At 42.8% G+C, this 138,693-nt stretch overlaps 15 protein-coding genes and 3 long non-coding RNA genes across 21 annotated transcripts; 7 read left to right on the top strand and 11 right to left on the bottom strand.

Moving 5' to 3' along the window:
* Positions 1 to 1,860: 1,860 nt before the first annotated feature.
* On the bottom strand, positions 1,861 to 2,439 carry LOC129592524 (uncharacterized). The gene is made up of 2 exons (XM_055488581.1): positions 2,162 to 2,439; positions 1,861 to 1,963 (listed from the first exon to the last, which is right to left on the bottom strand). Exons 1-2 carry the CDS (start codon positions 2,338 to 2,340, stop codon positions 1,861 to 1,863), a joined length of 282 nt encoding a protein of 93 aa, XP_055344556.1. The 5' UTR covers positions 2,341 to 2,439.
* A 2,157-nt stretch (positions 2,440 to 4,596) lies between these two features.
* On the top strand, positions 4,597 to 5,849 carry LOC129592523 (uncharacterized). Its single transcript, XM_055488580.1, has 2 exons — positions 4,597 to 5,074; positions 5,348 to 5,849. Exons 1-2 carry the CDS (start codon positions 4,656 to 4,658, stop codon positions 5,847 to 5,849), a joined length of 921 nt encoding a protein of 306 aa, XP_055344555.1. The 5' UTR covers positions 4,597 to 4,655.
* A 16,110-nt stretch (positions 5,850 to 21,959) lies between these two features.
* Positions 21,960 to 23,238, top strand: LOC129592546 (uncharacterized). Its single transcript, XR_008690990.1, has 3 exons — positions 21,960 to 22,370; positions 22,470 to 22,750; positions 22,811 to 23,238. It is a non-coding gene; the product is annotated as an uncharacterized LOC129592546 (long non-coding RNA).
* Positions 23,239 to 26,627: 3,389 nt separating this feature from the next.
* LOC129592543 (uncharacterized) lies at positions 26,628 to 29,578 on the top strand. The gene is made up of 4 exons (XM_055488606.1): positions 26,628 to 26,732; positions 26,816 to 27,049; positions 28,391 to 28,528; positions 29,069 to 29,578. The coding sequence occupies exons 2-4, from the start codon at positions 27,013 to 27,015 to the stop codon at positions 29,299 to 29,301; spliced, it is 408 nt and encodes a 135-aa protein (XP_055344581.1). The 5' UTR covers positions 26,628 to 26,732; positions 26,816 to 27,012; the 3' UTR covers positions 29,302 to 29,578.
* A 1,189-nt stretch (positions 29,579 to 30,767) lies between these two features.
* LOC129592519 (neuronal calcium sensor 2-like) lies at positions 30,768 to 39,965 on the bottom strand. Its single transcript, XM_055488575.1, has 5 exons — positions 39,487 to 39,965; positions 34,032 to 34,361; positions 32,068 to 32,138; positions 31,778 to 31,835; positions 30,768 to 31,280 (listed from the first exon to the last, which is right to left on the bottom strand). The coding sequence occupies exons 2-5, from the start codon at positions 34,299 to 34,301 to the stop codon at positions 31,059 to 31,061; spliced, it is 621 nt and encodes a 206-aa protein (XP_055344550.1). The 5' UTR covers positions 34,302 to 34,361; positions 39,487 to 39,965; the 3' UTR covers positions 30,768 to 31,058.
* A 2,454-nt stretch (positions 39,966 to 42,419) lies between these two features.
* LOC129592572 (uncharacterized) lies at positions 42,420 to 46,214 on the bottom strand. The gene is made up of 4 exons (XM_055488638.1): positions 45,447 to 46,214; positions 44,456 to 44,974; positions 43,314 to 43,792; positions 42,420 to 42,559 (listed from the first exon to the last, which is right to left on the bottom strand). The coding sequence occupies exons 1-3, from the start codon at positions 45,556 to 45,558 to the stop codon at positions 43,314 to 43,316; spliced, it is 1,110 nt and encodes a 369-aa protein (XP_055344613.1). The 5' UTR covers positions 45,559 to 46,214; the 3' UTR covers positions 42,420 to 42,559.
* Positions 46,215 to 46,603: 389 nt separating this feature from the next.
* Positions 46,604 to 53,055, bottom strand: LOC129592569 (melanotransferrin-like). The gene is made up of 10 exons (XM_055488636.1): positions 52,491 to 53,055; positions 51,794 to 52,078; positions 51,173 to 51,303; positions 50,859 to 51,116; positions 50,257 to 50,440; positions 49,698 to 50,044; positions 49,279 to 49,397; positions 49,079 to 49,209; positions 48,093 to 48,704; positions 46,604 to 47,494 (listed from the first exon to the last, which is right to left on the bottom strand). Exons 1-10 carry the CDS (start codon positions 52,700 to 52,702, stop codon positions 46,873 to 46,875), a joined length of 2,901 nt encoding a protein of 966 aa, XP_055344611.1. The 5' UTR covers positions 52,703 to 53,055; the 3' UTR covers positions 46,604 to 46,872.
* A 5,015-nt stretch (positions 53,056 to 58,070) lies between these two features.
* Positions 58,071 to 61,177, top strand: LOC129592574 (uncharacterized). Its single transcript, XR_008690994.1, has 3 exons — positions 58,071 to 58,166; positions 60,881 to 61,001; positions 61,058 to 61,177. It is a non-coding gene; the product is annotated as an uncharacterized LOC129592574 (long non-coding RNA).
* A 3,923-nt stretch (positions 61,178 to 65,100) lies between these two features.
* On the bottom strand, positions 65,101 to 69,069 carry LOC129592573 (uncharacterized). Of its 3 annotated transcripts, XM_055488640.1 has the most exons (7): positions 68,448 to 68,499; positions 67,761 to 67,863; positions 67,265 to 67,438; positions 66,169 to 66,389; positions 65,889 to 66,084; positions 65,780 to 65,829; positions 65,101 to 65,511 (listed from the first exon to the last, which is right to left on the bottom strand). In XM_055488640.1, exons 2-7 carry the CDS (start codon positions 67,783 to 67,785, stop codon positions 65,377 to 65,379), a joined length of 801 nt encoding a protein of 266 aa, XP_055344615.1. In that variant the 5' UTR covers positions 67,786 to 67,863; positions 68,448 to 68,499; the 3' UTR covers positions 65,101 to 65,376. The 3 variants fall into 3 exon arrangements, with proteins under 3 accessions (XP_055344615.1, XP_055344617.1, XP_055344614.1); XM_055488642.1 differs by lacking the exons at positions 67,761 to 67,863; positions 68,448 to 68,499 and adding an exon at positions 68,844 to 69,069; XM_055488639.1 differs by lacking the exon at positions 67,761 to 67,863 and having other exon boundaries at positions 68,448 to 69,068.
* A 246-nt stretch (positions 69,070 to 69,315) lies between these two features.
* Positions 69,316 to 74,626, top strand: LOC129592571 (SET and MYND domain-containing protein DDB_G0277331-like). Its single transcript, XM_055488637.1, has 7 exons — positions 69,316 to 70,002; positions 70,083 to 70,235; positions 70,822 to 70,922; positions 71,155 to 71,413; positions 73,407 to 73,523; positions 73,619 to 73,977; positions 74,035 to 74,626. Exons 1-7 carry the CDS (start codon positions 69,811 to 69,813, stop codon positions 74,318 to 74,320), a joined length of 1,467 nt encoding a protein of 488 aa, XP_055344612.1. The 5' UTR covers positions 69,316 to 69,810; the 3' UTR covers positions 74,321 to 74,626.
* A 2,429-nt stretch (positions 74,627 to 77,055) lies between these two features.
* On the bottom strand, positions 77,056 to 83,265 carry LOC129592522 (very low-density lipoprotein receptor-like). Its single transcript, XM_055488579.1, is given in 10 exon segments — positions 77,056 to 77,173; positions 77,816 to 77,897; positions 77,968 to 78,120; positions 81,788 to 82,024; positions 82,148 to 82,288; positions 82,516 to 82,605; positions 82,691 to 82,711; positions 82,714 to 82,809; positions 82,926 to 83,045; positions 83,182 to 83,265. Coding segments are annotated over 10 exon segments (1,137 nt in total). The 5' UTR covers positions 83,261 to 83,265.
* Positions 83,266 to 86,346: 3,081 nt separating this feature from the next.
* LOC129592555 (uncharacterized) lies at positions 86,347 to 87,718 on the bottom strand. Of its 2 annotated transcripts, XM_055488621.1 has the most exons (4): positions 87,598 to 87,718; positions 87,267 to 87,533; positions 86,683 to 86,964; positions 86,347 to 86,621 (listed from the first exon to the last, which is right to left on the bottom strand). In XM_055488621.1, exons 2-4 carry the CDS (start codon positions 87,503 to 87,505, stop codon positions 86,480 to 86,482), a joined length of 663 nt encoding a protein of 220 aa, XP_055344596.1. In that variant the 5' UTR covers positions 87,506 to 87,533; positions 87,598 to 87,718; the 3' UTR covers positions 86,347 to 86,479. The 2 variants fall into 2 exon arrangements, with proteins under 2 accessions (XP_055344596.1, XP_055344595.1); XM_055488620.1 differs by having other exon boundaries at positions 87,267 to 87,716.
* Positions 87,719 to 97,765: 10,047 nt separating this feature from the next.
* Positions 97,766 to 99,367, bottom strand: LOC129592537 (uncharacterized). The gene is made up of 3 exons (XM_055488598.1): positions 98,963 to 99,367; positions 98,484 to 98,903; positions 97,766 to 98,400 (listed from the first exon to the last, which is right to left on the bottom strand). The coding sequence occupies exons 1-3, from the start codon at positions 99,225 to 99,227 to the stop codon at positions 98,078 to 98,080; spliced, it is 1,008 nt and encodes a 335-aa protein (XP_055344573.1). The 5' UTR covers positions 99,228 to 99,367; the 3' UTR covers positions 97,766 to 98,077.
* Positions 99,368 to 101,012: 1,645 nt separating this feature from the next.
* On the top strand, positions 101,013 to 102,209 carry LOC129592564 (uncharacterized). The gene is made up of 3 exons (XM_055488632.1): positions 101,013 to 101,682; positions 101,766 to 101,924; positions 102,015 to 102,209. Exons 1-3 carry the CDS (start codon positions 101,017 to 101,019, stop codon positions 102,126 to 102,128), a joined length of 939 nt encoding a protein of 312 aa, XP_055344607.1. The 5' UTR covers positions 101,013 to 101,016; the 3' UTR covers positions 102,129 to 102,209.
* A 3,801-nt stretch (positions 102,210 to 106,010) lies between these two features.
* Positions 106,011 to 108,588, bottom strand: LOC129592558 (uncharacterized). The gene is made up of 3 exons (XM_055488625.1): positions 108,499 to 108,588; positions 106,973 to 107,218; positions 106,011 to 106,899 (listed from the first exon to the last, which is right to left on the bottom strand). The coding sequence occupies exon 3, from the start codon at positions 106,723 to 106,725 to the stop codon at positions 106,159 to 106,161; it is 567 nt and encodes a 188-aa protein (XP_055344600.1). The 5' UTR covers positions 106,726 to 106,899; positions 106,973 to 107,218; positions 108,499 to 108,588; the 3' UTR covers positions 106,011 to 106,158.
* Positions 108,589 to 115,241: 6,653 nt separating this feature from the next.
* Positions 115,242 to 117,988, bottom strand: LOC129592552 (uncharacterized). Its single transcript, XR_008690992.1, has 4 exons — positions 117,748 to 117,988; positions 116,772 to 117,488; positions 115,946 to 116,392; positions 115,242 to 115,661 (listed from the first exon to the last, which is right to left on the bottom strand). It is a non-coding gene; the product is annotated as an uncharacterized LOC129592552 (long non-coding RNA).
* Positions 117,989 to 118,177: 189 nt separating this feature from the next.
* LOC129592521 (uncharacterized) lies at positions 118,178 to 126,749 on the top strand. The gene is made up of 6 exons (XM_055488578.1): positions 118,178 to 118,301; positions 118,432 to 118,591; positions 125,588 to 125,728; positions 125,868 to 126,188; positions 126,244 to 126,303; positions 126,390 to 126,749. Exons 2-6 carry the CDS (start codon positions 118,550 to 118,552, stop codon positions 126,747 to 126,749), a joined length of 924 nt encoding a protein of 307 aa, XP_055344553.1. The 5' UTR covers positions 118,178 to 118,301; positions 118,432 to 118,549.
* A 6,448-nt stretch (positions 126,750 to 133,197) lies between these two features.
* Positions 133,198 to 134,078, bottom strand: LOC129592566 (uncharacterized). The gene is made up of 3 exons (XM_055488633.1): positions 133,528 to 134,078; positions 133,327 to 133,446; positions 133,198 to 133,243 (listed from the first exon to the last, which is right to left on the bottom strand). The coding sequence occupies exons 1-3, from the start codon at positions 133,761 to 133,763 to the stop codon at positions 133,222 to 133,224; spliced, it is 378 nt and encodes a 125-aa protein (XP_055344608.1). The 5' UTR covers positions 133,764 to 134,078; the 3' UTR covers positions 133,198 to 133,221.
* Between the last annotated feature and the right edge of the window lie 4,615 nt (positions 134,079 to 138,693).

The raw sequence follows: 138,693 nt of genomic DNA, 5'->3' as shown, positions 1-138,693 counted from the left end.
CCTTTAAGGACAATGGGCAAAAGCTCAACAGTTTTTCGGGCTATGGTGGCTGCATTTTGGGAATAAGATTGTTGCGACTCGTATATCGAACAAACTACCGTTGACACACTGCAAAATTCAGCACTACAAAAGCCAGAAAATTTGTCAGTTTATCCAGTAGCACTGGTCAAGATGGATGTTGAATAAAATAAAACAGAATGAAATCCAATTAAATAAACCAGAACTGAATAAAATCTCCAACTGTTCTTTAGGGAACCAATAATAAGTCATACAACATGGCAGTGAAGGAGAGCCAACAGATGGAGGGACGGTGTGCTGGCGCGAGCATCGCGTTGCACTCCTCCGCTGTGTACAAGCTTGTCCGGTAATTTCTGCCGGTTCAATACAGCGAAGTATACAAATTTGCGTGTTACGCCAAACTCTATGCTACGGCGCGCCACGCCCCACTGCTTAAATACGTAACACGCATCTGGCTGGCAGGTGGCTTGGTGCACGCCAGGTAATTTAATGAGAATAACAGTAACTGCCTGGCTGAAGGTGGTTAGAAAACGGTCGGTGTAGTAATGGGCAATCTATCTGCGGAGCGCATTTAGGCAACCCGATAAGAGGTAGTGACGTGGCCATCATTTTAAGCGCAAATTTCGCGCTAGCTGTACCTTTACGACAGAAATTGCCGGACAAGCTTTTACATCCACTCCGCATTGCGTCCGTCAGTGTTACATAAGCACCTCACCTCCAAGCCTGTGCCGATGCCGTAGCAGTCCATTTTCGTCTGGGCGGTGGCCTGTATACAGGTGCGGTACGTCTCTACGCCTGCCAAATATCTTAAGTAATATCTTATCTCGTATTTAATTTTGTGCATGCTAAAATATTTTGCCAAAACCATTTCGTGACCTTTCGGTTCTTCTCTTATGTTTATTTCTGCTTTTTCTTAGATATCTTATTGTCTTCTCCTTCTCGAAAACTCTTATGTCATTCAGCCGAATGTCATCAGCAAATCTTCGGTATTTAGCAGATAGGTAGTCATTTAAAAGCTGTTGATTTTCGCTTTTTTGTTGCAATAAACTATCGGGTAAGAGTTTTGTCGGTCAGAAAGTATTCGTTACTGGCCGGCGGTCAGTCACCAAGATAGTGCCACTGGCCAGTAAACTGTCGAGTTGCTTCAGCTGGAAATTACAGTACTTGTTTACTGTAGTAAACTGTATCATATCCGCCAGTTGTTATACCGTACCTTGTCCGTCTGTCGCTTTGTTGGTGTAGGCAAATCTCACCATGCACACCTCACCCAGTGCGCAGGTTTCCACTCCGGACTTGACGTAACCCGTCGGCACGCTCAGGGATACATAGCACTGCAGAGCGCTAACTGTTGGCTGGAAAAGAAGGTTTGTTTTTGTATCCGGAGGATTTCCAGCTTTGGCTTATCCTGTGTAAGGAGGCTTACGTACATGGAGCGTAAGAACTTATTAAGATAAAGAGCCAATTCAGTTCCCCTTGTTTCGCCTGCGATAATGTTTAAAGTACGAGAACGAGTGTCCAGTGGGCGAACCGTAGAAATTAAAATTCTTTCAGGTGCGAGGTTAAGGCCTATTACCACCTCAATTCAATTCAGGTTTCACACGAAGCTGATGAGATAATACGGTAACGGAACCGTTTTAAATCAGGTAATTAAGTTAAATCTTTTTATATTTGTCTATGTGAGAGGTTATTGACGCCATATATAGAACTGGACAGCCTAAAACTAAACTTCTAGAAAGTAAACAACACAAAGAATATAATTACAGTTCACGTCGTACAGAGGGTGATTTCGCAATATGCTTCCACTCTACTCATAAATTTATTATAATCTCCGCTGCATTGACTTTATTTTAATATTTGCTCCATCTGAAAGCCCTTCTTCTCTGCCATCAACTCCACACGATAACGCCAGAAAAGAAGTATTTGACGGCTCAGGGTAATTGAAATACTAGACAAAGATCGGCGCGCGACTGTTAACAAACCGCGAAGCGACGCTGCATACTTGCGATACAAAATTCTTTTAAAAATCCCATTCGTTCCAAAATCCATTGATGTTTAGTCCGGTGGGTTGCTCGGCCACAAGCCCTTCGGAATGTTTCGGATGCCGCGAAGCTAGCCGCTGGCAGGTTTCTTTGGAAGTATGTGCGGGAGAGAGTCCTGATGCAGTACTACCTTCCTTTCTTCACCTGGATAGACACGGGGGAAGTCTGCTTGCACCAATGGCTCTAACACGTTTTGTATGTAGAGATCGGCGGTTATTTTAGGAGTGGGAGGAATGAACCGGATCACTGTTAGGCCACGATAAAAAATTCCGGCGATAAACATAACACCTAGTGGTTTTTTAACTTTGCAAAATTTTATCAAATTTTCGGGATTTTTGGATCCTTTAAACTAGTAGCAGATCTTTCTTCGCTTGCCCGTATAATCAAGATAGACTCATGCTTCGTCGATTAAAATGATGTGCAGTAAATTTCGCTGGTTCAGAAATTTGGCAAATCGGGGACTACGAGAAACACGCTGTTTTGCCTGCTTATTGGATAGGGGATGTACTTTGACTCTTTTACGTACTTTAGCTTCAATATCCTGAAGAACAATCTTCGATATCATGTACTAGGATGTCCTAAATTTCCTTGCCAACTGACTCTGAGGCGGTGGATTCGGTGTTGAGATAACCCTCTTGACTTCGGCGATGAGGGACTTTGTGGGAACTTTGGGTAGGCACTGAGTTTCTCGGCGTTTTACAGGCGAAACATTCCCTTCACTCTCGGGCCCATAAAGTTTCAAGATCTTATTCACTGTAGTATGAGAAATAGCGATCCCTTTGCTCATCAAACACTCGGCGATTTTTTTGTGGCTTTTACAATTTGTTGATAGCGCCGGCACACGGTACCTTGTTTTTAAATCGGTTTTTCGTGCCATGTTTATCGCTCGAACTAAACAAATTATATTGAACAATTAGGCACACTTTATCCCACAAGACTAGTTGCCAAACAGATTAAAAGAATAGAAAGGGAAATTTTCGGGAATATTTTCCCGTGCTGGAAGCATATTGCGAAATCACCCTCTGTACCTACCAAAGCTGCCGAAACTTACGAGTGCCAAAACGGCGACCGATCGCATTTTTCCGTAACTCATTCAGCATGATGCTAAACACATTTGTGAATCTATAAACAAAACAATTGCGAAAAACCGCCTTTGAAAATTTGCTTGCCTTCAATTATTATTTTTTGTGGGTCGTGGTTAAGAAATATGGATGTCAGTATATATTCTTTGCCATCTGCTGTGATTCGGTGTTTAACTCGTTACGGCAATTCAACTTCTCCATGTTTAAGCACTGCGAAGGCCAACAGGCTAATCTTACCTGCCTCTACGCACTTTGCAGGAGGTAACGAGCTTATTCGTCTGATACGGTGAGCGCTTACTGTTTTATGGAATATTTTCTATTCATACGTTAACAGACGGCAGCCTTTCTCGGATGCAACGCTGCGCTATATGAGGAGAATTCATGCTACGCAAGCGTCAAGCGTGCAAACCTGAAGTATCATTCAACGGCTACTGTACCCGGCTTTATTGTAGAGTCTGGACGTTGAGTCGGTTGTCATGAGGCGCAAAGGCATTCTGTCAATGTTTCTTCGAGGCCCTCGGCAAAATTTGAATATTGTGGGAAGAAAATCTTGAGCACATCTTGAGGATATGACATAAATTTAAAAATCTGTGTATCGAGCCATCAGGTGATAAGCTTTCTGTAGATTATTCGAATTGTCATCATCTCAGTAATAATAATGAAGTTAATGTAATAATGATGTAATAATGTTAAGTTAATGTAATCATAGTGAAGTTATTGTATTCCTGCAACGGGGCAGCACCCCGTTACAGCGGTGAACAAAAAGAAGGCACGGTGGAAAACAATGATAACTGAGGTGGTTGACAAAATGATAACAGCGACAACATCCAGACAGAAAGAACACTGTGTCAACCGAACGAAAGCATCTAGTATCGTCAGCTTTTTTTAGCAGTAGACGTTTATCAGTTATTTCTGTCTCGCATAATATCAAGAAAATTACTATCTTCCAGTCTTGGAAAGCTGGTACTCTCAGGCGCTTTTTATTGTTTATGGCAAAGGTATCGGCATGGACGTCATGGAACTGGAAGCGGATGTAGCTGCATACTGCAACATTACACAAAAGGAAGCAGCACTATTCTGGGTGCACGGCAAAACGATCGCAGAATAAATGAATGTTACACAGCGTGCAGTGCTTACGTCACGTAATGGATCCAGTTGAACACAACACATCCCCTTACGACAATGTGGAGCATTCTGTAGTGTTCTCACTCCACCCGCGCTTATTATTGTGTCCTATAATATTATTAGATCGCCTTTCGCCGTATCCACAAACAAAGGAACAAACCAATGTCCGCGTTGAAATGGGACCAGCAAGTACTCACTGTAGCTGGAAGTCACGGTACCAAGAAATTTCTGGAGCATATCAGCATCCTCAAGCTGGTTATATGGTTATTGATGTACGCATTCGACGTTTACTTCCACAACCTGTCAAGTAGTGTAGCTTGCAACAGACATACAACGCTATTCTGTATATTACTTTATTATATCACGACTGTTGTTTCAACTATCAAGGATAATGTCTTCGACAAACATTACGTCCCTTAACGTCTCTACGCGGCCCGCCGCACTGTCGGTGTCGATGGTTGTTTTAGATAGAACGTCGGTGATCGTATGGTTCACGGTCACTTTACTAATCTGTATTGCCGGGACCTTGAGTTCCGGCTGCTTGATCACCGCGTTCTGCGTCCAGAAGCATATGCGCCGTGCATCGACCTTCTTGATCGGCTATCTGCTCTGCTTGGATCTGCTTAACACCGCGATATTCATGCCGATGTCGTTCGTTGTTTTGCTGATGTCGCAGCTGGGTCGGCAGTTTCAGGCGGATGACGTCTGTGAAGTGTCCATCTTTTTTCTAGTGATGCTTAATTGTACTTCCAACTGGGCGGGAGCGTTCGTGGCGGTTAGCCGTTTCGTCGCCATATTTATTCCGCATAAGTATGTCGTATGCCATTCTGAGTCCTGAGTCTATGATTATTTAATTTCGCGCAAAGGAGAACTTCACACTATTTATTGATTTTATTAAATTTTCAAGCCTGAGAGAGATATACTGAATTCCTTCTGTTTTAGCCTTACATTGGTCGGCGTAATTAATTTATGCTTTAAGAAAGCATTGAAAATTAAAACCTTGCACTGCCGTTAACTAAAGTGCTCTTGCAGTGTGGATTTCACGTCCATTAAAGCACGCAAATAATTGTTAATTTCTTTAAGATACGAACAGTGGATGAAGCGGAAGTCCCTCGTGGTAATGGTGGCCATCAGCTGTGCTTTTGGGCTACTCGTGTCCGTCCCTCCGCTACGGAACCAGGGCGGATACTTTGGGCGCTTCTATCCGTTGGGTAATTGCGCTATGGGCACCAAGGAAGGTCCCTTGGCCAGTATGTTCGTCGCTATCGGCAGCACTATACCAACAGTGATCCAGGGGATATTCTACGCCGCTCTGGTGGTGCAGATGGCATTCAGTCAGCGTATACGTAAATCACCGGTCATATCGACCGATGCCGCCCTGACGCGTACCGACAACGTTCAACAGCGGCGTCGCACGGTGGGGCGCATGCTAATTGTGTCGTATCTGTGGTATCTGGTGTGTTTCATCCCAGTGCCAGTTATCCTCACATATTACCCGGCAGTATTCAGGATACCCACGGCGTTCATCTGGCTGAAGACGGTGCAGCTCTGTGGATTTGCCGGAACACCGGTACGAAAGGCATAGCAGTGTGTGATGCAGTAGGGTGCCCTTCCGCATGGCGTACGGAAAATTAGTAACACCCTAAATCAAGAAAAGGCTATAGGCTAAGCAGACAAACCGTCAACTATCAAACAGACCTAGGTCTGGTCACAAGACCAGCATCAGAGTAAAAAAACTGTTCCTTGTTCACGACTACGACAGCCAAGCCTTAACAAGTCTGGCCAGTAATTAGACAAATACCCGGATATACAATATTTTTCTGAAAGCAGTAAACACATGCCGCATACGCAAAAACCCACAAAATACTCAGTACATCTTCAATTTGCAGTTTATATTCCTTCTTCTGAGTGCAGAATACCGGGACGCTGTTCGATGTCTCTTCTACGGCCAACCGGGCCTCGTGCAACCCTCCAGTCAGAACCTGCCGTCCGGACAACAGTTGGCTCTGCGCACACGAACCGCAACACTTACACAATAATGCAAGATACTTATCGTTTTTCTATCTTTTAATTTACTTTTATGCTGGATTACTTTACTTTCATACTTCAAACCTAAATCATTACTTAGGTAAGGTTATACACGTACCATGGAAAACAGTGGTTTTCATACAGTTAACGCCATTTCCCATTGATTTTGAGGAAACGCATCTCACTAATTTCAGACTAATTTTTCAGCGGCTTGCAAACAGCACACTTCTTATTTGGATTTTTGTACAAATTTGTTGCGTATCCTTTTTCTTTCCTTTTGCTTGGAGGGCAATTGCCGAATTTATTGCATTATGAAACTGTAAAATTTCAAAATAGTTGTATAATGTTGTATTTAAGCTTAATACAACATTATCATTTTATGTACAGATATTTAAGCTGGTGATTTTTCCGAAGAAAGAATACCGTAATCAAATGGGAGTTGGTAATGACATACGAGACATCGATCACTCCAGTTCTTAAAAATCACATTTTACAACAGAGGAAAATAATAGAAAACGAAAGATATGTGGATACTACAGTAATCAATGAACGCCCTTTATGCGCTTTTCAAAATTTTGCTTTTTTGGTTGGCTTCTTTTTGCATTATATACTGCCCAGTGAGCGCCAACTAAGGGAAAGAGTGTACGTATACAGACAGATCATACGAGAACCGTAGGTGTGCGATTGCAAGCGTTGCCAATAGTTTACCGGAAGTGCTCGGCTGACTTCTAAAATGTAGCCGCACACTGCGGTTTTTACATTCAATAAACTCGATCCGTTGACTGTCACCGAATCACCGACAACCTGCGTAAAATTCTGAGGGGAGTGTGGTTTTCCACGAATCGGAGAATCGATGTTGCTATAAATGGCGCTGGAAACGCAAGTACCGGCACAACCGATTGTGTTCAAGATAAGTAATAACAACAGAGAAAACTGTCTGCAAGCTCATTTTCTGAACAAAGTTTTCGGAAATTAATTACTTGAAAAGGTAGCGCGTCATTGTATGTACAGCAGTGAAATACAGGAAATTTCAATTTGGGCGCTATGTGTCGGTATTCTTTCTATGCTCTGCTTTCCTATCGTGAGCATAAATTCAGTATAATCCTTTAGAAAATCCCGAAACGCGCACGGTAACGCAGTGGCTGCATGAGATGATCTGGAAGATTAATTTCCGGTTAGCCTGCCATTTCGTGACGAGAATTTCTACGAATTTCAGCGGATCCCCTTTAATACACGACTGCACGCTGGATCAACGTATTAACAATGCGTAGCTCAAGCACAATTACAATCCACTTACAACTCGTTCACAAAGCGTCGATCATAGTGCAAATCGCAAGTGTTCGTATCATTCTTTGTTGTGAAAGCAATTATTTTCTTTAATTATTTGTTGTGTCTGCTGTGTCTGCTTTTTAACCTCCACTGAAAAAGAACTTTTGTACACAAAGAGAAAAAACGCTAGCAAGAGGAAATTTACGTAACATGTGGAACACTACGCTCAAGATCAATACAACGATTAACCACCAGGATTCGCTTCAAATCATCGTCAACTACGTTTCGATTGCCGTGACTCCGCTAGAAATTGCCTACGTGCTGTTAATTCTCATGGTATTCCTCACGCATAAACAGCTTATCACGCCATTTAATATATATTTAATCAACATTCTCTTGGTATACGTGATGACCTTTCTGCTAAAATTGGTCAGTCTATTCAACCTCATAATCAGCGGCCAAACAACAGCAAATGGACGGTTCTGGTGCGGCTGGGATATCTCGAACAAACAGGTCAGCGACCCGATGTGCATCGACATGCAGTATCTGCTGGCACTGACCCGAGTGTGGGCCGTGACCTTTCCGATTCTTACCGTGTTCATCACACAAAGCGTTTGGCGGTAATCTTGTCCGTTATCATCCATTTGTTGTTGTTAGCAACGCGAGGGCCGCATTTTATTCTCGCCATTGTGGAACATGCAGGAGAAAATGGGAAACCGTGTGCGATTCCACGCTACCGCATTCTTAAGGGTTGTAAGTTTCTTTACGTCAGCTGGTCTGGTGTTCGTGTTCGCAGCGGCGCCGTACGTGTTGATTATGCGACGCATCAAACGCTCAGAAGCCGCCAGAGCCAGGCCTGGTAAGAGGGACAGCAATGCATAAAATGTGTAATCTAAAACCTCAGTATCAGAATAAAACGGGTAATACTAATTAATGTTACTGGTACTGGTAGTGTTACTGTTAGTGGTACAATATAATGGTACTGGCACTGGTACTGGTAGTAAAAATGATACTGTTACTGGTAGTGGTACTGGTTGTGGTAGTGGCATCACGTAATGGTACTGGTACTGTTATTGGTACTGTGAAAAATAAATTTTATTAGGATATGTCGTTAAATTTTGGAGAACAACTTCATATAACATCGTTGCCGTATAGCACCCGTTGACCTTTTACAAATTTCGGTTAAACAATTTTGAAAAGTTTTTAATGTTTTAGTGCAGTTCTTATGTTTTAATGTGCCACTTTTGTCACCTGACATGTACACAATCATTTATGAACTGTAAGTCAGCTTCAGCGAAATGTAATTATCGCGCAAAGGGGCAAATACAGTATATCTGCAAAAACATCCGGAAAATAAAAAATTGTTTGCCCGATCACAATATGACATTACAAAATTATAAGCACTAAGAATTCTTCGCAGTTCAGTTAAATCTAAATTGCTGGGATTTTTGGAGCTGCTCGTTCACAACCACCACTGCTGATTAGTTCGCCATTCCATCGTACGAGTATAATTATTTCAAGACATGGACGGGGACAGACTTCTTGATATCTTGTCTGATGATGACGACATCACCGCTTACTTCAAATCTTATAGTGACATTGCTTTGGCGTTATACCAATCATTTCAGCAACCAACCATTTTGGTGTTATTATTGCATTTAATGTTACTGCATTCAAATATCTGTCATCAGGCCTGTAACTCTTGTTGTCTCTTGAAAGTAAAAGCACTTCAGTCGCTTTCTAACTGACCTATGAGCTGCCGCTTCGAATAGAGTTGTTAGTAATTTTTTTAACGCACCTCGCATTTGCTTAGGAAAATGTTATGGTCTTATAATACTTCTCTACGGTCTGGCATTTTGATGAGATGACCACTTAAGAAATATTTCCCGGAGAAAGATTATCTTAATGGTTTAGTCAAACGGTTCTCTTAGAGCACAGTAAACGAATGCACATCACCTAGAAAACCAAAAACAGTTCATCAAGGGAGCGACTGTACTCAACCGTACCAAGAACACAGGCAGCATTGCCCCGCTGAATTTCTAAATTGCAACGCTGCAATAAAAACTGTTTCGCACGGATTTCTCCAGTCTGCTCCCGAATACGTTTGGCCAGGTCCGAAATAAAACCTTGAGTACTCGGGCCACAACCTCCAAAGTTTCGAAAGCCAAAGGCTGGACAATGTACCGATCTATCAACTTCTCATACTTTCCCAGTTTTCGAATCTCAGCGGCTTCCGCGGCTGCGCCAGGGTGATCAGAAGTTTGACCGATATAGGTTGCCGCAAGCGTGTCAGCTACAGTGACATCCCACACTAAAGGTTTTCCATATTGCCAAGGATACAAAGTCATGCCATCCGGCCGCTTTCCAGTTTCCCTATCAAGACCAGGAGGTTCCAAGATGGCGGATATTTTAGCTGATCCGAAAGCCCGCTGAATTATATTGTTAAGCGCGCTATGGCGCCGCAGCCGTCCTGCACTTTTCTTACAGGAAAGACCATGATGACCGTATCTATCCACCATTTACCACAGCGGCATTTGTACTCATTACAAATAAAATCACCCAAACGCAAAGCCACAACCACTCGTAAACTCACGTCATCCAGGAGATTTCCCAAGTTGGACACAGGCAGCGCCGACAACCATGCAAATGACTCTTTCGTAGACAAGGCCAACAAGCGAGCTTTAGCAATAACGTGGGCATTTTCCACTAAGAGACTGTGCAACTTGCCGTACATCAAACCGGTCCAAGCTGACTGCAAACGGCGGCTCTGCAGAGGCGGTGGGTCTTCTCCAATTTTTTCTTGATAAACCTTGACAGCATCCTCTCGAGAGTTTTGATCTGCGTCAGGTATAATCTCATTGACCAGAGAATCTGTAGCGTAACACGAAGACAGATATGCAGGCAAAGCTATATCTTCTGCCGTGCTAAGGCCGATTCCCCCATAGCGATCAGGCAAAATCGCTTGCCGCCACACAGGTTCGGACATTTCCACATTTGTTATTTCCTCTGCTCTTTTTCTGACAGTATCATCGAACTGGCGTAGTTTTTCTGGACACTTCCAACATGGGGCGCACCAAAGAGTAAACAACAATCTCGGCAGCGATAGACTGTTTTTCAAAAGGAACAATGACTGATGCGCTGGCAACACACCAAGCAGATCAGCCAGACGCCGTATCTGACCGATCTTTCCATCTAACACTCGCCCTATTGACAAATCCGTAAGTGGGGCACCAAGCAAGTCCAACTGCTCCGTTGAGACGAGCTGTATCTCCGGTGCAACAGAATGGAAACTCTCCACAACATCCAAACGTTCACTTTCTGTGCCACCAAAAACGTACAGTTCACATTTGGCCAAGTTCAGCTGCAAGCCCAATGCGGATGACTCCTCTAATACAGTTGCGAAATCACCCAGTACGGTATCCGGATCCCCGCCGCATGTACCATCGTTCAGAAACCAGATATTCAAGGCAGATTGTAATTCTTTGGACAAAGTATCAGACACCAAACAAAATAGCAGAGGTCCAAGGGGATCCCCTTGCTGGATACCGTGGGCAGAGGCAATAATCTGGTCTCCACAGGACAAAGATGACGGCGTGCTGTATGCCGCAGAGATAAAGGCAAAATATTCAGGAATTACTTCGGCGACTTTTTTCAGCAACACATCTCTGCAGACAGTATTAAACGCATTAGCAAAATCAAGTATCAACAAAACCTGAACTTTTGTGGAGTCGCTCTGAACAAATTTTCGAGCAACATGCACCCTTTTAGCCGCCGAAGGTATGACACCAGTCAGGGCCAGACTGGCCAACTTGGACAAAGCCGTCAGCAGAGACTCTCCGGTTTCTCCCGGGACACCAAGCATCACCTTCAAATGCTGCGGCCGAAGACCATCTGGACCAGCTGAAGAGCCTGCAGGAAAAGATCTAACAGCGACAAAAATCTCGTTCGGAGAGACATCGTGAGTTACAGAATTGACGTCACAGACCGTTGTATCCAGATCCGCTGGTGGATCTAGATGTTTATCACGTAGCGCTTTAAATAACGTCATCCGTCAGTGAAGCAACTGATTCTTCAGACGTCATCACTTTATCCGCACCACTGATGTCGCCATCCTGCAGTTTGGCGTTGACTAATTTGCGTAACGTTTCATCAGAGGACTTCTTCTTGCTAGCCTTGATCCTAGTAGTATTGGGGGGAGAGGTGTCTGAAGGTGTGCCACACAAGTTTGCCTTCACAGAAGCGGCTAAGAAAGGTCCTCGCCCAGCCTTAGCAGGAGGTGCGTGCAGATTCTCAAGCGGAAACAACAACAATTTGGCCCAAGACTCCTCGTCATTCTTGTTACACACATCATTGACTGCAGCCGTGTAAGATTCAGCGCAAGCTCGCCTTGCTCCCGCTGGAATGTGTCGAAGAACGGGGTGCTTTTTCCTAGCTGCAAATATGCGGGCTTCGATGGTCTCTGAAACTACTGTAGAAGAGGATGGTCCAGGATGTTGTTGAGCTTGGCGGAGGTTCTTCGCTTGAGCAGTGCGACAATTATCTGAGGCTCGATGCCTGCTCAAACCGTGTTTTGTCACACACACTTTTCCACAGAGATCACAAACGAAAGACATTTTTACGATTCATATTCAAAATTTAATTTTATAATATATCATAATAATACGATCCACAACTCTTCACCGCATACCATTCTGATACTGTCTGATACTTCTTAATTGAAATTATAATTATCAATTAAGATTATCTGGAAAAACAACATTCATAACTTCATGCGTACAATAAAAATATTTACCAATAAAGAAACGTACTAGTATAACTAGAGTACTAGCATAGCATTTGAACGATAGAAAACGAGCGAACTCATCATGCTAAAATTTCATTTAACATTTTGATTAGATGACCACTTATGGGTTTATACTTGTGATATCACGACGTTACGTCGGATAAATGCCGGATAAAATTTATAATTATTATGACAGTCTGCACTTTTTTTGCTGTTATTCTTCTAGGTAAACCAAATATTGCCTTGAAGTAATATTTCGTTAATAATAATAGCTCGTTATTAATAACGCGTTATTAAAGTTATTGTGTACCAGTCTTGCGGTTCAGCATCCGGTAAGGTGTCGTGTTGTGCCGAGTGCCGATAACACAATCGGCAATAACTATCGTAAGTGTTACCACTACCAGTACCAGTACCATTACGCGATACCACTACCACAACCAGTACCACTACCAGTAACAGTACCATTTTTACTACCACTACCAGTACCAGACCATTAAATTGGTACGCACTACCAGTACGCAAAAAATAATGGATAATAATTTGCCATTATGAATTATGGTTGCTTACCGCGCAGCTAAACCAGAATGTATTATTTGACACGAAAGGGGCGGAACTGGTTAGCCAGGTGCTCATTTGGGCCTTAAACTTTTAACTTTAAAATGGTACGGCCTTCCCATGCAAAACAGCTAAACTTATGAAAGTAATTATACAGCCATGATTAACAAATTTTCTGAGAAGCTCTGATAATATTGAGTTATTAATATTCAGAGCTAACTACTAATTAGTTAGAAATAATTTATTATGATCAATAATACTTCGAATACTGCCTTATATGGGCTCCCCTTATATTACTCTCCCTTATCTGGGCTCCCGGCTAGTTTGCAATACCCGTCAAATTAAATTTATCGGATTTGTAGCAGAACCTTTGGTACTTCTTTCAATCGGATTTACCAGTGAGCACACCAAAGAATTCCGAAATTTCACATCCAAATTATATTTAAATATATTATTTACATATATTTTTCATTAATTTCAACCGGATTTGCCAATGAACAAACTGAAAAATGCTACAAAAGTACTGGCAAAATAAGTATTTTAAATAAATCAAAACTTTCAGTCAGTCATAACACTGATAAAAACTGCGAAAGTGTGAGTAATAACGTAACCGTCCATGTAGAGGGTTGCTCAAATTGCTCGGGAGCCCAGATAAGGCAGCATTTGAAGTATTATTATTAATGATTAAATAAAAGCTAATTAATTATGAAAATGGCAATGATTCCCGAGAATTAATAATAAATAATTATGAAAGGAAAAATGGCTAATATAAATATTATTTATCAATATTGATTGTTAATCAGTCAATACATAATTACTGATATTCAAGAGTAAATAATGATATCTGCAGATCACAATATGAGTGGCCGACGCCAATGGTGGAAAGGGAGCAACGCCATATTCTTCGGCTCAACTGTCATCAATTTTTTTACGTGGGGCTTCGTAATCCTGCAGCAGTTCCTTTATCCCCAGTGGAGACTGATGGATGAAATCGGCCGGTTGGTTGGCTATCTGAACTGCCTCTTGGAAGCCACCGTATTCATACGCTGCGCTCCTATGGCTTGGGAGATTTTCTTAGGTACCCTGGGAATTCATCAAAGGGTTCAGGCCACTCCCGGGTATACAGCCGCCACCGTACTGCCACTTCCAACCATAAGCGTTTCTCACGAGAAGAGCTTGGATGGTGTCAAGACGTCTGTAACCCACTGAGCGGGCATTGACTTATTTTCATAAATTCGTAGTACGTCTTGTTTGGCATGCGCTTCTCCCCCTGCCAACGGAAACGTTATATAATTGTAATGACATTATGTAAGCGTCCCATTTTCCTACCGACAAAACTTTTGTAGCGTACAACCTAAGGCCTTCGTACAGTATATACAACTAGGTGAACTGACCGATTTCTGACCGGTTGGCAGTTATTCTAGCAGCGGTTAACCTTGTGGTCTACGCCATTATAAAATAAACACGCACTACAGATATTTTGTTTTATTCATAACATAATTTGATCTGCCGTAATGCTATGTCTACGAGCACTACTTCAGTAATTGAAAACTACTGCGGTACGAGTATAACTCTTATTACACTACCGAATACACATATGCACTACTCAGATCGTCCATAATGCTCACTCTAATTACCTTTAAACACTATACAAATTTAACGCAACTACGTGGTCAATTTTTGCATAAGTTGTAGCACTTGCCTGACGTCATCACTCAGTGCATGTGTGCAATAGTTTACTGCACTTATACTGTAGTATATTATGTGCACTGATCGAAGGAACTTACAATAACTTATTGAAAAGCTGCACTTTCTACTGAACCAAAGCATCCTGCAAGGGCTGAAAATGGAAAGTCTCATAAGCACTAATATACAGACTCACGCGCTTTTTAGTTCTAAATACACTGAATAATCCGGTTGTGCCGTTATGCGCAATTTATGATGGAGTACTGTAATCCAGCGTCGGAGTTCTTGACAAAAAGTGTAATGTTGTACTACCAAACGCGGCGCCTTATGCAAATCAAAGCATGTAGGGTGAGTGTTAACTCAGTTAAGTATTTGCCGACTGCAGTCATTCTTATGCATACCATTTTTCTGCATATGTGTGCCCATACAGCAGCTAGAATAAGACCTTTCGGTATCGCTCTGATTTGTGTGTGCAAATTTAAATTTTAAACCAATCCGAGTTCTAACTGATTCTGCACAAACTGTTCTGAATACATGGCAGGTGTCCGGTTACAACTGAATACCGGGTATGTGGCCAGTAAAAAGCTGTAGCTAATTGATTGGGACTCGAAGACGGTTTCTGTGGTACATTGTGACGCTTTCCGATCTTCGTAATACATTTGACCGAATACAGCCATCGAAGCGGAATGTGGGTATACTCTGTATTTAGAATTTAAGCAGATGCCGGTCTGTTGTTGAGTGATCTGCAAGAAAGTTCCGCGCGCTTACACCAAATGTTCCAGTTATAGTTCATTTCCTCTTTCGCGGTTGTAAGTGACATAATTATTATGTAAATACAATCATATTAATAATTGGAGAACTAAATTTTGCTGAACCAGTTTTGCGTACGGCATGACCGTTTTCTTGAACTGCAACGTCACAACTATGGCAGCATGTTCTTGTGGCTCTACTGTTTCGGCAAATTGTTTGTGGTTAAAATACTGTACGGTAATGCAGTACTGACTATAGTAGCGTAAAGCTGATCATCTTGTTAAAGTTCTTGTCTTGCCTGAACAAAGTTTTTATCTTGCTATTCTTGCTTGCTTGCTTAAGTACTTGCTACTTAGGTTGCTAATTTCATGGTTCTGTATTTTGCAATATCTCTGTACAGTATTTACGTCTATATATACTTCGACAATTGCCTTAAGTGGGCTCCGGGAGCCCGGATAAAGCATTTGTCGAAGTACTACTCTGTACAAGCTCATATGATTCTGGGCTCCCCTCTAATTAAAACGGCTACGAAACCGCAGATACTAATGCAACCGCGCACAAGGTTGGTTGCGCACACTTCCGGCAGTAGTAATAGTATGAGCAACCGCGTTTCTGCGCGGTTGCATTAGTATTTACAGTTTTGAAGCTGCATTATTACTCGAGGGGAGCCCAGATATCCGCCTGTACTCTATAGGGAGCTCAGATAAGGCATTTGTCGAAGTACACCACGTGCTAATATCATACATAATGCAGAGCTTATACAATTTATCTGCGATACAGTTAGGGATGGTCTCAGAACCGAAGCGAATCTAGTTCCGATACAACAATTCCATCACGCGAGGGGGATATGCGTATCGAATCAGAAGGTGTAGCCAGTACTAGCCACCACAGGCAGCTTTCTCGTGCGGTCGAGCAACCATACCAAAGCTAATTCGCTTAGAATTCGAGACGCAGCCTACGCTTTACTGTATTACTGCCATTTACTGGGAAGAGAAAGTATCGTGCATTGACATTCTTAAGGTAAATTCTAACTTTGTGTATTTGGCGAATGGCATCTTGACAAAAGTCAAAAAGGGTTTGTAAGCGTTTCACAGACGCTTTCAAGATGTGCGTTTAACGCTAGTACGAAAGGAAAACAGGTTTTATACCTTCCTGCAAAGGCCAGTTCCTGTATGAATTTCTGTTACGCAACCACATGTTGGGAGTAGAGTAAATTCATGGATTTGTAAAACTCGAAACATGCTCATTTTCCATTTTTTTGACAAAGAACGCTTTGTTCAAGTCAGATAGGGGTTGGGCGGTTCAGCTGTTATCGGTCAATGCTTGGGTCGCCTGCCGAAATCAAAGCGAAATCGCACCCGATACAGGTTTTGTTGTAAATCAACAACAATTTGGTCTTCGCATTACAAAGGTGACACTTTTTTGATTGCCAACTGGCGCAGAGTCTCCAGGTTTTATCGTTCGCCATGCCATTGGCAGTGCCAGTGGCAGGGCCACTGCCAGATTTTACTAATTGCCGTAAATTTCAATATGTCGTATCTGGAAGAAGTACAGATGGCAAAGGCTCAGCCGTGACTGCGGCTTAGCCGGCTGATGGTTTTTGCAAGCTTTTGACAGTATGCTTTACACTACACTCTTGCGAACATGCCTCTCTGTGGCATGAGTACATCGTTATTCTTAAAATTTGCAGACTTTCGTTATAGCACGAATATAAATGGCGTAGCCGGCAAACAAATTGGTCAGCCGCTCTTGCCGGCTGAGACTTCCAGCCGCGTTGAGGAAGCCCATTAAGGACTTCTGTTCGCTGTCAGCCGAAAGGTCAACCGTTTAGCCGACCGTTTCCAACTATAAGGAGAAGCGATAGGAAGCAGAAAACAGGTTTAACTGCAACCTGTAGGTAATTTCAGAATCCACTCCTCCGTTTCAAATCTCACAATCAAAATTATCTTTTACTAGAATACGCAGCGAGTGTTACATTACCGGAAGCTTGACAGCTAGGACCGTCTGGTCTCTTGGGATTTTGAGTCAATGGCATCGGGAACGTAAGACTACACTACCGTTAATTACACTGTCTCCAGTCCACGAATCTTTACACAAGAACAACAACTACGGATACAAATCTTTCGACTGTGTAGAAGACTATAATTTCCGGATGAAACCCGAAGATTGTTCACTGGTTGCACACAAAAACCATCAGCCGCGCGGTGACCTTATCGAGCAAGAAATGTTAGATATCCGTCCGGTTTTCCCGTCACGCTCTGCCGTACCGGTTGTAACTATGACCGAGAAACCGCCTTTACAATTCAGAAAAATCTATCGACGTCATGAATTGTTCGACTAATAATCTGGTTTAATTCCGGTTAACGTGTAATTTCCTAAGGAGTTTCGCAGAACCCTTTCCTTAATCAAATAAATAATTCGTGCCTGTGTAGTACGAGTATAAATATCATAAATATTGTGGCGTATAAATATTGTGGCGTAAGGTTACGTGAGCAAAATACAAGATTCTACCAACTCTTGCCGAAGACAGTTAGTAAGCACGGTTTCTCTTTCCTAAAGGTCATACCTCATTGTGGCGCGTGTATGCGATCCTGAAGGGCATTCCTGTACGCCATAAAACCTTTACTGTACAAAGACCTTCACTGTAGAGATCTATTTTGCTGCTTACAATACCTCCCGCCAATTCGATATTATCTTAGTTTTGTTGATATACCGCAATATAAGTGAGTGAATGCCGAAAACGGAATGAACCATGTCGAACCTAACGGTTATTATCAACGCAACACTCAATCAGCAGGATCGCCTCCAGTTAATCGTCAACTATGTCCTGATGGCGTTGACCCCGCTTGGAACTGCCTACGTGCTGTTAATTCTCACCGTATTCCTGAAACACAAACAACTGATCACGCCGTTCAATATTTATTTAATCAACATACTGCTATCACAGGCTTTTGCCTTTTCACTGAAAATCGTGACTTCATTGAACCTGGTAATCACTGGCCAAGGGATCGAAAGCGGACGGTTCTGGTGTGCCGTTAAGCTGCTTAGTCAGCAGATCACTGACCCTATGGGTATTAATGGCCACTATATGATGGCGGCCAGCCGGGTGTGGGCCGTGACCTTTCCCATCTCTTACCGGACGCATCATACGAAGCGCTTTGCAGTGATTGGATCCATTATCATTCATCTCCTGCTGTTGGCTACGCGCGGCCCGGATTTCATTTTCACTATCACGGGACCTCCTGGAGAAAACGGTAAACAATGTTCAATTCGCCGGTCCATTGCTCCTGAATTTTCGGCTGTTGTGCGCTACTTGACGACCTCTAGTCTGGTAGTGTTGTTTGCCTCGGTACCGTTTGTTTTGATCATGCGATCGAGACAGGCACACGTCGTTCGCTCTGCGCCAGGTAATATTACCAAATTTCAACAAAAGCAACGCAGATCTGAGTATGGCACTGTAAACAGAGGGATGTGGATTGTCAGCGAGGTTGTCCGGCGGGACAGTTAAAGCGTATCTATCTGACAGCACGGCAGCATCGGCCGTTCGGTCGAAAAATCCGGCACTGTCGGATTTCGACCAAAAGACCGATGCTGCTGTGCGAACAGCGATCGATTGAAACTTTTCCTGTGCCGTTCGCCACAATTAGATTCTGCCAGGACTATTTTAGATAAAAAAATGTTTAGCTTGCGCAAATTATTAGCAACCCCAAATTTAACTTGGAAGCTATGTAATTCGCGTATAGCGTGATTGTGCATTGCTATCTGTTGTTGTTGTGGTAGACATGAATTCCGACATGCGGCGGCTACTGTAAAAATCTTGATATACACGCTGAACTTCAGTACTGCTACAATGGGTAGCGCAAACAATGCCAGGGTCGACCTTTATGCTGATCTGCGGCAGGAAGATGGATCTGCATCAGTCTTCCTGTCATGCGGTGATGATAATGCAAAGAGGGTCTACAGAAATCCTCTGACTTTTAGATTTAGCAACAACCAGCTGGAGAAATTGTGCGAGAATAATTACGTATATGATATTTGCAGATCCGAACGCTACCGTTACACAGAAGTGGTGGAAAGGCAATAACAGTATCTATATCGGATCAACGATCATCGACTTCTTTGCGTGGGGGTTTGTAGTTTTGATCATGGCTCGTTTTCCTCATTTGAGGCTGCTGGATGAAATCAGTCGAATAATTGGCTTGCTGAACTGTCTCTTGGAAGCCACCGTATTCGTACGCTGCGCTCCCATGGCTTGGGGTATTTTCTTGACCCAACTGGGCGTCAGACGTACTGCTCTGCGTATTCCGCCCGCTAATCTGCCTATGCGCACCAGAAACATACCTCCAGGAAGCGCTGTGAATGGTGCAGGTTGAAGTCTGTCATGGGTTAAACGGTCGTGATCACCTTAAATTCACTCTGTTAATTTTATTGCATTAAAATCCGTAGTGCAGCCACCCTAAGCTCTGACGCTGAATGCGGTAAAAACTGGCAGCTTGCGCGCGGCACGAGTGCAAATACGTATCGTAGAAACGCTGCCCAGCGCTTTTCTTGAAAACTTTCCGCAGAAATGTGCAGTGACTCTAGTGATGAGAAATCTTCATTGCATGTACCGTAAGTCCGTAACAGAAATGAACACAAATCGAAAAACAAACATAATTAACCATAAAAATCAGCATCGATTAGAAATTTTGAGATTATGTGTTTCACAGTCGCACAGGGTGGAGATGTAATAGAATTATAATTCATTCGTCTGACAACGCTTGTTCTGTAGTTCCTAAATACAAAAAGTTATATTGGATCAAAACAAAATCTGTTTCGTCTACCGAGCCAATTTACGTACTTGTAAAGGTACTCTATGTTTTGCAAAAATGCTAAAGTTTTCATGTGCTTAATATGGTGCTGAACAGCGGCGCGCTTATTCGGAAGCTTGCGTATGCGAGCACGCAAATTGAGCTGCTGATCACAGTAGCGGTAAGTTGACGGTAACAGTGTAAACATGCAACGGATGGAAGTGACGATGGACGCCGCTGTTTCATATGGGTCAGTACAAAGAAACCAATTAGCGTAAACGTTTCGATTTTGAAGATAAGCCCTTTATCCGGACAGAATTCTACAGATGCCGGTATGGCGTTGCCGTTAAAGAATTACCGCGAAGGTCTTATACAGTTGCGGTTTGCGCTGCTAAAAGTCTGTTTTCCTGGCCGACCTTGCTCAGGCAATTAAGATAGTGTGTGCTCGAAATGTACTGTATCCGATGGAAACTTTCGGAAATATTAGCACTAATGATTCCTGCGCGTGCGCACCCATTCAGGATCCTGCTAGGACGGTGTTGTTAGCCTTGATTCTTGTCGGATGACGTTACTTCCGACTCGCCCACTGATTTCCGCTCAGATGGATATCTCTGGTTGTCTTTACGAAGGTCGCCGCAAACATACACACACCAGTATCCGGATATCGACACAAGCTTTATTCAGACCTTATTCGCTAATTCACGTACGCGTACCGATCGACCGATTCTGCCCCAGGATCAGGTGCAAACCAACACGGGATTTCTCCTAGTCACTCACTTGACATAGGACAACTGCACAGTCGAACAGACTCGTGTCGAAGCTCATACACATTAATCTAGTAAAACGATAGTCGTACTGTCCGTAACACATCATACAATGTACGACAAAAAGAGGTTGAACCGATCAGTCGGTCCGCGGTTCAAATAACATCGCAACGACACGCCACCACTAAAACTTGGACGCTTACTCACTACTTTCAGACGCATTGATTGCAGACTTAAGCATTGATTGCAAGCCAAACGGTTATGCGCACAGATCCTATGCTGTGCCTACGAGAAAGCAAAATGGCTAGAATTTGTGCTGTTCGCCATAAACAACCACAGGTTTAGCATCAAAAAGTTTAAAATTTTTTTCTACACCTTTTGATATGCAACTAGTATAGCTGCACTTTGATATTCACGGAGCGCGAGCGTCTGAAAGTAGTGAGTAAGCGTCCAAGTTTTAGTGGTGGCGTGTCGTTGCGAGGTTATTTTGAACCGCGGACCGACTGATCGGTTCAACCTCTTTTTGTCGTACATTGTACCATGCTAATACACTGCAGCTTTAAGGTACGCTTTGTACGAGTATAGATATATGTTTTTTTTGCGGGCTGTTCATTCCTTAATGCCCTATATGTACAGTACTGATATGTAGGATATGTAGGATATTGAAATCTTAACTGAATCGAAGTTTTAGTATGACTGAATGTTGTGGCTGTCTGATAAAATATTTGGAAAAGCAATATGATCCTGTAGTGACTAAATATAAATTTTTCAAAAAGTGAACACACTTGGCTGAATAACCCTCTGTACTATGTATGAGCGACATAGTACGAATGTGTAGCCGATTCAAAGAAACTAGTTTTGCTGTAACTCAAATATCAGTTAATACCAGAGTGTACGTCCAATTGGCTTAACTTTACACTGTAGATACAATCGTATTATTTTTTTTTGTGTATGCAGTCCATACAACGCTTTCCACTGCAGCCAGTAGCTGTGTGTATCTTTGAAAATGTGCGCTAGACACTTACAGAGCGTGATTTGAATTAGCAGATCAAAAGTCTTCTTACTACTTGCCTACCACTTTTTGTTTGCATGCTTGTAATCTCGATCGGTGCCTCGTAAGTTCTCAAAGGCATACGAGATTCTTCGGCACGTCGCACGAAGCAAGTAAGAATTGTTATTACATGTGACTCAATTTATTTTGATGCGGCTAAGAATAAGAAATTGAACAACTGCCAGTACGCCATGCCGCGATCCGTGGAATTTAACAGCCTGCTGGGGACCATGCCAATCGGGTTGTCAGCGTGGCTTCTGTTGAGTTTAGCTGGTGCCATGTGCGAATCGACCTGTGACCAGTTGCATGGGCAGTTTGCGGCTAACAATAATGCGGTCGCTGCTGCTCATAACGCGATCACCGACATAGACTGGCCTCTTACTGATGATCTGGAACGTGAAAAGGCGTACCTGGCTGGAAACATTTGTCGGTAATCAAGTTGTTTCTTATATTTTTTTCTAACTTGCCTACATTTGCTGTGTATTCTAGTATCTCTATGTATAATTTGTTTAACCCATGAACATTCCAGCAACTCAAGCACGGCGGCACAACACTTGACAGACTTTGCCCGTCTTTGCACAAATGATGAGAGGAACGAGTTAATGTCCTTGAAGTACGGATGGACGTACGTTGCATCCTTTGGTGCTCTGACACGATTGTCGACCTATCGACACAACCTCTCCGCTTCCTAAAGGCCGTAGATTATTGCGAATGGAAACTACGATCGGTGGGGTTATAGTGGATGGCTGGTGTTGCGCCCTACGCATTCAACATAACCACTGCTGCGGAAGCGAAAGAGCATACGTGCAAGTACGTGCGCAACGAATGGAGTGCAGCCTAGTTGTATTTTCAAATCTGTTTGCACTGTAGTATTCTTCAGCGGATTCTGGAGCGCCTAAGCGACTTCGCTTACAGATCCCAAATGACCGTCGCGTGTGGCGTGAATGCCGTTATTACTATCAAGGAGACCTATAAGTTGCTGCATACCAGCATCTGCCAATTAATGATTTAGCGGCCTCTGGTATAATTGCGTTTTCGTTACAAATAAATATGGCATAACTTGCATAACATAATAACGTACGCGTTCAACGCGTACGGCTGATCCTTGGCTTTTTGTTCAGATGCCGTCTGCAATAAAAAGCTTCGTAGCAGTAGTTATCGGTTCTTCGGTTGCTTCAGAAATCAGTCAGCTTGAGAAAATATACACATAATACAAATCCGATTTTCTTAGTACAGAAACTTATTAAAAATTCACTAAGTTGTTTCCGATATTTATAGTATCGGATTCGACGTGTGTCTCGTTTATCTTGCGGTTCTCGTCATGTCTTGTCAGCTGAATGAATCTATTCATTTCTGCTACTGGGAACCGCGTTTTTTTAACATTTACGGTCAATGCTAAGTTGTTCATGTTTGTTTATTATTAAAGTTTTTGTTTATTGCCAGGTTTATGTTAATTTCAGCTGAGTCACTCTGTACAGTACACGCTACGAGTACATATATAGGATTTCTCACTATTAAGCCAACTGTCTACTTGGTATAACACGAGACTGCGGCGTGCTTATTCGGAGGCATACTGTGCCTATCCCGGCACGCTGCTGCAGCTGCTGGTCTCAGCTTGAACGTCATGTGCAGAAAAGGGAAGTGACGGTGGACGCGATTATTTCACATAATTCTGAAAAAGGAACCGATTAGCGTAGACATTGAAATCTTGGAAATGAATTTATTTCCGGAGAGAAAACGTGCCAAATCGAACCAAAAGGATTGCGACTATTTGTCCTCGGAGAAATGTCGACGTGCCACACTAGGTGATTGCACTGGCTGTGAAGGTCTCTCTATACGTACTAGTAACTTTGACACTACAGAGAATGATTCTGATTTTGGAATTATTTAGTTACAAGATTCCCTTAGGATCCTTTTCCGCCGTTCGTGTTCTTTTTCAAAATGTTTGCACTTTTCAGACGGTCGAACGAATTCATTTAGGGCGAACGACCGCCTGCCGACGCTACTACAAACATTGCTAGATGGTCGGAGGTATCCCAAATGCAGTACCGTCCACATGTGGACGCACATGTTTCGGTAAATAAGCATATAACTTTATCAATCCCAATGTCTTATTTTGATTCATGGTTTTTACAGCATTAACCGGCACTACTGCTTTGAAATTACATTTTAAAGTATAATCAAAACAGTTAACTACGTCTGGTTATCAGGGAATTTACCTCGTGATAAATTGCCCATAACTGCCGGCGCATTACCGCGAACAACGACACTGCCGAAGATCTACAGATATATGTAGTCCTTGCACTACTTTCCATTGGACCCTTCGACTGATCGAATCTCCGAAAATCTCGTTAGGCAGCTTTGCAGTTGGATTTTACTTAACTGATAGAGCGTTCTTTAACAGCTTGTCGACCAATTTTGTTATAGTGATTGAAATCTTTCTCGGTGCCTCCGACCATCGTTCTCGAAGGTATTTAGTAAATGCATGGTCATATCGCACGCGTACGTTAAAAATTATTATCAGATGTCACTCAACTGAATGAGTTTTGAACTGGAACTAGAATTTGTTGCTGCTAACAAAATCAAGAAATACACGGCTACTAATGAGCCATACCCGGGTCACTTATATTTAGCAGCCTGCTGGGGACCATGGCCATCGGGTTGGCAACGTGGCTTCTTTTGGTTTCAGCTGGTGTCATGTGTGAATCGACCTGTGATCAACTGTATGAGCAGTACTGTATGGGATTTCTGAAAATGCGGTCTTTCGTGCTCATGATGCGATCACCGACATATAGAGTAGACTGGCCCCCTACGGATAAGCTGGAACGGGAAAAAGGCGTAAACCCCAAGAAAAAAAGGTGCTGACATCAGATTTTCCCAGCGGTTTCTTACTCCAACATATGCAATAAAAAACATTACAACATGGAAATACATATTGCGTTTTACCGATAAAAAGTTGGTTCATTATAACTTTATAAGTCAGTTAGTTATTTCCTACTGTAGTCTGCACTCTGACGAAGTACTAGGTTGATTTCAAAATTAGTAATTCTACGAGTACAGATAGGACGAATTATTCGTAACGGATTACAGTTGTACTGTACTTAATGGTCCGTATTGTACGTGTGCTAAAGTGTGTACACTACATCGTCCGACGTCGAAATCGTCCGCTGAATAGTTTTTGATAAAACCTACAAACGCTCCTTTTCTCGCACTGAAAAAATGATTTTATGATGCAAATGTGGGCCATTATGAGGTTAAACTGTATTTGAAAATGACGATTGAAAATGACCATAAAATCGGGTGATTATAAACAGTTTCCTGGCCGCCCGAAAAGCTTCGTCGAACCAACCCGGAGGTCGGAATTTTTCGCCTGAAAAGGTAAACAAGGCGGTAAAGGCAAAGGTAAAGGGCAAGTTGAAAAAGGCAAAGTGTAAAGGCAAAGACAAAAAGCGGGCAAAGGTAAAGTAGGCCGACCGGAAAATTAAGGATACAATTGTATCCTTAATTTTTGGGTCGGCCTACTTTACCTTGCCCGCCGTTTGCCCTTTGGCAAACATCTGTACATTGAAGGAGTACTGGCTATTGCAAAAGCCAGTATTCCTTCAATGTATGCGGATGTTTACCGAGAATGTACCGGTTGCTGATAAAGTTTCTCAGATCGAACTGCTATTCAGCGATCCAAGGGAGCGCCCGGCTGACTTGGTGTAAGGCCCATGTAAGGTCACCCATGCCGCATGTGAAGACTATAATACCGGAGCAGTTTATTACACACCATTACTATTACACCTCCCATACTGCTTGCTTCCATGAAACCCAAAACAGATCCATCATTTTGAAATTACTCGCCACGATCTAAGTTCTGGTTAAATTAGATTGCCACCCTCAATCAAATCCATAAGTGACTCCAAACCGAGCCGAACCGAATTTAACCGAAACGTTTTGGTGGCTTTGTTAACGTTCTAGGACGAAATTTAGCACGTATAGAAAAGAGCTGTTTGGCCATTACCGCCATTTTGATTTTTATATGATCATTTTTGACCATTACAGCCTTGCTGAGTGTTTCGTGAGTATTTTTAGCCAAAATTTCAGGTTTTCGACTCGTTTCATAGAAACTGTTCAGTTTTACCCGGCATTTTACGCAAAAAGGAGCTAGAAAGGTTGTGATCTTGCAATCGTTATTTTCGATTCGACTTTAACTTTAACCGATTCGTACGGTGTGCTTGAACGAAAAATTCTTACTCGAAAATCGGGGAACCAAATAATTGGCAAAAGCAATTTTCGGTACAAAAAACTGGTAAAATCAATTTTTGGTACGGAGTACCGTAACTGTTTTAGCATACATAATGGCTATATGGCGGTGTCACATCTACCGTCACGAACTGTTTTAACACTCAGGCATGCATAGGTTATACTGTTATAGTAAGGGTGACCCTGGTTCGTTGTTTGGCACATACACCAGCTAAACGCTTTCCTTGTTTTAACTGAGCTGTTATGCCTTGTCAGAAATAAAAGCTCTAGCGTCAAAAGCAACGCTTCTCGTACAAATTTTCCTAGTAAACCAACATTATCGTTTGTACGCGTTTGTCTCGCTAGAAACTTGGATAAATTACCGCTACAGCTTTTGCAGAATTTTGACGCGCTGTCACCATAGCGGCTCGGTGATGATGGATCGGTGATAGATGGTCTTTAAGCCCGTTAAAACCATCTTAACATCAGCTGCTGAGAGATGCCGGGATGCGGCCAGGCATGCGCACAACCTCAAGCATGAGCATTCCGGGACATGCATAACTATGTAAACTCTTGATGCAACATAAATCTAAAAATATCTAACAGAATGTCAACTTAAAATTTGACGAGGGTTGCCTGTTCCAGCAGCAACACATACTGCATTCTACAGCCATCCCCCACAAGCGACTGCGCCGTCTAGACTTATCCTCCGCCAGAGCAGTATATTCTGGGAGAATTGGTTTACAACAGCAGCACTCATATTACCAGTATCCATATAATTTTCTTAGTATCCTTTACTGTTAACAGTGTGACCGGGCAGGTGTTGTTGTGGGACTCTTGGAGGAATGCGGTGGATTGCGGTGATAACGCTGGCATGCCTGGGTAGGTACGAAGTAAACTGAATCTTAAATAATTTTTTTATGGTTATCTAAATTGATCATCAACAAATTAATAGTAACAAAAACCTTAATTATGGAGGAAGCGGGCTAATTACTTAAAAATTTATGGTAATACTGACTGAACGAAATTTCTGCTGTTTCTACAATATATTGCTACAGATTTTGGCAAATTACGTTCTCTGATTTATATGCCGGCTGTATACATGTAATCTTGTTATTTAAAATTTGCATGTGACGCTACGTCCACGCAGCTGCATGACGTTGTTGCGTAATCGTTGTGTAACCTGGTATTGTTTACGCTCGCCGGGTTTTGTTTCTGCCGCTGAAATTATCTGTTTTGGCATTGTTTACCTTTTTGTCTGTGTCGTACGGGCTACTGATGATGTATATATATGTGTTGTTCGGTTAACTTGTACTCTAGCAATTCTATAAGAAATTATGCAATTTTGATTAATTGAAAAACTATTAACAGTCATGTTTAGCCAAAAGCTTTGACAGAAATTTTGTATTTGTCTAAAGATTACCTCCACAATTTTTATCAACATCAATTTGGATCATACGAAATTGATAGGTGAACGCTCGCTGTACTAAAATCGTATGTTAAAACTATTGCTGTATTTAGCATAGAATAATGCTAAAATTTCTAAATTGTTCATGCTTATGCATTATGCTAAAATACTGTGTTTTCTCCTACGCACGCTTTTCAGCAATATTCTGAATTTTCCCTTCTTGTGATAAAACTTAATTTTTTATACAGCAATAAATTCAGTATTTATTTTCAATTCAAAAGTGTCGTCAGCGTAATGAGCGAACAACGGTTTCGTTGCTGTCTCGGCTTGGCGTTGCAGTGTTCTATTCATAGAGGGATTTTACAGCGCTTCCTACAGTGTATGATAATCCATAATCCATATTGGAAGATAATCCATGTAAAACGGAAACTGGTAGGCAGAAACAAAGCCTGCAGTTGCGTCTGTTAATCGGTTAAAGGAAATCAGTAAAAAAACTAGTCGAACGGGAGAAAGCCCAGCTCGATCTGTTCCCTTTTTAAACGTTTATGTCTCGAGATTCAAAGCAGAGCGTGTACCGTCTCATGTTAACTGGAATGGATTTTTCATTTACGTAGATTATCTGAACGCAAGGAGTTGTCTCTTATTAAAAGTACTGAATAAAGTTCATTCACATCTGCATTATAAGTATTCCTGTGGGTGTATTTAACTGCCGAATGGGTTACTCAACATCTGACGATGTCAAACAAAAAATCAAATTTCCGTAGAAACCGTAATGATTAAACAGTGATTTGTTAAAACAAATGCTGTGTTTATAGGCCTGGGATCCAGTGCCCTGGAGTGTTCCGAGTTCATGCATATTCGTCCGGGTGAAGTGTTCGGGCCAAAAGCCGAAACCTGCGAACCGGGCGAGGTGTGTATGGCACAGTTCACCAAGACAGAAACGAACGGAAAAGGTAAATTTCCTGTAAAATATTTATCGGTTTAGATATTATTGTATTTATTTCATTCGAATTAATGAGGCAGCCCATTTCCGATGAGAACAGATTGACGTTGTCACATTGCTTAAATATTCGTAGATTACGTACAGGCCGGGTGCTTATTTTTTTTTCATGTACATCGTACAGGTATTCAGGTATTACTAAGCAGTAAGCAGCCACTACACTAACAATTATCGCAATGATAAATTTATTTCTACGCGGTGAATTATTACGATAAAGGATTTCGGTTAATAAATCCTTCGATGTTCCGATAAAATTATTATGTTCTTACGATATCAATAAATGATATGCATGAGCCATGCCAAATGCATATAAGGGTCGTGGCGTGGCGGGCCGTAGTATGAAGCTTAGCGTACCTGAAATCAGAATTTGTCGCTGAACCTTTGCGTAAGAAATAAATCACCGGGCTTATACAAATTGCTCTACCATACGTATACAGGGCTATTGTAGGTATCAGTATTGTGCACTGACTGTGAATGCGTTATCTGGTTGTAGTGGAAGTGCAGCCCCACCGCAACTGCGTGAAGATCAACCCCAAGACCAAGATGGGCTGTTCCATAACCATTAAAGACATCCAGGTGTCCTGCTACTGCGACACGAACGGTTGCAACGCCGAACGGATGTACGGACTGCAGACATTCGACGACGTGATGAACGCAGCGTGCTCTACGACCTTCAGCTGGGTCTCCTTCACGGCCGTCCTCGTCGCCCTGGTCGTGGCCGCTTAATGGCTGACATATGTAGATTTATATCCTGCCTTGTACATTAACCAAAGGCTAAAATGACGCCGCTGTACAGCTTGTATGTTTTGTGATTAATTATCTGTCTTGTGGCTCATGCAGTGCGAAAAACAGAATTTCTACACCGGTACACTGTAGTCGGGGTTTTTTAAATTCTCGGTGTTGGCAGTTAGAAAGTAATTTTCGTGCCGGAGTTTCTCTTCCTTGTAGAATTCTCGATGGCAAAGCACAGTAGAGACGTATCGTATTACGAAATAAATTACAACTTAACTGCATTCCAAAAGTCTGGCTTAGTGGAAACACTCGTGGGGTAATTACTCTGATATTGACGGCTCTTATATTTAATCCGGTCACTGATTTGCTTCAACGATTATCGCAGTACAATCAATCCCTTTATGAAAATCAGTCCAGTTTTCATGGCTGCAAATTTGATACATCCATCGAAATAATATTATTGCGATGGATGTATGAAATTATTTTCAACCATTTTCAACCTTTTAGACATTATTTTCAACCATGTTCTGCAGTGTTGTACTCCTATTAAGCATAGAAACATAATTGACAAACAAACAGTCTGCAGTATTTGTATGTACGTACAGATACATTTATCCGTACAGGACCAATTTTCTTATTAATTAGTAATTCTATCTTTCTTTATGTCACTTTTAGACAGCGGCTGTAAATTTGTAATAAACACTGCCGTGTAACTGTGTTATGCGGTAACATACCGTAAAAGCTTATACAAACGCACACCCCGAAATTAACGCTCCGTGCTGCAAGCGTCCCTTCCTGTGGGCCGAGAAATAACAGAACCCCCCCCCCCCCCCGGAATGATTGCCCGGGACGCCTAATCAGTTGTGGCGCTTCGACTTCTTTTTCTGCTGTCGCCTGTCCGTACAGTCTCAATGTGCGATGTATGGTACGAGTACATCCTACTTGGTAAATGCTAACCGGTAAGTCAGGTGAAGCCGTGCACACTCAATGAATTGTAATCAAATTTTGGTTGCAGTACTGATAACGTCCTTAAATATTACTTTTTAAAGCTGAAATATCATGACTATGAATTCAGTCGAAATGTGAGACGCTACCCCGCGGAATAAGCACCCCTGCGGTGTTAAGCCTTTTCCGAAAGCTCTCGAAAACATATAGCACAGGGCGTTAAATCAGAGTTTACGGTATCTGCCCTGAAGATGTTTGTATTCTTTTGACCTTCTGGAAAAACTACCCGTCGGTTCTCAGCGAACGAACCTGACAGTCCTGGCTGACTGTAAAAGGTGTCCACAAAGAGCACAACTGTACGCCTTTTTCCTGAAATCATGAGATATACTTCAGCACGGCATACACTCTCTACTGTACTACAGCGTCAGATAGTATTTGTACCGTGTAAGTAGTCAGCGAATGTAAAAATACATAGAACTGATAAAAGTATACAAATACTGCACATATACGCAGAATCGTATCTTCATTTTCATATCCCGTATTTTTAAGAACACCGGCCGTACATAATGTTATATCCCATCGCTATAGACTATCAACAGCGCACGACGTTTATCGAATGCTAGAACCAACAGAAAGCCCTTATAAAGAACATAGATGCTTCAATGGAATCATTAAGTGACGTAGTAGGCGTAGTACACACGCCGCGGAGTACACCTTCCACAATGACGCTTATAGAATAATCTTCTTTAACGAATCAGTAGAAAAACCGCTGCTGCCGGCGGATACCAGGGGGCGTTGGGCTGGATTCACCGGGCCTTGCCGGTGGACGTCAACATCTGCATCAGGGATTTATCATTCAGGCAGCCCTCCACGAATTCCTTCTCATCCAGGATACCGTCGCTGTTGGTGTCCATTTTACTGAAGATCTGCTTGGCGCGTTCTTCAGCGCTGTGCGCGTACGGGACGCCGTTGGTGTCGTGTGCCGCTATGGATGCGCTGCTGTTCGTGCCTAACATTTCCTGAATAGCCTGCAATAAGAAAACGGTATATGTCACCATGAATACTGTACATCGAACATGACCACGAAATCACTCCTGATAAAAATTTGGCATTTTATGAACTTTTTCGTGCGCCGAGAAGAAAATGCGTCTCGGAAACGTGCGGCACAGCGCTTTCTTTAAAACTGTATTTTGCCAAAAAATTATACTAAATTATAGTGTTGATAACTTCATTAAATAAAAAAAATTTATTTCAAAAGATTTTTTTAATAGATCCATTTTAAACCAATCATTTTCAGTGAGAAATTTATGAGTTCTAGACTTGCTAGAGAAGCGTTTATACGTTATGTACACTGAAAAAGAAATATTATTATGTTAGGAACTTCCAGTTGTTTCAGCTTATAAAACGAGAAAGGAAAGAAAAAAGGTGTTCTGTTACCTCGAAATGTGCTTCTACCCAAACATCACTTTTAACAAAAAACTATAAAAAAAAGGTGTACTCGAAGATTTATGGCTTTTAGGCATACTTTTATTATTTTGGTCATTTCCGGTAGATCGATGTGCCCGTTGGAATCAATGTCGTACCTACAAAAGAAAAGAGTATACATCGGCCATAACCAGGCAGAAAAGCGGAGCCATAAATCATCCTTCGGATGTGATTGTGCGCCTTATAATGGATTGTCTGGCGCAGTGCGTCTGCTGGCGTCAACCCCATGCGCCTCGGCCGTATATCGGCATTTATCCTGGCGATGACGTCAAAGATCATCGAGGGCACAGGGGAGCCATTGTGTCTGCGAGTGATAGTGCAGCGACTTACATGCGAAACGCCCATTTGAGCTTCTGCTCCGCGGTCCCCGAGGAGGTTACGTTGATTGCGAGGAGGAATTCCTACGATGCAGGAACACATGCCCATAGTTAGTCTTCCGCGTATACAGTCAGGGTAATTGTCGCTCTTGTGTCTCAACGTGCCCGCTGGCGGTCGGACTATTAGCGGAATATAGAGTGTCTACTTGATCGCGCAACGTGAATCAATAAACATACAACCCCGGGAATACTGTGGCAGTCGGTGTATAAATGGGATACGTTCATTAGGGTTTTGATAAAAATAGCCGTGGTGTTGAGATATTAACGCGGAGTGGGAATTGGTTGTTTAGCCGGTGGTGTAAGTTTTATTGCGCTGGTGGTTATTCGAAAAAGCCCGTTACCCGAATTGCTACGTTCACAGAACTTACATCAGATTTTAATTTAATTTTCAGCAACTAAATTAATCCAGCCAAATAAATAAATGTTTCGAAAATTTTAGTATTGTGTCTTAATGCTCTTCACAAGAGTACATTATCATATAATAAAATTATAGTACTTTGTATTTTAATTAATGTCAGGAAGTTTTGTGATACTGTAAATATTTATCATCATTGGCAAATTTCAAATGTAAAATTTTCAAGTAAAAAAACGTAAATTAGAGTAAAAACAACAGTTTGTAAAAGACCTTACGGTAAAATTTTTTTCCGGTTGCGAGCGGTTCCGACTTTGTTAACGTGCCAAAAAAAATAACTGCATTGACCACAAAAAGCGGAAACGATGTGCAGCCGAAAGGCATATACAGTACTGCGTAAGCTGTTAATTGATTTAGGAATTCACAAGTGTTAACGAAAGCAATTAAAAAACCGTATTTCCTGACGAAGCTATATGTATTGACATATTTGTGCGATATTTTCGAGAAATGTTGAAGGATTCATTTAGCACGCAACTTCGCGCGTTTTTCTTGCATATTTTCACGTGAACGCTATTTATTCATAAGCTCAGATACCTGTATTTCTAATCCGGGAATACCTGTGTGACGTGTGTTGCACATGTATTTCTGTACATATTTCCCTGAATAAGCTCAGTCGAATACGAGAAACACGACTAAGCAAAGCGATTAAATATTGTATGTACCGTGGCTTTAGCAGTCGTCCGAGCGCTGACACTGACAGTACTCGGTGGGTGTCGACTGTCGAGGTTAGCCGGCCTCGGCCAGCATATGGATCAGCAGTAATTGCTGGACAAATACACAACACGATCACATTGCACCGGCTATCCGGTATCACTGCATTAAGTGCACAAACAAAGTACGACCGATCCGAAAACATGACGGACGGTGATGTTGCGGTTTCCGCTATTTATCTGACACTTTCGATCAAGCTGTTTGAAAAAATGTAAGATCCTACCGCCGCTTCTCGACGTACAGATAGTGACATAAGGTTTAATTCCTTAATTCGAAATAAAACCGATGATTGGTTTAAATCGTAATTCGTAGTAAGATGGCTTTTGAGACAATGTTGTTAAAGAAGAAAAAAAAACAGTAACGAAATAGCAAAATTAAAGTATCCAACATTAAATATTTTTTCAAGTGTTTTGACACATTATTTGTTTAGATAAAGATCTGCAGCACAATTATAAATTATTTACAGTATTAATTAGCCCTGATTGGGCTATACAGATACGTACTGAATGCATTATTTACATGCAAAAATTTTGTATCATTTTTTGTGCATTTTATGCTTTTTTTAAACATTTTTTCGAGGAAAAAAATACAGTAATAACTGTCAACCCGGAGGAATGCGGATATAAAAAGAAAAGCTAACAAGCGGCTAAATCATGAAGACAAAATTTTCCAGATTTGTTGTACGAGAATTCTGGAATAAATCGTTTTTCTTACAGGCTTAATGTAAGCATATATTCTGTACTTATTTCTTAGTTCTTCCCTGTGTAAGCTGACCGGGGCGGGTGTCACATTACCTTGAAATCGATAAAGCCGCTCTTATCTTGATCGAATGTGCGGAAGACATGCTCGCAGAAGGCCTGCGCATCCCCGCTGGGAAAGAAGACTTTATAGACCTCCACGAATTTGTGCGGAGATAATTTCCCATCGGGACAATCACGATAAAAGCCGGCATGCCATTCCCGGATCGTCGTCTCGTCGAAGGTGGTGTTGTTGCGCAGAAACTCCAGATCGGATTTGGTCAACTTCGGCTTACCGCCCTCTGTCTTACTGTTCTTCCCGCCCATGATCCCGCAGTTGGCTGGTCAACGACCACTACCGACGTGTTCACAACTGGAATGTACAGTCTGGAAGAAAAAGAACAAAATAAATTTTTCAAAAAATAATTTCAGATTAAATCCATAATAACAAAATATTTCGTCAGTATTTTACAAGCATTATTTCATATGCATACAGTGTATTACTACTGTAAAACTTCCCTACTGCGCATGTATACTTGAAGTATCATTCTAGAATAAATCAAGTTACATCAGTTTAGCAAATTTAGTGCAGAATTTGCTGGACTTTTATTTTTTTTAACAATGTCGACGCTCAGGAACAACAAGCATCAAATACTGCTAAAAATTATCGAATACAACAAAAAATGCAGTACTATTTCTGTTATCGGGATTTACTAAATAATTTAAATTTTGCTCAATATAAACAAAAAGTAAAAAACATTGCAAAAATTACACCAATTTTTTTAAAAATATTTAAATTGTATTAATACATGGGAATTTCAACAACCCCGCTTTGCTTGGTTTCGTGAATAGGTCATAGAATATTTTCACAATAAAGTCCCTCCAACAGAGGAAATAACGCTTATTAATATTTCTGTTGTGATTTTACGGTCGCTGCGTTGTAGATCGTCGGAATAACGTTTGTGCTGTTACTTCATTCAGATGCAATAAAATTGTTTTTATTACAGCAAACGGAGCTCCAGCGGCATTCAACGTGAATGCCAAACTTCAACACACACAGCTTGCCTGTCTCTACAAAACACCGGCTGAAACATAAATCCATCCAAAACGATTATAAAATGCTTATTCAGCCATTTTTGCCGGGGTGTCTATATACACAGAATCGTCACGGTTCACGGTAGCATCTGTGACGAAATATCAGCACCATGATAACACCATGCACCCGCCGAACGGGAATACCCTTCGGGCGTCAGCACGCCGGGAGAAATTCCGGTCGTGCGCGGGAAAATGAGGGTTGCCGGCGTTCGTGTAATTTATTCTCAGGCGCTATCGGCCAGCCTGGTGTTATCATTTTGGCATCTCGGTGGGCGTGCAGCTCACGTGTTGCGCTTATGCGCACTGACGTCCGAGGTCAAGGATAAGTCATTAAAGGGGAATGTCAAAATAGTAATTACATGATCTGTAGCGAAGCGTCATTAGTCACTAGTGTTGTCTTAGGCAAAATGCCTCCTTTTCTGCTTTCCGCAACGTGGATTTACCCGTGGGATTTGTCGAAAACAGTTACGTAGAATTAGATTGTTTTTCTGTGCATGTCTTTTCAACAACAAGATCAATAAAATAAAATCAACACGGAAAAGAAGATTTATATAAATTCAGCTTAAACAGTTCCTGGATAAAGTGTGGAACCAATAACAGTTACAGTAAAAAAATCTTTAAACAAATTATCCCTCTAGGTTGCTGCCACTAGCCCAAGTTTTTTTGCTGCGCAGAAACTGGTGCTTTATAGCAAAGAATAAACATAATTAAGAACGATTAAAAACAAATAAAAAGCTTGAGGAAATGAAAATACATAAATAATACACTAATAATAAATAAAGAGCGCCGGTGCAGTTATGGGTTTTGATATGCTTGTAGATTTCATCCGTTACAGCTTTAACATAATCAACTTCACCATTACTGAAAAAATTAATTTTAAAATACTGAAGTATTTTATTTGATTTAATGTATTGACTGGTTTTTCGATTATAACCAGAACGCAAAAAATATCGCTGCGATGTCGCGTATTGCAGTAACGACCGTATTAATCCAGTGTGAAATCGCCTATTTTCACCAAGCACATTCTGATTGTCCCTGGCCGTTCCCGCTCGATTTAGTTATGGGCCAACAACATCCTGCTAAACTAAACCGATCCATCGGATCTATTTCCGCCCGTCGCAGCCGTAATTCTCCACAATGGCTGTCCTCATCAGCGCACATTATTATACGACATATATCGCACTACAGCCAACCCCGGCTTTCCTACTCAGACATTCCAAGTCTGCGACCCGGTGCGTAATTTATCCGGGAAATTGATTGTCCCCTCTCCGTTCCAATCCGGAGTGGGGCTTCCGCTCGCCGCTCGCGACCGTATCTCTTTCTCATATCCGCTGCAGCGAAACGACGCATGGCTAATCACTCTCGCATCGCTTTAGCCTCGCTGGCGACCATTTATTCCCACGTTGGGCATTGTTGGGAAAATGATCCCGACGCCAGTAAAGACGCTGCGCATCGGGCTTAGCCGAAGAAGAAATGCAAATAGCTTTGACAGGGACATAATTCCGGCCTGATACTTTGCTCGACGGTTATCGGGGTTGAAGTTTCAGCGTTTGTTTTGATACATGCGCCGATAAGGCCGCTGAATCAGGGCCGCTGTCGTCAATTCTAAACAGTTGTGTATTGTGATTTTATCAGCCGTAAAATGTGCACATAATCGCGATTGTTGACTTTTTGTAGACGAGTTTACATTATGCTCGGCAAGAAGTATTACGTGAATCGAATTTCAAATAATAATTTGCATGCCGACGTCATCGTTTTGCCGATATAAAAGTTAACATTTGGCAACGAGTCATGTACAAAATTGTGATTTGTCAATAAATAAATTACGTATATCCTTCTTTTGCTCTGCAAAATATTTTTTCGAAAATGAGGAAAAAATTGGGAAATGATTTTTTTGTTTCGGCAGTATCATACATTGAAATAATGTTTCCAAAATAAATAAAAACAGATTCGGAACATACTAGCTGGTTTATAAAAAGAATCCATTAATAAAAGCAATATATCAAATTGAAATAAATTTTTTTTCAAGACAAAGGGCGGCAAATTGTAGCACGATCGGTTTGATTATTCAATGAAATCCTCAAGATAAATATTGATTAGCAATTTGCGTGGAAACGTTGTGTGTTGCATGTCTACAGCGGTGGAAAGTTGAAAAATCAACATGCCGCGATGGCTGCGTATATACTCATACACTCGTCTATGCAGCATTAAATCCGGGAGAGAAGCGATTTCCATTTGGAGTGTTACAGACCGTTACGGCTTGAAGCATCCTCCATCGGACGCAGCGCCGCGGCAATCTCCGGCGCTAACACAGTTAGCACCACTCATTCCCGGCACGGGACTCGTCAATGCACAATGGCCCGCGTTGTATGGGGCGCTCGACAAAATGTCAACATAATATATTATATAAACGCGATCTGCCAGATTATCCCGGCCCGACGGAAAGCCGGCGTATATATACGAATAAATACACGAGAATTTACTAATTGCAGTGGGTGCACTAGTGTAAATTGGAGGATGCTGTCGGGTTGCGTAATCGGACAAAAATGTGGTGTGATATTTTTAGCGCTGTGAGACATCAAGGCTAATCATTTTCACTGCCGTCGATTAATTGCGCGGAAGCGCTGTATAACGCTGCTATAGGAAATGGTGTTTGACTGCCGAGGAAGAGAGATGAACGCGCGAGATGGTTGTAAGGAAATGGATGCCGGATGGGAGTTTTATATGGCGGTTTTAAAGGAATGCTGCAGCCGGTAGCAATTAGCAGCAAATCGTTCTTGACTGTTACAGCCAGTGAAGCAATTTACACAATTTCCAGCGAATCTCACATAGTTTTCACGGCAGTTATAAATAAGAAATCCCAAAACAACTAAGAAAAAGCCAAATATTCATTAATTTAATTAAGAGCAACCAAACAAATTCTAATAAAGTTTAAAAAATTTTTTAAAGTTTAGATAACCTTTAATTTGAAGAAAAGCGCCATCATTATATAAACGGAAAATATTCGTTTTGCTGACCGTTGCTCAAAGATTTGAAGGTAAAATCCCTATCACAAAATTTTGGGGTTAAACAAATTTTCGAAAACAGATGAGCAAGAAAATTCAAATATTTTGTAAGGCCAGTGTTATGAACAGCTGGTTTGTAATATTTATTATTTATATAGAAATGGAGATCCGACAAATTCATCATAACGTTTTAGAGGAAAGTAATAATTGTTATAGGTCATCAGTTTTCTGTGAATTAAAGGCATTCAAAGCCATTTATTTCTGCCATTCCGTTATGTAAAACGTGGTCAAAATCCATTATTCCGTCATATCGATTTTATCCGCGCGGATATTGCTAATAAAGGTAGGAATATTAGCACTTGATCTGTTTGTTAAGCTGCCTCCTCCAGCGGCACTCGGACGTCAACACTGAAAAGGTTAATTCAACGGAATGATGCCACGATAGGATATAAGCACCGGTGCGTCAATAATTAATTAGCTTAATTCGCCCGCGCCAGATTATCACGGCAACCGGCGCGCACGCATTCGCTATGCAAATTAATTTTCCGAACCGGCCAGAGCCAATTTTATCGGGAGAGCTTATACAAGGGGAGAAAAAAGTCCATAATCTACAGCAAAGTTGTACCAACTGTGTGTTCGGTGCCCGGGTGTATGTATTGATTGGCCGGCGTTATTCCCAGCGGCATGATCAGCCGTTTTATCTGGCATTTTATCAATACTTTCCATTATGCTGCAACTCTGCAACCTACACTATCCGTTGACAAACGAGAAATTTTCAAGCGTAAATCTGGTGTTACAACTTACGAGTTTCGCCTCAAGAAACGTTTCTTCGTGCGGTGAAATTCGCAGGAATGGCGAAAAAATAATGAACGACGAACCGTTTTCCAGAAATGTATTCGCGATAAATAAACGCGGTTTTTCAATTCATTTGAGAACCGCATATGCCGTACTTGGGAATGGTTTGAATAAATGCTATTTACTCACATGAAAGTCTAACTTTTCTCGTGTGATGATTTACAGTCAATATAAACGGCAATAAACTATTCACAAATAACCGTACTTTATTTTTAAATACATGAACCTAATTTAATTGCAAAATTTATCAGAGTAATTACTGGAAGTCTAGCGAAATGTTTGCAATTATTCTGAAAATGAAAGTGTCCTGTTAATGTAGTCCAATTTACAGCTTCTTAGATGATGTCTAGAAAATAAAATAAAATAGGGAAACATAGGCTGCAAAAAATTTGCTTCTTAAAAAAGAACTTTTTGCGAGCAACATAAAAACGCAATAAAGTGGTTGCAAGAACTCGTTAACTGCATTATAAAACGGATCACTGCTTAACGGATCATAAACCCGCTACAATAAATCTCTACAAGAAAAACTCCGTTAATTAGACAGCGTCTTATCATACCTCCGTCTGTCTCGCTGCAGCTCTCGCAGACACACACGGGGGAGGTTAAGCACGTCGGATCCAAAAATAATCCACAGCACACGCAGCCGGATAGCTAAACACTTGTCCTTATCTTCGCCGGGTTATCTCTTCTTCAACTGGCGTTTCCCGGGACAAAAGTCACCCGTGTTAAATCAACACTCACCAAGCGAGGAACATCAACGTGAAGAACACATACAAAAATATATTTTAACAAGCGTCCAAGTATAGCAGAAAATGTGTGCATGTGTGCCCAACAGCCATAAACAACTTGAACACACGGCAGCGGCGCGGTAGTGGGCCGGAAATCACAGGTGAAAGTTGATCAGCGGCTTTTGTTATTTAACATAGAATGGATGACGCACAATGTTATAATGCGGTGTGTATTGAATGGAAGAGAAGGTATACCAGCTTACAGCAGCAGCTGACAGCGTGAGCGGTTGAGTGAGCCAGCTGTATTAGTGTATAGTGATACGGAGATAGATATTTCTCCGGCAGTGTGATACTTTTCTGTGTTGTGTGTTGCGTGGATAGCCGGTTGGCGTGTATATGCGCCGGTAACGCCTTCCGGTCCAACACAGTGGTCTATAGCGGAATTATAGGCTCGGCTGTGGCGCGTTAGCGTATTTCCGCTGCTGTGCCGGGGACGTGTAGCTGTACAGTAGGATTTATGGCTTGTTTCCGGTGCAGTGGGGGCGTGAGAACTTTCGGGCAGTGTGTTTATACACGAGAACACAGTGGTTTTCACATAAATCAAGGCCGGCTGTCAGGATGGGTTTTATCTATTTTAAGTGCTGACAAATAAAGGAACATATTGTGGAGGAAATACAGCCTAGCTGCCAAATATTACAAAGACAATTACTATTAATAATTTTTTGTTAATGTATCTCATAATAATCATTGTATGTTGGGTAGACCTAATATAATCCGTTGAATTACACCGCTACCGGTGATTAAATACAGTTTACAACAAATATTTACGATCATGTTTGGTGATGTACAGGTAATACTTGCAATGGAATACCTTATGTTTTTTCGGTTCGTTTTACGTATTTGTTAACATAAACCACCAACACTTAAGCAAACAATTAGCTTGGGGGAAAACGTTTTTTATTTCTGGGCTTCATTATGCAGTCCGCATAACGAAATACATAAAATACACTAGCACTTCTTAAATACACTAAAAGTTCACGTTGTGTAATGTAACAAGACGTGGTATATACTGTATTTTTTGTGTACGGCTGTACGTACGGATAATAGTACCGATACATCTACAGTATTTTCTCTTCTTACCGCGGCATGCATTACAATATGTATTAATTTTGGTGGTACTACTTGGTAGCCATTCTCGGTGGCCGGTACTACGTGTAATGGATGCCAAACGGTAGCGAATTGTATCAGTATTATTGTATCAGTATTATTAAAAAAGATTTGTTATCTTTTTGGCTAGCTTTTTATGTTCAATGTACCTAATCCTTGGATGCGCTCATTAAGAGCTGGGTGTAGCATGGATTTTATTGTTAATCTCGCAACATAAGTGTATTATGGTACTAATTAGTACCATAATATACGTATTAGTATTTAGTATTAGTATTTGTATTTGTACATAATCGATATTATAATACCGATTACGTACAATTGTACATCGATACATGGGTACATACAGCGACCAGTTAAATTCAATTCTTCTAGAAAAACTACGCTTTACTAAACTATATATCAACAATCGTGTGTCAATCAGTTTTATAGGTCCCATTTTATTAAAAATATTGTCCTTTCTCTAACTGCCGCACTGGTATCTGCGCAAGACTGACCACAATGACCAGCCCAAATAATTTGTGCCTGCAAAACGTTTCATCGGTACTTCGACCCTTGAAATTTTAGTGCTTAATAATTTAGCATAGACCAATCCAGAGTGTAAACTACGCGTTGGGCTTCGTGCAGCCATCGGCGGGTTCATCCGTCCCATCCAGGCAATCCTGCTCGCCGTCGCATAGCCACGACCGCGGGATGCAGCGCCGTTTATCACAAGGGAACTCGTTAGTGAAGCAGGATCCGCAGTCGGTCTCATCCTTCCCATCCTTACAATCCCGCTCCCCGTCACAATGCCAGGTTTTCGGGTAACAGGTTGCATCACAGACACGATACCCTTGCGCACAGGTCGGCTGGTCCAGCGCGCTGGGGATGGATTCCGTTAAAGGGAAAAAACCGCCGCGTTCATCGTGTTCCGTCGGCTTCATCAGTACCGTGCGGATAGTCAGACAACAAAGTAGAACAACTAGAAGAAATCCAGGAAGTGATAATTGCGTCATTATGTAAAATTTGTAATGTGCTTTATGTAATGTCAGTACTGAGTCCTGGATAATGCACAGCGCGAATGAACTGATTTGGTTCGTAAACAATTAAGCGCAGTCCATGTGCGGTAAATATTATGTGTACATGTTGGGAATGTCAAGGCCGCGATGCCGTGCGTGGAATATTTTGATTTTATCTGGAAGGTTTTCAGAAGTGTATGTATATGTCACGTTGTCTGATTGCGACGGAAGATAAGCACAATGTTGTTCATAAGCACAATGTTGTTCATTCGTTGTTCATGTTCAATGTTGTTCATCATCGTTGTCCGCGCGTTATTGATCCCTAATAGTGCGATCTTCTCCGTGGATTACGTAAGGTTCAGCGGGTTTTCTTTAACTGATTGAGTCTGATTCCATCGCTTATATAGAATGTAGATACAATATGCAGTATAAAACAATCGTAATTCAGCATGTGTAGAGCGCATCAATCATAAAAACGGGAAAATGTAGCAATGAACATCTGCATTCGGAGTGACACAGTCCGCGTGGAACGTTCTATGAACGTGGTACGCTATCGACGGAACGCGAAAACCTAGGTAGAGGCACAAAACTGGATAGAAACGGAGCGAATTGAAGAGGTCGCGCTGCGCCGAATTGTAGTGGTGCTGGCGCAAAGCGCGTTTCTTGCTTTTGAAACTGGCCACCGCTCGGGCTGTCCAGGGAGAATGGAAGCTGGAAGGTTTTGATAACCGGCGTGTTACCTGCAACAATAAACACCATGGAACTGTTCCATTGCAATATTACATAATTTATTAGCAATATGAAAAGGCTGACTTAAATTACTGCTGTACTAGCAATTGGATTAGCCGATAAGAACACCGAATGACGCAGTAAGTACTAAGAACTGCAAACTACAGACTACTGTTACTAGCACTACTATTACTAGTACTACTAGCACTACTAAATTTCAAACGCAAAGTGTGCTTCGGTGTTGCACAAAGCGCTCTCTTTTTGGAATGGCCAAACCGTTTTACGTACGATTAGCTGGATATATGGTATCGCCAAGAACCACATATTCAGCTAATCCTCCAGAACAGTGGGTGAGCATATTCGTCGATAAGTTTCTGACAATTGTGATTCGTGAGTGATACATCAGCGGCGCCGATTTGTTAACGGAGTCTGCTTTAAAAAATGTGGCTGAATTTGCGCTGAGTAAAAGAGATGCCAGGTGATCGCCAAGAGGAAGTTGCAATACGAACACCATGATACCAATTCTGTCTGCATTGGTATAAAATCGCACGACAGGGTCAGGAGCTGCCGGGTGGGTGAGTCTCACTGGCGTTGCTGCGATTTTGCCCCTGCTACAGAACGAATCAACTGTGTACGGAGTGCTATTTAGCTAGATACCCCTATTTTGCGGCGAATTTCTCAAGGACTTTTTTGGAAAGTCTAAAGTGCGTCACTGCTGAAAATGTGAAATGCGGATTAAGCGCCTAGCAGATCACAATACCCTACCTATCCGGAATATCCAGACTGGGTGGGAAAGTTGGGTCCGGTTTGGAAATAGCCCCGGTTGGGCTGCTGCCCCACGAACCGATTAATACCGAATTGCTGTCCACGACTAAAGCCCCCGTGCATGGGTCGTCGCGGCGGTGGTGGGGGACGTCGGTGGCGACCCCGGTGCGGCCGTTCGTCTTGGTCTTCAGACTCATCGGACCCGCCACCGCCAATCTCGGTGGGTTGATCAGAGTTGGCTACAGTGGTGGTATCGGCGTCGGTTCCTCCTTCCGCTGGTGCATCCGTGCCTTGTGTATCGGTATTCATTAAAGGCAGAGGTGGTAGAGGCGTCGTCGTCGTACTTGTTGTCGTTGTGGTGGTGCTGGTCGTCGTCGTTGTTGTGCTAGTAGTGCGCGCGACGGTAATCGGTTTCTGCGTGGTCTCCACCGTGGCCAACTTCTTCGGGCTTTCCAATGCAGCTAATTTTGGAGGCGCCGCTAAAGCAAAATGACAGCTCAGGATCATATAGAGGATATATGGATGTTATGCCGGCCCCTCCATCCCCGTTTCCCATGTGGTTGCTTTCAAATGGAACAAAGGGTATCGTGCTTTCTTTCTGTCCGATACGCCGTAAAATGAACAACGAGGAAAGTTTCCCAAGCCAACGTAAAATTCGCAAAACGGCATAGAGCTAACGCCTGCCCGGCGATAGAAAAGAAGATTCCAGCAAGCCAAACAACGAAGCGCTGCAATTTCTCTACGCCTCAAAAGGTTTTATAAAGCCGAAAATACGGCGATGCGGTTGGTAGGGCAAATGAAAACCGTATTGGCATTCGCAAACTGAATTTGCTGTGCGCGGTAGGGTTTTGGGTACATTTCGATAAGTGAAACTTCCTGATTATTTACCCGACGCTTCGCGCTATGCCTACGCTTAAGCGCAGCAGTTTGCACGATCGATCGTGCCGAAACGGCAGAACCTCGTATCACGCTTGTGTTTTTGAACGAGTGACGGCGCACCTTTGGTATCGTGGAGGGGCCAGCAGTTTGCAAAGCTAATAACTACTTTTCGTAGAGTTAAATTAATTACGGTAGACCTATATAAACTTATCAAAATTTATGAACGCGGTGTTCGGACCATACATACTGCTGAAGTCAGTTACCTGCTGGTGGCGCTGCCGTCGTTATTGTCCCATCCGGCGACTTGGTGTTCACCGAACCCGCTGACTGCGCGTTGCCCTTCGCATTCCCCGACATGATCACATTGGCTGTGTTGAGCACGGATGCCGAGGCCTCCGCGTTGGGATCATCCACCAAGATGTTGGCCTGGGCGGCCGTCTGTGCGTTGGCCGGTCCCTTGCTGCCCTTTTTGGTCCCGGTCAACGCCCCCGCCTGGGAAGTCGCCGCACCGGTGTTCTGTGATCCCTTGAAGGAGCTGCCTACTTCCCCCAACGGACCATTGATATCAATGGCCACGGACAACGATGTCCCCAAATCCAGTCTGGGATTCTTGGTGTCGATGCGCTGGGCCTGGGCAGTGGAGGTGGACGAGGAGAAGCCGGTATTCTGGTTCATCTTCTTTAGCTCCTCGATGGAGATCTGATGTGGGGCGCTGAAGTTGAGCGGCGTCATGGTATTAAAGGGCTTAAAAGTCAGATCGCGGGACTGCCGTATTAAAAAACCTACAAAATATGAATATTTATCCAATGAATATTTATCATGTGCACATGATAAAATCAGAATAAATAATTATTAAAGACTACTGTAGAATTATATTTGTGCTCTTGGACGGGAGCGTGTCGGGGAAAGTATGTACGACGCACCGGGCAACGGGCGACCCGTTGGCATACGTAATACTCAAGGAAAAACAGTTGGTCGCGGAAATATCGGTCAAGAGAAATGTATTATACGTTTCACTCGCCAAACCCTTTAGGCGATTTACTGCAGTAAGGGCGACCGCCCGGTGCTGCTCTTTGCAAATATTTGGATTAACAGCGCTCGGATATCTTAGTAAAACTGAAAATAACTGAAAACTTGTTGCCTTAGTTTAGCAGATTATCAGAATTTCGATTCCCGATTAAATCTTGTCTTTGAAAGCATTAAACATTTTTTTCCGATTCTCATAAATAAGCCAAAATACAGAGTGTGTCTCACCTGACAAAGAATTCTCAAGTGTATACACATTTCCGGTTTGATGCGTTTCCAGGAGTGGAAGAAATAATGTGAGAGAGATATAATACTGATAATATTTCCATTGGCAAATCATTATGAATAAAATGACAAATAAATCCGGTAAGAAGGCGCCGTTTCAGCGCGTCTGTGTTAATTCAGTAACAATCCACTGGCTGCGGCCGGCGTTAGAAGCAGAGAGAAATGCAATTTCCGGTTCGAAAAATGCGGATGATAAGGATAGAAAAATTGTAATAACAGAGGAGAATTGTGTGCAAAATTTCATGGATCGCTGGCTAATTTTCCACGCGTTATGAGTGCGACAGTGTCTTAGCAGTAAAAGTGCTGAAACATGACGCGTTAAGATCCTGTTCAGCAGGGTACTTTCTTTCGGCCTACGTTCACTGATGTTTGATTCCGCGCCACTGGCAAATTTCTTCGCCGAATGTCAGAATAACTAATGAATATTACTACAAAAACACCCAGACAACTGTTTATGTTCCATAATTATGCGTGACTCACAAGCACGTAGAATTTTATTCCGCCATAAGAAATCATGAAGAATAAAGACTTAATTAAAATAAAAATTGTAACGTAAAGAAATATATTATTTTAGAGCTTGTATAGTTAATTACAGGAAAATTCCCTCTTGGATTTGTTAAAGAATTAAATCGATGCGTCGAAAAGATGGCTAATACAGATACAGTTTGTTGACAATCGGCAATCAACCTTAAATAACGATCACAATCACCAAGTCAGTGAAAGTGTGAAACGCTCGTTTAAGCCGACGATTATGCGGAACCGGAAAAACCGAAGCATGTATGCGCGCGCGCGGTACAATGCCGCCTCCGGTAGTTTCAACACGGAACATGTTCGTACGATACATTCACTTAATTAATAATGCACAGGATGTACTGTACATGCGTTAAATGTTGGTACAATGTAGAAGTGTAAAATGTAGATACTTCATCACATTTTAGCGCCTAATGCGCAAACAACCGCTTTCCTGTTCTCCCCAGTTTTAGCAGTTTATGCGCAAGTGGGACTGATATCGTCGCACAATGTACGCCGATTTTAAATTTGTGACCGGAGATTGACCGACCCGTTCCCCATTTGGCTATACACAGTACACACAACGGCTGTTCGATCTATGGTAACTTTATTAATTACACAAGAAACAACATCAACAACGACTATTCCGCACAAATATCTCGTACGAACCGGCGATTGCATTAATGTTAGTTTTTACTGGGTACATAAATATATTCCACAAAAAAGTCCTGCAACAAAAAAACGAAATCGAAGAACCCCTCAACGCGCTACGCATTTTGGTATCAGTGGCACATATTCTCCCAATAAAATCCCGGACAAAAACGTTAATACAAAACTAAACTCCCACCGTTGACCATTCTCACAACAGGATCCTGCTTAGCACCACCATCACAAGAACACTAAACATGCCCGCCACCGCTGGGCGGGCGGCCGTGCCAGTATCAATGCACACCCGCCAGTTACTCCGCTCGGCCAGTTCCCGGTACGAACCCAGCGCCAGTCCCACGTGGGTAGTGTTATCGTCACCGAAACCGCGCAGATCATACGCCGACGGACTGAAGATGGCGTAGTGGCCGGCGGTATTGAGGGTACTCAGTGGCTGATTGCTGTACTGGGATTGCTGTTGCTGATTCTGCTGCTGTTGATAATTGTTGTTGCTGTTGTAGTACGATGAGGTGCTTTGCTGGTATTGGTTGCTCTGATATTGGTTGTTGTATTGGTTGTTGCCGCTGTTGTATTGGCTACCGCCCGTCTGGCCGGTCTGGCCGTAGAAATTGGAGGTCGAAGAGTAGGTGAGGTAGGAGTCGGTACGGTTGCGTTTGCCGAACATGTGGTAGGTCTTGCGGGCACGGTCCATGGCGCCAGAGCGCAGATCAATGCGGACGTTCTGGAAGTTGTTTATGGTCAGGTCGGCACTGAAGAGACTGCTGGCGGTCAGCAGCATGTCGGTCAAGCGGCGCTTCTCTGCTAGCGGTTTGTACCTGGAGAGATGCAAAGAATATTAATCAATTTGTACCGATTTAATTACTTTGCCGTCATGCAAATTCCGATGCAGCTACAGAAAATGCAAATTTTTATTCGCCCAAAGGCCAGGAGCTGGCCAAATTTGTGCTGAAAATAATGTAAATTTACATTTAATATTTAAATATTTAAATTAATTTAAATTACTTTAATACTTTAAATTACTTTAATATTTAAATTAATTTAAATATTAAAGAACGACTGAAACCAAAAGCGTTACAGTAAAACACTGTTTTCTCAGAATTAATTTAAATCATTATAAATAGCAGTTTAAAATTAAATCGTTTACCGGATTTGCAACTGCCAAAAATATAATACGATTCACCAATTTCCGGTGTAGCTATTTCGGTGCGTTAATTTTGACTCGAAAAACTCTTAAGCATAATACTAGTAATGTATTTATTGTTGCTTTGTTACTGTGCAATAAAAATTATTTTTTAAAGTTTTTCCTAAGTAAATTTAAATTACCGACGAAGACTCTATTTGTTTGTTACTTTATATTTATCCACATCATAATACGTTATTGGATTTTACAGAGATAGCCATCACGCGGTTTACCGGTTCGTGACGATAACGCCACCAGGTGCCTTTTCCAAATTGCAGGTATTATACGAATCAATGCCCTGCGCCGTCCCGGAATTAGCCTGTCCGCACACTAAATAGAACATCCTCCGCTGTTCATCCGGAATCTCGTTCAGCACCGTATGGGACACGAATGCCACATCCCCTTTTCCGTCGCGCAGGCAGTTCAACGCGCCCATCTCCCCGTCGTACTTATTATCTCCGCCTCGCGCACATGACTGCTCACCGCGCTCACACCGACGGCACAGCTTGGCCTTGTCGTCGGTCCACACGTTGGTATTGAGTTCGGCATCCGACAGACCCGGCAGACAGGAGTCCCCGAAGAAATCGGCCGCCGCTCGGATATTCTGACAGTCGCTGTGGCCCAATAGACCATTGCGGCGCAGCGCGTTAATGGGCAACATGAAGCCGTTGGCCTCAAAGACGCCGCTGAAGCAGGCGTGCTTTCCGCGAAGATCGTTCAGGCTGCGGATGTTGGGATCGCGGACCAATGCCACGGAATACGCCTCGTCGAAGATGGAGCTGGTGCTGCCTAGACGGTCACGGCTAACGAAGCGCTCCTGAGCAAGCTGGATGGCGTTAAAGTGGCTGTCGACACAAGAGACCAATCATATATTGAAAAGATTGTTAAAAAAGTAGAAAACTCTATGACGATAAAATTAATATATATTCACTACATAGTTCGTTAAATAAAAGTAATTATTTAGAGCAAGACTTGTTTGTAAAATATGTTACTTATCTCAGTTATGTATTAATATTGGACTAACTTAAAAGAAAATGAATATCTAGGTAATTAGAATTTATTAGAATATTACGTATAATTAAAATTAAAAAAAGGAATTTGTTTTTATTTAGTTAAACAGAGTAAGATTGTAAGCGGATACTTATTTAAGAAAACAGACTGAATTTGCGTCTTGGTTCTTCCTTAAGCAAGAAAGAACCGGTTATATATTGTTACATACCTTCCGGCGGCAACAAGGTCACCAACATCGACCATCGCAATATCCGTTTGGTTGGCGTTGATTTTAGTCAGACAGACATATGGATTCTTCACCGGTGGTTGACATTCGAGTTCCGGGCGGATGCGATGTGCCTGAATACGCAGTTTAAAATAACCCAACCATAATTCTGTTTATCGGGACCCGAGAAATAATAAATTTACCTGGAATGCTAGCTTCATTAGGCCGCATCGCTCCAGCTCCAGAGCGGAAGTGGTGCACAACTTGGCACGTGCGGACGCACTGCAGACTATGGGATCCTCCAGATACGCTTTATACGCACCTACACGAAGTAAAGAAAATATTTTAAAATCCCATTATTTTGTTTTCCTGTAATTACGATAGTTTTCACTTCAGCATAGTCGGATTGTTCAAGGGAATATTTTGGTCTCCAAAGCAATTTAATAAACATCAAGCATCAACCGGAGGTTGTACGTGCTTTGGTATAAAGGGCAATGCTAAATTATTTAGTAATTAAATCTCAAGTTTATTGACATAATTATCTAATTAGTGGCGATTTATGATTGACCTGCTTATACTATTTATTTACAAATCAACCTTTAATGTACTTTTATCGTTTTACCCAAATGATTATCCACCGTTAGCACCGTATCAAACTTGAAATTGACACCAGATGGCTGTGCATTATTCCGGTAGCTGCCCACAAAGAAACTGGGACTGGTCAGCCACTGTGGCCGCTGCTGGCCGCTGGACTGGTACGACAGATGGATTTCCCAGAATTTCTGTGCCGCATAGCGGGCATACTGGAAGCTCTGTCGCGTGATCCACAAGCTGGACGGGATCCGCCCCACATGACACTCCGTCCACGATTCGTCCAGCATCCGCGCCTGCCCGGCATAACCGCCGCCGCCGCCCGTGGCGGTGCCGCGCAGCGGGACTGGCTGTTGGTTGGGGCATAAAATCTGGTAGCTGCAAACGAAACACCAATAAATAACCACCAAAACTATGACAAGAAGGCAGACATTAGGGTTGCCGCCCTTTGAAGATGACGAGCCAAGCGAGTTTTAAGTAATCAACGCCTAAAGTGGACTACACCATGGCTTGATTTTCAAGGTGCGTTCGACCAAAAATCTTCGGATCGCTCGCTTGGTAAGGTCCGTGTAATGGTGATGGTGACTTACTTGTCAACATTGCCCATTGTACCAAGGGCATCGCGCAAGACGGTGGCCGAGACGAAGGCCACATCAGCGTTGGGGTTCTGCATGAGGCAGTTGAGGGAGTTATCCGGCCGCTGCGCGACCGTTGCAAAATGCGGACACGTGCCACCGCCGCCGCATAATGTGCAGAGGCGCCGGTAGCGGTTATCTGCAACAAGCGTTTAATACAGGCATCTGTTCTATGCAAATAATTTCCGACCTATCCCAACTTGAGTACCAAGCTCTATATCAGAATAATTTTCTCCTGCTAACATGCCGCTCGCTACCGCGCTGACATAGCAAACACCGACTGTTTTCAATAACTTAATTTCGATTCATAATTCTCGCGGCTATAACCAGACACTACAGCTTTAAAATTTGTTTAGGAAGTGTACAGCGCTTTTAATTATACGAGTAACATTTTTCACTGAACACCAAATTACTTGAAAATCAAAACTGGCAGTCAAAGAATTTTTTCTGTTGACGTCATGGCCCGTTTTATTGTTGGCTATTCAACAAAGTCATTCTTCCGTTTAGACGCGTTCTTCCGTACACGCATTTCGCCTGGAAAAAAACGGATAACTTACTTTCTTCGTCGGTGTAGTTGCGATTATCATAGGGCGCGCACATCTCTCCAAAGTACTTCATCATCACATCCATGGTATTCTCATGGCATTGGGGCTGTGTCAGCTGATTGGCGTGGCGTGCGAGATACGAGGCCACCAAGTCCCAGGTCACCGTGTCGCCCACCGAATTAAAGCAGGCACGTCTTCCGCGCAGCTGACTGATATCGGTGATGCCGCTGGTGGTGCGGACAATGGCCATAGCTTGGTCTTCCGCATCCACTGTTGAACAATATGACGTGAAAATGGTATAAATGGGAAAGCAGTAAACGACTTACGCTTATCACGACCGAAGGCTTCCGCCACCACCGCCTGCAGACCGAAATCCTTCTCGCCCACGTAAGCTTCACCCGGTGTCACCAGGACGATATCGGCAATGTCGTTCTTGATGAAGGCCATACATTCCAGCCTAATATTAATAAAGAATGCGTCAAAGCTCATAAATCGTACAAACAACGTTACATAACAACTAAACTGCGTTCCGCAATGTCTGGTTTAGAGCGTAATAATCATTAGCTTAAGTGCAACCGTGCTCTTCTCGCGACGTTATACCGTATAGCTCCCCACTGATCTGTGAGACAATAACTACTCCATCAAAATGCATGATACATGCATCGCCCTGCACAAATAATCGGCTACAATTTTTATGGGTGCGTTCGAACCATAAATCGACTTCGGCATATCGTATGATAAATTTCATGAATCTAATGTTTTTCTCATACCTGCTTGCTTGCAAATCACAAGCCCGTTTTTTTTTTTTTTTTAAATTAATGAGCATCTTAGAAACGCGAATTGACATAAATTATTTTGATGTATAAGATGTCTTAAGCTTGACTGGCTGAATTCTTTCTGTTAGCGTCTTAACTGAGCTTGTAATAATTTTTTGGCAGTAGCCTTACTTGTCAACAGCTTGCACACAGCTGTATTCGAAGCGCTTGAATCCGACGTTGGTCTGACGGGGACTACGGTTAGCGTAGGCGTTGAGTAAGGGATCGGGAACAGCGGAACGCAGATTCGGACTGTTCTTAATATCATAGACCATCTTCTGGCATTGTTGCTGCTCGCTGACGTCCACCGTGCAGAAACGTAGCGGTATTACGCCGGGCGGCAGATTGAAGAGGCTCTGCTGGCCGCTCACTTGCCATTGCTGCTGATCACCGGTATTGTACGATCCGTATGTATTGCTGCAAAGATGCATAAGCGTTAGGAATTAATCAATCGGGGCTGGCTTATTTGCCAATGACATAGAGCCATGACTCACACACCGATAAAACAAATTAATTTATTAGCGTAAATAAATAAATAAATTTCTCACATTGTCATAGAAAAATTTGCTATTCCGCATTTAAACAGGTCAAAACTGATATTTCTTTTTTAAATAAAAGACTCTACATTTACGGTATTCTTACGGTTAGAGTTACGTTGGAGCAAACTTAGAAAATTAAATTACAAAAATAGAGAGCTATTGGGCCAATAAATAAAATAACGATGAGAGAAATAAAATATACAGAAATTTCAGAAATGATTTAGTGCAGAGATATTTACTGTGTGATTATTAATTAAAGATCTTTTACCGAAGCCGACGACTGTTCTTACCCGGCATTCTGTTGTTGCTGCTGATTCGACCACGAATTGCTGCCGCCCTGTTGTTGTTGAGCATTCTGATTATAACCGTACGATGACTGTGTGGGATTCTGATTGGGATACTGATTACTAGGATTATATTGATTATACTGGCTATTATACTGGGCGGACACCACCGAAATCAGCACGAATAATCCGCAGAAAAATCCCGGCGCGCGCCGCATTTTCCACACAAAAAATAAATGCCAATCCGAGATCACCAATATTGACCTTTACGAGGAATAAATGAACTGCTATGTAAGTCGACAATTAATGGCGGATCACAATGGAAGAGTCAAACGGAAAGAAAATTGGGTTAGACTCGTTAAAACACTGTGCCAGAGTGCTTACGGCCAGTCAGCTTGTAAATGTCTCAGTTTTGGCGTAATGTAGTGCGAGCCTTGATGATTGCAGGTAAGAACAGAAATTCACAGATAAAGCATGTATGCGTGTGTGTGGATATTTTATGTTCGACAGTTTACTCATGCGCATTTATCGCCCGGTTTTCAATGCTGGGGAATTCTGGCCGCGGCGATAAGCGAGCGCGCGAGCTCTAGCTGCCCCTCAACCACGGTGTGAATACAATTGTTTACCTTGACTGTGTGTGTGTAATACACACTGTATAAATGGCGATATGTACAGATAGACCTCTGTACAGGCCCAGGTAGGATTAGCTGGTCTTATCAGTGGCGCTGTGTTAGAATTTCTCAGGATAAAAATGTGGGTCTGAACATACAGCAAACTACCAGCGTGTTTGGATTTATTAGTCATTTATTCCGGCCTCTGCATAATTGTTCAGCATTGTTTGTTAGCCAGCTGATAACGCCGGGGCTGTAAAATTATGGCTGTGAGCAATAGAAATTCTAAATTCTCCCAAAATTGGATAATCCATTTGCATGCCGACGAGCAAGCCGGTGCATAGAGCAGCATTTTAAATTTATTATCGTAATTTTCATGAGTCATAGGTTTAATTTTGAAATTTATTTTTATCTTTTTGGCTATTGCAGTTTAATGTTACGAGTATGTTACTGGTAATGTTGTCACTTGTCATTTATAGTCGTCGATGCTGTTCTAAGCAGAAGAAACAGTTTGCCGGTTTTTGTTTGTTCTGGTTTTGATTTAAAACAAGAGCTGTGAACGCGCAAACTGCCGGTCCAGTTTGGAAGTTTTCTATGATTAAAAAACAGTAGAATTGAATTTTCATAAAACATTCGAACATCGCGCCGACTATACTGCTTGCTGTTTTAAGATTATTTTAACTTTTATCCGAACAAAATATTTATCCTAAATTACTAGTGCAGCAAAATACAACCCCTACATACCAGTTATTAAAAGTATAAATTCTCGCGACGCTGGTCAAGAAAATTGCACTTGATATTTATAAATGATTTACTGCGATGTCAGCGGTCACCAGTCAATAGTGGCAACAGAGCTCTCAGTTTACATTCCCCTTTTACAGCCACCACAACACCGGAACCGTCTTTACAAGTGGCATTCTGATTCAGCGAGGCCGACATTACGTCAAGATTGACCAAGTGGCTAGTCGCAAATTCGCAATATACCACACTGTTGCAAGGAGAATAACGCAACGCCAGCCTCCTGCCAAGTCACAGTGTATCTTTCAAACATGGGCACTGTCGATCTGTTTGCTGGCTATCCGGCCAGCAAACACACCTTTGCCCCGGTGATTAAGCCGTCAGGATTTAATGGCTCCCCGAATCACATACACACTGTGTATGGCGCTTTATGACTGCACGTACGACTCGGTGTCGGTAAATATGTATTTACGTTATCTCCCATTGGAAATGAGGAGATAAAACCGTTTTACTAGCGCTGCCACTCCGGTTACGTATAGAATGTGGATCCCTCTGTTAAGTACTTGACTAGAACTGTTGCACGGTAAGTACGCTAGACTGCCCAGTGGAAAGAAAGCTATAGTGCGCAAAGATATGTTGTACTCATCGGCTCACCATGTTCTCTACATACTAACCAGCCCTACGTACATGTAGCGCACTTCAGGCGGAATGTTTACGCTGACATTTCTAGATCTTGTAGTTATTCGGTCTTTGTTTGCGGTAAATTCATCGGCTTCTCTTTCTTATGTGCGGGACGATATGTTGTGGGCGTGGTAGGTGGTACGATTAGTAAAGCATTCCTGATTTCCATGGCAGTACTTTCTTAATTCATGCCCTTGACAATGTGCAGACTGCATACGACCTTTCAGTATTTTTCCCTATCGGTTACACAACTGATATTTTTCAAGCGCTGAACTGCGTAGCAAATTTAAGGAGACAAGTCCTGGCAAAAAACGTTGTGGTACGAATGTTGCCTCAACTGCATAACCTTGTGAAACCATCTGTACAGCATTTCTATCAAAATAAATATCGACTGCGCAGCCACTTACATTGTTACTTCATTACTGCTACTACCCTACCAACATAATAAAACATGGCGACTTACCCTGAAAATATTATTGGCGCTCTGCAACAAACCGCCAAGATCAATCTTGGGGCTGAACTGGAATCCGGTGACCTTAAGTGCTGGATTCTGCAGAAAAATAGGCCAACTGCCCATTCAAAAATTGTTTTTGTGTACCATCATATACTGAAAAATTGCAAGTCAATGAAAGGCAAAGAGCTGCCACCTGATTTGAGCGCCCACTGCTTCCGCTAGGCAGCCTCGCCAGTGTTGTTGAGATCCATAAAAAAAGCCACCTGATAGCGTTGAACCACAGATACATGATTAATTATTATCTCGGTAAATGCTTTGGTTGTTAAAATGATGGAAAAATGTGGCTGCAAGGTGTGCTGTAAAAATTGTGATGTAATATTACTGTATAAATGAAAAAAAGCTTTTGTAGCGGTCAGAACAAGTTTACACGCGAATAACTATAGTTCAAAATATTGGATTTTCGATGCCGAACCGAACCACAAATGCTGTAAACTGAAAAATACTTTTTGTGAGAATTTCCGTTGGTTTACTAGACATTCGCTCCAAGCTTCTACTGTGCGTACGAGTTTATAAGTTTGTCTCTCCCATTGATAAACTTGTTGCTGCATAATTGCATTATCTGGTCCACCGCACCCAGTCGCTGCTTACTCACTGGCATAGTGCGCGGGCTAGCGTTATGCTGCTGCCGATTATTGACCTCTGGATGTGATAATCAGCCGCTAAGCTGCAAATTAATAATACTTTCTCTTGTCTATTGCCATTAAACATAATTAATGTTACCGCTTCCGGACTCCACTGGGGGCACTGGAGCCCCGGCTGCTGGGAGGCTGGTGCTCTCTGTGATCGGCTGTGTGCGGTGACCGTGGGTCAGCCAGAAGCCGGTCGACCGGGGGTCGGCGGAAGAGAGCGACCAGTGCCCTGCGCAACCGAAGGCCCCAAACAAAACCCCAAACAACCCAAAATAAGAATTGATGAGCAGTTGCACGGTTCTGCTGATGTATTTGGTGCAGATTCGGAGTTCCATTGGGAGAAGGCAAAATCCGGCTATCTTTACGTCGCCAGGGCTGACGTCGTTACTTTGCCGATAAGGAGCGGTGCGGTGCAGTGATGATCCCGGCGTGCTATGGCAGGATCAGTGGTATGTCAGCATCCAGTCAGGTTTTTCCATGCAAAGTGAAACCGCCGCTAGTGATCTGCTTGCCGTCGGAAGTAAGCGCACCGGAGGTGGTGGCTTTGTATGCTGTCCGAGGAAGGTGCAACCGCCGCTGGGGGTCTGCTTGCCGTCGGAGGTAACTGTGGCCGTCACTGTTGGCTTGCATTGCCGTCCGAAGTAGGCGGTTGCAGTTAGTGGCACGCATTGTCGCCAGATGTAGGTGCAGTTGTGGCTGGAGGCTTACCTACCTGTTGGACACAATCCGGGCGTAGTTGCAGGTAATGTCTGGTCGTCGGAGGAGGATGTGGCCGTGATTGAAGGCCTGCCTTGCCGTCCGCGGTAGGTGTAGCCGTCTCTGTTGGCTTGCCTTGTCGTCGGAGCTGGGTGCGGCCTTAGTTATAGCCTGCCCTGCCGTCCGAGGTGGTGCAACAGTCATGTTGGCTTTCGTGCCGCCGGTGGGAGGGAAAGTCGTAGCTGGAACAAGCCAGCTTTGCCGTCAGAAGTGGTGGAGCCATCGTTTTTGGCTTACTGTCCGCAAAAGTTGGTGAGGGCATAATTGTTGGCTTGCCCTTCCGTTCGAGAAAGGTGCTGCCGTCGTTTGTGTGCATGCTTGCCGTCTGAGGAGGGCGTCGCCGTAGCTACGGAGCATGACCCGCGTCCGTGGAAGCTGTAGCCGGCTTTAGTGGCCTGGTATGTCGTTCGAGGAAGGTGCAACCGTCGCTGGGGGTCTGCTTGCCGTCGGAGGCAGGCGCGGCCGAAGTTGGTGGCCTTGAATGCCGTCCGAGGTTCGTAAAAGAACAGAGATCACTCGCGCGCACACGATATCGAAGGAGCAAAGACAGACAGCAGTGAGAACTGCAGAACCATGCAATGCGAGCACACGAACAGTACCAAGTGCAAACAGCATGCCCGTGCATGACGGCGGCCGCTTTGATCTAAGCGCCACGGCGACGCGCAGCGCCACCAACAGACTCACGTAACTCGCAACACACGGCGAAAGGAGACAGAGCGGGAGCGCATGTCCTCCAGCTAACATTAACATCAATTAACTCGTTAATTGTCATTAACACAGTCCCGACAAGAGGAGCACCGCACCCTGTTGACAGTTGCATAGATGCAAAGGCCATAGATGCACGCTATGCAACAGTTGCACAGTTGCATAGCATTTTAGAATTCAGCAAATTTTTAGAGATATCATAGCCGGAAGAAATCCATCAGAACCGAACGCACGCGGGTCAAAGCAGTCCTTAAAATTCATTTAGTAAACCGACCAGACGGCACGAAAACGTTCCCGCAGTAGGCTATAACGGGCGCTTTTTTGGCGATAGTATACTCATAAGTCATAACGAAAACGTTCTAACGCGAGGAAAACCCGAGCACATTGTGGGACTAAGAAATTGGATGCTTCGGTTTACCGCATTACGCATACATATAGAGCCTGTAAGCATTTCTCTGTTGGAACCCAGTACTGAGCCTACGGATAATAAATAAGCTCATTAAATAGGTTCTTGTAGTACTCTGTATGTTGTTCGCTGGTCTACAGAAAATTGGCTAGAGGAACCGTGGATCCGCTAGCCAATTTTCTGTAGACCTTTTTGTGTATATTTACGCTTTACAAAGTAAAAGGAGGGCTGCTAACGCAGGTATGTTATGTAGCTGCGAGTAAATTGTATCATAAGTAGACAGTCTAAAGTCTGCTTCAGGTTGCATTGTTGGATAAACAGATCATCCCATTAATGCCAGCACAGGCCATCCGACAATCCTCGGAGTTCATTTTCCCGCCCAGCTCTGACATCACCACAACGTAACCGAGGACCCCGCCGGCGATCTACAAAGGTCAGCGCTTTACTGTCTGACTCCCATAACATGTAGCAGAGTGGTACAGCTACAAGTTCCAACCAACCGTTAGGCAGGACTCGCGCGTGATTTCCACACCGGCCATGGTGAGGTTACAATTGTCTAAGTTCATCCATCGTCGGTGCGATTCCAGTTTCCACTTATCGGAATCCGATACTGTCTTCATTGTGACGACACACGACAACAAGGTCTTAAATTTCAATTTCTGCCAAAATAAATAGCAAATATGTCAACGCATGATGGTTTTAAACGATCGCCTCAGTTACCGTTTCACTAACGAGCGTTAGAACTGCGGTTTGGCAGATCAGAAGTAAGAGCGCCACCGCAATGCGCTGTGTGCCATCTACGCTGACTTGACCGTGAGCTAGGAAATTGCTGGATATCGTGTGAACATACATTAGCAGCACGGACATTGTCTCCAAGAAAATCAACAGGTTTACCCATTGCATCGATGCATCGTACTCGCCAATAAAATTGCACAGTAATCTGTGTTTGGCCAAAACCTCATCAAAACCGCATCTAGCATCGTTTATCGCCAGTAAATGCAATCTGTTGGTCAGATTTCGGTATATTGTCCACACCATCCACGGCAACAGCAAAACCAGACACTGTGCAACTTTTCGAGCACAGTAATTAATTATATGTATCCATACAACGGTCAGCCGAAGTTCGCGGGAGTAGTTTGTCACGAGCCACAATATTTTCGTACTGGACACGGTTGTCATCGAATTACTGCTGAGGAATTCGTTTGTCATACGCTGATGTTCCACGGAGAAAGAACTGATTATGCTAGAAAACAACGGATGAGCAGCTACTGAAACTACAGCAAATGCAACAAATAAGCATCCGTCCTTTATGCGTATACAGTCGGCAAATATGGTCGTTAGATTTTCACAGAAATTTGTGAGACAACGGTGGCTGCGCCAGAACATGGTGATGTAGACGATTAGAACTGGATGCAGACACCAGTAACGAAACGCTAAAAACAATTCCAGAATATTCTTGTAGGTTGATACTTTCCAATCAAAGGCCCAAATATACACTCCTTCCACTACCAAGAGCAGCACAATATAACAACAGCAAATGCCGTTAACAAAGAGCTTCAGAAATTCACGTCTGTTAATTTTTTTCAACGGGTTGGGAAAGTATCCACTTAGATGTAATAGTAGAAAAATACACAGTATCACGAAGTGGACAGATTGAGCGGGATACAGCAGAGTGAGCGTATTCATTCTTTATAAACACGCGCTGTAGCACTCAAATGACAACCAAAAAAATAACTGTAATCATAGAAAATAAACTGAGATTTGTTTTGCTACAGACACATGAATACGCCGATAAGAAAGCATCACAGAATAGCGGTTTACTAATTTTTTTCGCTGTCAGGAAATATCATTCGATATCAACGGACACCGCACAATATTAGGAAGAAAACGCTTGCAATCTAATGTACACAATTTAAATACGCATTTGTTCATTCGGTATAACTCTTGCGGTGCACTGGAAGCAGCCAAAGCTTAAGCTGCGCAGCAAATTCGTACGTGCGGTTCTCACCGCAACAGGACAGGTGTCAAAACGCTTTCCACTTTTCAATTGTGCAAATTCTAGCGCCTAGCAGCTGCAATGCCAAAAGCATTTCATTCCAGCCCATGTTGGATTCGAAGCGCAAAGTACAGTAGTTATCGATTAATCCATACAAAAAATTTTCAAATGTAAAAAGCAGTAATTTGCGAAACTTTTCCAGAACACGACCGTTGTAAACTAGCTTATTGCAGACATAACGTGTTTTCGCATACATGGAGCACCGAAAAGACTTGTCTTACAAACCGGCTCGCTGCATCCAAGCACTTCTGCTGTGTTTTTTTATCCTGGCACATGCATGCGGATACTTTCGCAGTCCCTTCGAAACCATTTACACTCGCCGCATATTAAACCGAGTAATTAACTGCATCTTGTGCTGTTACGTAGCGCTTCAGTTGTTAACAGACAGTGTATTCATCCGTGTCTTTAACCGTGATCTTAGTTCCTATCAGAGTGTAACAGAACTGTTGTTCTCCTTCCGAATTTACTTGATCGCACCATTGACTATAGTCTACGTTGGTCTGATGTGGCGGCTACACGGTTGCCTGACACGCTTTTCCGATGAATTACAACTGACATTTTCGCTATACATTAGCAGCGGGGAAGCGGTGCTTCTGATATCGTTAAGCATCCTTTTAGTGTCATTTTATCCACTGTATGCGACAGTGACGTCATATCAGAGCGACGGAGAGAAAATAAAAGCGGCGCTGATTGCTTCTCAAAACCACGTAATCAATAGAAAAACTGCGGATGTAGCCTGGCTCATCAACAACCTTCCGCCCATCGCGTGTCAAGCAGTGGGTATTGTTCATAGTATTAGTTACTGTGCACGGAAGATCGTGCAGTGCTTCATTATCATCTTCACGTGGATCGTTTGCATAATTTATAAGAAAATCTGTAATGGTATTTCCTTATTGGTGGACAATGTCAGGTGCAGTGGGTATGACGAACTTGAGCGTCTGTTGCGGCAACATAAAGTGCTGCGTGACTTAGTGCAGGAGTACGACCAATCCTGTCGCTGGATCAATTTTTTGGCATATTTGGAAATTATGTCCGTTCTGCTCATGTACATGTATGAATTATGTAAGGATTATGTGGCACATGATCGAGCGGAATTACGAGATACGATGCATGTCGCGGTGGCGGGACTTCTGCTGATTTCTCAGACGTCTGCTCTGACGTTTCTTACTGAAAAGGTTATAGTAATAACGTTCTGTTATTATTATTAATGTCTCAACTGTCAAATATAAAGATACTGTTTAGTGTTACCATTACTGTTTTAGAAGGATGAATTTTTTAAAATGTTACGCTGCATAACCAGTTTGGAAGCTTTGCCAAAGCAGCGCAAAAAGCAACTGAAATCCTACGTCCGGAACATGGAGCTGAGGGATGTTAATATTACCGTTGCCGGTCTGCATATGACTCGTGAAACCTGCATTGCGGTTGGTTCAATTACACCGTGTGCGCTTTTTATCATAAAAATGTTTTCCAATTGCAGATGGCTGCCGGAATACTTGGCTACATCATTTTGTTCTCGGAAATGGGTGAACAGAACACCAGCACACTCCTTAATGCAAGTCCCGACGCGAACATTTCTAAATATGCAAAGGTGTAATAATACATTTGCGAATTATTGCTTGATTTATAAAGCAGAAGCTGCAAAAACATGAATCATAGTTTTTATTGCATATCTTTGTACTTTTTCTAACGTAACGAGATTTATTCCGTTCCACGATTCCTTCACAATTACTTTTTGGTTCTTTTGCATTTACATTATTGTAATAAAAATAGTAAACAGTAAACACCGCACCGTTCTGGCATGTTAGCTTTCAAAAATTTGCAATGGTTCTTCGGCATACTTGTTTTCTCGCTGACAGCAAGCAATCAACTGGATTTCTAAAAATGAACGATCTAAAATGAACGATGGCGAAACTAATGAAATGAACGGTTTCTTGGCAAACTCTGTTCCTGTTTCAGTGAACCGGTAACGCAGCCATGTGCCAGTTGAAAATACAGATAAAAAGCTTATCGGTTAACAATAGCTGCGGAACATATCTATACGTAGCTCATAGCTGATTAAACCAAAATTCGCAACGGTATTGGTATTTCGGCGAGTGTACACTAATCTGAGCGGATTAGAAAAGTAGCCGAAGAAATGCGCCAGCACGACGAATGATCGTACCAAGTTGGTGTTAAAAAATATTGTCGATGGCCCGTTACCTCAGCACTGCAGCTTGCCAGGTTTGTCATTTTTTGTTAAATGTCACGTTTAACAGAGTAGCGGAAATCGCTAGCCTGTGCTATACGGAAGTTTATATCTCGAATTTATATTACTGCATCGCCTTCCGCTAGTACTACGAGAATGTTGTGATAGTCAAGTTCTTCGGCTCGTCGGTTACAACCGACCGACGACTTCCAGTCGGGAAATGTCAGTGCAGGTGTGACTAAGCAAAACACGAGCTCCTGCGCCTAGCAGCTGTTTAAGGTACGAGAACATTACGTGTATTCAAAACAGGGTGAAAAGCGGCACTATCACTCGTGTTTGACAGTTTTGTGTGAATGATTATAGTTTTATGAACTCTAAAATTTCAGTTGGTTAGGGCTTGCTTGAGTATTTGTACGCTGAGAAAGTTATCCAAGCAAACAATTTTTCGTCCCATCTGTGTACAGTCGTTGTATGTACTCGTACGATAAACGTGTTGTGCCGTCAGCTGGTCAACTGCACCTATCGTTGCTTATTTATTTACATTAGGAGGCGCTATGATGCTCATGACCTTTGGATGCGCTTATCAGCTAATAATCTCCAAGTAATGAGACTGACCGCCATTAATCATTATGCCAAGGTAAGCAAATGGAGCACCGCGCCCTGCTGACAGCTGTAAGGCGTGTAAAATACAGCCCATCTAAGAGTGGTAGCGTGACCTTCGCAAATTCCTTTGTCATTAAAACTGATCGAACAATAATGCGCCTAATCAAAGCAATACTCAAACAATTTTTAACAACTTGTAAACAAACCAGATTTTAGCGAAATCGCTTCAATAATGCGCTTTTAATGCGTCATAGTCGCTTATTGTCTGGTCGGGTGGTTTTAGCAGTACTTTCAATCATCTATGGAAATAAAGAAGACAGTGAGTAGTTAATGTACGCCTCCAGTATAAGGCTGTAAAAATGGTTCTCTCGTGTAGTCCATACCGCGCACATCACCGATTCTCTGCAAGAACCCAGTAATGAGTTTGCAAATAATTTTAAATGTGCATTTCTTGTGTTCCTGTTGCACACTCACTCCCGAAATCAATAACTGTTTGGACTGCGAACCGACTGGTCAGTCGGTTCTCTCTCTAATTTATTAGTCGTTCGTTGTAAGTTTTCTTTACAATTTAATAAAAGCGCTGCTAAATATAAATGTGGTAATTTCTTATTTTACAGTCGACATTAGCTGCTCCATGTTGCATTGTTTGATGCAGCCACAGTCTCATTCTTGCCAGTACAAAGAAGTGGGCCATCTTCAGAGCTGGTTTTCGCGCTGAGATCTGACATTACCACAATGTAGCCGAGGACACCGCCGGCGATCTGCAAAGCGTGTTATGTTACTGCATTGTTCGAACAGCAAACATACAGTGACCAGCAACCGCTATACAGGACTCGCGAGTAATTTCCACACCGGCAATGGTAAGGTTGGCACAGCCCACGTTCATCCAGCGTCGGTGCGATTCCAATTTCTTCTTGTCAGAATCCGATACGCTGTCCAGAGTGCCAGCATACACCAGCAGACTTTCAAATTTGTTTTTCTAACCAAATAAACAGCCAATACGTCAACCCTTTATCGGGGTTAACCATCGTCAAACACCGTCGATCTAAATTACCGTTTCACTGAGCAGCGTCATAGTTGCAGTTTGAAAGATTAAAACTAACAGCGCCACGACAATCCGTTGTGCGCTTAGCGCGCTGACGTCCCCGTGAGCCAAGAAATCGCTCGACAGCGTGTAGACGTACATAAGCAGCACGGACATTGTCTCCAGGAAAATCCATAGATTCAACCATTGGGTCGAAGCATCGTACTCTCCAATAAAGTCACTTAGTATCCGGTGCTTAGTCAAAAGCTCATCAAGACCGCACCTGCCGGCATTTGTCGCCAGCGTTTGGAATTTATCGGTTAGATTGCGGTAAATCGTCAACACTATCAACGCCAACAGCAAAACCAGACACTGTACAGTTTTTCGAGCGCAATAACTGACTAAGTGTATCCACACAACGGCCAGCCGTAGTTTGCGTGAATAGCTTGTCACGTGCCGTAAAATTTTCGTACTAGAAGCCGTTGTCATCGAATGACCGTCCAGAATTTCGTTTACAACACGCTGATGTTCCAATGAGAAGGAACTGACTATGGAAGAAAAGACTGGATGAGCGACTACTGAAAAGACGGCAAATGTTACTAACAAACATCCCTCCGTTCTGCCGATGTTACCGGCAAATGTGACCTCTAGATTATCGCAGAAATTTGTAAGACAGCGGTGGCTGCGCCAGAGCATGGTGATGTAAGTGATCAGAACCGGATGCAGGCACCAGTAACGAAAGCCTAAGAACAGCTCCAGAATATTCTTGTAGGCTGACATATTCCAGTCAAAAGATTGGACATAAAATCCTTCTGCTACTAAAATCAGCACAGTATAACAACAGCAAATGCCGTTAACAACACGCTTCCGCAATTTATTTGTTTTGATTTGTTTCAATGGGCTCGGAAAATATCCACATAGATGTAATAACAGCAGAAAACACGATATCACGAGACGGACAGATTGAGCGGGATGCAGCAGATTGCGATTATGCTTCTGCATTGTGTTCTCAGCAATCGCGGCACCAGCTGAATTGGCTACCCAAAAAATAACTATAAGTAGAAAAAAAAGGTTCTGATCTTTCGCGCAGCTGAATATACAAATAAAAAGAAGCTTTCGTTTTTCTGAAACAGCGAGTATCAACGCATCATACGAGTATTGTACAAGAAGCGATTGCACTCTATCTGTAATGTGCAAAATTCAAATACGTATTTAATTCATTCGATACGTTTTTCCGGTGCAGCTAAAACGGTCAACGTTAACGGTGCGCAGTAAAATGTATACAAAGTACAGTCTGTATTGTGGACACAATGACACAAGCTTGAAAAGCTTTCCGGTTATCGTTTGCGCAGAATGTTAGCGCAGCTGCTGCTTGTCAATTGTAGTGCCAAAACATTTTATATCGGTAAAAGTCGGATTCGAAGCTCCGACTTTCTGTATACGACTTATTTCTATCGATTAATACTCGCAGAAAATTTCAAAGATTTAGTAAACAGTGAACTGCAAAAACGTTTTAATAAGCGCCTGTCGCACATTACGAGAGATAATTAGACAGTAGAGATTAATATTATTCAAAATGCTCTCGGATACGTGCAGCACCGAAAGGACTTTTATTAAAACCCGTTGCGGCTTTTAAACGCTTTTGCTGTATTCTTCATTCGAGCTGGTGCTTGCGTTGGACAGCAACGGTCGCAAGGGTAATTGGACGCAAGTGCACTGAATTTACTTTCTAGCAGGCAGAAGTGATAACATCCGTCAGAATCTTTCAAAAACGTCTTCGTTTATACATAAACATGTATTCTGTAGTCTGTACATACAGATCATGCACTTAAATCTCTGACACATTCGACAAAATTGTAATTGTATTGCATACTACCTCTTTTATAAAAATAAATAGTCGTGCCCTTATCACAAAGCTCCATAAAATTACCCTGGTTATGCCTTTGAAAGCTTTTGCGAGCGTGCTTTTGCATCAGGTAAGCTCCTAATCATCATCGGCGCTCTCACCGGTATCATTGCTGTTGTCGCTGGTTCCTGTCGTGCCGCTGCTGATGCTTGGTTTTCGCTTTCGCATTTTGAACCAGTAAAAAAGACCGCCAGCTGCCGCAGCCAAAGCAACCTATAAGAAGCATCACATTGCCAAAAATTTCTTAATGATGTCGCTACTGGTACCGAAGACTACTATTCAGCTGCTTGGAAGAATGGCAATCAAATTTCTAATTTGTGCTTCTGTTTTCCGTCTCCTGCAGCTACTGCTGTTGTTCAAGGAGAAATAAGTGCACTGACGATTTTCAGACCACTATCGTGCTGACAACTTGATAAGGACTCTTTGGTGACCGACAAATCGGCTACTGAATGAGTTGTTTCAGCGACTTGTTTCAACATACCAGTCCAATGGAAATTCCTGCAATCAATCCCGCACTGGAACCACTACCGCCTAAAAGCAAAACACAGACTATGACCGTTAAAGGATTATAAGGTCAGGTTACCACTTACCAGCATCCTTGACACTGTTACCGGCCATAGTACTAGCATCGGTGGCTGTATCGTTGCTTTTGGCGGTCGTAGTGTGGCTGGTATCACTGAGATTATCACCATTTGAACCATTCGTCTTGAGCATCCCATGCAATACGGCCAGTGAATAATCGGCAAACTGACTGGGTTGTGGCGTGTCGCTTGCCGTATAATTCTTCTGTAATCAACATTTGAGAAAGATGACTAAAATGATCACGTAATACCTATCCCGCACAACAATCATAATAATTTTTTCGTGTACCGGTAGAGCGGGTTGTTGCATGACTTCGTCCCATCCAAGCTTATTGCAGTTATCTTCGGCGCAGATGCACCTCCGGTCGATCATTGGCATACCATTAGGACCCGGCGGCAATTTGGTTTGCACTAATTCGATGCAAACCATTTTCTGGCCTTTCGCCATGGTTTTCCACAGCTCGGTGTCAAGCTTTGTAAACACCGAACAGTGCCGTGTCACGGCTGGCGCTGCGGGATAACGCACCACAAAATCGCACAAGAGCATTCGGTTATGGTTTGAGTAATCGTTTGATGCCAGTCACGGCGACAGATATAGTCACCGGTCAGTTGGTGTAGATTATCGGCTTCTCGTATTAGCCGACCGAACTGGGATAACTGTAAGAGCGCGCACAAGAAAATGCTTGTTGCTGGTTCATGGTTGTTGCGTTAATTCGTAACCCTTCCTCGATGACCTCGAAGTTTTAATTTAGATAAATTATCACCGGAATAGTTAGGTAAACTCAGTAAGAATAGAAAAAAGATATACGAAGACGTATGAAAGTAGAACTACGCATAGGAGACCGTCACTTTGGAAACAAACATTCTCTTGTCCAAGTATAAAAGTTTGTACTTGCTTCGTTTTGGTATAAATTCGCAAACGCTTGGTGACACTAGGGACGGAATAGGTAATTTTTATTTTAGAAAGTAGAACCCTGCATACAAAGTATTTTTATTAATTTTGTATTTGTCAAACTATTCCGTTACAGATCGAATTGAACCAAATCGAATCGAATTAATCCAACGTCTTAAAAGCTGCAGTGATCAGTTGTTTTGCGCGCTCCCACCATTATCCAGACTACTTAGATGCAGGTAAAACGTTAACAGCGCCAACTCACTACTACTGTGGTCGCGTCTTAGCGGGCATTTTGTTGTTAATTTTGCCTACTCTACAAGACCGCCGAAACTATATAAAACTCATAACAAAGAAACGTATTCGGGCGTCTTTTCTGGATAAAAAATTAGAGCATTCGCAAGCCCTTGTATTTTCTACTTAAGACCGCTCTTGGAATGGAAAGTGAAAAAACCTACGAGTAAGTGACCTAGTATTTTTGCGAACTGATTACCGAATACTGGTGGTTTACTGCCTTCGAGCGGTCGTATGCCGGTTGCGATGTAACACGTCGTCGCTCCAGCGGCGGGATCGCAGGTCATCGTGCTGGTATTTTTCATTGTGGTACACCACTCGGGGAAGGAGTTCTCTGGAAAACTACACAGCTGGCACTGAAGCGCTTTAATACCTGCAAAAACAATACCAAAATTACTTTTGATCACTGCGGCACAGTCGGATTTCACTGCAAGAGCCATACACCGGCATCCACCCAAGATAGTCTTCATCTGAGGAGATTACAAGCAAAAAGTCGGTTTATGGTAGGGATCCAGAGATGGAAACTAAACTTAACGATTTCTGGTCTTGATTATTCGATTTGAGTAACTGTACACTACTACACATACAGTTAGTAGTTAGTACTGTTCCAAAATTTTTTATTACGATAATATGCGATGAAACTTATAGCATATTTAGATACGTTCAGGAAGTTTAATCTAAATTTTGCAACTGACCCATAAGAAAAGAAAGCTGTTGCATGACTTTCACGTTTGGTCAAAATATTTTGTTCTCATTCCTGCATCTGAAGGCATTTGGCCGCACGCAAAACCGTAAAACCTAAAACCGCAAACGCAAAACCGGTCCTAACAATTATGTCAAAAGCCCTAAAATTTCAATGCAACCTTCTGAAAAATTTTGTACAGCTCTAAAAGTATTCCCGAAGTCTTGCCCAATAAAACCGAAAATAAGGTTATTTGTGATGTTCTTCCGCTAAATTAGCATAATTTTGCGGGCACTAAATATTGCAATGCAAAAAATAAATAACAATTTTGTTGGATACCTGCTTTAACCAAAGCAAAATCATCATTTTTACCACTCAGATACGCAATCAAACGATCATATTAAACCATAACAGAGTAATCTGCACAAATAAACAATTATTTTTTTTGAGTCGGTTTTTTCATCCGAATCGACGGCGATTGAACAACGCCCCCGTAAAATTTTGGTATGAATGTAGAATTTATATCGCAAAAATACTAACCGAATATTGATGTTTTCCCTACCGGAACCGAAAGCCCTCATAGTAGCGCGCCGAAAAAATTTTCCGCCTTTAATATTCTGTTTTTTTCTGATTAATACTTGCAGTTAAATATCAGCACATATTGTTAACTGAATAATTTCAGTTCCATGCAAAACCATACCTAGAAGTTTGGAACAGATTATCAGGAACAAAATTGTGTGAAAGGGCATCGCCACAACAGAACAAAGTCATAATTTGTTATCCGTGAATCGGCACATGGCCCACTGTCCACTTCATGAAAACTGCATGGGCTGACGTTTACATCACAACAAATTTCTCAGTTTTAAGCATGCCATCATGCCGTACATTTAAAACAGCTTGAGTCATTTAACGCTTATTATATTATTTCACAACGCACAAAAAATATAACATCGCAAGATAAGAAACAGTAAGTACATCGCCAAAGCAGCGTTACAACAAATCGTCGAATACCGATGACTTTTCTGTACGACAGACATCCGATTAAAAATAAATTTACAAGAAAACCAGTACAAAACAATTCAGAGTTGAGGCTTACATCAAAAAGCTTTAAGTCACTACGAATGACGCGTAGGTACTTCGTACAAATGACAAAATGATACGATTAAATACTCCAGTGATTATTTCTGCATGCGATACAGGGATAGGCGGATAGTACGTACGTAGTACTAACAGTGTTAGTAATATATATAGTACTTAAAAAATTAAGAATTAGTGATTACAAGAAGTGGTAATGCGGTGTGGAAATGTGCTTTTAACTTTCGGTAAATCTTTACGTATCTGTGGGGTGCATAAGTTCAATTTCCTTATTTTTATTAATTTTTCCTTTTTCACTGCCAGGCAACAATGCGCACTCAACGTCAACCGCAACAATGCTAGCCTGCTAGGTACCTCTAGTTTGTACTAGGTACCTTCTCGTACAATTATTTTATACGACCATTTTCTCAATAGCAGAGTAGTTTAAATTATTCTCAATAGCAGAGTAGTTGACTACTGAAAATACACTACTGTACAGTATACTGTGCAAATAATGGCTTTTGTATAATGATAATAATTATCGTATTTTTATGTACCACGATACGTACAAGGTCGTCTGTACGTTCTCTTACTCGTTAGTACTCGATAACACATGCACAGAGTACTAGCAGCTAGCAACTCCACCACACGAGGTAGCTGTTTGCAGTGGCCCCGCCTACAGATACGGTTTGCCAAGCCACCTCGTGCGGTGGAGCTGCTGACTTTGTAACGCCAAGATGCTGTTCGAAATTTCGAATTTGAGCCGAACTCGTTGCTAGCGGCCCAACATTTTTACACTGCCCCTGTTCATGTTTATTTTCACGAAGGTGAGGTTGCAAAACTCAAGCAGCAAGAACCTGCGAGGTTTTTTATTAGTTACAAATTATACGTCCCGTTCAGAAATTCCTCTCATCGCCCGTTCAGAAATTCGACCCGTTGCTCAGTCCGGTTCATAAATTCGTCCTGCGACCTGAGATACCGTGTAAAGTATGGAGAGTGGCGAGCCAGTTGCATCTCGTTCTGTCTCCGAAGGGGAACTGATAATATCGTGCCAGCCATGGGTGTGGGCCTTCGGATCGGCAGGGTACAAAAAGCGCTGTGCAAACTGTTTCCAGTCGCGCGACACACTAAGCAGATGCTCCCGATGCAAAGTGCATGGCTACTGCGACGAAGATTGCCAGGTTGGTTGGGTTTGTTCTTCATCGTGAATTCGGGTTGGCGCGAGCATCTGAAGACTGCGAGATTTCTTTCATATTTGAAGAAGCAAGACTGGGACAGGGAGCACAAAACGGAATGTCGCATGCTCCAAGGCGTCGCCGCTTCCATCGAGGCGTCGAACGGATTCAACTCGGAGGAAGAGAGCTGTATGCCTGGGACTTTGCTGTTGGTTGCCAAAATCGCCAACAAAATCAAAGTACGCTACGTTGTTAACTTTCATTGCCTTCTTCAATATTTACCAACCTGCTGATCATTGTAATTTGTAACTGAAATATTCCGACCTTAAAATATTCTACGAAGAATATCCTAAGGACGATAGACATTGCAAATGCCGATAAAGTTATTTCTCTGTTTTTGTGTCAACTAAGCATTAACACTAAGCAGATTTACGACACTAATTATCTTAATAAACAAATTATTAAATTAATACCAATAAAATAATATAATACGTATTTAAAGCAAATTTTTTTTCAGTATTAGGTTAGACTGGCAGATGTACCCTTTTATCAAAGCAAATCGGCAAAATTTTAACAATTATTATTATTACTTAATACCACAATGAATCAATATTGCCTGCCTCGGAATACATACACGTATAAAAAAATTCTAATAGCAACCGAAAAATAGTGCATTTCTTTGCATACCAAAATAATCCCGATAATTAAAAAAAAAACTAACAATTTTAATTTTAATACAGAATTTTTGGTTTTGCTCTTTTCTGAATTTGTTTTTGCAAAAATGAAGTAGATGGCTATCCGCCTAATCGTCTCTCCGTTTTCCAGAGAAATGCTCTGTGTGACCTTCCTGGACGGGGCAGCATGACCGCTCAGCAGGTTCTGGACATGTTCCCTACCAATCCAGCTTCAAATTCGGACGTGTCAATGTGCGTTCAAGATTACAATATTTGTTCTGGTGACGGAGCAACATTTTGTAATTTTATATTTATGATTGTTTTTGCTTCATCTTATTGAATTAATCACGAAATTAATTTTTAATATTTTTACATGCTTCTTTCGTTTGGTTTTTAATCTAATTATTTCTTTGTATTTTGCTGTATTTTTATTCATTTTATTTGTTGTACATCTCAATACAAAATTGACGAAGTGGTTTTCTAGGGGCGGGTGGTCCCTTTTGGGGCAGAAGTTGCAGACACCCGTGCTGACTATGCTGGAGTACTTGAAACTGGTGCGCCATGAAGCCTTCCCTATTCGTGCCGCGGAGGACGTGTGCGTGGGCATCGCCCTCTTCCCCACGGTACGCTATCGGGCTATGACACCGGTGTGCTCGGATGTCAGTGTGACCATGTGTATGACCTGGCGCTCATTGATGGTGTACGCGACGGAGGACATCCCGCATTACTCCGGATTGCAGGATGTAAGTAACCCGCATTGATTTTTTTCCCGGTGAGCATGCGTGAGACGGTGATGCTATAAATGTCAACCAAAGCTGGAGTACATAACATAAACCTAAGCTTAATTAATAAAAACTCTTTGCGACCAGTTGCGTTATGGAATTCAGTGTTTCTTTTATAAACGCTGTTTTGTTTTGGTACAATACATAGTTTGTACTCGTATCATGATACTTATTAAAGGTTTTGTGTTGTTGAAAAAAAACTATATTTAATCAGAAAGTAAACTGCTAAAAATCAAATCAATTGTTAGTGTTACTGTTATTTGTTGTCAGTTAGCATAAAACTCAGTTATTATCAGTAAACATAAAAATCCCTAAATTGAATTAGATGTAAAATAAAAAGTCAACTACTAACAGCAGTAACATTACAGATAGAAGTAACGGTCGGTAGTGCGACCAGCTGCGTTTAAAATATGGAATTATGAGTTTGGAATATTTGGAAAATATTAAAAATCTGAAGACGCGGAAATGCTAAAGTACAGATGTATTAGCCTCACTGGGCGGGGCCAGCTGTTAAAATGTTGAACAATTTTTAAAATTTTTACAATTGTAGAAATTACAATTGTACAATTTACAACTGTACAATTACTGACTGTACAACTGTACAATTTACAACTGTAGAAATTACAACTGTACAATTTTTACAATTGTAGAAAGGGAGGTGTGCCGCGGTAGTGGTACATGGTGCCAAATTCTCTACATGTACGAAAGCTTTCGTCTTCGCGCACCTTCAAACTCGTTTTGCTAGGTTTTCTGACATTCTGTTGCCAAATCATTTATATAGAAGTACGTACATTGCGTGAAAACCGTTCGGACGCGCAACATCCGTTTGCGGAGCTATGGCAGTGATGGAATTCCAAAAATTTAAACGCACAGAGGTGTACCAAAAGTATCATTACAAACAGATGTTCTTACGATTAAGATTTTGCATGAAAACGCACATTACCATGAAGATCGTTCTTCCTCCGAACCTGCTTTCCAGCATGTTTTTGAAATTTTTAATTGAATTTTGAAAATTTCAAAGCCAACTTACAATTTGAAAAAAAATTGTGAAGGCTGGTTCGTTGTGCAAACGATTTTATGATCGTATGCAACTATGCATTTTTATGCACATTTAATGAGGATGAGTTTATGCTGAACCTTTTGGTACACCTTTATGCGTTAAAACTTTGGAAATTTTTCAACACCGAAGGCTCCCCAACCGGATGTTGCGTACACGTTTCACACTCGTCTGTACAAATAATTTGTTAACAGAATGTCATAAACAATGCGAAATGTGTTTAAGAATGTGCGGAAGCGAACCTTTTCGTACATATATGCGGTCACGAATTGGTATTATGCATACCGGGACACTTTCCTTACCTGGTCTAAATGCTGGAGAACTAAACGCTCGGAAAGTTTTTAGACTACAGATATGCAGAATTCCCAAGGCGTGTGCTCATAAATTTTAATTTTTGCCCGAGATTAGCACTTCCTGCTTCCGGGTATCTGTGTGGAAACTTGAGAAGAACTTTGGGGAAAGAACTTTATTAATATTTTCGTATTCTTAGGAAATATTACTACGTAGGTGATCTATGTTTCGGGCAGTATCAAGCGCACAGAAATATTAGTATTTTTTGAAATTTTTGCTGTACAGATACAGAGTACAGTCTCTTCTCGAAAGAAACAGCTGTGAGAATGTTGTTAGTGTGCCTGGATTTCTGAAACTCGCTCGTTCTGTTGGCAGGGAAGAATTCAAGAATGCAATACTTCAGTTTAAATTTTTTATAACTTTAAAAAAAATCTAGAATTAAGAGCGAATTAAGAGGATTTCTTGGAAAAAAGACGTAGCGGTTTATGAATCCGTATTGTAAGTCAATATTACAAAATTTAAAATCAAACTAAAAAATAAAAATGCCACGTGAAACAAAGACATTCGTATCCTTCCGTTGTTTTAGTTGTGCTCTGGTGTTTGCAGTTGCGATGCAATGTGCTGAATTTCCATCCGTTTCTGATGTCGTCGATGCAGCGCCGTGCTTGTTTTCAGCAGAGAAACGGTCAAAGTTGCACATGTCGTAAATGCACACCAGAATATGTAAGAAATGCGGCTGCAACCTGTCATAATATGTTTTGCTAATATTTATGTAGATACAGAAATTGTTCGATTGCGGAATTTGTTTTTGGATTTAGGAAGCGGACATGAATTTAATGTACTGCATTACGCCTGGATGCAGCCAGCGTATTCCAAGCGATCTGCGAGCGTTGAAGCCATGCCCCAAGTGTGGGGCAACTAACAACGCCCAGCTGGTGAAATTTCGCCATTTAATGGACACGTATGACGCCATCTGGCGTGGCGGTCTGGCTCCGGCGGACCAGGTGGAGCCGAAGGGAAAACTTTTCGAAGAAATTGAGGCGGCCGGGGTTCTGTATCCGGACGCCCATTTACGGTATATCTGTGGGTTCCCCGGACATTCCGCGAGGCTCTTCACCGATTTCACCCGGTTCGATGCGGACTGGACGTTGTTACAGGAGATGGTCGCCTGCTTGCGGTAATGGTTAATATTTTACCCACAGTTTTCGGCATTTCAATCGCTTAATCGTTGCAGGAAGGTTCATCCGAAGCTGGACCTGACGCGGGCCACCAATTTGCTGGGAGCCGCATTCGACGTGATGCGGTTCTTGCTGAAGGCCGTCCAGGGCGCGGATCCGACGCAGCCCGCATCTGAATCCGGTCGGGCCGCGGCCCTGATGAGCACGGTACGTCCGGTCGCCAACAGCTGGTACCGAGAAGCCTGCGATATCTACGATAAACTGCTGGGCCCGGGCTCGCATGCCGGACGTTCGGATATCATGCTGGGCATGTTCGAAATGGATGTGTTGTATGGATTGTAGATTGCAAGGAACGGCTACAGGAATACGATGAGCTGTGCCGTTGTGTGATGAATGAGTGCAGTTATTTTTTACTTAAACGCTTCTTTCATTTTCTGACATTTTTCTACGTACTCGTATATGAGACTTAAAGGGCGACGTAATTCTTAGATTTGCGTGACTACAGTGCTTATAGAATTATATGTTATGTACATTTACCTACTGTACACGTAAGTGAAAAGTGTGCAATGTTCAGAAAAGATATTCATATAATATGAATATCTTCATAATAATATTATTATGTACGCACGCAAACACTCTTATTACTGCAATCGCAAGTAAACGAACAGAAATAAAATGCGAACTAATTATGGAAATCGATTGGACAAAAATGATCCTCTTAAGATAAGTTTACTTATTGCGTTACTGGTCACTTTTTATTTTTGTGTGTAGAGAGAATAAAATTTATCTGAGGAAGAAAATTTTTTATATCGCCGATCCGCTAATAAAGTCCGCGTGATCTCCCGACAAGCAGCAGAGTACAGAGTACATCAAATATATCAGGTAGTTGATCCATCGCGGATCCAATATACTCGATCCGCGATCAACGGATGCAAAATAAATTAGACAACTAATAGCGCAAGAACGAGAAAAGTCATGAGTAAAGCTGAATCAAAGAATTTCGCGATAATGCACAACACAAAATATTTCAATAACCACTTGCAACATGAGCGAAGTCATTGTACAGCCATAGTACAGCTTTCTGGAGTTTTTTGGAAGTTTCCGCATGGTACAGTACTGTTGTCCGGTGTATTCCAATACGAATATGGCTCGAATAACAAATCACGCTGACCAACAGGTACGTAGGTACGTATTTGACAATGGTTTCAATGCATTAAAAACTCAATCTGAAAAGGTGGGCGTGCACGATAACTGATAAGTTAGTTAATCGGCTTAAAGAGCTTACGAAGCTGTCGATATTACTATTTAAACGGTCTTGGTACGTGCACTCCAGTTATGACGTCGTTTTCAAGGAGCACCTCCACACTTATTTCATCCGCTGTCAGGGGCTCCATCTGCTCGAAACATTGCATAAGGATTTGTGCATGCGGGGTGATAATAAATTATAATTACCTTAGAGGTCACTGCCAATAATCTGAAAACCTGAAGTTAAGCTTTGTATAACTTCGCAATTTGGCAAATGGGAGTGTGACATTTGATGACGCAAATTTGACGCGCAATATTTTCCCATGGGACATTCGGACGCCGAGGCACTTTGGGTGGGTAATGGGGCATTTCGGGTTGGAACATATGGCTTTGAGATTGTTTCATTTTGCTGATCTCGTACAATTCGTGTCGGAGCTCTCTAGCCGGGCGACGAGTCATAAAAAACTCGACGCGCTCCGTTATTAAAGGTTAGGTTTAGAAATTTCTCAGTTTTTCTATGTTTTTTTTTTGCTGTCTCGAATTTCTTGAGTTGCTTAGATTTCCTAGGTTTTTTATTTTTTCTTACACTTTTTTATATTGTATTTTGTTTTCTTGTGTCTTCTGTTGTTTAATTATGTTTTATTTTGCTTCAATTCATTGCGTTTTACTTTTCTCATGTACGAGGAGGAGTTACCTTGGCCCGATCAAAGGCATATGCACGACCATGAACCGATCACTGTGCACGCTAAGCCACGTGGTTGTGTAACACGGTTGGCCGAACCAGCGATGGCAGCGAACGGGAGTCAGCAGCACGAACATCTGATCATTCAAACTTTTACACCCCGTGCTATAAAGTACCCTTTTTTTAAACTTTCCAACGGATCCAACGAACGTTTGAAAATATTAAGAAAACAGAAACTTTTGGCAGTTTGTTAGGAGATACTCCATTGTAAACCAAGAAGCTTTTGGCGGAATTTTTCGTAAACATAGCACAGGACTTCAGTCAGTTCCAAAAGGCTGCATAGCCTGCATTCATGAAAATCTCACGTGGTTCTCGTGCTAGACATATAAAAATATGTGTATGTACCCTGTTTCCCCCAAGTTTTGGAATATTACTGTAGTTGGCAGGTTTCAAAAAACACACAGGAGAGAGGGTCACTGAGGGTGCTCACTGCTCAGATAGGATAGCAAACGGCTGATTGACCTGGTTCCGTGCTGCCGTCGCTGGGTGGTAAGCCATGTTGCACACACATGGAAGCGGTGATCGGCTTATGGTCGTGCGTATGCCTTTGATCGGGCCAAGGTAGTTCCTCCTCGTACAGCATTCTTGTTCTTTCTCATGTTATCGTTGGCTGTTTTAAGCCTTTTTGTTTCTTGCCTGTTTTATTAACTGTAAGCTTGATCAGCTATTCACCTAAAAGACGAAGTGTCTCGGCGTTCAATCGATCGTGCGACGAAATGTCTGCTACATACTACAGATGTCCTGAGTCTAGTTATCCTCGGCGAAATGTGACGGTGCCCTTTAACCAGGCAATGCTGGTGGCATCACAAAATTTTTCGCTATTTTTTTCCCATTTCCAGGATATAAGTTAAAATAATTACTACTTGTACCATAGAATTCTGTTAGTAGTACCGAGTCGCGTATTAGAAAGCAGCAAGATCAATGCCTATCTATATATACAACATTTCGGATCTTGGCTTTATCTTACGCCAGATAATTTTACACAATTCGTGCATGCAAATACGGAGAACGAACAACAAACAACGTTTACTGTTGACGGGACAGAACAAGAACATTTATCCAGAACTTTGTATTTGTCAATGCGTGAATATTAAATTTTGTTTTTTAGTGGTTTAGGGCCAGCTTCAGTATCGGTGGTCTGTGAAAGTTCTCCATGCAAACAATTGTTTTCATCCGATCCATCAGAACAATCGATACGTCCTTCACACCTGTAAAACAGTTAAAAACGGTTACTTAATATCTGGATACTGTGTAAGGAAATTAATTTTCCTAATTTTTCTACTCGATATTTACGACATCGATCGGTCAATCAATCAATCAATCAAGTAATCAATGAAAACGAAGATCCTCAAAATATTTTATAATTATGTGCAAAAACGGTCCGCGAGGAAAGGTCATTCTAGAACCTCTTTATTTGATGCCTGAGCGGAAAAGGGTCTTCCTGGTTGGTAGTCAGTCCCTTATATTGTTTTCTTACGTTAATGCCGTGTGCAGTACTAGTACTCTACGATTATACCTCACTATTTTCGTTATACGTATAACGCAAAAAGCGAGGTATACTCTGTATAACGACGAAAGTTTACTTTCGTTATATGTTTAATGACTCTTACTTATAATGCTTGCCGACACATTGCACTTGATTATCACATCGAAATTCTTGCGGTGGACACACGTTTGGCAGACAGTTGGTTTCGTCAGAGTTATCCAAGCAGTCGTTCTCTCCATCACATTTCCAGGACATAGGAATGCAACACCCCGATGAACAACTAAACTCGAAATTCTGACAAGTTTTCCTATTGCAGGAATCGTTCTCATCTGATCCATCCTCGCAATCAATATGTCCATCACACTTCCTGGATAGCGGGATGCATCTGTCGCTGCCGCAGCGGAATTCGATTGATGTAGTACATGTGGCAGGGACTACACCGATTACTACGTAAACAAAAGCATGCACATTTTTCCGAATATCATTGCTTATCTTGGAAAATATTTTCACTCCTACCACAGCCAATTTCATCGCTGGAATCATCGCATTCATTGTGCCCGTTGCACCTCCAACGATTGGGAATACACTGCATGCCCGAACTACATTTAAACTGTTCGGACGTACAGGTAGGCGGAGTGCAGTTGACTTCATCACTGTTGTCCATACAATCTGCAGCAGTTTCACCCAGAACACAAAATAAAATGTTAATATGTGTTATTTGTCTATAGAAGTATTCTGTATGCGATAGAAGTTACTCCGTAAAAAAATACTCGTAGTACAGACCAGACGCAGCCTTGATGAGATTAGTGACAGATTACTGCAGTTGCTGCTGATGAGATTAGTGACAGATTACTGCAGCATCTTCCCGATTTACTACTGCTCAGCTGTGCTCCTCAAGTGCCGTCTACATCAAAAAATCCAGCTGGTAAAAGCGTGCAGATTCGAGACTTTAATCAGTGGATGAGAGCGTTTTCAGTGCTGAAAATGTATCGGTGTGCCATATACCCTGAGCTGGATTTACCCATGATGAAGTACGTAGACCACATCGCGCAGATAGCGGCACTGAAAGGAATCACTACTGACCAGTGGCTTGCCTACGACCGGCAGTTCCGGCTAGCTGTGTGTCGCAATCCGAACGATGCAATGCAGTGGTCACGCAGAAACGATGATGCTTATACAGAGTATTTAATGCAACCACTTGGGCATGACGCTGGTCAACCCACAGGCGGTGTAGTGAAAAATACTGTGGTTCAGTGCTATAATTGTTTAGAATTCGGACACATCAGACCTGAATGTCCGACATTGCACAACAGCACCAGCAACCGTCGTTCTTCATGGGTTGGGCAGTCGTTTCTCAGCCTCCGCGCTGGTAGCGGGGGAGCAAAAGTTGACGAAGTGTGCCACCTCTGGAATAAAGGTCACTGCACTGCCGGTTTGTTCTGCCGATACGGTCGTCAGCACCGGTGCGCCAACTGTGGCCAACGGGAACACCGCGATTTCCAGTGCAAATCAAAAGCAAGCAACAGTGCCCAGTAATATCATCACACCGTTAAAAGCTGAAGCTTTTGCAAGCCACCTCATCGAACACCCAGATCAGGAGTATGTCACATATGTACTGCACATATTACGACACGGAGCAGATATCGGCTATCGTGGCCCTAATCGAAGCTTGTCCACGCCTAATGCTGCATCTGCACGCATGTATTCGGAGCACTTACAATCGCAGATTAATACAGAGATATCCTTATTGCATTCAGTGGGTCCATTTATCAGTCCGCCATTCCCTGTCTTCATCGTTAACTCGTTAGGTGTACGGCCAAAGCCGGACGGCAAATTCCGTATATTAATGGACATGTCTCGGCCGGCAGGTGAAAGTGTTAATGACTACATCAGCAAGGACGACTATTCTCTTGCGTTCTGCACTGTGGATGATGCGGTACGCATGCTTATAAAGCTGGGAGTAGGCGCGTTCATGGCAAAGTTCGATCTTCAGCATGCTTTTCGACTTGTCCCCGTCAGACCTGCTGACTGGCACTTATTGGGTTATATGTGCAATGGTTATTACTATTTCGATATTGTCCTTCCTTTCGGTTCTCGTTCTTCACCGTTTATATTCTGTCTAATCTCAGATGCAGTACACTGGATTTTTGTGAATGTCAGCGGCCATATCTTTATGCTGCACTACGTTGATGATTTCTTTATAGCAACACTACCTAATAAGCAACTCTGCTCCACGCTTATGATTAAATTTACTGAATTGTGCACAGCGCTTGGTGTCCCTCTGGCTACTAAAAAAACCGAAGGCCCGTCTACCACTTTAAAATTTCTCGGAATTCTACTTGATTCCGCTGCCCAAACACTTAGTTTACCGCATGGAAAACTGAATGAAATCATTGCTCTTCTTAACATGTGGAAGTCTAAAACCGCATGCAACCGTACAGAGCTGCAAAGCTTAATAGGCTCTCTTATGTTCGCCTCCAAATGTGTACCCGTTGGTCGCCTGTTTACAAGACGGCTTATTTCGCAATTGTCATTGGTCAAGAGTGCAACTCAGAACGAAGTAAAGCTCGACGAAGATTTCCAGCGCGATGTTGACTGGTGGCTCGAATTCCTCCCGAAATGGAACGGTACAGCAAAATTTCTCGAACCTGATTGGACTCGCTGTGATGCGATCCAGTTGTACACTGATGCGTCTGCTACCATCGGTTGCGCCGGCTATTTCAGTGGAGCATGGTTTCAGATACGCTGGCCAGCCTTTATACTTAATGCACAGCTGTCAATCGAGTGCCTAGAGATGATCCCTATACTTGTCGCTTTAACATTGTGGGGACCACAGCTAAGCGGTCGGAAAGTAATTTTCCACTGCGATAATCTCGGCGCCTCGCAAGCTTGGGAAAACTACAAATCTCGCTGCAAAGTTGTCCTCGAAATAATGCGGCGCATGGTGGCCATCGCAGCTCGGCTTAATTTTACAATCACCATTAAGCACATATCCGGTATCAACAATAGCATTGCTGACTCTCTATCCCGGTTTCAGATGAAGCGATTTACCAGCCTAGCGCCGATCGCAGATCTAAATCCGCTGTTGGTGCCGGAAAACGTGTTAATCGATCTGTACAATTATCATCTGCTACATCTTTAGCTTGTCTTGACAGAACGGCTGAAAGTTTACGGTATCATCATATTGCACCTTCTTCTAGGAAAACTTATCGAAGTGGCATAAATAAATTTTCTGAGTTTTGCCAGCTGTTTCGGTTATCTCCGTTGAACATTACAGAGGACGTAGTAGTACGGTATATTGCATTCCTTTTTAACTGTGGTATTTCTTATTCGTCAGTTAAAGTTTATTTATCCGCGCTTTACAATTCACTCAAAGAAAACGGTTCATCTATCGACTTTAGTGCACCAAATATTTCACAATGCCTCACCGGTTTTAAGCGTTTACGAGGCACTGCTGCTGATAGCAGATTGCCAATTACCATCGATCACATGCGCATCATCAAACTTAATATTGATCGGTCAACTGTTTTATCATCCTTCGAAAAACAATTATACTGGTGCATGTATACCTTGTGTTTTTTCGGATTTTTACGCATTGGTGAGGTTGTACCGTCACTTGGTGGTCATTCTCTGCGTTTAGTGGATATATCATATCAGAATTCGAAGCTCACTATTAACCTTCGTTCATCTAAATCTGACCAGTTTCGGGACGGATGTCGGATCTATTTGTCGGCAACTGATCGGTCAGTCTGTCCTGTACGGGCGATGCGAAAATACTTAGCACTGCGGAGTAGTCTAAGAATTTCGCACACAGCCCTGTTTGTCACCTCCGACGGTTCACCTGTTACGAGATCTGCTTTCGCTCGCGTATTACTTTTAGCAACGCACGGAATTCCCAACAGTCACCTTTATACTCCGCACAGTTTCAGAATAAGTGCTGCCTCTTGCGCTGCAGCCAATGGTGCGCCATTCCAAGATATTAAGCATGCCGGGCGCTGGAGATCTGATGCCTATACGACATACATCAGGAAGGACGTGCCGTTGGCCGGTATACCGCTATACCCACAAGCTTAATTTGGGGCCGTTGTTTGGGGAGGTTCGGCTTGCAAGGGATCGGTCTGATAGCCAGCACCCGCACACCTGATCGTGGGCATTCGGGGCTGCTATACAGAAAGGTTGAGCTACGGATCTAGGTTGAGCTATTATGCTACAGATGTCATTACTGGAAATCGCAGAAATGATAGTTAAGAATTCTGAATGATCTGCCGCAATCAGAGCATCATAGATGTAGCGTCATGAAAATTTGATTGAGTAACGGTGCCTAGCAAAACCGTACCGTTTTCACCATCACAAACCCATCGGCGAGTAAAACACCGACCGTTTGCGCATGCAAAATCGCTAACCGACGGACACTGTTCTATAACTGTCTTCGGTTTGTTCTGAGCACAAGTCTTTCCATCTGTTCCTGCACAGACGGGACAATGGCGCTCGTCCAATCCGTCAGGACAATCGACAACACCATCACATTTGCGCTCAAAGTCCACACAGTTACCGTTAAAGTATCGTATTTTCCCTGTAAAATATATACATGCAGTTTGCAATAAACCTATCGCAAGCATCAAGGAAAAACCAGTTTTCTGTGCTCGAAGACCGGTATCGCCGACAACTGTGCAGTTCATAAAAGACCACTACATACCTCGACCGCATTCTGAAAACCGGCAGTTCTCTTCGTCGCTGCCGTCACCACAATCATCATGTTGGTTGCACACAGCGCTGTAATCGATGCAACGACCCCCTGATTTACAAAGGGTTTGTCCCTGATGACAAGATGTGCTATCTGCGAACAAATCAATTTGACACTGCTTTATTCTCGATTGAGAAATTTATTTATTTACTCCAGAACCTCACTGCATCCGCTTTCATCAGAATTGTCCCTGGAAAGATATGAGTCAATATTTAGGTAAATGCGTCCCAACTCCCAAGGCTGAGTAATGTTATCAGTGTTAAAATTACAGTAAACGTTGTGTATTCAGTAATGGTATTATTAGCGGCAGTCATTTACACCGTCGCATCGTTTTTCTTTGGTTAAGCAGTAGGCTGAGTTCCAGGAATATGTTTTGCAAGAAAACTCGGAAGACCTGCACTGGGGCGGAGCTAGAATGCAAGATAATCTAGCAATTATAGTTGCATTAAATAAAGCATCGTGTGAAAACGTTGCGACTGAAAAATTTGCACATACGACAGTTCTGGTTTTCATCTTCCCTTGCGGACAATCTGGATTATAATCACATTTCCAGTTTTCCGGAAGGTATTGTCCATTGGAGCAACGGAAATAATTGCCTGGGCATGGCCGGAAATCTGCTCGTTAAACAATAGAAAGTAGAGCTAAATATCAGCAACGACAAACCGAGAAGAATTTTCTGCAGAGGCAGCTTTTTCCCGACTGGTGCAGCCACAGATGTCTTAACTCTTACCACACTGGGCTTCGTCAGAACCGTCAGCGCAGTCTTTTGCGCCGTCACACGCAAAATAAAGGGGGACACACTTTCCGCTGGTGGCACAGGTGAATACTGGGGAACTGTATAAGCAAGGCCCTACGAAATACGTAACTTTTTATATAAATAAAACTGCCATGGCGGTACATGTTTTCTGTTGTATTTTAACGTCATCGAGGGTGTAAAATTATGGAAAATTAAAGCAAGCGCAGTGCAGCGAGTATCGTAGGCTTACTCTCCGTTACAGGACTGGCCAATGCCCCCGCATAGCCAAGGAGCAAAAGTCCAGAGTGAAACATAGCGAACACTCGCATAATTATTATCAGCAGCTCCTTTTGTGCACCTAATCTGAAATGATTTAAGTAAAGGATTTCGATACTGTTACTTAAATTTACTTTCGAAGAAAATTGAGCGCTTTCCCCGGTGTTGGCGATAAATATCAAATTAGCGGATTGAATAGATTCTGTTGCCGCCAGCCGAAAAGTGTGTGCAGTCTTCCTTCGAGCAATACATGGTGCCTTCATTGCTCATCCTGCGGCGTGTATTTTTTATATCCGCTTGTCGACAGTATCAGAGGCGGTGTTTTTTTCGGAAATCTGTAAAAGCATTGAAGAAGAAGCCGGCAGACCTGTTTAGCTTTGTACGGGTCTTATTAAATTACAGCCTAAATGACTGCGCACGCGTCGGCCGGCAACCGGGTGAATGCCTGCCCAAGTTTTTGAGTCATCGTCGCGTGGCGTCTGACTGCGGTGTATTTCCTTTCAGACTGCGCTGCTGCGTTATATTTTACCAATAAAATTAAAAGCTACGCAGCGTGGCAGTACTGAGTACCACTACTGCCGTTCTTATTTATAAGAAGACATGAAATATACATATAAAGATGTTACCATACAAAGTACCATAAAAACCATCGGTTTAGTTCCCTGTTACAAAGAATCCGGCTGCGTGAGCTAAGGTAAGCACAGAATCAGATACGATCGTCAATGGATGAACGAAGTACTGTACATTCGGAATAAAAGCAAAAGTTCCATCATGCTGATATGAAACCATATTCTTGTTGAAAACATGGAAGGAAAACAACGGTTGACAACGCATAAACTCTATGTACAAAAGGTATGAAGTTGACACGACAATACAAATTTAACTCAACCCGTATTTGGCCCGAAGTAAGTCTTACAATTGCGACGAATGTAATCGTGCTTGCTTGCGAATGTAATACTTGCTGGTACCAGCGGTAACTGCAGACGAGGCGTTGAAATTTTTAAAAAAACGGTCCTGCTACATACTCGAATTGTTTTGGTAGGCTAAAATTAATATCTAAAGGTTATTAAACACAGAAAATTGTGCAGCGTACATATTTCGTATTCTGAAATTCTGAAATATCCTCAGCCAGATATTAACCCCTATTACGTATAAAGTAACCATTTGCAACTTAACACGCATATTTCAAAATCAAATACCGTAGTCCCTTTCAGTTTTCAAGCGTTTGTGGTAGCAGCGATACAGTAAAACGATCCGTTGGAGCTGGCGGCAAAATTTGATACAGTATAATGAATATATTGTCATCACAGCAGGCAGGTTAACTGCTTTCCGCTTCTCGCTTGTGCAATTTATTAGCGCATCATTGATCGACATGCATGTCAGTCCAAGCGGATCTGGAGCATGATATGCTGTTTTCCATGAATAAAACTTGCTAATGTTTTCCAAAGGCCGCTCCTAAACTGTTTCGAAAACCTACCCGTTGTAGTACCGAATACTGGTGATTTATTACGTACTGGCATAAATGGAGCACCGAAAAAACTTTTCTGACAAACCAGCTCGCTGTATTCAACTGCTTCTACTGTGTTTCTTTATCGTGGCGCACGCATGTGGCTATTTTCGCAGTCCCTTCAAAAGCATCTATACAGACTGTACTGGCCGCATACCAAACAGCGTAATCACCTGCATTTTGTTCTCATACCTAGTGCTTCAAGTGGTAGCTGACAGAGTTTACATCCGTGTATTTAATCGTGACCTGGGTTCCTATCAGAGTGTGAGAACTGTTATTCTCCTTCCGAATTTACTTGATTCCACCGTTAACGATCGTCTACGTGGGGCTGATGTGGCGTCTTCACGGTTGCCTGATACGCTTTTCCGACGAATTACGGCTGACCTTTTTACATTGTATCAGTTCTGGGGATGCGATGTTCCTAGTCCTCTTAAGCATCCTCCTGCTTGCTCTGTTTCCGGTGTATGCCACAGTGACGTTATACGGAAGTGACAAAATGGAAGTTAAAGCTGCGCTCCTTGCTTTTTTACAGTAATGCAACTTATACCAACACCGTGGATATAATGTGGCTCTTGAACAATCTTTCGCCTGCTGGTTGTCAAGCAGTGGGGATTATACATTGTATCAGCTACTTTGCGCGAAAGAACATCCAGTGTTTTGTTATCATTTTTGCCTGGACTGTTTGGATAATTTATAAGAAAATCAGTACCGACTTTCCCTAGTGGTGGAAAACCGTAAACGGGACGGATATGAACAGCTCGAGCGTCTGTTGCGACAACATAAAGCCCTGTGTGATGTGGTGGTCGAGTACGATCACTCCTGTCGCTGGATCAATTTTTTTTGGCGTATCTGGAAATTTTGTCCATCCTGCTCATATACATGTATGAATTATGTAAGGATTATGTAGCGCATGATCGAGCGGAAATGAGTGATACAATGCACGTCGCTGCCGCATGGGTTCTGCTGATGTTCCAGACATGTGTTTCAACGTTTCTCTAGGAAAAGGTATTGATTTGAATCACTTTAATTCTGCTAGTTACTTAGTCCCAGTGAAGTGGCAACCCTTCAGTGTGGTTTCTGCTTTCACAAAGATGAATTCATGTAGCTGTTACGTAACATCGCTAGCTTGGAAGCTATGCCGAAACAGCGGAAAAGGCAGCTAAAATCATACGTACGGGAAATGGAGCTAAGAGTCTCTGTATAGGTAAGTAACCGTATTTACCTGGCGTAGGCACCTGCAGTCCCACAGAAAGGTTAGAGATCCAGCAGCAAGGCTAACGCAACAAAGGTGCCGCGGGAGAAAGGTTTATGCAGTTTGGCAAGAAGGTTTACCTTTCTGCCGAATTCCGGTAGGAAGCGCGGCTATTTTTATCGTAAACCAGTAATTCATACATCTTTCTGCCGGCCAGATGCGCGTGCTTTGTAATGGGCGGAAGTTAATAATTATCCCGATAATAAAATAATAGCCATGAACCGCAGGATAAACGAGACATGAAAGAGTTGACTCCGCCACGGAAGCAAATTCAGTGAACTTTTAACAGCTTTTGTAACACGAAAATCGAATCATGTTAAGTGTACATTTTCTGATTTTATGATGCTTATTCATTGCTGAAGCAACCGAAGAGGCGAGAACGGCTGCTATGACGCTTCTTTATTGCAGACTAGAGTCGAAACAATAAACCGGGATAATCAGTTCCGTCATTATGTTATGCAAGTTTTGCTGTACCTATTTGCAATGAAAACATACTCGTGCCAGAGACGCCCGCTAAATCATAAGTTGACATATGCTGGTATGGAGCAGCTGATAGGTCTCCTTGATAGTAACAACGGCCCTCGTGCCACACGCGACGGTCATTTGGGATATGTAAGCGAGATCGCTTAGGCGCGCCAAAATTCGTTGAATAGTACTGCAGTGCAAACAGATTGTAAAATATAATTAGGGCTGCACTGTATTCGTTGCGCACGTACATGCAAGTGTGGTCTTTCGCCTCCGCAGCAGTGGTTATGTTGAATTCGTAGACGGAGACACCAGACATCCATTGTAACCCAACCGATCGTAGTTTCCATTCGCAGTAACCAGTGGCCTGTAGGAAGCGGAGAGGCGTTGTTGACAGGTCGCACAGTTTTGCCAGAGCCAGGAAGGATGCACTGTACTGCCATAAGTACTTCTCGGACATCCACTTGATCCTCCCATCATTTGGGCATCGACTTATAAAGTCTATCAAACGCTGCGCCGCCATGCTTGAGTTACTGAAATTTTCATGGCATTGATAACATGCTTTGTAAAACCGGGTTTATTACGTATTAAAAAAAACCAACCTAAAGAAAACAAGCCTTATTTTTTTAAATTACAGACTCATATGTTGATAATAGAATCGTAAACTGTTATTCCGCTTCACAAGAACACGTTTCTCAACACCCTCTAAAAACTTGTACACCGCTGAGTAGCTGACCGCTTTAAAGCAACGTGTGATTGCGCACTTTGCATAAATTTTACAGAGTCACTCGGTAAGTTATAAGTGATATAAGAAACACATTGATTACCAATTTACCGACAAGTGTCAGCAGCCAGATACGAGTTATCCCGTTCCAGCTCATCGGTTTGAGGCCAGTCTAACTCGATGATCGTATTATGAGCACCAGCGACCGCATTATTATTAGCCGCAAACTGCGCATGCAGTTGATCACAGATCGAGTCGCACATGGCACCAGCTGAAGCCAGCAGAAGCCATGCTGCCAACCCGATTGCCCTTGTTCCCAGGAGACTGCTGAATACAGCTGACCGCGGCATGGCGTATTGGCTGTCGTGTAATTTTTTACTATTCCAACGATTCTTCCGTTAAAAACTCAATACGTCGAGTCGCATGAAATAATATTTCTTACTTGCTTCGTGCGACGTGGCAGTGAATCTAGTAATCTACAGCTGGAAGTTCGAGAACGATGGTCCAAGGCTAAGGCACCGACAGAGATTACAATCGTACCAACAGAAAGTGGTAGACAAGCTGTAAGAAGACCTTTTATCTGCTATTAAAGTCAAATCAAGCTGCATAAGTTTTTAGCGCAGATTTTCAAAGATACGAGTACAAACAGCCACTGGCTGCGGTGGAACGTACTGTAAGGACTGCATACACAAAACTGCAAACAATACGATTATATCTACAGTGTACAGTTAAGGTTAAGCTAGTTGGAAGTTGGAACTATCTGGTACTAACTGATATTCGTATAGCAAAATTATTTTCTTTGAATCAACTGCGCGTTCTATACTGGTACAAACCGTATAATAACTTGGCTGCAATATATGTTTCTTCTCAGTCTGTAATGTAGACGCGTTTGTGAAAAAAAAATACTTAACATATCATAACATATGTGGGCATAAGTTATCGAGGGCATAGACCTATATTATGATCGGTCGCCCCGTGGAACTTGGCTAGAAAAAAAAACGCTAAACATATTAAAAAACCGATTTCACCATTAAACTAAGCATGTTCCAAAAGGGTACCACATGCATTGTGTTTCAAAAATATCCGCCCTGGGACTATCGCTCGGATGCTGGTACCGGCACAGGCATCAGTTCAAGGTGACCTTAAAAGACCTTTTACATGAAACACTGTTGCGTGGAGCAGCTAATATCCAAATACAGAGTACGTAGTGCAATAAAAAAAAACTGAATATTTTCTTTAAATAATCAAAACAAAATTCTACAAAATGCACAATGCGCTTCTACAAGATGCTCTAAAACGGAGAGATTGCTAACAATACCGTTGCCGGTCTCCATATGAGTGGTGAAATCTGCATTTGCAGATGGCGGCCGGGATTCTCGGCTATATCATTTTATTTTCGGAAATGGGTGAACAGAACATCAGTCCCATTTGTATGGAATTCGCGGCTGGAGCGATTCCAAATAAGCAAAAATGCTGCACCACATTTACCAACAAAACTAAAGCTTTTATGTTACGATAGTGCGGTCCTGATTTCATGCAACCATCGCTTTATTATGGAGGCATCTACTGATTTTGATGTGGTTGTTGCTCCTGTAAATCTACAGCATCTGTAAATACGTGTTGGGATGTGTTAATTTATAACTGCAAAATACCACCATGTTTGCCAGTACGTGCTTTTTACAACAGCCTAGAATAATATAGTTTCGAAGTTTAGCCATGAATAAATGAATTAGTACACATTTGCACCAGTCCCGTGTTTTCAATTCCAGCACTTTGTTAGACTTTTCCAATACTTTACTAGCATTATGCCCTATCGGCAATGTAAATGAGTTTGGCAGTTCCTCTGTTTCTTGGGGTAGTATTCTCGCCTCAAAGCTCCGAAGATATAATCACATAATCAAAAATTCCGGCAGCTATTTGCAGTTGCAGTGGTTTACGATCTAGAGGGTCCTTTTACCGCTCCGCATAACGCATTAATGCAACATTCGCAAATCACATGACTTCCGGCAGCGCAGTATCAAATTTTAGTGTTTACATTCTTCAACTCCATCCGACGGACGTGTCGTCAAAGTTGTTCATCTTGTTATGGCTCCTTTTCCGGCACTGCCACCATGCTGGTCGATACAGCGCAACACCTTCTTGAAGTCCAGCTTCTGCGAATAAAGGAAACAAAAAATACTTTTTGGTTTTTTTTAATATTTTGTAATAAATTCTAATGCCAGGATCGAACCTTTTCTGCCAGGATCGACCGCCGGCTGGATACAAAAATTAGAACAAACAATTCAAAGTTGTAAAGCAAAATAGTACGAAGTTCAGTTTAACCCTCCAACGCCCACTACCCGAAGGGGTGGGAGTTTCTTCTTGAAAACCAGGATTTCCCAATAAAAAAATTCAATTAAGAAAGGGAATTTTCTGTGTGCTTGTGCTGACCATAGGTCACCGGCGGTGACATGGGTGTTTAGCAACACCATTGGGCGTAGACGGTCCTAATCATAAAACGCATAATTCTATAATAATTCGGCAAGCAAGAACTGACAGAAATAAAAACGTTCATCGTATAGTACATAAAAATTACTTCAAAACCAGGGTATTCCAATGGTCAGTAAAGTGACCACTGGTCAGCAAAAACCGAAAGTGAAAGAAACGGTTTTTGCATGATTCAGTGATTGATAGATAACCGGACACAAAAATAGCGAATTTCAACAACCTTTTTTAAAATTATTATTCTTTACGCTTCGCAAGACTTTACGCGACAGCCTTCCTATAAGTATTCTGCCGAGTTGCGTTACACTGTTTGCATGATCAACGCTTGCACAGTTCATGAATGTTGCCACTGCCTTTGCATGGCTGCAGGTGCAGTAGTGATGCGACTACGCTCGCACTAAAAGTTCTGGAATGCAGCGTCCAAAACCATGAACGCAACATTAGCGGAAGTCAGTTATACACCTTCCGCTAAGGTCACCACCGGCTATACGCTTATTGTAATAGCGATTATATTCACGGCTGCAGGATGCTGATGTGCTATTTTCTTTGTACCCCTCCACCGTGCGCTGTTCCAGTTGGTGTAAAGGCCAACGGCAGGGTTGTTACACCGATGCGCTGTGATACGACATAGCTATACTACAGAGTAGATTACGAAAAATGGCTTCCACGCACAAGTAACTTAAAGGTTTCGTTGCCCGGAAACGAATTCCATTCGTTTGTTTGAGGGCGATAGCCGACCGCCCAGGGTGCCGCTCAACTAAATCTTTTTTGGAAGAGTTCCGGTAAGCAGAACCACATGGTGAAAGTTATAAGTTCGAAGCGACAGGCCCTTATTCGATTAACATGTTAAAACCATGTGTCGAATATGCGCCCGCCTGTACTTTAGGACCATACATGCCCAATGGTGTGTGCGCGCAACACGAGTTTTTGATGGACTATGGCTATCTATTGTTTAACTTTCAGGACCCATGCTTAACATTTCTTAGTAAAGCATCACTGATTGTACTCTACTGAATTACTTCAGAATAACTGTCTCAGGTACTAATTAGTTAATTAGCAGGACCTTCGGGAGGTCAGAAAGTTCGAAATTCGCGACTTTCCCGAGCTCGTGGTTCTTGAGTAACTTAAGATACAAGTATGGCTTGTTTTTTTATTGCTACGGTGAAGTCCTGTAATGCTGATTACGCTATGACATATCGATTAATTGCTATGGGTAACTGAGAGAAACATTCTGAAGAGCATGTTGCGCCCTAACACCAATGGTCGTCAGCGGGTTAATTTAATTCCATGGTGTGGGCAAAAATGATCAGTATTAGCATCGAACATAATTACCTTCAAGAAATACGAGCGAGTGCACCACTTGAGCTCACATAATTTTGGATAAGTTCTTTTTCTCACTTGATGCAATACAGTTGCGTGTGTTAATTAAAGGCCGCATTATGCATATAGATCATAACCAACGTGCTTTTATTACATTGCAAATGTTTTTGAGATGCATGAATGTCACCAGCTGCGGCATGTCGGCTTATCAAATAATTATTTCCTATGAGCAGTGAGTAGTACGCCCGTCCAAACGAATACAAACAAAAATAAAGTCATGCGCATTTTCGAGGCGCGGACTTTTGACGGAAACCGGAAGGTAATCGGATGTGTATGTGCGTCTTTTGTTTGGTACAAAGTGTTTGAAGCAATCATTTTGAGTTCTAAGCTAGTAATTCTGATCGCTGCTATCGAAGTGCGATTAAATCAAGAATACCAAAAAATTTGCTATAAAAGCGTTAGTCAAGCAATTTAAAAGTTTGCTCTCTTTAGTTCTAACGAATAACAACTCATTCTGCAACTTTGTGCTCTTTTGTCAAAGTGTTCATATAGTCGTTGGATACAATGTCTTCCATGTGCGGCATCTTTATGTTTTTAGCAGGTGCATCGGCTAATATTGTAACAGATAGTAAGTACCCAGACACTTGGTTCCACGGAATGCTGCTTTAACGAATATCTTTCTCGTTGACATTTGTTTGACTGGCGGGAATATATTGACGCCGACATACTCGCCAGAAATGGCAATATCCATCAGCCGCAATCGCCATGTGATGGTGACTTACTGGAAGGGGAAATTCGTGGCACTGACCTTCGAGTAAGAATACTACGATCAGTATAACGTGTTAACTATCGGTGACCACACATTAATATGAACACTGTAATCGCATTAATTTTCTATCCTGTTAGTCTCTACACAGATGATGACAGAAGCAGTGATATTGCTGCTCCACAAAGATTTAACAGTGATAAATCTTTGTGGAGCAGCAATACAGTACCTTACGAGTTCACAAAGAAGTCCTGGGCAATGCTTGGTATGTATGTAAATGCAGAACATCAAAGGGATGTTATCATTTTAAGGTATTTTATTCACGCCTGTTTAGATTCCTAGGAAATCTTCATGACGCTACAGTCCATGAATATAATCAGCCACCTAACCGGAAACTGTGTTCGTTTTGTTCAACGTACAGCGGAGAAGGATTATGTGATGTTCGAAAAACGATCAACGTACGTCTTTTGTCATGCGATCAGCACCAGGTCAAGCTGATTACGCAGATGACGCAATAGACGCCATGGCTAAGAGCTCGTTGTCTGATAGGTGTTCGTCCAGCATTGGGCGCGTGGGTGGACGACAGTTCATAGCACTGGCTGCTGGTTGCCTTCAAAATCATGTTGGGATTCTACATCAATTATTACACACGCTGGGATTTTTCCACGAACACTCGCGCCCGGATCGCGACCGCTTCGTCGTTATCAACACGGCTAACATTGCAGATGGTACAGACGTTATCGACAATACAACCACTCTGGATGTCACCATTTATTAATCCCAGGTCACGCTAGTCTGCAGGTGATTTAAACCATTTTGCCAAGTACGACGCGGAGAGCTCTTACGGATTACCGTACGATGTGGAATCGATTATGCATTAGCCATATAATGCTTTTGCAGTCAACACCAGTCTGCCCACTATCATTCCCCGAACAAAGAATTCCAGAATAGGTCAAACGGCCGGATTGAGTCCTCTGGATGTTGTGCGGATCCACCGTCGGTTGCGGTGCCCCATACCGGCATCGAGCAATTTCGTGGGTACAGTACGTTCAAACATGGGCGAAACTACAGAATGGCTGTAAAAGCAAACGAACCGCTACCAGTACAAAGCACACTGTAGTCTGTTAGAAAAAGTTATGTCTGTTTAACTTCGTAAATATCCCAGCCTAAAAAATGACTGTTTAGCTTCTAGCCCATCCTGCATTCAAAAAAATGTCGATGCGCCGCAGCCAACAGTAAACACTAAACACCACCGCAAGTCCACTGTCCATCTTTCAGCCCACAAACCTTGCAAATTTCGCTCACGGGCGACCAAATTCAACGCTTACATACAGCTTAAGTACTACACCAGCTTTCCAGGTGATATGGACGAGACAACTACAGAAAAAACCGCGAATTTCGTGTACAGCACTCCGGAATGGCAAGGTTTAGCGGCGGCTACATATGACACGACTACCGAACCTAGCGGCCTTAACGCAACGGACGAAACAACGATTGCTACCCTCTCAGAACCCGTCTCGATAAGTCTACAAATGCTTGTCAATACAACACCGATTACATCACATTTACGGGATGCTATGTACTTAGATAGCAATGGTAAGTCAGACATAGTGTTGGGTCGGCCCGGCCGGGCCCGGGTAAGAGGGCCGGTCTGTCTTGCAGCACAGCACAAAAATATTTCACTCCCGGATGTCATTACTAGAAAACGTTTAATGCTGCGAAAATCAAGAAAAACTCGTCGAAAAATACTAAATTTCAGTAAATCCTAATGAAATTTTTCGTTTTTCTACGTCTTTTTCCATAATTAACGTCCACAGCGGGCCGCGGCCCTGGGCCGGGCCGGCCCAATACTAGTCAGACATACAGTAGTTCCACTTGAAAAATTGTACCTATCCAATCAGTAGAAGGATTTTCTGTAAATAAGTGGTTTTACGATGTAACGAATCCATGGTGGTGGGACGGAGCTGCTATTCTCCAATCTCCATCGCGATACTTCCCATTAGTACTGCAGGATGACCAATCAACCAAAATTTAGTGCTATATTTTCCAATAGCCTGGTTTGCCCAACGGTTTTCACCTGAGGGTAATAAGTCTCCGTAATGGAGTTTGGCCACTGTAGTACGATAATAATAATAAAAAAAAATATCGGCAATGCGACGGTCGCCCACTGTTCGCCACGGGGACAGTTGGAATCGGACCGGTACAAGCCACACTGAGCAGTGATGGGCGTTTTGTTGTTGGAGTGTGGAACAGCAGCGATGAGCTCCAGACGTCGTTCAGGTCAACCGACACGGAGGGCTATGGGGAATCTCGGTTGCTTTTATCGGATTTCGGCTACTTTTCTTTGTGTAACGAGAGTGAATGCTATTGGCGTTCGTTGCGGGTCACCGGCATCCAGGACGGGGGTTGCCGTGCCCGGTTTAATCTTGCACCACCAAAACTCGACCAGTACCGAGGTAAGAGGTTTATCTAGGCACACTTCTGACAAAGGTAAGATGTAACACTGTTTTGCGAATAGTACCGAAAATTATGATCGTGCGTGAAGACTGGTTCCTGCAAAACAACAGTTTTTTGGTCAAAAAAAAGAGGAAAAATAAAGAACTAACCAAAATGTTTTTTAAAACTATGATTACCATTGGTATTGCCAGAATTTTATTGCAGCAACCGTTCTAGTTACTTACACGTTACTTCCATCAACAACTTGAATATATTAGACAATTTGGGCACTCTTCGACCGTAGCATTGGCCATAGCCGTATCCTTTGGTCTTGGACCGATTGTCGGTCCGAATCGTCTTTAGCTACGGTTTCAAAGCTACGGCACGGTCAATGCAGAGCTGGCATTGACCGTAGAAAAGACAAACTACGGTCATCCTCTTTCTCCCTCTGCCTTCGCAGCTGAGTACAACTGCCTACGGGGAGCCAAAATCAGAAATGTTCAAAAAAGTATGCAGATTTTTCTGGGATGTTTAAGAATGTGAACAGTAACTGTTTTCTATTTTTAAAGTGACTTTAAAACGAACCATCAGAAGATCATGAAATTTCTATTTGTAGCGCATCAACTCAACTCCCTGTAAAAATCGCATCGTGCCTCGCTTCCGATCTGGCACGAATTTCAAAATTCAAAATACCCGCTTTTTATGTAATTCGACAAACTTGAACATAGATTTGCAAGATTACAGTCCGTGCTACACCTTTATTCTCCACAAGGAAAGGATTTTTATTGTTAACAATAAAAATAACTTATCCTTATCCAGCAATAAAAGACCCTGACTGGCGTAGAAGTTTCGCGTGTCTCCAACTCTCCAATTTGGCAGTTGGCATGGTGCTGATAGATTAATGCTGTGATGAATGGATTTAATCAAGTTGGTTAGAGAAGCAAAAGGATTCGAGGCTAAGATGAATAATAAAGCTGCAACAATACTAAAATCACAGTTTTGGACCAGAGAGTTTTGAAGTTGTGATTTTCAAGTTTCAGTTGACTTTTCTTCCAAAGTAGACACTGGGCAGTTTTCGCTTTTGCAGTACGGCTGTACGAGTGCACAATATCAGATATTAAATTTTCTTAAAAAAATCTGCTACCACACTTTCCATCAAAGGTTTTTTCTGAATACACCGTTGGATTCACCGTAAAATTCTGAACTAAATGGTTGAGGAAGATTTTTGAATTTCGCTTTCTCCCTAAAATCAACTGCACGGGCGGTCGCACCTAAGACACCCGAGATTTTGGGGTATTGCCCCCTGAGCGCTGGGGAATTGGAGTGACTTGAGAGATATCCCCCACAATCTCAGGTGTCGTAGGTGCGACCGCCCGTGCAGTTGATTTCAGAGAGAAAGCGAAATTCAAAAATCTTCCTCAACTATTTTGTTTAAAATTCCACGGTGAATCCAACGGTGTATTCAGAAAAAATTTCTGATGGAAAGTGTGGGAGGAGTTCTTTGAAAATTTAACCGGGATCTCGCTACGGGCCTGCAGTGCCCTGCACAGTATTGATACGAGTATTGCTATTGCTTTCTCCAACACCGGAGTTGGGCAGCCAGGTAACCGGGCTGCAGTGCGTTTGGCCATAGCCGTGAGCACTGCTATTGCTAATGCTACTGTCAATGCTGGCGCTTGCCCAAATTCGCTATTATAATATATCGGCCATAGCACTGGTGGTAAGATTTTAGGAAAACAGCTTTATGATTCCTAGAAAAACTAATAACACTAGAAAACCTGTCACTAACGAACAGCGAACTCGGTAACCATACATTTTTCACACCAAAACTAGTCGCACTGAAGTGCGCTTTTTCCTTAAATTATAGTGGTCGTCGCTACGGGACAGGGCTTAACTTATGGGAATTTCACAATGGATTCACCTAAAGGGAAATCCCTGCTGCAACGACCGCATGCCGGCACAACTAACACCCGGCGCCTAGCCATATCGCGACAACGTGATGATCGACTAGGTTTTCAGGTTACCACAAAGAAGGATGTTAGTCGCCTTTTGATGCAGGACGATGGGAATCTGGTCATGTACGATGCAGATGGGAAGACACTCTGGTCCTCCCTCATGCGCCAAAAGAGAAGTGCATAAAACCCGAATTACGGCTGTACGATGACGGCTTCCTATATTTATGTGACAGACGCGGATGTTACTGGCAATCAAGCGGGTTTCTTGAGGCTTGATGCTTTCGACTGACTTATCCTTCAGCAGTTCAGCTTACCGGGTATGATTAATATTTTCGTGATTTGCCTGCTGACACTTACAGATTTTTATTACCTGTTCATTAACTCAGTTGCGCGCCTATTCTACAATAAGGACGTTTAGATAGAAGCAGTAATTATCGTATAAAGGAAAAATGTTGATCAGCGCAATTCTTCCATTGAGTTGGCACGACCGTAAAACAAATAGAGAAACCTAACACAACCGTCGCTAACGGAGCAACCGCTTCGTCATCCACTATTACTGAAACGTCGAACTGACGATCCACTCTGCTAAGCTTTCAGAAACTGAAACATGCTGATATTTTCGTTACATATTCCATCGTTAGAAACACTGAAATCTGCTTTAAAAATTTGATAGTAATTTAGCGCTAAAAAGCGGTGTGGTATCGTTTCCTTGCCAATATCAGCGTTTTGCTGGCACGACCGAAAGCTACCAGGATGTCCGTAGCCGAAAACAGCTGTTATAAAATGTATTCGTCCAGCTTTCCACAGGTTTTTGGCAGACGCATATCTGTATTACTTTCATAGTAGACACTTTGGCTTGCAATACAGAGCTGGCTCTGTAGATATGAGCTGAACACTGTGACAAAGGTTATACCACTTGGCCGTACTATACAAAAACATTTACTGTAACAACATCGCAATGCATAGAACCGGAAATTAACAATCCCCAGCGGTCTTAGAACGGAGCGCAGCTCTGGTGGAGCTGTTCCCGAACAGCGATTTCGCACTGTATTTCTATGCTGATACGCTGGTGTCAGTGGTGTGGATGTTGCGCTGCTCGTGCCTGTCGGGTTTTATGCAGCATCTTTTCGTGATCAAGAGAGCAGCTCACGGCTAAAAGAATTCTTGCGGTACCAATCCCAGGGCGTTAAGAGCTGGTTATGCGTGATATCTTGATATTTAGTTACTTTATTCCGCCTTTGATAGGTCGAGCTGGGCCCTATATTTTTTGTCCCAGGAAACAGGGTTATTATCGTCTCTCCACTTCGGCGGACATCAGACTCAAAACAAGATTACGAAAAATACAACCAGATATACGACGTACGGCCACATCAAACAACATTATCATTGCCGCTAGGCATGCTTAAACGTAGAACACTTGCATTTACATGATGTACAACGTACGAGTCAGGCTGCTGCAGTTCCGGCTTTCTTTAAGTATTACACGTGCTCGCATCGTCCTCCTGCGGCGTCCCGTTTGTGTATCCGTATTTCCGTTGGACAAGTATTTCCGCAGTATACCCGTAAGCGTTTCCGCATTTGTTTTGCGGAAAGCTTTACAAAGTGCCCGACGAAAAGCCGACATATCCCTTTGTTTATTTTCTTCTAGCCGTATTAAGTATCAGGGTGCATGATCACGTGCTGTACGCGGATTATTGCCCGCTGATATTATTAAAAACACTCCAAGCATATAATTAATTTCATAAACTTGTCACCATGTATTCTTATTTCCAGTAAAAGCAAAGAATTAAAAATTCTCGTTTCGAGTAGTCAACAGTTCGATCTTGAAACTCGGTAGTTAACTGTGCAGATCGTCAGCTGCCTTTCATAAATAAAGCAAAATGATGCGACTGACAGCTGCATGCTTAATAATCCCTCATGATAGATTCCGCGGGTGTATCAAGGAACCCGCTAGACTGCCATTAGCATCCGTGGTTATCATCGCATAAATACAGAAAACCATCATTATACAGTCTCAATTCGGGGTTGACATGCCCTGACGCGGAGCTTAAGGAAGACCACACTGCATTGCCAGGTGCGTTGTATACCACAAGGTTTCCATCCTTTTGCATTGCTATACGATCGATGACCTTCTGTCCGGCAGCCTTAAATGTCTGCCGATAGTCCCTTTGGCGCCACACAACCAGGTAATGCTTGTTAAGACGCGATAACTGAAAGGTGAACTCTCCGTTGGGAGAATAGTACGTGCAATCCAGCCTCATTTTCTCCGCTGTTTTCATGAGTACTGAGGGATAAAAAACAGTTATTAAAATATGAGCAAGATTTAATTTTTTAGCCAAGTATGGGACCATATAGTGCTGTTTTTACCTGTGTAGTTAGTGGATTGGGCTGGGGCCAAATCGATTGGCGTACCGCAACCTTGGCCGTTACCGGAAATTCGCGTAGAACGCCAATAGCATTTGTTATCATTACATAAATAAAAGTAACCAAAATCCGATATTAGCAACCGTGAGTTTCCATACCCCCAGGTTTCAGTTGACCAGTACAGTAGTTCGGGACGATCGGGATCACTGCCATTGCCCCACTTGCCGACAAGAAGGTGTCCATCGTTACCGAGCGACATTCTTAGCGGTGGGGATCCGGCGGTTTCCGTGGAGAATACCGGGCGGCCGTCACATTCCCGATACAGTACCAAATTCTGATCAGGCTGCAGGATCAGCCGAAAGGTTCGCGATGGGGAATAGTAGCTGGTGTTTGGCAGCAAGAAATCGTTGGACCGTAATACCACTGTAAAAATTGTTGTTTAGTGAATTAAATGTCTTGTATTATTGTCGATTGGGTCTTACCGGTGCCATTTGCGTATTCCGCGTTCCGCAATTCTGCTGCTTTGTTAGCAGGTGCACTTGTGAACAGAATTGGCGAGGCGGTTGGGATGAACGCAGTTGGTGTAGCATTCGTCAGCGAATTCGTTGCATTTTCGAGACTGGACGTATTACTTGACAGAATCTTCAGAAAATCCTTAAGACTGGTTGGTGACACACTCTCCGGGACAGGACTAGCCAAGGCGCCGAAAAGTGACGCACTAAAAAGCCAAAAGTAAAAATATAACATTCTGAACGCCCGTAAATTCTCGCGTCCGAGTACGGGTCAGCGAGTCTGTATATTACTGCGCCCAAAACCAATTAATTTTAGCGTGTAAAAGATCGTGATACCCTTACACTAGGTATGTTTACGAAGAATGGTAACTTTTGCTTTCCGATGGCAGCGTTAAATATAGATGAACAGACGAGCTCCAAATTGCTGCAACATTGCTCGCAGTTATTGCCAGTGTGTATTAGAACGGACGCAAACGTACCATCTGGGTTCGGTTCCGGCTTATTTCCAGCACTACACGTGTCTTCAACAAGCATCCTGCGGCGCGCCAGTTTAGATCCGTATTTACGCATAAGTGCCGATGTTTCTAGGAAATCTGTGCAAAGTAGGCAGGATCAGCCGGCAGGCCTATGCAGTCATTAAAGAAGCCGCAATATCCGTTGCCAGAATTAATTAATTAATTAATAATAAGCACCAATAAGTCCAGCTGCAGTGACTAGGCATACGCCGGCAGGCAATTGGCTAACTGCCTTGTTAACACGATTTTGGGCGAAATAAGACATCCTTAAAGGAACCATACCTCACTGTCAAAACAACACCAGACAGTGACACACCGTACCGTAGCAGCTTAACACTTTAATTCTCAGTTTCCTAAATGACAGCCGATACGACACTAGGAAAAAGTAGTGATACTCGTATAGATATCTGTACAAGTACTGTAATACAAACTACAAACAATTATACAAACATACGTACTGTCACTGAATTATGCAAACATACGTACTATTCCTTCTGGTTTGAGAGCGTTCTATAAATTACAGCGTAGCAAGCAATGATTAAGACTAAAGTGAGAAAGTCCTCTGGTCAGCAGGTATTGTTTGTGATTTATTTTTATATACTTGTTATGTTGCAAAAGCCGGTCAATCCGAACGACAGCCAGTGGATTTAAAGCATTCTGATCCATTCAGGATTCTTCGTTGATGTTGATGGAATGACTGAAAGCAAAGGCTAATTATGGGTTGCATTAACAGTATCTGTAGGCACAGAAGTTTTAAATAATAATAATTGTATGATTTGTCAGTTCTGCTTGATTTCAAAATTAGATACTTCTATGGATGAACAGTTTCAAAAATGCGCTATGACTAAAGTATACATTTCACGTATCTGCACATGTTTGATTACTGTCTTTCGCGATGCAGTGAAACGGCAGTCGTTAAAGGTAACCGGCAAAGTTTATACAAAATAATGTCACACAACCAGGCAGGTATCTAATACGTACCGGTTTTTCGATTGTGTAACAAACTGTTGCATCAGCTGCTTGTCAATCGCCATATCAGCAACACTAAATAAATTTTTATTCCAACGCAAGTGAAGCATATGCTTTCTGTTAATCGAACTACGTTAATCAGCACCGTCCAATACTAACAAGTTTTCGAAGTTTTTAAGAAAACGCCTTTACAAGGAAAGATCATAGGAGATAGAAGCCAATCGCGCGAACATGGAGAACCGGAAACACGCCTCTCACCAACCGGCGCGCTGTATTCAAATGCTCCTTCTCAGTTACTTCATTCTCGCGCACGCATGCGGCTACTTTCGCAGTCCTTTCAAAATCATCTATGCTCACCATACTGTGAACCGCGTCGTTAACTGTATCTTATTATGCTACGTAGTATTGCAGTTGGTAAATGACTGCTTGTTCATCCGTGTATTTGTCCGCGAGCTGGATTCCTATCACAGTGTAACGGAGCTGTTGTTTTCCTTCCGAACTTATTCAATCCCACCGTTAACCATTGTTTACGTCGGTCTGATGTGGCGTCTTCACTGTTGCCTGACACGCTTCTCCGCCGAATTACAGTCAACTTTTGCACACTTTATAAGCAGCGGTGAAGCAACACTTCTGGTATTATTGAGCATTTTGTTGCTGGCTCTTTTCCCGGGGTACGCGACAGTGACATCATACCTAAGCGATGGAGACACAGCGGAGCTGATTGCCCTTCAAAATAATGCAACTACCAGAAAAGTCGCCGATATAATGTGGCTCTTGGACAACCTTCCGCCGGTCGCTTGTCAAGCGGTGGGGATAATTCACAGTATCAGTTATTGTGCACGGAAAATTGTACAATGTTTCATTATCGTTTTTGCCTGGATTGTGTGGATTATTTATAAGAAAATTAACAATAGTCTTTCCTTGCTGGCGTACAACGTCAAATGGAGCGGATACGAAGAGCTCGAGCGTTTGTTGCGACAACACAAAGTGTTTTGTGACATAGTGGACGAGTACGACCAATCTTGTCGCTGGATTACGTTTTTGGCTTATCTGGAAACTCTGTCCATCCTACTTATGTACATGTATGAATTATGTAAAGATTACGTGGCGCATGATCGAGCGGAAATGAAGGATACGATGCACGTCGTAGTGGCTTGGGTCCTGTTGATTTTTCAGACGGGCGCTTTAACGCTTATCTCCGAAAAGGTCACTTTACCGCTACCAATAATCGAAGCTTTTAATTACATAAAGACTTTACAGCATTATAATTTGCAACTGGTTTTGTTTAGAAGGAAGAATTCCATAAGCTGCTTCGTTACACAGCTAGCTTGGAAGTCATGCCCAAACAGCGGAAAAAACAGCTGAAATCATACGTTTGTGAAATGGAGCTGACGGATATGAACATTACCGTGGCCGGTCTGCAAATGACTCGAGAAACCTGCCTTGCGGTGGGTTTAGCTGTTGAGTCTGCGCGTGCATCGTCTGCGCATTTTGTACAAACCTGTCCGGTAATTGTACATCCGTCTTTTGCGTTGTAGATTGCGGCAGGAATTCTCGGCTACATTATTCTGTTCTCGGAGATGGGCGAACAAAACATCAGCCACACCGGAGGCCCAGACGCAAACGCTTCCAGATACGTAAAGACAATGTAGCTTCTCGACAGGGTATTAATATTCCCTTAAGTTTTTCAGCAAACTAAAAGGTGCGTTTATTATGGTTTGTACGAGGCGCTTTATATGGGATGTGTATTTTATACAGCCGTTGCTAATATGTGTGCTGCTACGTAAAATGTATCATTTACCTCTAATGATATTATTACATTAGGAAATAATGTTACCGCGTTTTACATGTAATTTATGAACTATTTGGAGATTCTTCCATTAATACTAAGGCACCTATAAAATTGAGTTGCTTGCTAAATGGCAGCAAACAGCCAAGTTGATTACGTACTCAAGTTTATTTGCAGCAGATCTACGGATTGAATTTTGTTATTCATGCAGACTGCAAACGGGAAAGCCCTTCCTTCGATTCTAGTACAGTACGGACGTATTCTAGTACAGTACGGACGTTCTAGTACAGTACGTATTTCTGACTCCACAAAACCATTGCTTCTATAGTTAACGGCACATTTATTTACGACACAGATATGAAGTTACCGCCACGTGTTTGAAAACAACATGTCATCATTCTGGGACACTTGTGAAATCTGATTTTTCGTTGAACAGCAGCAAACAATCACGTTGAACACAGAAATCAAACCAGAGCAGACCGACAGCAGTGACAGCCGGTTGGACACCATTGCAAGTACACTGTATGCGCATTTTATTCGGGGATCACGGCCTAACTCCACCCGAGTTTCAGCAGTTGTGTAGCATTCTTGGCAAAATTGTCTCTAGAAATTCCTCCGCTTCTTGGAACAATATTCTTTTCACCAAGTTCCGAAAATATGATAACGTAACCAAGTATTCCGGCAGCTATCTGTAATAAGTCGCAATGAAATTTTGAAGTGTGGCTTTCAAACAGTGACTGGCAATCAACGTTGTACAAACCGCAATGCAAAACTCGCGACCCATGTGTAATCCTGCAATAGTTATGTTGACATCCTTCAGCTCCATTCGACGAGAATAAGCTTCCAGGTGCCGTTTTTGCTGCTCCGGCACAACGTCCAGACTGACCATGTAACGCAACAACCTGATAAATTCTTCTTTCTGTAAACGCAAAATAGAGGGATTATTTGCAGTAACGTGGGTAAAGAATTTGTAGTACTCACTTCGAATTTTCAAGTTTTCTCAACAACCGATGCAGACTGACCTTCGCAAAGTATTTTTAAAATTTTGATAGCTTGCGCATTTAACTTTCCTGAATGTACGAAAAGGTAGAAAGATAATTCTTTTACTAAGCCACGATTCTTCATGAGACATTAATTTATGAATATAAGTGCTAATTTCACACCCTGATTTCATACTCCGTTACAGAAAGAACAGATGTAGTTTCTAAAACGTGTGAACTGCAACTGACTCAGTGTAATTACTGTACTACCTGGGTTTTGAATTCTTTGGAGATTGTGACTACTGATTGGCGTATTTATGTGCAAAAGGCAGTAGAGACTGGTGACTATGTGGAAGTTTCATTCAAAACATTTTCGTATCTTTAGAAAATTTGAAACTTGGGAGATTAACGGTTCGAAAAAGACACTGTACGGTGAAAGTAATCAACCATTGCAGCAAGTCGAAGTGTATGTATCATGTATGTACCTTCTCCGTCAGGAGCGTTAGTGCAAGAGTATGGGAAATTAACAGAATTACCGCCACCACAACGTGCATTGTATCACGGATGCTGGCCTTATCGTGCGCCAGGAAATCCTTGCACAGTTCGTACACGTAGATGAGGAGAACGGATAAAGTTTCCAAATACGCCAGTAAATTGATCCATCTGAACGATCTGTCAAAGCTATTCACGATGTCGTATAACATTGCGTGTTTATGTAACAAAGTGTCAATTTCATCACAACCGTTCAGCTGAACATCATCTACCAACAGGGAGATTTTGTCCGTTATTTTATTGCAAATTAACCACACAATCCAGGCAAAGACTATAATCATGCACTGAATAATCTTCCGGGCGCAGTAGCTAATCTCGTGGATGACAACCACGGCTATACGCGCTGAGGGAGAAAACGTGTTGACAAACCAGAACATAACGGAATCGGGTGTATTAGCCGATTGCTCAAGGACTGAAAATGTCATAGCTTCCATTTCGCCTAGATTCTTTTGGTAGGAAGTCGTTGTAGCGAATATCGGATGCAACGCAACCAAGATCAAGCTCAAGAGCACCAACATAGCTGATTCGCTTGCCTCAATAGACTTTGCAAAGGACACGCTCAGTTCGTCGACAAAACGCATTAGAGAGCGATGACTGCGCCAGGTGAGATAAACGTATGTAATCGTCAACGGATGAACTAGGTACATTCGGAAGGAAAACAAAAGTTCGGTCATATTCTGATACGCATCCATATTCCAACTGAAAAGACGGATGAAAAGACAGTCGTTCAATGACTGCAAAAGAACGTAGCAGAGTAAAAACAAATTTACAGCGTGATTAACAAGGCGGCGAGTGCAAACTGCTATGAACGGACTGCGGAAGTAGCCGCAGAAGTGCGCCGCCACGAAGAAAAAGAGCAGAAGAGTCTGAATGCAGCGAGTAGCCTTCTGAGATGAAGATTGTCGACACTCCATTCTCCAACCGGATTTGACGTTCTTTACATCTAGCTGGAGCTTCGAACGCCTACTGCTTAGTGTTTCGATTTGGCCGTACTTTCGATCGTAATCGGGAAGCGATACTTTAAAGTTATAAAATTAGGCTCATCGATTGACGGTACACTGATATTACGCGATTCCTTGAAATGACACACTGGAAGTGGCGAACATGTCTGCACAGCTGCTGGCGATGTGGAGTATTAGTATCGAAAACTTGCTTCTACATATAGGTGTATATACCGTACTTCTATACTTGAAAACACAAACAATATTCTCTAGTATACAAAAACTTGCTTCTACAATTATAATATTGTACCTTAACTGAAACCATGTTTCTTATTGGCCGGAGCGTACGTATTACCATGTTTTGCGGAAATAAATGCTGCTTGTTAGTGCCTTAACGTCGTTTAGATGGATCTGTAGCGGACACTTTTCCTCGAACATTACTCGTAATCCGTACAGATCGTATGTTAAGTAAATGAGCGACATACCTTTAAGGGGCCAGGCCTGAATTGTTTCGCTCCACAACCGGCCAATGTTATGTACTGCCAACTGCACCGACTGCTGCATAAGTGCCGGCAGGGTTTTATACCTAGCTGCTTAACAAGCCCGTATTATTAGAACTTTTGTCGTTTACTTATATATGCATGCATAGCGGGAGGAGACTGGCTGAATGCTGTCGCTGACCGCATTGCTGGTGCCCGTAAGTTTATAATTTTAATTTCCACTTTGCCGCAAGAACTTGTGTACGATAATGTTATCATAATGAAGTATGCAGACTGCAGGGTAAGAAGACTCTGCAAACAGAGTAACCTTCCTGACATACAGCTTACATGATTTTCTTTGCTTAACAAATGTGACGGAAAAGTCAGGGAATTAACAATTGTTATGACGGATCGGATGCAAAAAAATCTATTAATGGCAGGAATTTCTAAGCCTCCATGGATATCTTACTTAAGCACTCAGAAACACTATAAATTCCATAAATAAAGAAATGAAATACAGTCATCTTTAGATTAAAAATTTTGTCCCGTTTACACTAAAAGGTTGTTCAATTGTCGTGTAGTACTGTAGTATAATCATGGTAGCACTAATCTGACATATTTTTTGGACGCGGCTGTTGCATAAAGATTTAGATTTAAAGATTTGACTGATACCAGACAAACGCCATTGATATGAAAGATTTCGGATGCGTTCGGTATCATCCAGTTTTTATGCAGTAATTTACTGTGTTTTTCTGTCATGCATTACCTTCACCATTATGACCTTTATACGAATATTAAGTAAGTAATGCAATTTTACCAGCCCAATTCGATGGATGCTCATCGCAAAATTATTCGATTCATCTGCGCATTGTACGTATGTAGAGAATTATAGAATTATGTCATTACGTATTTAGCAGCAGCATACGCTGTAAGTGCGTACATTAATTTTGGTTCGGGCCTTTCAACTCTTTCGATCTTTCGCATGAGATACATAAGTCCACCTTCTTAAATGCGGGGTTGCCGGCATTGCACACTTGGTAAACGCTGTTTTCGGGCCGCTCCGCCAGCAGCCCCGGTTTGGCGGTGAAAAGATCCCGCAGCCAGGCGTACTGGCAACCGCAGTGCAGATTGCGCAGATGCGCCAGCGCAGCATTGCTAGAAGTGTTAGAACAGGCGGTCAGTTGGTTTTCCAGTGCCAACACCTGAAGGTCCGGGAGGTTGGTAAAGGTGAAGGCGTCCAGATCATAGGGCGCACAGTCGGTGATGACGATACTGCGGAGGTGGGGGGAAGGTGCGAAATCCTCGCGGCGCAACCGCGGGTGCGCCGAATTGCTACATCCGTTTAGTGTGAAGCTCAGCAGGTTGGATAGTTCCAGCGCCGCGAGTTTAGTGGTGCAAGCGATCTTGTGACAGTTGTACAGAGCGAAGCTAATGATTTGCTTAGCAATGGGCGTAACCGCCTGCGAAAGGAACATGGGCTCGGGGAGCGTGTGTAAGTCGACTGTCATAACCAGCTCCGGCACGATCAAATCGTCTGCGGCGATCCCAAAGATTACGGCGCGGTCGTTGGGGATTTTCTGTATGCCCAGGCTGATATTGCGACCCCGGTTGGAGATATTGCGCCGAGCGCGCCTTTCTGCAGGTCCAAATCGATAACCTGTTCATCCAGGCACCTGTCCATCCTGCCGCGCAAAAGCACACACGCGCACAGATATTCGGTAAACTTCCGATCGGGTGAAGTCGTATTTTACTTACCGGAGAATTACCATATTGTCGCATTCGGCCCGCGTCAAAGGGGCGCAGTTGAAAATGGGGAAAGGCTCCATGACGCCGCTGGGGAGTTCGGGAGGGACTGCCGTATTCTCAGGCCGCACACCATCTATGCATGTCCATCATGCCGCTTACCGCATGTTAGAATAAAGAAACAGAGAGCAAGAGATATGCCTTTTGCGCACCAGTCAGTGCTGTCGACCGGAAGTGGATTTAGCACCGCTATCTGCCCTGCTAACACACGCGACCATCAGGAAACTTGCACTGGCTGCACAGCGACAGTGCAATGTCTTCTGCATAATACTTGAAACAAACTGTCTTCGACCAAAGCCTCTCGTTAGTCTTCCATAATTATGATTAATAATATTAACATTATTCTGATTATTTTTCTGTATTTATGTGGCATACTTTTGTACTGTATAAGTACGCAGAGCAGAGCGATAGAATGACTGAAGATGTGCTTTTATTATTTATCCCTGTGCGTTTAAGCTAGTAACAGTCCACAGGAGCGCAGTAAAGGTACTCTATGTAAAGGTGTCCACATGCATTGAATGAATACACGTTTTTTCATTCAAATTTATCATTCAGCAGCAACTATGTGTAGAAATCATCATGCACTGAATGAATTCAAAGTATGCAGGAAACGAAAATCTGGATGACGATCACGTGAATTCATCCAAAAAATCAGTGAATGAAGAAGGAGGGGAAATCCTTCCTTTTCATTCATGAATGAAACTTTCTGGCCAATCGCTATCGCTCCCTACCACTACCGTGGGCGGGTGGATTGCCGATACACCGGGCGGGTGCCGTGCTAGATGTTTCATGGCATGAAGTATATGTAGTCGACTGTCGCCATTCAAACCGCCAAAACGAAAAATTCATCGATACGTTTCACTTCAGTTTTAAATGATAACATTTTGCTCTACTTCATGTGATTTGCATCAAACGTGCATTACGCCAGTGCGTGTGGACACCTTAATTCAGCCGAAGCCCGAAGTTACCAAAAGTAGGCAGACTTTTGGTAACTTCGGGCTTCGGCTTGCCACCCAGGTGTCCTGACGATGCCAGTACCTGTTCAATTTGCATCGTACTTGTTGAAATTATTCTTAAATTCATCGAGCTTTCGGAAAATTCTATGGATTTGGTACCACCCACGGGCACCTCACGAGTCCCAAGTCATCAACATCCTTCAACAGTACTATCTTGAAAATTGTCTGCATCTGAACGGCTTATAAACACAATGGAAGGCCGCAACCCATCTCATGCCATCGTTTTTCGCTTCCGTATCGGACTAACTATCAGCAAATTGCAATGGTAATGGTAATGTATGATGTCATAAAAATGTTACTAATACTATAATAATCTTCATGTTTTCGGGAACTTCCGTAACAAACAGACATTGGTAACTTTCTCTATATAGAAAGACGTTGCTGCGCTAACGCTTGACCAATATTTGTCAGCATGGGCCGCATGGCTTATCAGCATACCCTGGACATTTAAATGCCACTTACTCTCCTGTACAGAATATGCTAAAACTCCGAATAACCAAATAACGAAAACACGCCAGTGAAAAAGCATGATGCACGCCCGTATTAACCAACAGATGACAGGATAACACACTCTTCTACACAGACCCGAAGAAAAAGTTTGGCATGCAAAAATTTGATGCTGTTACAGTAGTTTTACTTAAACGAAAAACCGGCAAATTCAATTTCCGATACTTGCGGTAATATCGCTTTAGCAGACAAACAGGTTTTTCTTGCAGCTTGCAGAGACTGGAGTTACAACTGTCAGTGGTCTAGAAGTACATATCGCACTATACATTTACGAACCTTGTTCAGTTTCAGCTGATTTCGATCATCGAAGTTGCACCACGACCTCCGGGCCGCAGCAACGCTCAAAATTAGCTGGAGTGAGCGGTTCATATTTGTCACGACTTGAGGTGGCGGCATAATGTGTTTATTATGAACCGCCACTGAGGGCGCAAACAACCAACTGATCGTTGTCATCAGGACAACAATGGCACTGCCACCGCAGTTGCCATGCTGGACAACACACCACATAGCGGACACAACATTCTCGTGACATCAGTGCCACTGCACTACGCCACAATATTTGTACTGCATAAAGCATACGAAAGCATAGTACGAGATGCTTCCCGTTAGCACCAACTCATTCTGGGAAATGTTTTTGAGATACTGTATTTCAGTATTCCCATTTTCGCCGAAAAAGTCAAACAACAAGTCCCGAAAATTGTAAACAATACATCAATCGTAAGGTTGTTCATTAGTTGATAATTATTGATTGACTAGATTTTGATTGCCGGAGCATAGGTGATTAGATCGGCTGTGGGTTGAAAGCTTGCTTTTGTACCGGCAAATCAAAAATAACAAGAATTTTATTGGAGGTTTATTAGAGTTTGCAAATACTGTACATTTCTACATAATGTCGAAATACCCACAATTTTTGTATTATTGATATATGTATACTAATTAACTGACGAAGCCAACGAGTCAGTATGCGCAGAGGTGTAAAAGGTTATTGCACAATTTTTACAGTAAATAAAAAGTAGGTCAAACACCGATGAAATTCTAAGATCTCATTGTTAATTAGGGCAACAGAACTCTGAGCTGTCTTTAAAGAGTCCGGCAATCCGCATGAAATAGGATTAGTTATGCGGTGACGATGCACTTTTCAGTTGCATACTGAAATGCTCTTCACCCAGGTTGCCGTATCCCAGCTTTGCTAAGAAAACCTTCCTCGTCGCTGGAGCGCAGAAGACGAATACCGTCGCGTCCAGTACACAGTTAAGATTACCAAATAATCGGCTGATGTCCGTTAAGAGCCTCCAGTTCGGGAAGAAGTGCACCGAAGTAATAAGGAAAGTCCAAACAACAAAACTGATGGCCGTAGAGGTGAAAAATACTGTATTAGTGCCCGCTGTCAGCACTTTCCCCACCGCTTCCGGTCCTGCAACCCACAGTTTAGCTGAAATTTCGATTGATTTGTCACCTACCGCTACCGATTCTGTATACATTCTTTGACACTATTACTTTCTTCAGAAACGCGTTTTAATGTTGTTTAATTTCGTGGTAAAGCCAAGACTTGGACACATCGGCTTGAAGACCGTTTCTTTGGGCTAAGTTGGGTAACTGAGGTACTTCTGTATGGCAAACAAAATTGTTTAAACAAAGTATCGTTCATAAAATTTAGGCTGTTATTTGCTCTTTTGTTAAAGAATTATAAATTTGATAAAGGACCTTGACAAAAACCAGATCTAAAGGATTTTTTAAGGGATTTGGCCCGGTACATAGCGCTAAAATCGTGTACATTGACGGGAATATTCGCTTTCGCGCACTTCCAAACACTTTTTTGGGTTGCTTTTTGACATTGTGTATCCAAATGATTGATGTACATAGGTGTGAAATCCGTTTTCGCGCGCAACATTCGGTTGCGGAGTTATGAGAGTAACAAAATTCCAAAAAGTTTAAATGCATTCAGGTGTACCAAAAGTCTCATTATGGACCGATCCCTTTCGAATTTTGCACGTAAATGCACATAACCATGAAGATCGTTTTGACACGGATCCACTGTTCTAGCATGTTTTTCAAATTTTAAAATGAATTTTAAAGTTTTCGAAATTCATTTTAAAATTTGAAAAAAATCGTAGAAGTCTGGATCTGTGTCAAAACGATCTTCATGGTTATGTGCATTTATGTGCAAAATTCGAAAGGGATCGGTCCATAATGAGACTGTTGGTACACCTGAATGCATTTAAACTTTTTGGAATTTTGATACCCTCATAACTTCGCAACCGGATGTTGCGCGCGCAAACGGTTTTCTCACTTAGGTATACAATTCTTCTGGCTACAAAATACCATAAAGCAATTCGGAAAAGTGTTTGGGAGCGCGCAACAGCGAAAGTTCCCCTGGATGTACACGAACTTGGTGCTATGTACCGGGCCAAATCCCTTAATTTTAATTAACGAAAACTTTTAAACCTGTTTAAAAAGGTCGAGAGCGATCCGAAACTTCACTAGCTAAAAGTTACAAGAAAATAAACTCTGGAAGCCGTATGGCATAGTAGAACGCACCAGAAGGGACAACGTTTCGCCGCTTAATTACTCGCAGGATAAAGACGTAAAGTGCCGCTCCAAATATAATCACCAGTCCGACTAAGGAAATATTTTGGACAAAGGACAAGAACCTCGGAAAAATATTTCCCGGCATGATACACGGTTTTCCCTCAGCGCCGGCACCTTCGGTGATAGTCAGGACAAAATGAGGTAAGCGTGTAGCATACAGAACAGCATGAAGGACAACACAGGCAATAATCGCCACCCGTTTTGTGTGGTGGGCTCGGTAGGAGACGGGAAAAGTCACGGCCCAGATGCGATTCAGTGAGAGCAGATAGTGCCCAGAGGAACCCAGCGGATCACCGATCCACAGGTACAGAATCCGTGTGGCACACCAGCCCACGCTGGTTTCTGTTGGCCTATCGCTGATCTCCATGTGGAATAGCGTGGCGCATTTCAGTGTGAACGAAGCTATCCAACAGAGACACATGTTTATCAGGTAAATATTGAAAGGCGTTTGCAGACGCTTGCTGGATAGAAACACGCTGACTATCATGATGAGATAGATGGTTTCGAGTGGAACCAGAGCAGTTAGAAGATGGTTGAGCCATCCGATAGAGGCCGCTCCATGGACACCGATTACATTGGAAGAGTTCTGTGCATTAAAGTTTAACATCTTTGACTAAATAATATAATATGAAGACAGCTATTCAGAATAAATTTATTTGGAATTGAGCGAGCAGATAAACCTGCTTAGTTGAATCACCAAAATGTCCGGCTCCGCGGGAACATAAGCGGGATTGGATGGCGCGGGGTTTAACACGTTAACCTTCTCCGCTCACTCAATGCTGCGTGTGTTGCTGCATGCGACGCTCTTTGCACACGTTATGCACTCACTGTCTCGCTTTGGCGTAAATGAATTAAGGTTCATGACAGTTATCCGGAAATTAATTACACCAAGAAGATTACAGCGGCTCCCATATTGCTGCCGCTCTGTTACTGAGCCGAATTATTCTGTTTCTGGTCACTGACGTCAACGATACAATAAAACTTTACTACACGCTACTGCTGCTGGCCGGCGAGCCCAAAATCAGTATTTAGTATTTTGTGTGGAATTGAAACTACGGTAACAGATAACCAATCAACTTATCCTGAAGCAGAAAGGCATTATCCGAAAAACAGAACCAACCAGTGATTATCAAGACGACTACTTACTCATCATTTGCCCTACAAAAGGAGTGAATGTTTACAAAAATCGAAAATCGTTCCATGGTTTTCCTGGAAGAAAGAAGTAGAGCCTACTAAGGAGAAAGGAACTTTTCTCCAGTCATTGGAGACCAATGTGCTCGCATATCGAGTAACAAATGAACATCCATTTAACATCCGTTCTACATCGTTTAAGAGATTACGATTCACGCACACATCCCGTAGCAGTTGAATCATCCACGCACGTTCGCCTAGGCTAATTATGGTGTGTCTCTCAAGGTGAATGGAGCGAGATGTTGATAGCGTGACGAAACACTTTGGCGCAGTAAGCAGCGAGGTATTCAATTCTACTGTAACTTTAAACTGGTAAAGGAGCATTCGTGTGATTTGAAAATTGTATCGCAAACAATTCATCATAATTCACCTTGTACATGCGAATTTACTGGAAGAGAAGTATGGCAAATATATCTAAAAGGGTCAGCCTTTAAAAACAGAACTTGGAGGGAAATGAACTCGCGCTTTTGATACACAGTGGTAGCGTTTTATTAATCAGGATACATATTGGGAAGTTTCTTGGAGATCGTGTTCTGCATTTCCGGCAACCGCTGCTGATATTTTGGCAAAAGTAGATCCAATAAATGTAAAACGCGCGGTTTATAAAAAAATGTTTCGGTTTATAACATGCTGTAGCCAGGAAGCTTTGCATACACTGGCGAGAAAACCGTTTGTGCGCGTAACCTTCGGTTCGGGACTTCTGGCTGCTAGGAAAATTCCAAAAAGTTTAAATGCATTCAGGTGTACCAAAAGTCTCATTATGGACCGACCTCAAATTTTGCAAGTAAACGCGCATGCCCATTAAGATCGTTTTTGCACCGATCCAGACTTCCATGATTTTTTGAAAAGTTTACAATAAATTCTGAAATTTTTAAAATTCGTGTTAAAATTTGAACAACATGCTGGAGGAGTGGATCGGTGTAAAAACGTTCTTCGTGGTTATGCGCATTCACGTGCAAAATTTGAGGGGGATCGGTCCATAATGAGACTTTTGGTACACCTGAACGCATTTAAACTTTTTGGAATTTTCTGATAAAGTGAAACTTCACATACACCCTCCGATCTTGCCTTTCTGAATGTTGCAGAGGGGTGTATGTTAAATAGGGGCACTGCCCCTAAGGGCGCTGCCCTTAGGGGTATAGCCGCCGGGGGTAGGCCATGTTTATAATTTGTTCACGCGCGAAAGCGCGCGAAAGAGTTTATAACGCGCGAAAGAGTTTTTTAGACAGCGACTTTCTATACAGATACAACGGGGGAATGCGATTTGTGTAATGGGTACAATTCCCGAGCAGGATAGCACTGAGGAAGTGTTTCTGTTATAAATGTTTTTTTAGTACTACGTTTGTACTTATGACACGATACTTATTAAAGATACGCGTTTTATTTGTTCATAGAAACAAGCACGGTACCGAGGCAGCTTTGAATCACTCAAAGTCTAAAACCGTTAAATTCTGCCTTTCTTTACAAGTTGATTGTCAAAAACTCAACAAGTACTGCCAAGTACAACACTAGACTACACAAATTATTCATTCTGAACGTTGGTTTTTACACCCTTTGCATGTTCGGAATCGAAAGATCCGGTACTGACCAGGCTGATAACAGAAGCCGGAACTTTATTTGAAAAGAGCCTTAAAAGCTGTCTGCTGGTTAAGCCAGCTGTATGTTATGTAAGGGGTGAATAAGCCGGTAAAACTGTTGTCGGTTTCATAAATGGTGTATGTTATAGCTGTAAAGGGGTGAATGTTATACGAAGGTGAATGTTAAGAGGAGTTTCACTGCAGTCATAAGTCCGAACCGGATGTTGCGCGCACAAACGGTTATCATGGCAGTGTATGCAAATCTTCTGGCTAGAGAATGTCATAAACGAAACAAAAATGTGTTTGGGAGTGCGCGAAAGTCAACGTTTCGTGCATGTACACGAATTTGGTACCATGTACCGGGCCACTTCCCTTAAGCGGATACTCGCGCATATTATTAAGGTTACCAAAATATTTCTTTTGTTTTTCTGGTCGATCAATGGTGGATATTTGGATAAGTTTAACCGGACTGTGTTGCGCTGGTGATGCCGTCCTTTGGGTTCCGCCCAAAGAGCGCTCATTCCAGTAGTCTAAACCTAGTTTGGCCAAGAACACCTTCCTAGCCACCGGCGAGCACAGGATAAAGACGGTAGCGTTCAAAATGCCGTTAAGATTGCCGATTAGCCAGACGCTTTCCATGAGCAGCCGATAACTGGAACAAAGGATAGATCACTACATGACAAAGCTGACGGCTTTGGAGGTTAGAAGACGGCGTTAGTACCGGCGGAAAGGGGCTGCGGCTTGCCTTGGACAGGAGATCTTACGAGACATTTTTCCAGAATACTGACTTTAAAATATCTAGTACGTAATCTACTCAATAATTAGTTTAAAAAACGATACTTAAAAAGATGATTTGATATCTGAATCTGTTTAATTGCAAGCGATGCTAGCCTACGCGCGTTATGCAAAGGTCCGAGCAAAGCATTTTCTTATAGAATTATAGATCCTCATAACGCGAGTAATCAGGAGAAGATGGACTGGATTAAAATTCAAGATTTCATTTGTCTTTTTCGTGAATCAAGAACGGCTCAACTAACCATGGTAAGACTAAGACTGCAAGCGGGTCAACCGGAAATTAACCGCATCGTCGAAATCAAAAACACGCATGTAAGCACGGCTAGGTGTACCTGTAAACATTTATGGGACAAACGAAATTGGATTTTGCGTGGTTTAGAAAGCGGTAACGGTAACAAATTGTTGTATCGGTAACGTATTAGGCCTGCAGAAATTTAACTGCACCCAGTTTTTAAACTAGTTTCAGTAAAATAATAGAATCGCCTTGATTAGGGATCAATGACCACCGTTCATCAACGAAACCAAACAGCATCATAAACTCTGGATGCACATGTGCGTGCCGACTGAATAGCACTGATTTGATATGCCCGTGTAATCGAACTTACAATTTTAGGTTGAATTATGATTTGCTACAAAAATTCAGTAGCTGAAAACAAATTACAATAACAAGTTTTCGGTTTGCCAAAAACATGTTTTCTTGGCGATTATTGAGCAGATTGACATCCATCGCGGCCTACTTCCGTTCTACGCTGCTCAAAGCTTAATTTAATTTGGCAGCACCTCCGTGATACCGACTGCTCTTTGGACTGGAGCTCGTGCCTTTTCAAGTTAGCAGTCGCCAATTCGAGAAAAAATACCCCGCACTCAAGGAGAATCCCCAGATAACAAGAGTGATTACTGATGAGATTAAGAAAATGGCGTTCCTGCCGTTGTGGCCTGAGGGATGTTTCCGAATTCCTGAAGGCTCTACGAAAAAACAAGACTAATAAAAGCCACGTCAGACCAGTTTAACACAGTAACCACACCATAGACCAGGCCCGGCTTTTCGCCAACTCCTATTAATTATCGAGCTACGTCTGCAGACTTTGTCACAGAGATATCATTCTGCGCTGTTGGAAATACTGTAATGGTCGATACAGCTGTTGCGGTCAAACTTGCAGATAATTCATTAATAGGTTTACAGACTTTCAGTACAACCTGGGTCATCCGCTGCTGTACGCCAAAAAATTTTTCCGCAAGAATTTTCTTACCAGGAGCAGTTAAACACACAATAACTCTTTCCTTTTAATTCGCCGCAAGAGAAGCACATATGGCACCGACCCAAACACGATGACCAGACTGGCTAAGGAGATGCATCGAGCAATAGAGAAAAACAAGGAATATACTTGCACTGGGATCACGCACACTTTCCCTTGTGCGCCGGCGCGTTCAGTGATGGTCAGAACAAAATGCGGTAGACGGGTTGCACACGCAACTACACACAAGACGATACGGGAAGCAATGACCACGCGTTTCGTGTGATGTTTGCGGTAGGAGATGGGAAAGGTCACCGCCCAGACGCGGCTGAGGGCCAGCAGCACGTGCCCGGAAGCGGCGAGGGGATCACCGACCCACAGGTACAAAATTCGCGTACCGTACCAACCGACACTAGTTTCCATAGCACGCCCCGTTATCTCCATATGGAAGATGGTGGCCCACTTCAACGAGAACGTCGTTATGTAACACAGCAGCATGTTGAATAAATAAATATTCGCAACCGTTCACTGGACAAAAACAAACTGACAACGGCCACGAGGTAAAAGGTTTCTATTGGAAGCAGAACGACCAGTAGGTGATCAAGCCATCAAAGATGGGCCACTGCATGGACAGAGGTTGCGTTGGAGACGTTTTTTGCCGTCAGATTTAGCATTGTTCACCGCAAAAATTTAATTTTATTTACACTACTGGGATGCTTGCCCACGGCCGGTATACTACTCTCGTGCACAGGTTCATCAAACATCTGATGTTCGCAGGGTTGTTGACTACATCCATGATCGGACTACGGATGTTCTCCATTCTGCATACAGGCACACTAACCTTTCATTGAACCATCGCTATGCCTTCTCTTCTTTCCCGTTAACGGCAGTATTCCGCTTTTCCGTGAATGAGTTAGCGGTTCTGATAGTGCGTTTATCCGGAAACTAATTAAGCCAGAAATAAATTCCTCGCCGTAATTGTTGCCCCTCAAGCTCCGTAAAATTGTGTTGTATCACATTGCCGCCAACGTAAACGTTGTTACAACGTGCCGGGATCTTGGAATAGAAGAAATAAATTACACAGTACTTGCTGTTCATCTTGCAAATACTGTACTTAATTGTAATCAATGTGTCAAAGTTAGGAAACTTATTTTTTAATACTTACTGTAACCCACTGACGATGCTGCACTTTCATGCAGTTTTTACTTTATTAGCGTACAGCGAAGGATTGCTATCCGGAATACTATTACCCTTTATCAAGCGCGCATATTTAGTGGCTTTGTTGGACTTCTAGCTCCACGGAGCTTTGGCTACTTCGATTGCGCAACGCTGTCGCTGTCCCGCTTTATATTGCCGAAAGTGACGCTCTCTGCGACTAGCGATACTGTCCCGCTTTTGTGTGAATGAATTAAGGTCCATGACACTGACAGAGCGCACATTTTATTCGGGAATTAATTAACCAGGCAAATCGCAGCGGTTCCGGTATTGCTGCACCCCTCTTACAGCGTCACATACAGATAATTCCTGCGAGTGCTTAAAGCTACATATTTTAGCGCGCCTGCTGAAACCAAAAGGAATTAGTTAATTATTGCTATTTTGTGGGTAGCTGCAGTTACATGACAGATGCTGAAGCCTAAAGCCCCAAAAATAATAACAGTAGTAATACACTAGGCTCGACCGGCATTTAGATGTGGGACGCTGATAAGAGCGTCCCGGGATGACGTCCCGTTTTTTAAAAATAAATTTAAAAAATCAGAAAAAATCACTGGTAATCAGAAAAGAATCGCTAAAATTATAGATAAATACATAGATATTACCTGCTGGCAGTATCACCGCTGCCGTGAAGCGATTCGATATTACCTGCTGGTAGTATCACCGCTGCCGTGAAGCGATTCAAAACGGGTACAAGTTCCCTACATGCATCGAAACGACATCTACCGAGCAGACTGGCACTGTCTGTTAATAAAAGGGTAAAATCAGTATGTTCCAATGGTATGCCTGCTACTCAAACTGTGTACTTGCAGCAATAATATCCTTCAGATTTTTGAGCAGTATCACTGGGCACATTAACAAAAAAACCAAAACAAATATCACTCTGCAAGAAAATGTTCTCGCAGCGCTCATTTACCCAGCCACCAGCCAGCACGCGGAAAAGGGACTTTGATCCCTCACCGCGTGGCATGCATATACATGTATGTCTGGCCATGCGGTGCCATTGCATACAGCAGCACAACACGCTTGGCGACCCACTCATGTTCCCGCACTATAATAGCACGAGCATCGTTGCATGGCGACCTGAAATAATTACTGTTCTTTACTGGCTTAACGGGAGGAACTGAACCTGGTGTGCGAACCTCATCCTTTGGTACACGTAAGTAGTAACGACGTATACTTGGCTGTAATATTGTGTATGTATGTATGTTTAAAGCGTCGTTTCCTGTGTAGTATCGCTATGTACATGCAATGTAGGCTACAGCTGGCCGCGTCATTTCCGGTAACAGGAATCATCCCAAACTACTTCCGGTGGCCGAACTGTGTATTCCCAGTCACCTATCGGTTTTTCTACTACAACAGCGTATTACATTGGACCGGAAGGGCGCTATACCTGCAACTGCAACCATGGTTAAGCCTAAATTACCCGTAACTGCTACAATGGCCAGGGTAAGCCTCGATGCGCCGCATAATTTGTACAGGCCAAAATTTATGTAATCGTGTGAGTTTGTAGATATATTTTCAACCCGATAGCTTTTGTAGTTAATTCTCACCGCAGCTAACTTTTCGAGTATTTGTACGCAAAATATTCGTACACGTTTTTTTCTAAACGTTGTAGGGCTATAGCTGCATTTTAAACCGGACAAATTTTTGTAGACGATTTTAGCCCTGTGTCATTTGACGGTAATCTTTATGCCCCGAAAAAGTTTATGTGCTGCTGTTCATTCGGTGTAATTGCATTGGCAATTTTAAACCGGACAAATTTTTGTAGACGATTTTAGCCCTGTGTCATTTGACGGTAATCTTTATGCCCCGAAAAAGTTTATGTGCTGCTGTTCATTCGGTGTAATTGCATTGGCAATGTAATTGCATTGGCAATTTGAATTTATTTTTGCAGTCAATTTTAACGCTGTTTAAATTTAATGGAATATTTAAGGTCTGAGAAATTTCTGAATCTGTTATTGTATCCAGTGTAGTTATATAGGTACATTTTTAACCTAAAAATTTGTGTTGGTTATTTTAAACCAGTGTAATTTTATGGGAATCTTTACGGCCATAAAAACTTTATGGAGTGTTTTTTCTTTCGCTGTAATTGCATTGGTAATTTTCAACTGAATTAATTTCCGCTAGCGATTTTAACACTGCAAAATTTTACGGAAACATTTCTGGCCGGAGGAATTTTGTGGGCTAATTTGAATCCGGTGAAATTTTGTTGAAGCTATCTGAACCGAATAAATTTAGAAGGTGATTTTGTAACCGCAATAATTTTATGGGAATCTTTAGGGCCCTAGAAATCTTATTGGCTATTTGTCTTTTGGTGAAATTGTTTGGGTAATTTTCAAACAAATTAATTTCCGCTAGTGATTTTATTACTGCAAAATTGTACGGGAATATTTCTGGCTTAAGAAATTTTGTGGACTAATTTTGATCCGGGAAAATTTGTAAGGCTATTTGACCCGAATAATTTTCAAAGGCGATTTTTTAAATTGCAATAATTTTTTTGGAATCTTTTTGGCCGGAAAAACTTTATAGGATATTTGTTATCCAAAGTAACTTTATAGGTGCATTTCAAACCTAAGCAATTTTCTTATGCGAATTTAAACCTTTGTAATTTTATGGGAATTGTCTCGAGGCTTGAAAATTTAAAACTATTTGTTAACCCGAGTAATTTTTACAGGGCTATTTCAGCCAGGTAAATTTTGTAGACGAATTGTACCCTGTGTATTTTCTGTGGGGCACTTTTCGGCCTTGATAATTTTTATAGGCTCATTTTATCCGCAGTAATTTTACAGGCGCACTTCAATTCCTGTAAATTTTCGACCGAAGCGTAGCGAAGGTCTTCTGTGTTCAAGGAAAATAAAAAAAGTGGTGTCTGTGCGTCGGTCACCGCCATTGCGTAACCCATTCGTTGGGCGCCCAGTACGTGTGTTCCCCACATGGCCGTATATATTCACGCCACATGGAAACTGTGGTGTCTGTGCGTCGGTCACCGCCATGGCGCCCAGTACGTGCGTTTCACACATGGCCGTATATACTCACACCACAAAGAAACTGTGGTGTCTGTGCGTCGGTCACCGCCATGGCGCCCAGTACGTGCGTTCCACACATGGCCGTATATACTCCCACCACAAAGAAACTGTGGGGTCTGTGCGTCGGTCACCGCCATGGCGGAACTCTATCGTTATGCGGTGTCTGTGAGTCGCCGATCGCTGAACCGCGTTGACCACATGACATTGTATAAGTATGTACAATGTGCAACAATAAGTATGTACAATATAAGTATGTACAACGTTGTGTAAGTATTGTCCATTTAATAATACTGAATATTATTTCCATGGTTTCAGTGCTTTATTTATTGACATTAGTCGTGTAATGTTATATACTGTAAATTAAATTGTTACAAAGGTCACTGTATATCATGCGTAAATAGCCGGCAAACTTGCCGGTAAGCCGATTAGCTCGCTTACCCGAAATTTTTGATGGCCCGCAAACCTGCTCCGAAGGCGCCCGTACCCGGCAACCGCAAAAGGCCCAGAAAGAAGGAAATAACAAACCGTGAGTACTAATTGTCCGTAGCAAGGTGAAAATGCCGTGTCAAACTTAAGAAAAATCCACAATATAGATCATAATTGTGCTGCAGGGACGAATAGCGAATCGTCGTCACCTTCACCGTCCCCACCTAGGAAACGTCAGCGGCGGCAGTCTCATGAACAAGCCGAACAGACCCGTGCGCGCAATAGGGCAAATCAAGCTCGAAGAAGAGCCGCAATGACCTCTGCCCAACTCCGAAGCAAACAGAGGAGGGACAGAGAGGCTGCTGCTCGTCGGCGAACACAAAATATGCCATTACAAGCAGGGCGCACTTTAAGATCGATAAATCGGGAACGAATGGCGCGCCGGCGAGAACAGAGGCTTTCAGAACGCGCAGAGGAACAACGGCGGGATAGAGAGGCTCACAGACGTGCACGCCAAGGTCAGACATCTGAACAAAGAGCTGAACGTTTACAATCCCGACGTTTCTCTCGCGCGATATCTCGAGCTTGCATGGACCCAAGCCTGTTAGCAACATCACTTCAGCAACATATGATGGCATTAAAGTGGCAAAGATGTGATGTGTGCAAGGAAGCATGGCCAGGTTTGAAATTGGACGATCTTATGCGCTGTGCGCATTGCAGAAAAGCAATATCGAAATACGGGAAAAACAACAACATGGACCCGGGAACTGTACCAGCAGCGCTGAAACGTCTGACCTTTCTAGAAGAGCTCTTGATTGCAAGAATTCATCCCGTCCTATCAGTTTACAAAATTGGCCGCGGTCAGCAGCTAAGTTACAGTGGAAACGTCATAAACTTCATGCAAGATGTCGAATCGTTTGCGAAAGTCCTGCCGCACAACGTGAACGAACTGGTTTCAGTTATTTTGGTCAGTGGAACCGACATGGACAACTATACTGCATTCAACGTTTCTGCCACTCGTATTCGCCGGGCACTGCTCTGGCTGAAAAAAAACAATATATGGTACAAAGATATCCAGATTAACGAAGCTACGTTATCTCTGCTGCCGGAAGATGGCAATCTGCACTTCGCGTTACCAACGTTACAAACCACTATTCAACCACCGTGTGATAACACACAACCGGATGACCGGATTCATGACACTGGGGTTGTGGTCACACCGCATACTAATCAGTCGGCACAAGTCAGAGAGGCCGTTGGTGTAGAAATTCCACAAGTTCCGTATCCAAAATTGTCATCACAGCCGATCGACGAGTTCAACACACCAGGCTATATTGCACAAGCGTTCCCGTGTCTATTCCCTACCGGCGCCGCTGATTTACGTGATAACCGAGGAAGAACAGTCGCAGTTTCTGAAAGCGAATACTTCAAACACCTAATGCGCTATGAAGGAAGACGGTTTGCATCACATCCAACGTTTAGATTTTTTGCTATGAACACATTATTTCGCTGGCAAGCACTTCGGACAGGACAGCTTTTTGTGCGGAAGTCGGCGTTGGGGAACATAACGGCAGAGGAACTACGAGATAAGCTGCAAAATAACCCAGCATTAATCAAACAGATCATGAGTTACGGCTCCAGACTACGCGGCACCAGGGCATATTGGTATCACCGTAGCGCGGAATTGATCGACATGGTTAAATCCATTGGAATGCCAACACTGTTTTTCACGCTGTCCGCTGCAGACTTGCACTGGCCTGAACTGTATGACCTTTGGATCCCACAGTCGACTTTCAAGATTTAAATACGAATGCCAGCACAAAACTGAGAGCAAAACTCTTGCAAGATAACCCAATGGTGGCGGATTGGTTTTTCTCCGAAAGAGCAACGCACTTTATTCACAAAATTCTTGCGCCCAAGCTAAGAATTGCCGACTATTGGTACAGATACGAGTACCAACACCGTGGCAGTGTACACCTTCATGGACTGCTGTGGTTAGAAGATGCGCCCACCAAGGTGAATTTTGATACTTTGGATAATCAAGGAAGACAACGAATAATCGAATATTTCGATGGTTTGATCACTGCTACAAACCCGGATATGGGCGCACCACCAGCTGCAGTCCATCCGTCTCAACTTCGACCAGACAGTATCACTGACTGGAATGCTGATTACGTGCACCTGGTGAATAAAGTGCAAAGGCATACTGTCTGCAGAAAGGAGACTTGCTTGCGAAAGAAACGACGTGGTATCGAGAAATGCCGTTTTGATTTCCCTCAAGGAATTGTGCCCGTTAGTATGCTTGAAAGAACGGAGGGCAGATGGACCTTTGTACCAAAAAGAAACGATCCAAGAGTAAACAGGCACAACCGAAGTATACTTCAGGCTTGGCGGGCAAATATTGATGTATCACCCGTTGTTGACAAGCATGCAGTGATTAACTATGTTGCAAAATATGCATCGAAAGCTGAACCGCGATCCGCATCATATGGGGATATTTTAAAAATCATCCTGGACAGTGACATTGGAGCCGGAGTGATGGCCAAACGATCGGTACAACGATTGCTGCTAAAATCGGTATCGGAACGCGACATCTCAGCACAAGAATGTATGCATCTGTTAATGGGATTCGACTTGTACAGAAGTTCCCGCCCTTTTGTAAATATTACTATCAGAAGCGACGAATGGATTCCACTTGCCGACGATGCAGACCAGCCAGATGCAGATGCCCCATCTACCAAAACCATCCTTAGCAAATATAAAAACAGAGCACTGGCTCTCGAACATTCCAGCCTGATGGAAGTCGCGTCTAATTTTGTCTGGTCAAAAAATGGCTGGAAAAAAAGAGCTCGAAATAAGGAAGCTGTTGTACGAGTATTTCCCATCTTAGCGTTATCGGCAGATGCAACGAAAAATGAAGAGTACTATCGCCAGCAAGTGCTGCTACACTCTCCGTGGCGTGACATTAACACTGCCCTGGCAGAAGGACAAAGTTGGGAACAAGCGTATAACGCGCTCGCGCTTCCAGCCCATGAAAACGATTTACCAGAGGCCGAAGTACCTGATAGTTCGGATGAGGAAGCGGAAGCACCAAACAATCGGGACCAAGATGAGTATATGGTTCTGCACGGCCATGGTCCGCATGATGCACCGCCAGTTATCGAGCTGGGTACCCGTCAAATTGATGTACTGTTTGACTGGCAGGCGGCTTACCAACAATACCCAAATATTGCGGAAGCCGACAGTTTCATTGAACGGGCTAAAACAGATGCAGACGAAGTTAACGAACCGGTGACGTTGCCCAACGTCACTCTTGCCGGTGAACAAGAGGAAGTCAACGCTTATTTCGACGAACAGCTTAATGGCACTATTCCACATCGCTGTACAATCATACAGGGAAAAGCGGGAAGTGGAAAATCCACACTTATTTCCTTCTTGAGAGCAAAGCTGGAGAGCAAACCTGGATTCGGTGAGCAATCGTACCGGCTTGTAGCCCCGACTGGCATGGCAGCCAATAACATTGAAGGAATGACAGTACACAGTCTTCTAAGAATTCCGGTTAACAGGAAGTTTGTACCTCTGGAAAACGAAGAACTCGCAAGATTCCAGTCCGATTTCGAGAATATTCGGTGCATTATTGTGGATGGGTTCAGCATGATAGGGTGTACCTTGCTCGCTAAGATGGATCAAAGATGCCGCCAAGCCAAGCCTGAATCATGCGATCTCCCATTTGGTGGCATGTATGTCTATTTTTTCGGAGACATCAACCAGTTGCCGCCTGTACTGGACAGACCGCTATATGGTGATGGTTTTGCAAGCGATTTATCCGATCAAGGACAGCTTGTTTTCCGAAACGCATTCACCAAATGTTTCATCCTTAATTCATCACATCGCCAGACCGGATCGGACCCCGATCAACAAGCCCTAAGGGATGCTTTAGATCGCATCGCAACTGGCGACTCTACAAGCGAGGACTATGAAAAGTTTGTCAACCGAACGTACGCGCTACTGTCAGAGAACGAGAAAACAGATTTCAAGGGAGCATTGCATCTTTTTTCGGAAAAAGAACCCGCACGAAATTACAACACCAACGCTTTAAGACAGCTGAACATGCCGGTCGCAAGAATTATGGCAGAACATAACGGCCGCACTGCTTCCAAAGGTTATTCTAAGGATATATCTAACGTTGGTGTTTTTTATCGGTTAATTTTTTGTAGGAACCGAAGAACAAGCTATGGGTCTCGAACCGGTTTTATACCTTTCTCGCGGTAGCCGGGTCGTGCTTAAACGAGATTTGTGGACAAGTAAAGGGCTCGTTAACGGAGCGCTGGGTTATATAAGAGAAATTGTATATTCCCCTGGCACATCCCCGACGGACAGTCTACCATATGCTGTACTGGTTGAGTTTGACAAATATACTGGTCCGACGTTAGCGAATAACTGTATTCCAATAACGCCAACAACAACGCATTGGACGGAAAAATCGGAGAAGTGCGCAAGAACACAGCTGCCTTTATGCCTCGCTTGGGCTATCACCATTCATAAAGCTCAAGGCATAACTTGTAACCAAGCAGTGGTGCACCTTGGAGCCCGCGAATTCGCGTCCGGCCTTATTTATGTGGGATTTTCACGTGTTAAGTCATGGAAAGGACTTGCAATTGAACCTATGTTTTCCTTTAGCTTACTCCAGTCCATCAAAACAAGAAAAGCTACTGTGCAAAAAGCGCGCGAAATGAACCGTTTCAGGCAATTACGATAAATGTTTTTCCATTTTGTGCCGATTGCATGTCTAAATTTGCCTATTGCGAAAAAATAAAGAATTCTATGATATAAATCCGGTGTGTAAAAACTTCCTAAAATCGCGCTACCGTCAGCACTAAGCCCTGTTCCCGCTATATGATCCCGCTACGCTTCGGTCATGCAGTGCCCGCTAAAAGCGAGTGCACTTTCCTAGTATTGGCTGATTCGCTGTTTTTGTGTTCATTTGTAGGCGGTGGAGAAGAAGTGGGGAAAGGGGTGCCGGATTCCCATTTTCAACAAACGGGGCGGCAACCAAGCGTTCAAGAGGGAGGTGCTAAAGCACCTGAAGGAACTGACGATCGAGGAGAAGCATCAGCTATACGATAGAGCTGTAAGCTTCCCAGCTGTTTAATTTCATATAAAGCAAATTTCTAAGGAATAATCATTCAATTAACAAATAAAGCAAGTTTGTATTCCTTTGTTTGCTTGTAGCGAATTTTTTTGTAACTTTTTTTTAAATTGTCATTTAGGAGCCGGTACTGAAGGGCAACCGTTATATGGAGGAGGGCGCTGCTGCTGTATACAGCAGTATGCTCAGTGGAGTCGAAGCATGCCTGAAGGATGTGAAAGCGTTGGAAGAGCAACTGAAGGGCTTCAAAGCTCTCCTGGAGAACAACATTAAGGAAACCGTGGAGGCCAAGCATGCCAGGGACCAGATGGTGGTACTGTTGCGGCAGCAGACTAAGCATCCGCGCCTGTTCCGTGAAACTCCAGAGCCCATCATCGCAACTGGGCCGCGTGGCATGTTTCGCGTTCCCACCAGTGTCAAAAAATCCAAGAAGGGCGCTAAGGTAATGGTTTCGAAATAAATTTTTGACACGTTCACTGTATTAATTGTTCTTGCAGAAGGCCGTACCACGGACCTATGGTCGTGAAATCAAATTTGATAAGAAATCAAAGCAAACGGTTAGTATTTGTAGTGTTTTTTAATTTTTTTGGCTTTTAAAAAGGCAGCTAGTCGACACGATCGTGTTGTTGATTTGTTGGGGCAGGTGTTTCATGACCATTGCACGAGATTTCGGAATACCGTTACGAAAGCCTTGTGTCAACCGGGGCTGTGCCAGAAGAAATGGAAGCAGTTGGTGGAAATGGGGGGCAAGCTGGTGGAGAAATTTGAAAAGCTGCGACGCCCTCATGTCAACGTGGATGTGTCACTGCTTGCCGGACTCCTACGTCAGTTCGTGAAAATGCATACGGAGGGATTTACTACCGAAGAATGCCCTAAAACCAAGACGGTCACCACAGAGGAGTTCCTGAAGACTAGACATGCCGTGTTGGAGAAAATGTTTGATTGGTCAAAGCAGTTCAAGGAAGTCTCAGAGGAGTTGTACGAAGAGGAAGAAGATGAGTAATCATTTGTCTAAGTGTTATGAATCATTTGAAAATAATATTTCATATAAACCTTCTTTTGAAGAGCAAAGTACCAATACTAAAGCATTACCTTTGTGCTGTTTCCTTTTTGCAAACCACATAATTCTCATGTTATATAATGTACAAGTGCAGTAAACATTTCCGACTATATGGTCTTCAAGCTTTTTTTGTATATACGATTCAATTATGTACTAAGCGAAGCCATAGGTTAATAGATCGGCATATGTGCAGCACTAACTGAGTAAGTGGCAGAATAGACATACAAAAAAGCAGCAAAAAAACGCAAACTATCTTGCCAATCAGTATAAGATGAAAAGTAAGCTACATGTACAAATTTCCAAGTGTACTGAATATTTAGGTATACATGACCTTTGAGCTACTTGTATGTACGATGAATTATATAAGAAGCAAAGTCATAGGTTAATAGATCCGTAGATGTACAGCCTAAACTGAATAAGTGGCACAGGAACCAGCTAAAAAAGCAGAAGAAAAACACAAGCTATCGTGCCAATCGGTAAAAGTAAAACGCCAAGCTACTAGCATCGGGCAAGTATAAATAGCAGTCAACAGACACGAAAATTCTTATTTGCATTAAATTTGTATGTGTAGTTTTTAACATAATGAAACGACAAGCCCAAACGGAAGCCCCGGCCGCTTCAGGCAAGTGGTTACGTGTCCACGCTTCGCCTTCTCCGGATCCACCACCATGCACTGCATGCCGGCCTGTTCGAAAGGAGGTTTGGAAGGATACGGATGTGCCTAAGATCCCCGACGACCTCCCTCACTGTTTCGAACACCAGCTGGATAGCCTACTTGAATGGTTTGCGTTACCGCCAGTGAAACGTGGTAACTCTGCCGGTGAGGACGGAGAAATCGGGGAGATGGTTTGGACCGCTGTCAAGAAACTGTTTACCGCCAAACAGGCAGTTACCATGGTTAACAGTGTGTATAAGCAGCCGCCTCTGGAGTTTCCGCTAACCCGTAGCTTCCGTCGGAATGATGCCGGCCTGGAACTGCAAGTTTTGGTCAGCCAAGCCTTTTCGAGGAGATCCTGGAATACGTGACTCCGATTGATTTGCACAATTTGCAAAGGTAAACAAAATGTTTCGATAACCTGAAAATGTGAAATTTGATAACGTATTAGTTGTGGTTTTTAAACGCTTCTTCTTTTGGTTGCAGTGTTAATTGGTACTTCAACGAGTTTACTACAAAAGAGATCGCGAAGAGAAGAAAGTCTGCAGTGGTGACCTTTACTCCACGCGACGTTGATCCGTATGGCGGTGTCGGAATCCACAAGAACTGCAACTACCTTTACTGTGAAATCAAGCATTTTGCTCGGAAGCTTTTCTGTGTAGTGGACAGCTCCACACAGTCCATTGTATTCAAGGTAAAGGGAACCGAAGACACTTTTGGAAGTCTTATGCATGACTATTTTTGCCCGCTGATGCAAGAACTTTACAAGCTGGCGCCTCAGCTGACCAGCATTCGCATAATTGGAGGATATATTAGTGTCCGAGCCGTACTGGAAACTGTCCAGTGGCTTCGCAGTCTGGAGCTGGAGGAGGTATTTATGTATGGATTCAACCATCTAGCAGACGGACTGGTACCACCTGATATGCCACTGATGGCAAACCTGGGATGGCTGCGGAAGCCGGGATGGACGTCGTCGTCGTTGTCGGGGTCCTCAACGTCGCCACCATCGTCGTCGTCGTCGTCGTCGTTGTCGTCGGAGGAGGAGGAGGAGGACGAGGAGGAAGAAAAACAAAGACGTAAAAGGTATAAGAAGAAGGATGAAAAGAAAGAAGAGTTGAAAAGGTCAGCGGCATTTATTTTTTTTTGTTTTTACTGAGCTATGGGAGTATACATAGAAGCCGTATGTCCTTAGTTATGTGCTGATGAGTGGTGATTTTGTCCGGGGAGCCAACCAGCCGCATCACGTGGCACAAGTCGCAGAAGAGCTGATATCTATGCTACATTTTGCAATGAAAAAAACCCCGTTCATGCCCCGGATCCGGATGGTCTGGCATATCATTGGTCAGTGGTGGCTTAGCCGTTTGGATTGCATGAGCTACAAAGCCATCGAACGAATTATGCGGAAGGTGACCTCCAACCAAGGATTCAGCCTGTACGATGATATCCATAATGCGCCGGAGTTTCAGAATCATGACATTGGCTACCTCAACGAACACCGGTATCAGTTGTATCGATTAATTATGGTCGCGAAAAGCTTGTCGATGGACAGGGCGGCGGTTTGCGACTGCCATAAATGTTGGTACATTTCAGAGAAACAGACGTATAGCGGTTACATTCGTAGGCATTACAATCTGTAACAGCGATCGAGTAACTATTACCATTGCATTGAGTTCTTTTTTTTCATTGATATGTGTCATTGATATACGGGTGAAAGGTCAAAGTCGCTTAATTGTGTTTTAATTGTACGTACATCTGTTTGGTTATTGGTTGCTTTAACTTAAGCGTGCCCAAACTTGCTTATAAAAAGTAAGGTTCAATAAAATTGTGTGGTATATAATTTCGTCGTGGCTGGCGTAAAGTTGGTGCCTACAATTAGTAAACTGGTTTTCGGTGAGGCGTTTTTGAACGATAAAATGGCTGAGGATAACGCTTCTGACGGGGATGATATGGAAGAACATGATCTACCGCAGATATCGGAAGAAAGTTTATTGTTAGAAAAAGTAGCTGATACGTATTCTGGGAAATGGAAAACTGCTCTGAGTGTTTTCAATGCCGCATCGCATCAGATTTATTTGATGTTCCGTTTTCACGCCTCTGTAATGTGATAGAAAGCATTTTGAAGAACTGCTTAACAGAATTTTGGTAGACAAAATTCAGCCTTGGTATATGGTACGCGTGCAATTATACAGCGATCATTTGCGAAGAAAATTCCTATTTGGACACCGTTAATGCGGCGGGACGAACTAACTGTGGACCGTATCATGGCGCGCGTTGAACGGGTGATGCAAAGTTCAACAAGCTTTCGCTTGGATGAAAGCTTCAGGATTGAAGTCCAGTACACAGAAACGCCGGATGGTGGAGGTAATGACAATCTAGTGATTCCTGAAAGCGTTAAAAGGCTACTGAAGAACAAAATGTCTATCGTTCGTATAAAGAACGACGACAATTTATGTTTACCACGGTCCCTAGTAACGGCTAAAGCCTTAGCAGATGAAGATCTGCAACTATATTCAACGCTACGTTACACCAGGGCACATAAGCACCCAGAAAAGCAGCATAAGGATCAGCAGACATTATTGGCGAAACAGCTGGTAATAGCTGCAGGCCTGACGGAGCGGCGCTACAGCCTGGACGACGTAGGGACTTTTCAAAAGTTACTAAGCGATTATCAAATCATAATTGTTGGACTGGAACAGCTTAACAGCATTATCTTTGCTGGCAAATTCAGGGAAAAACGCTTAATGCTATTGTATTACGCCAATCATTTTGACGTTTTAACATCTCTTCAAGGGTGGTACGAAAAAAGCAAATGGTGTTTTCATTGTAATCATGGGTACTCTCACGAAGGTGATCATCGCTGTAAATATACCTGCAAGCTTTGCTTGCGCGAGAAGTGTGAGCTGGAAGCCAACTTTGCGCGATATTGTGCGGGATGCAATCAAACGGGCTTTAGAAACAACGAGTGTTTTAACCACCACCTTGCAACGACAGCGAAAAGCACAAACCATAACAAAAAGAAAAGCATCTGTGAAAAATTCAAGGTCTGCATAGAATGCTCGGCATTCATAAAGATGAACGTGAAACGAGGATACGGGCCAGGCCATGTGTGCGGTGAGATTTATTGTTCGGTTTGCCTGTGTTATGTATTACCGGAGCACCATGACTGCTATATAAAACCAGAGAAACTTGACGACAAAGTATTAGCCAAGCACAAATCTGCCAATTTCATGTACTTTGATTTCGAGACGTACCCCGACGGTAATGGAAAGCACGTCCCAAATTTTTGTGTAATACAAGTGCAGGAAGATGGAAAGCCCATTGAAACCCGCCAATTTCCCGAGGACATCAGCAATATTGGCAAGGACATTGCAGGCGATGTATGTGAATTTATTTTCCAAGAAAAGCATGCGGGGTTTTTTTGTTTGGCACATAACTTTAGAGGGTAAGAAATTTTTGTTCTTCTGTTTCACACAACATGAAATACGTTGAAAGTATACAGCTTACGGATAAAGTGGTGGGCTTTCTAGGTTCGATGGCTATTTTATTTTGAAATGGCTGCTTCAGAAAGGTCAAGCGCCTGACGTGATCATGAAACGTTCCCAAATCACGCACCTACGCGATCGGGAGTTTGGCATTAACTTTCGGGATACGCTCAATTATGTTCCTTTGTCATTGGACAACTGGGCGAAATCATTCGCCGTTGAGGAAACTAAAGGTAAATTTCCACATGTCCTGAACCGACCACAATTTTGGAACACAGTTATTGACTATCCGGATATTGAAAAGTTCAACTACCGATTTATGAGCGATAAAGAAAAACATGCTTTTATGGAGTTTTATAATGAAGACAAAGCTTTAAAAAGAGGATTGTATGACGTCAACAAGGAACTGGCTGCCTATTGCCACCAAGACGTGACCACGCTACGTTGTTGTGCAATGCAGCTGCGCGAACTTTTTTTCAAAATTACGGATGGACTATGTATTTTTCAATCAGGTTTAACCCTTCCAAGTGTGTGTCATTATTTTTGGAGGTCCAGGCTGCTAAAGCCTTTGGAAGTTGAGGTTATTCATATGCCAAGCAACAGAATATCCTCCAACAAAGCCAATTCATGGTTACAATGTATAAGCCAGAGCCAAGGCATTGAACTGGAGCGAGAATTCAAAATTGGTGCATTATTCATTGATGGGTACCATCTGGAAAGTCGAACAGCATATGAATTTTATGGGTGCGTGCACCACGGCCATCCAATATGCACGAATCCAAGTACACGCCACCCGCATCAGGACGCCACAATGGGTGAGTTGTACGAGCGGACCGTACGGCGCGAAGAAATGTTGAAGAAGCTTAGAATCAATATTGTGAGCGTTTGGGAATGTGAATATGACAGTCGCATTAAAAACGACGCTAATTTTGCTACTGCTATAAAAAACATACGGATTGTTGAACCCCTCGACCCGAGAAAAGCATTGTTCGGAGGACGAGTAAATGCCCTAGTGTTAGACTATAAGGTCAAGCCTGGAGAGAAGATAATGTACTTGGATGTTGTATCCGAATATCCATATGTCAATAAAAACAAACGCTATCCGGTTGGCAAGCATAAAAGAATTACTAATAATTTTAAAACCTTGGATAACTATTTTGGAATTATGCATTGCAAAATATTACCGCCTCGCAACCTGATGATACCGATATTACCGGCGCATTTCGATAAATTGATTTTCACGTTATGCCGCACTTGCGCTGAAGAAAAAAATCAGCAAGTTTGCACGCACGAGGATCCGGAGCAAAGAGCTCTGACGGGGACTTGGTGCACACTAGAACTACAAGAAGCCGTGAAAAATGGTTATGAACTAATGGAAATTCACGAAGTATGGCACTATCCCGACAGCAGAGAGCGCTTTTTTGCTGATTATATTGATTTGTTCCTGGCGCTTAAAGTGCAAGCTTCTGGCTGGCCGGCTGATATTAAAACTCCAGAGCAGCAAGATGCGTTTCTGGACCACTTTTTCCAAACGGAAGGCATCAGGTTGGACGGTTCCAAAATAAGCTGGAATCCGGGACTGCGGCAGCTCGCTAAGTTGTGCCTGAATAGGTTGGTGCTTACTATTATTTGTTTGTTTGGTGTCGGTAATACACTAAAAATAGCTGTAGTAGTACTAGTAATCTTTGCTATGGTGTTTACAGCTTTTGGGGCCGGCTGGGAATGAGAAATAACCTTCTCAGCACAGTTTTCGTGAACACTGTGAAGGATTTTCTGCACTATTTAACGTCTTCAGAATTCGAAATCCATGATTATGACGTATTTTCGGAGGACGTTGTACAAATAATGTACACGAGGAAGGATGCTATGGTTCCGACTAACCCGAAAACGAACGTGGTTCTAGCAGCGTAAGTGATAATAGTTTCAAGTTTAGTGCTTCATTTAAATCAGGTGAATTAGACTTGTACTTATATTTTGCTGTCAGGTTTACAACGGCACACGCGAGATTACATTTATTGAAATTCATGCAAAGAGCGGGCGAGCGATTACTATACTTTGATACGGTAAGAGGTGAAGCATTAGCCTAAAGCATATTAAACTAGAAAAAACGGGAAAAAAAACATAGTTTTTAAATCGTAGGACAGCATTATCTTTGTTCAGCGTCCAGGTGATGAGCCGTTTGAAACCGGGTCCACTCTGGGGATGTTAAGTAATGAGCTGGCCGAGGACGACTTCATTACGCGCTTTTGTAGTACTGGTCCAAAATCTTACAGCTACGTTACGGCATCTGGGCAGGAGGTCTGTAAAATCAAAGGATTTGAAATTAATAAACTTACAGGAACGGTGTTGAATTTTGATTCGATGTTGAAAATCGCAACCGAACCTCTCCAAGATGAGACCGCCTCCGATAGCGCTCATGGTAACGTTCAGCCCGAGTCCCTTTCCGTCACATATGGTAGTACTATTCGCCGGAAGAAACGGACATATGAAATCCAAGATGTGCCTATGACAAAGCGGTTCAAAAAGACGTACGACAAACGACGCATCTTAGATGACTTTACTACTGTGCCATACGGTTACGTACCATAGCCCTTTGATCATGAACTTGAATGTTGGCATTGTGTCGTTATTGAAAGTAAAGTCCAGGGTGGTGTTGGCTTCGTCGATACTGGCGGCGGCTGATGGCTGATAGGGTAGAAAAGTGGTGACGGTTCCAAGAGTAATGCCCGATAAAATCAGAACAAGTGCTAGCAGACTACCAAAAAAAGCAATCGTAATGACAATGCATATCGCTCGACGCTTTTCCTCAGCAGGGTCCATGGTAATGCAGGATATATAAACGGACGCAATTTAGACAACTAAGAAACAGTTAGGGAAAACGAAACGTGCAACTGAAGTTTTGTCAGTTTTGCTGCAGTTTATATAGTAGTCGATAGAACATGTCTGGATGTGAACCCGAAAATGTTCGTTTATCATCAACATCGACATCGCCACCACCATCGCCCGGAACAATGGATGCCATTCAGCACATTATCTGGCAAGGTGACTGGCAAGGTGGATTGCACGATAGGTTAAAAGGTTGCCTCGTGGGGAGTGTTGTTGCCAGCAGCTTTGGTCGTCTGTTCAATACATCCTTCTACAGAAGTCATTTACCAACCTTGAGAGAAGTTCATGAGCGGTGTGCGGACGTGGCCAAGAATCCTTGTTATGTGCGTTGTGGGTTTAGTGGAACAGTTGCTCTGGTGGTTCTCGAAGTGACTGTAGGTTGCTATACAGTCGAGCGTGACTATATAGCCGATGGACTGGGTAAAGCGTTAGGATCATCCAACTACTTTGGGGGTAGTAAGCACATGGAGCGTTTATTGAAAAAGTTTTATCGGCGATGGAGTGCTGCAAGCAGCGAGAGTAACTTTGCTCTTCGACGAGATGACGAAGCTTACGTTTGTGGGCCTGCAAGAAGTGCGCACGGTGGGCAGGGCTCTCACGGGTATCACGGAGCAGTGATGGCTGCACCGGTGGCTTTGTACTACTGCCGCGAACCTAGTTGCTTCCTGAGAGAAGTCGAGAAGTGTGTAGCCATCACACATACGCATCGTTTGGGGATTGATGGAGCTGTGCTGTTTGCCTTTAGTTTACAAGAAGCGTGTGATAGCGCCCGCACAGCTTCAGTGACGACCTTTTTGAAACGGCTAGAGGATTATGCTTCAACTCTCGAACCACCATTTGGAGAGAACATGAAAGCTGCCAATGCGTTATACGTAAACCATAGCGTACTGCGTTCGCCAGCAGACATTATCCGACTGTATCCGAATGTTAGCTCGCGCGCAGCACAGGACTTTGTTCCGCTGGCTATGGTCATGGCATTCGTGGGCGGGAACCTGCAGTGGTGGTCTGGATATAACATCATGTCACCTTGGAAGCGAATGGTCCAGAGCTGCATTGCCCTTGGAGGTGACACGGATGGTCGCACGTTCATGGCAGGCGCATTATATGGGGCGTTCTATGGACTTTCATCTGACCAACGTGAGTTTGAGGCGATGCCAAAGATAACGGAAGCAAACAATGCTAGTACTTTAGCTGATGCATTGTATAAAGGGTGTCCACCCGATGACTAAAAAAAGCAAGAATAAACATGCTGCTGTTTTAACCTACTTAGTTGGCTATAAAATGATTAGGTCGGCTCGTGTTTCTGATGTTAGTGCATACAGTTTGCGTATTCCTGCCTTCACTTTGATTTAGTTGTCCATTATTCTGTTTGTTTGCTTTGGGTTTAAAGCGTTATCGTTACTGTTACCGTTATTTGCGAGTATTTTCAAATTTTCACCGCAATGGCTGCAACGCGAAGCGTAGATAGTGTATCAGGTGATAACAGTGACCTTTTGGCTGCCTTGTCGTCATCACCATCGTTGTCGACTATTCCGGCATCACTTCAGCCTGTTAGGGCATTAACTATTACTAGTACTAAGAAACGTAAGGTCACCGCGGACTCGTATAAGCCCAAAACCGATGCAGTTAGCTTAGCACGGCGTGGGTTTACCCAGGGGCAGGTTGCATTTCAGTACGAAGGCGGGCCAGTAATTAAATTTGGAGGAGAAAAATTCATTGCAATTTACTTGATGAACAACCGTTTGCGATACATTATTGGGGAGTTTGATAAAAATCAGGAGGGTCAGTGGGTTCCGAGTTTAGCGTCCAAGCATGTCGAGTTAGATGCAAAGCAGTTTGCCAAACTCATGGGTTTACAACTGTGTGGACAACTGGAAAGGTTGATCAACTATGACGAAGGCTCTACACCCATTACGGCAATGCATGACCTGGGCGGAGGTTACTTCTTTAACTGGGGATGGTAAGAAAGTCATTCATATGACAACCTTGTGCTTTTGTTTCTATGGCACATTATTATTATATTTCTGCGGTTGCTTCTCCTCAGGCTTGACGAAGTACCCATTGCCAACATTCGGGTTTACCTTGAAGCAAACAGCCTGAAAGAACCGGGAACAAAGGTGGTCATCGGCTCACCCAGTGAGAAACGACTTGCGATGAAGTGAGTGTTGTATTCTAGTGATAGCAACATAGTTAATACCAAATTACTTATTTTTTTTTGATTGTTTGATAACCGTTTAGCTTATTGATATTATTGTTATGGTTGTTGTGGTTGTTGCAATTGTAGTAAAAAGAACTGGACGGCGTTCTGTGAACTTTTGGACAACGGAACCATCCTTAAGCATACGTATGAGGTGCTGAAGGGACGATCCGGGTACCCTACCATGCAAGTCTGCCAAGCCGACTACCAGGATATTTTTTGAGAAGCTACCGTGGCCTATGATGGAGCGCTTTTGCAAACGCCTGACGCAAGAATGCAAGCTTTGCCACCTTATGGAGGATACCTTTGCTGATCCACTACAACCTGGAGCTCATGATGGCCATACTGCATGCCGCTACTCGGATCGTATACAACTAACGGACCGTATGCGAAGCTATGTCTGTAAGGATGTGGAAAAGACACTGCTGGGGCTGTTTCTCAAGCAACTACCGTACCGCTATGCTGACGAAGCAGCGCACTCGCATCATAATGCGGAACGCAACTTGCTGGAGGCATACCACTTCAAGCCTGACGAATTTCTGGTAATGCACGGAGATCGACTGTGTGCTGAAATGCTGCAGCGTTTCAAGGAGCAGTTCAAACTGAACTAGTATGAATGTTTCTGTGTATGTTTGTGTGTGTCTGTTTGGTTTTTCAAGCCATCATCTTAGCTCGCTTAGGTAATTGTAATCGCTATAACAGTTTCAGTGTATTCGTAATAATTTATTATTAATGTTATTTGCAAATATTTCTAGTTCGCGTTGGCGGCCCCAAGTCGATTTGTCATTTTAATTGCCACGCGGGCCCTCTGCAAAACCAAAGGTGTGTGCGCGCAGCGCACCTCCCTTTGATTTTGCGAGGGCTATATTGCAATTTAATTGCTAGTAGAATGCTTCAAAATTATACACACGTGTTTTTGCATTGAAAAAGTCATTAATAAAGTTACGAACCATCAAGTCATTTTGAAATTGATTATCAATTCGATATAGGTTATGAATGATGTAGGAATAGGAAAAGCGACATGCTGATCGCATTACTATAAAAAACATGCAGTGTTGAGCGCAGGTAGTGGACAATGGCTGTTGTAAAACAGCTCGCTGTTCGTATAGGGGCAACGGTGGTGATGACGCAGGCTGGCCAATGAGTTGCGTTTTCAGAAAATTTTCAAGTGACTGACTATAATAGGCCACGGGTTTGCCGTAGGAATCGAAAACTTCAATAAATGAGGGGGCACTCAACGTAGACGGCAATCCAATGTGTTCCGGGTTCGCTGGCTGGATCAGTGTTTACAATAAACGCAGCAGGTAGGTTGGCATCTGTAAGATGCTGCTGCTGTAGCTCATCTAGGGCGTAGACACCGCGAAACACCGATCTCAGCATGTGAGAAGCGGGGTTGTACTGTGACCACATGATATTCCGAATTTCCTGTTCGTTCATTGTGACGATGTTTTGTTTAATTACGACGCAAAGTCGCAAATAACCTGGCGTAAATTGGTGAATTCTATTAAATGGTCGCACGTTATCCAAGCCAGCATTTGATAGGCATTAGTTAGTGGTGTGTCAAAAGTTACTTCCAGGCCCACTGTCCCTGATCGAATTAGCGTCATGGGCCCTAAGCCTGTAGCCGTTGGCGTCAGGTCAAAAGCGAACACTGTGTATCCTTTTGCGTATGTCTGACGATCCAGAATATGGGCTCCAGCTGGATGGTTTTTTTGATTCAAAACATCCAAGAAGCCGTCATAACACTTTAAATAGCGGTTGTTTGGAAAGTCACACATGTAGGGTATCGTTGGGTATTGCTTCCCATCCACATTAATACAGATTTGACGAACGCGACAATGATCAAATACAAACGGATTGAGGCTTGCTGTGCCATGGAAGCGGTCCGATTGCACAAAAGCAATAAATATCACCTTAGGTAGTTGGCCGTACTTGAGGTCGGAAAATGCTATAGTTTGGGTGCCAGCAGGAATAGCACGCGCCTTTAATTCTGCGCGTTCAATGTGGTATTTGGCTGTTGTGGTTTGTAACTTTTGTGTAACAGCGTTCATAAAATCCGGTGATGGGATATAGCGTCGTACGGTTATGCGTGGATGTTTCATGAATGCCTTGTATTCCGTTGCAGCCGTCGCACCAGTATTCCATGATCGTAAATAAAATTCTGAATTGTTAAAGTATAGGCTAACGTGCACGGGGACGCCTGTGAGCAAAGGTTTTGATTGTACGCATAAGTCCGTGAAAATCTTTCCCGATAACTGAACGCTAGCACTTAAAGCAAAAAGCTCCTTGCGCTTTGCTTCGCCAGTGTTCTCTGTGGCATGTTCCATCTTGCCTGGTGTGTCGAAATAAAATCCGCCGCTCGTTAGCTGGCTTTTCATTGCATCTTCAGTATAACTTGTTAGAACCTCCATTATAGCGCGATAGGGATAATAAGGTGAACAGTCAGAGATCACCTTGTTCGCCACAGTAAAATGAATTTGTTTGAACAAACTATGCACAATATAATTAACAGGCGCTACGTTATCATTGATCTCTAGGTTCACCCATGCATTTGTGGCGTTCTTTTTCTTTATACTTAATTCACACTCAAAACACGTATCCGTGAGCGAGAGCAGACCGTTGGATGACGGCGGGATAAAGAAAGATAGGTTACCGCTTAATGGTGAG

Source organism: Paramacrobiotus metropolitanus, unplaced genomic scaffold (genome assembly GCF_019649055.1).
Source record: "Paramacrobiotus metropolitanus isolate TYO unplaced genomic scaffold, Prichtersi_v1.0 Parri_scaffold0000053, whole genome shotgun sequence".
NCBI classification, from domain to species: domain Eukaryota; kingdom Metazoa; phylum Tardigrada; class Eutardigrada; order Parachela; family Macrobiotidae; genus Paramacrobiotus; species Paramacrobiotus metropolitanus.
This window is presented reverse-complemented; position numbering and strand designations above follow the sequence as displayed.

What these genes read in the sequence shown, in the direction of transcription:
- LOC129592524 (XM_055488581.1), bottom strand. Translation starts at nt 2,340, where the DNA reads ATGTTTATCGCCGGAATTTTTTATCGTGGCCTAACAGTGATCCGGTTC. An exon ending in CTGCATCAGGACTCTCTCCC is followed by an intron (nt 1,964 to 2,161) that starts GCACATACTTCC and finishes ATCTTTGTCTAG; the next exon opens with TATTTCAATTACCCTGAGCC.
- LOC129592523 (XM_055488580.1), top strand. Translation starts at nt 4,656, where the DNA reads ATGTCTTCGACAAACATTACGTCCCTTAACGTCTCTACGCGGCCCGCC. An exon ending in GCCATATTTATTCCGCATAA is followed by an intron (nt 5,075 to 5,347) that starts GTATGTCGTATG and finishes AATTTCTTTAAG; the next exon opens with ATACGAACAGTGGATGAAGC.
- LOC129592543 (XM_055488606.1), top strand. Translation starts at nt 27,013, where the DNA reads ATGCGGTGGATTGCGGTGATAACGCTGGCATGCCTGG. An exon ending in GATAACGCTGGCATGCCTGG is followed by an intron (nt 27,050 to 28,390) that starts GTAGGTACGAAG and finishes CTGTGTTTATAG; the next exon opens with GCCTGGGATCCAGTGCCCTG. An exon ending in GACAGAAACGAACGGAAAAG is followed by an intron (nt 28,529 to 29,068) that starts GTAAATTTCCTG and finishes ATCTGGTTGTAG; the next exon opens with TGGAAGTGCAGCCCCACCGC.
- LOC129592519 (XM_055488575.1), bottom strand. Translation starts at nt 34,301, where the DNA reads ATGGGCGGGAAGAACAGTAAGACAGAGGGCGGTAAGCCGAAGTTGACC. An exon ending in CTCAAATGGGCGTTTCGCAT is followed by an intron (nt 31,836 to 32,067) that starts GTAAGTCGCTGC and finishes TTTCTTTTGTAG; the next exon opens with GTACGACATTGATTCCAACG. An exon ending in AAATGACCAAAATAATAAAA is followed by an intron (nt 31,281 to 31,777) that starts GTATGCCTAAAA and finishes TTCTTATTGCAG; the next exon opens with GCTATTCAGGAAATGTTAGG.
- LOC129592572 (XM_055488638.1), bottom strand. Translation starts at nt 45,558, where the DNA reads ATGATTTGCCAATGGAAATATTATCAGTATTATATCTCTCTCACATTA. An exon ending in ACTTGAGAATTCTTTGTCAG is followed by an intron (nt 44,975 to 45,446) that starts GTGAGACACACT and finishes CATATTTTGTAG; the next exon opens with GTTTTTTAATACGGCAGTCC. An exon ending in GACGGCAGCGCCACCAGCAG is followed by an intron (nt 43,793 to 44,455) that starts GTAACTGACTTC and finishes ATTTTGCTTTAG; the next exon opens with CGGCGCCTCCAAAATTAGCT.
- LOC129592569 (XM_055488636.1), bottom strand. Translation starts at nt 52,702, where the DNA reads ATGCGGCGCGCGCCGGGATTTTTCTGCGGATTATTCGTGCTGATTTCG. An exon ending in CAACTACACCGACGAAGAAA is followed by an intron (nt 50,441 to 50,858) that starts GTAAGTTATCCG and finishes CGCTTGTTGCAG; the next exon opens with ATAACCGCTACCGGCGCCTC. An exon ending in ACAATGGGCAATGTTGACAA is followed by an intron (nt 50,045 to 50,256) that starts GTAAGTCACCAT and finishes TTTCGTTTGCAG; the next exon opens with CTACCAGATTTTATGCCCCA.
- LOC129592573 (XM_055488639.1), bottom strand. Translation starts at nt 68,496, where the DNA reads ATGCCCTTTCACACAATTTTGTTCCTGATAATCTGTTCCAAACTTCTA. An exon ending in AATCTGTTCCAAACTTCTAG is followed by an intron (nt 67,439 to 68,447) that starts GTATGGTTTTGC and finishes TTGTTTTTGCAG; the next exon opens with GTATTAAAGCGCTTCAGTGC. An exon ending in TGCAACAACCCGCTCTACCG is followed by an intron (nt 66,085 to 66,168) that starts GTACACGAAAAA and finishes TGTTGATTACAG; the next exon opens with AAGAATTATACGGCAAGCGA.
- LOC129592571 (XM_055488637.1), top strand. Translation starts at nt 69,811, where the DNA reads ATGGAGAGTGGCGAGCCAGTTGCATCTCGTTCTGTCTCCGAAGGGGAA. An exon ending in ACTGCGACGAAGATTGCCAG is followed by an intron (nt 70,003 to 70,082) that starts GTTGGTTGGGTT and finishes TCATATTTGAAG; the next exon opens with AAGCAAGACTGGGACAGGGA. An exon ending in AAATCGCCAACAAAATCAAA is followed by an intron (nt 70,236 to 70,821) that starts GTACGCTACGTT and finishes TCCGTTTTCCAG; the next exon opens with AGAAATGCTCTGTGTGACCT.
- LOC129592555 (XM_055488621.1), bottom strand. Translation starts at nt 87,505, where the DNA reads ATGCCGCGGTCAGCTGTATTCAGCAGTCTCCTGGGAACAAGGGCAATC. An exon ending in CTGGCTGCTGACACTTGTCG is followed by an intron (nt 86,965 to 87,266) that starts GTAAATTGGTAA and finishes TGAAAATTTCAG; the next exon opens with TAACTCAAGCATGGCGGCGC. An exon ending in GCGAAAGACCACACTTGCAT is followed by an intron (nt 86,622 to 86,682) that starts GTACGTGCGCAA and finishes TTTGCACTGCAG; the next exon opens with TACTATTCAACGAATTTTGG.
- LOC129592537 (XM_055488598.1), bottom strand. Translation starts at nt 99,227, where the DNA reads ATGTTATATTTTTACTTTTGGCTTTTTAGTGCGTCACTTTTCGGCGCC. An exon ending in GGAATACGCAAATGGCACCG is followed by an intron (nt 98,904 to 98,962) that starts GTAAGACCCAAT and finishes CAATTTTTACAG; the next exon opens with TGGTATTACGGTCCAACGAT. An exon ending in CCAATCCACTAACTACACAG is followed by an intron (nt 98,401 to 98,483) that starts GTAAAAACAGCA and finishes TTTATCCCTCAG; the next exon opens with TACTCATGAAAACAGCGGAG.
- LOC129592564 (XM_055488632.1), top strand. Translation starts at nt 101,017, where the DNA reads ATGTGGCGTCTTCACTGTTGCCTGACACGCTTCTCCGCCGAATTACAG. An exon ending in TAACGCTTATCTCCGAAAAG is followed by an intron (nt 101,683 to 101,765) that starts GTCACTTTACCG and finishes GGTTTTGTTTAG; the next exon opens with AAGGAAGAATTCCATAAGCT. An exon ending in CTCGAGAAACCTGCCTTGCG is followed by an intron (nt 101,925 to 102,014) that starts GTGGGTTTAGCT and finishes TTTGCGTTGTAG; the next exon opens with ATTGCGGCAGGAATTCTCGG.
- LOC129592558 (XM_055488625.1), bottom strand. Translation starts at nt 106,725, where the DNA reads ATGACAGTCGACTTACACACGCTCCCCGAGCCCATGTTCCTTTCGCAG.
- LOC129592521 (XM_055488578.1), top strand. Translation starts at nt 118,550, where the DNA reads ATGGTTAAGCCTAAATTACCCGTAACTGCTACAATGGCCAGG. An exon ending in TAACTGCTACAATGGCCAGG is followed by an intron (nt 118,592 to 125,587) that starts GTAAGCCTCGAT and finishes GTTCATTTGTAG; the next exon opens with GCGGTGGAGAAGAAGTGGGG. An exon ending in ATCAGCTATACGATAGAGCT is followed by an intron (nt 125,729 to 125,867) that starts GTAAGCTTCCCA and finishes ATTGTCATTTAG; the next exon opens with GAGCCGGTACTGAAGGGCAA.
- LOC129592566 (XM_055488633.1), bottom strand. Translation starts at nt 133,763, where the DNA reads ATGGACCCTGCTGAGGAAAAGCGTCGAGCGATATGCATTGTCATTACG. An exon ending in TTCATGATCAAAGGGCTATG is followed by an intron (nt 133,447 to 133,527) that starts GTACGTAACCGT and finishes GCTTTGTCATAG; the next exon opens with GCACATCTTGGATTTCATAT. An exon ending in GGCGGTCTCATCTTGGAGAG is followed by an intron (nt 133,244 to 133,326) that starts GTTCGGTTGCGA and finishes TTGATTTTACAG; the next exon opens with ACCTCCTGCCCAGATGCCGT.